The following is a 144,179-nucleotide window of genomic DNA, read 5'->3' on the forward strand; positions in this document are numbered from 1 at the left end:
TGTTATTTACCTTGGTTGTGTAATTGTATTTATAATAGTATTTACTTACAGACACATGTTTATAAGGCTCACTGCTAGCTCATTTATATTCAAATTTCCTTATTTGTCATTTATGACAATTTTTTTTCCTATTTTTAAAATTCTGTCTTGGTATTTAAGGTATAGCGCTGTTTATGTTTATAGGGAAGTATTTAGGTAATTTTTAAAAGATGCAACAATTTGTTTTTTAATAGAGTTGGCAGATAAAATGCAGGATATCCAGTTAAATTTCAGATAACAATTTTTAATATAAATGTTTGTATGTATTTATAATTCATACAAAGAAAACTAGTAAGTGGATATAGTTTTCATATATCATATTTCACATATCATTTCATAAATGTGGCAATCAGCATTCTTGGCCAACAAATCTTTTTTATAAAACTCTTGGCTACTGAAGCATTTTGTGAAGTTGCACAGTATTTGGACAGTCTTAATTTCTGCCTAACTCAGAAGCCTTATTTTTTAGGGACACCAAGGTAGCTCAGTCAGTTAAGCATCTGCCTTTGGCAGAGATCATGATCCCAGGGCCTTGGGATCAAGTGCTACATCAGGCTTCTTGCTCAGCAGGGAGACTGCTCCTCCCTCTGCCTATTGATCCTCTTGCTTGTGCTCTTTTTCTCTCTGATAACTAACTAACCAACTAACTAACTAACCAACTAACTAAATAAATAAATATCTTTTAAAAAAAGAAACCTTATTTTTTAGACATACATTCTTGTATGAGAATGAATATTTTTTTAAAGTCAATATGTAATCTTAATAATTATCAGTTTATAATTTTGGCATTTAGTTAATCAATTCTATTGCAGAATATTTTTTCAGTGCAGAGGGCAGTGCAACTTACATTTTGAACATTTTTGATCCCTGTTTCTATTCAGTTTGCTTGGGACTTTATTTACAGTTTTTTGTCATCTTTCTGACAAATTTTTTAATTGTTTTCATGTTGTTTTGCTCTAAATTAAAGAAAACTTTTCAAATTTATCTTGGATGTTATTCATTTGGATTCCAGGACAATAGCTTTAAGATCATTCTTTCCTATATTGTTTCTAATTCTATTTTAGATTTTATTATTCTGTTACTTATTCATACATTATTCCCTTTTCTCAGCCAAATAAATAATAAAATCTTATTTTATTATGCTATTTTTACACCTTCTTTAAAGAAATTAATGTACCTTTTTTAAACCTTATTTAAAATACAAAGAAGATACAGTATAAAACATATTTCTTCTTCCTAGCATAAATCTCTCAATCTCAAAACCATGCCCTTCTTTTGCCTCTTTTTCTAATTTACAAAATGAGTTCATGATGGTCATTATTGTGGTTGGATCATATTACTCATATTTGTATGAGGATGCTTACATTATGGCTTGGTATTTTTTCTTCAGTAATGTTGCTGTCCCCTGAATGCTGTTAAAATTCTCTTTCTTACTTAACCTGCTCTACTGGTTGATATAAGTCCACTTAATAATGCTATGATCAGCCATGATCAGGACCAAGCATATTATCAGAATGGTTATCTGCACTTTATCAATAAAACCAACCATCAAGTCCAGTTTTAAAGTATGGTTTTGTGGTGTTATTAGAGGTATTTCCCTATCCATTTTGCAAATAGGCTTTTTATATTTGATGATTTTAGAGTTACATTTGGTTTAGTCATAGCTGCATTAAGGACTTTAAATCATATTACTTAGACAGTCTTCCTCTCCCTGTCTCTCATTTTTTAGACCCCTTGGATCTGCTTCCCTTTGTGTGGTGGCCACATTTTCTCTTATTTAATTGGAAAGTATTTCACATGTCACAATCGAGGGGTACAAATAACCTCAGTGAATTAGAAGGCTTCTTTCTCCAAAAAATTAAAAACTGACCAAGAGAAGGAAACTTAATAGTTGTTTGGGTTTAATCTTGGTGTCTTGGACACGAAATTAATGTCAGAAGAATGGAATTCTGTGTTTGTTGAAGACAATGTCACTTATACATGTCTCCGGCTTATTTCATTTCTCCCCGCCCCTCCGCTTTATACCCCTTCCAATCACATGGATTAAAAGGAAAGATATTAGGGAATAAATACTTGTGTCCACTATATTTTATACTTTGTCTTGTTAGTCAGTCACACACACACACACACACACACACACACACACATATATAAATATATGCAATTCTAATAATTCATACATCTAGAATAATAAAACAATGAGACATAAAACAAAAACAAAAATACAATACCATCACCCTGATTCCCAATGGCAACAGCTAAAGTTACTGCAAGTTTCCAAAATAGAATTTCAAATCCAAGATCTTGAGGTACTATTTAGAGTCAATTAGTCTGGTCTGGATGTAACTTGGGATTTAGCCATTGTTGTTTCATTAATATACTCAACCAGCACTGCTCTTTCAAAATGCGAAATATTCAGGGCTTGAGGAAAAACAGGCTTAATAGCAATAAAAATGCATATTTACAAATAGGGGAAGGAGAAAAATTTAATCATTAGCACTGTTTACCAAGGCACTCACGCCTTCCTGGCACAAAGAAGGGGTACACTTCACTATAATTTTAAGTTAAGCATGATGATGTTAATTGCTTTGCCCATGAATTGCAATTTGAAATCAGGTATGCAACTTCAAGACAAAAGTATTTTCTAGCCAATGGGACATTGTTAGTTATGGCGATTGTGACAGAATATGTCTGGAGGAAAAAGCTGAACCAGCCATTAGAGGAGTTGTTCAGATCTCCTCTGAATCTGCTTTCCACTGTGAGTAAAAAATGAACTTTGTTAAGTGAAACACTGAACATCCTAGGATGTTTGTTTCTGCACATAACCTGGCCTGAAAAATATAGGAAACAACACAGAGTTGTCAGTGGTTTATGTCTCTTGTACAGGCTTATCTAAAGTGAGTAAAGGCAACAACTTGCTCCACTGGTCACACAGTAAATTCTTTGTCACTCAGCATGGACGAATGTGGTTCTGCCTGATAGAGGCTTTAGCACTGGAGGCTGCCTCAATGGTTGCATATTTATAACGTGTTTTATGCCAGGGTTGGGATTTCTCTGGCAATAAATTTCATTAGAATAATAGGCAAAGTGTGTTTTTAATTTCTGGCCGTAAAATAAACTAGCAAACAAAACCAGACATTTTTGTTGTTGTTGTTGTTGTTCATGTTGAGTTATGGACTTTAAATCTGAAAATGTCTGTTTTTGTCTCTCTTAGAAGCCTTCAAACTTTGCCTAAAGCTTGGCTGCTTCTATGGCCTTTGTTTAGTAACAATAGACTGAGATGGAAATGCAGAGCTAATCGGGACCCTCCTCCAAACTACACCTTAATAGAATATGCATTAGCATAGACTGAACTGGGAGATAGAGAGGCATATTATTAACTTCTAAGACAGGGAATGAAACAAGAAATACTTGAGTGGAGTGAAGAATTCAAGTTTTCTTCTACTTCAGAAAATCTTTCCAAGTGCTCATATCTCTTCTTGTTCTTCCTGCCTCTCTGAATTTGAGCATTGATTACAGCTTGGAAAAGTTAACTTAGTTGCTGGCATGTAATCCGAGCTTCTGTGAGTACGTACACAAGCATCAAAGACTTAATAGAGAAAAAGGAGAACTATAGTGTCTCTTTCAACGAAGACCCTGCACCTTGAACCAGTTGTTGCCATATATAATTGCAGGCTCATTTTTCCCGGTTATCTAAATTTTGGAGGAGATGTGGGTGATTTGGATTTTCTATGAATTCTCCAAATTTTAAATATTTCCAGTTGATTCAATTAAAACAAAACAAACAACTTTGCATGCCAAATCAGGCATATCTGTGAGGCAAATATGATCCACTGGCTGCTAAACTGAAACTTCAGAACTACCAGTAAATTCATTTAACTATTATGAATGAACCACAGAATGAATGAGTGAGTTTCTCCATCATTTTATTTTTATAAAAAAGTAAGGATGATGGGGACTTAAATTATAGTGGCCAAAAGCATGGCTGGATTATCAAAATGTCTAGGGTTACCTGAGGGTAGCAGAATATGTCAATCCAAGATATGCAACCCACAATATGCTGCATTGATGTAGGGTTGATTTTGAATTTTTGAGGTGGACACTTGAAAAATAGCAGATGCAGTGAGAGGCTTTCTCTGAACTACCCTTATCTGCCTAAACATAGATCCTCCAACAGGAACTAAAATCCTCTCCCCAAGAGTTTCACCTATCAGGGAGGACTGACTCTTAGAAGAGACAAGACTAGCAGTGACACCACATCCAGACAGACTTTGTCACAAACTCTTGTACTTCCCATCCATAATGCTAAGGGCACATTCATCTTTCCTAAAAATAAATAATTTACTCTCCTCTAATAGGCCTACATCTTTTTGTTTGTTTTGTTTTGTTTTGTTTTAGATTTTATTTATTTAAGAAAGAGAGAGATTAAGGATGAGTGGGAAGAGGGACAGAGGGAGGGACAAGGGACTCCACCCCAGGACCCTGGGATCATCATCTGACCTGAAGGCAGATGTTTAATGACTGACCCACCCAGGCATCCTCTCCTTCTTTTCTTATTAAGATGATATTAAAATCTGAATTCTAAACCACCTCAGGGTTACTTACTTTTCCCTGTGTTCATATATACATGAGGTAAACACTGTGATAAACTTCTCTTTGTTTTCTCTGGTTTAACTGTCTTTTACTAGAGGAATCTCAAGTAAGGATTTAGAAGAGTAGAGGGAAAATTGTTTTTCCTCACTTATATACCACATACTATATATCTGACCTTGGACAAATTATATGTAATTTCTCTAGCGTCATTTCTCATCTGTTAAGTGGAAAAATGATTGTATTTCATAAAATTGTTAAGAGCATTAAATGATGCCATCTGTGTAAAAGTAAATAGTCCAGGAATGCCTGGATGGTGTCTACCTTCAGCTCAGGTCATGATCCCAGTGTCCTAGGATCAAGGCCCACATTGGGCTCCTTGCTTTGCAGGGAGTCTATTTCTCCCTCTCCCTGCTGCTCCCACTGCTTGTGCTCTCTCTCTGACAAAAAAATAAACAAATAAAATATTTTAAAAAATGTAGATAGTTTAATGCTAGGTAAAGAGTTCATTGAGTTTTAGAAATTGGGTAGATGGTAAAAATTGAAGATTTCCTGAAAGAAGAAAATTACTGAATTTGAAAATTTAATTGTAGAAAGTAAAAGATAACTCTAAGATGACATTTACTTTTTTTTTTTTTAAGTAATCTCTGCAGCAACATGGGGTGCAGAAGCTTGACCTCACAACCCTAAGACCAAAAGTTGCATGTTGGCTCAGTTGAACTGAGCCATCTAGGTCTTCCTAAGATGATGACATTCACTCTTTCTTCCTTTCTTTCTTCTTTCTTTCTTTCTTTCTTTCTTTCTTTCTTTCTTTCTTTCTTAGGAATAGAGACAGAGAGAGAGTAGAAAGAGAAGGAAAGACAGAGACAGAAAGTGCCCATGTGAACAGGGTAGGGGCAGAGAGAGAGGGAGAGAGAATCTTAAGCAGGCCCCATGCTCAGCATGATGATGTTCACTTTTTAATTGTGTCTCAACATTCTCCAGCTGTTCAGTTCAAATTTCACACAAATATTTATATCAACAATACTTAGCTTTAGATATGGCCTGAAAATAGAAACTGATCTTCGAAATATCTGGGACTTGATACTTCCACTGCTTGCCAAAAATTTCCCTCATTGTCACTGTTTACTTGTTAAAAGATCTGTGAAATTTACATTTTTGTTCTCATTCATTGAATTTTTTATCCTTTTTGTAGGTGATTTAAAGAATCTGATAATTGCTAAATATTAGTAATATGTTCAGGTACAACAAAAGTAAATGAAACATAAGAAAACAAACTGCTTGTAGGAAAAACAATCGGTTTACCATTCTATATGTTCATATCCATTATATACGTATTCTTTGGGCTTTTTCTTAATAGTATTAATTTCTTGTGCATACTGAACACCACCTTTGTGGAATCCTAACACTGTTAATGAGCAATTTCAACTTTAAAGGGGGCACAAATGAACCCTTCAAATTCTGACTGCTTTATAAAAAAGAATTGCTCATGCAAATTGTTTTTGAAGATAATTTATTTGTTTCCAAATTACAGAACACTATGAGAAATATCTGAAAGTTCAACTCTAAAAGTGACTGCACATGAAGAAAAATGTACCAAGTTACAGAAAAAAATATAATCATTTTTTTTTTTTTTAGATTTTATTTATTTATTTGACAGAGAGATCACAAGTAGCCAGAGAGGCAGGCAGAGAGAGAGGAGGAAGCAGGCTCCCCGCCGAGCAGAGAGCCTGATTCGGGGCTCGATCCCAGGACTCTGGGATCATGACCTGAGCCGAAGGCAGCAGCTTAACCCACTGAGCCACCCAGGCGCCCCTATAATCATTATTTTAAGTTTATCTTTTTAATATATAGAATCCTAAAAAATCATCTCCTTCCCTGGAACACAAGTTTCTATAGCTATCGCTACCTAAAATTAGAAACTACATTGGAATATGAGTTTGTAAAAATATATAAAAGTATATGTAAGCAAGTAAATTTTTTTCTCATATGAGCATAATTTGCATACATTCTTACTCTGTGGTGAATTAAGATCTTAGTAATTATATTTTAAATAGCCATTTGTGATGTTACTATACATTTATTTTAAGATAAATGATACTGTATTTCCTATATTAATGAATGAGATAAATTAGAGTTTAAGATTCTTTTTTTTTCCCCTAGATCTCATTAATTATGGGACAGTGATTCAGGGGACAGTGTTAATAGAACTTTCCTTTATTTTTCTATTTATAGTACCTAATTGTGGGCTTAATTTAACGTGATGCATCATTGCATTTGGCAATTGACTACTAAGGGGAGCATTTAAGCATTTGTGCTTCCCAAAGTCATTATAATTGGTGTCTAATGTTCCACATAAATACTGTTCTACACAAAACCACCTAAGTTTATGCATGCAAGAAGAAGTAGGACATTGTTATTTTGATATTGGTTCTCATTTTCCCACTAATGGGTATATCCTGAAAGGAAAAAAACAAAACAAAACAAAATATAAATAGAGGAGAGATTTTACAAAAGACCAAATATCCTCAAAGCAATGATAGTCTCTAAACTCTTCCTACTTATGATCATTTATCTACATTTAAAGTACCTGACATTATTCAATAGTGCTGTATTGTGACAAATTTCTCCCCCAATGGGCTTAATTTCGATTATCCTTATGTGTCTGGAAATCTCCTCAAATTGTTACCTGTTATTGACTGGTGTGTATCCCAAACTTGCAGAATATTCTCTTCCCCAGGACTCACTAACAGATCTGTCTATAGATTTTTACACTTCATTCAAGCCAGAACACACTGAGATTTGTCTCTTTAATGTTCACTCCCTCCACTGACCTACTCAATCACATTAGGTGTGACATGATGGAGGACTGAATAAGCACCACGATAGTGAGTCAGAACAAGAATACAGTAACAAAATTGATGATAAGTTCTGTCCTATTCTATTATATAAATAATAAATGATAAATTCTGTCCTATTCTATTATATAAATAGGCAAGGTTCTGATGTCCAGAAAAAAAAGGTGTTACCCAGATATCAGTTGGAAGATCAAAACAGGAAAATGTTAAACAAAGAAAATGTGGATTATATCCAGGGAAGAAATTGATGTTTAAGAATGAAGAAAAATCACAGAACCACCAGTAGAAATGGGAAAAAAAAAAAAAGTGAATACGGAAATGAACAAAGTATTTCTTCTGGCCATTGGATGTTTAAAAAGCTATGTATTATCTGTTGTCACTGTTTATGCTACAGGGCTCTCTATCCAGGTCAAAACTTGTCTTCAAAATTGTTCTACTTTTTCCCTTTCCACACAATTAGATAACAAAGTACACATGTAATCTTCGTGGCAGATTTTTATGCAATTTTTTATTAACTACTTACGCACTTAAAAACGTGTTGTCACTAAGCAGTAAAATGTTACATTAAATGTACTTAATATTTTCACAAGTAGAAAAAATGTTAAAGAGACTATATCATTTTTTTAAAGATTTTATTTTTATTTATTTGACAGATGGAGATCACAAGTAGGCAGAGAAGCAGGCAGAGAGAGAGAGGAGGAAACAGGTTTCCAGCTGAGCAGAGAACCTGATTCGGGGCTCAATCCCAGGACCCTGGGATCATGACCTGAGCCGAAGGCAGAGGCTTTAACCCACTGAGCCACCCAGGTGCCCCAAGACTATACTATTTTTAATGTACCCCATCACCTGGTTCTATCCTATCTCTGCATTTGCTAGAACTCTAATCAGACATTTTCCAATTTATGCCTTCTGACCTTTGCCCTAACAAATGAGAATTCTTAGCTTTCCCCTCTTTTTGTTTTCAAAATCTGTTTTCAGATTATTTTACCCTTGGACAATAAGTAGATTTCTGAAACAATGATACTAACTTTGTGTGTGTGTGTGTGTGTGTGTGTGTGTGGGTGTGGGGGGATATTTTATATTTTATATCTGTCCCTTCCTCCCTTCCCTCTTTCCTTTCTTCCTTTTTTATGTAGAGACTTTTGATATTTTTGTTATACTCTGGTTTAGAACCATAACACTATTGCGTTGTTCATTGTTCCAGCTTTGGCCTTTGAGAGCTCATTTAGTTCACTCCTGTACATCTTTGCATGCTTACATAAATGTATTTTTTAGCAAGTCCTTATTTGATGGTGTTAACAAACTTATTTTTTAACAAAGACTTTTTTTTTTTAAAGACTTATTTATTTATTTATTTGAGAGAGAGAGAGAGCATGAGAGAGAGAGTGCCCTGAACCAGACTCCCAACTGAGCACAGATCCTGATGCGGGGCTCAGTCACAGGACACTGAAATCATGAACTGAACCAAAATCAAGAGCCAGACACTCAACCAACTCAGCCACCCAGGTGCCCCTAGACTTACTTTATATATTTCTTGTCCCATTCACAGAATCAGCCATTTATTCAAGTCACTCTAGATCCTTTTACTGAAGAATCATATTAGAAAATAAGACATGGATTGCAGGTATGGTTGTTGCCAGTGGGATATTGTTGCTTCTAGGCCTTCTTAGTTGACAGACCAGTGAATACATGTGTGTATACTAACTCATGTATTTACACATATAGTCACTTCTCCACTTACTAGTATGCATCTGTATAAAGTCAGACATAGTTTATTTAGGTATCTTCAAATCTAATCCATTACCATACGATCATTCTATCTTCCTCCTCCATTGATTATCTTTTATTCCAACAGCTGAGAACCATGGCTCCCAACACTTGTCATGCATATGTTTAACTGTTCATTTCCACTATACACATATAGCAGTATCAGAACTGCTATATGGATATAATCCTGAATTATATCCCTGCAAGGATCAGCTTTATCAACTAGAATGCAGTGCTTGTATAATTCATGTTGCTTTAACCTTAGTCTGCAGTTATTTCCAGCATTACTCAGAGAAGCACTTCACCCCCTTCAGTGAGGTTGTTTCATACATTTTCATACAGGTAGATTGTCTTGTCCCAATCTGCATTCAATCCTGAGATCTCCTCCCTTATTGTGATCATTAAAAGTGATCATTAAAAAATTACAATCATAAGATTCACTCTTTATGATGTAAAGTCCTATGGTTGTGGCAATTGCATGGAGTCATGTAGTTTCCAGTAATTTAAGTAACAGCTTTACCATCCCCAAAATTCTTGTGGTTTACCTATTTCAAACTTTACCTTCCCCCCTCCATTTTCTCTCTTCTCCCTTGGAAACCATCAGTGTCTCAATAATTTGGTCTTTTCCAAAATGTCATATAATTTGAGCCATACAGTATGTCGTCTTTTCAAACTGGCTTCTTTTACTTATAGTATGTTTAAGATTTGTCCCTACCTTTTTATGACTTGATATCTTTTTTTTTAAAAAAAACCATTGAATAATGTTGCATTATATGGAATTATCACAGTTTATCTGTTCACCTATGGAAAGATGTCTTGTTTTTTACCTTATCCATTAGTGACCTTGACCAATTAAACATCGTTACCTTAAATTTCTGGCCTGGTGTTTCTAAATTCTCTCATATTTGAATCTGGTTCTGATGCTACTTTATCTTCTGAGTGTGTTTTTACTTGCCTGGTAGAATGTCTTGTAATTTATTGTTGAAGGTCAGGCATGATATTTGGGGTAATAGAAACAGAGCTAAAAGATGTTCAGTATGAGGTTTCATGTTCATCTGAATAGAATTTGCATGCGTTTAATTTTTGATATAATAGTGCATGCCAGAAGATCCAAATTCATTATCATTCTTGCTTTTGGCTCTTCTGTTCTCTTAAGTTTCCCTAAGAACCCCTCCTGAAGTAGAGGATGTGGCTTGCAGCTCTTTCAGCTGAAATCCATCGTTACTTTTAGGGATAGGAGTCCCTGGGCTGATAACTTCACAAGTGTTTCTTAGCTCTTTTCCTCCTCAGGTATTCAGATATGAAAGAAAGAGAGAGCTAGAGTTTGGCAAATGCCCTTCCTTTGATGAAGAAGAAGATTCTGGTAAATTATTTTCCTGTGGAGAGTTGCCTGCGTTATGGGGGATACTGTGGATATATTATGATATATTATTAAATTTTTCCCTCCCTTGCCAGAGTCAAGTTTTTGTTTCTTTGTTTTTTCCTTGACTCTTCACTGGAAGAATATTGAGAAGTAAAATACTGGAAATAAACCCCACAAAAATGTGTGTTCCCCTAAATCTATACCCTCCCAGGAGTTTCTCCACCTCACACTAGTATAAATTGGCCTTCAAGAATTTCCTGAAATTACTGATTACATGTTCTCACTCACTTACAGCTTCAGTGGCTATTCCTCCTGGGGAGCAGATCTCAGCTATTATTCCCTATATATGCCAGTTTCTTGATATGGGGTGGGGGATGGTTGCCCTCCAACCTCAAGTCTCTGGTAAGTCCAAGGAAATGCACTGATTCTTTTGAGGTATTACTCTTTTCTTGCTTAAGGGTAGTAGTGAGAAATCCAAGCATTTTGTATATTAGAGCTAAAACTGGAAGTTTAAAACCTATGGTGTTTTAAAGACACAATATGATATTCAGAGACACTTTCTATCTACACTCTCATTCTAATGTGGTGAACTTCAAACAGAATGATCTCAATTATGCTCATTTATACTGAACATGAAATACTCTTCAGAGATTTAAAACAACAAAGGTCTACTTCTTGCTCATGTTTTAGGTTAGTCAGTTTTGTCTCTAATGCTAAATTATATCATTCAAACATCCAGGTTAAATTGAAGAACAACCCCTCTCTGTGGCATGGCTTGTTTATATGTATATATACATATGTATACACATTTGTATTCATATATACACATATGTATACTCATACACAGAGAACATCATTATAGTTCAATTAACGAACATACAGGACATCATTAGTTTCAGATATATAGTTCAATATTTTATCAATTGTGTATAACATTCAGCATTCATCACATCATGTGTCCTCCTTAATACCCATCACCCAATTACCCATCCCCCCACCCCACCTACCCTCCAGCAACCCTCAGTTTGTTTCCTATAGTTAAGAGTCTTTCATGGGAGAGGGACTCTTCCATTCCATTTTCCCTCCCTTCCACTATGATCCCCTGCAACATGGCTTGTTTTGATGCAAGAAAGAAATGAGAATGGAAGGATACATTATTTTTAAAATATTGTTTGGGAGACACTGGGTGTCTCAGTCAGTTAGGCGTCTACCTTTGGCTCAGGTCATGATCCCAGGGTTCTGGGATAGAATCCTGTGTAGGGGTCCCTGCTGAGTTGGGAGCCTTTGCCTTCTGCCTGTTGCCCCCACTGCTTGTTCTTTCTCTCTTTCTTTCTCTGACAAATAAATAAGTAAAATCTTTACAAAATAAATAAAATAAAATATTCTGTTTGGAATTGACCCATGTCATTTTCATATTTCCTTAGTCTAAATAGGTTATAAGGGGAAAGTTGTCAATTGTGACTAAAATGCCCCCACCCCCCACTGAGAGGCTACAAAGAATGGGTTTCTGAATATTCTGGACAAAAACAGAATCTAACACAAATAGTGTTATAGATGTTCACATGCCACAGTGGGAACTGAACATTATTCCTTAAAGCTACATCATATTTGAATGCTTTCAACTACATTAACATTCTTGTAGTTAATAGTTAACTGAGTTTATGTTACATCCTTAATTTTTTGGATTTTTTGGATTAATTACATTTAATTACAATTACAATTAATTACAATTAATTTTGGATTAATTTTTTGGATTAATTACATCCTTAATCTTTTGGATCTAATAGCTTCATCCTTTGCTTCTTCCATTTCTTTCCCCTCCCTCTCTCCTTCCTCTCTCCCTCCCTTCCTACCTTCTTTCTTTCTTTCTTTCTTTCCTTCCTTCCTTCCTTCCTTCCTTCTTTCCTTTCTTTCTTTCCCTTTCTTTCCCTCTTTCCCTCCTTCCTTCCTTTTCTTCTTTCTTTTTTTCCTGTGATATGAGAAAATCTGCTCAACCACTGCCATTCAGTTACAAGATAATTTTGTTTACAATAGCCAAGAAACTACCTTATTTGTTTTATATTTACATACTGAACTTGAATATTGAATAAAATGAAATTTTGCTGTTTGTTTCATTAGTATGTCATATCTTATAGCTAATCAATGTACACAGATATAAAGATATTGAACATTCAGACATTAGTTATATTAATTTGGGCTGCATTTCTTATTTTCTATTCCCTTACCACTCATTTCCTCTAATTGCATATTGGGTTATTTGGGGCAATAGAGATGAAAGCAACCTTACAGAGTACATTTTATAACTTCAAAGTGGAGCTATGGAAGTTGAGTTCTGTGTATGAAATAAATATACCATTCATCAAAATGAAAAGCAAGAATGTAGCCAACAATTCTTTGGCCAGCCTGCTTGCCATGACAATCCAAAATGGGGCAAACCACATAGATGCATTACAAGCACAGAAGCTGTTATACAAATGCTTTTATACTTTGTATACAAGTTATATTAAGAAAAGTGCCCTCAGTCTTAATCAGCACTGCAGGAAACATTTTATTGCCTTTTACATGCTCTCTTTACAAAGTAGTGCTTGCTTAATTAACTCCGCCCTTACGTAACCAAAGATTAGTTTACAAAACAATATTAAAAGAAATTCTAAAGGGAGCATTTGTTGAAATAAGTTGGCTAGCCATTACTGCAAGAACAGCTTTGTGCCTACTAATGATTGGATTTATAACTGATGTCTACTACTTTTAATGTTACACTATATTTTCCTAAATGTTTCTCAGCACAGTAGCTGGATGCAAATAAAAAAAAAAAGTTCTCCTACTTTCCATTTTCTTTGTAATTTACAAATGCAATAAAAGACTAGTTCATTAATGCAAAGGACAAATATGGGCAATACTTACAGCTATATACACTCATACACAAACAGAAACATGCAAATTATAAAGGCAATAAATATAAAATATGGGAGAGTGTATAAAGTACAAATTTCCCTTTTTAATAGAAAATCTGTGTACTGCATTTTAGTGCTCTAACTTGTCAAGGCCTCGCAACCAAATTCATGGAGAAAATACAATAATATGAGAATAACAAGTAATAGTAATTCTGGTTAATATGTGCATCTTAATGCAAACCTATTCGAGGAAATGTATTAAATGAGGCAGTATTTCACTAGGATCGTGCAACCATAATCTGAATTATCTTTGATTACATAGCAATGGATCAAATAAATGTATCATATCATGCATATTTTGTCTTGGCAAAATATTTTTTACTCATCAGTGATGATAAATGTGAGCTATTGAAGATTTATAATATGTAAGGAAAGGAGAATTTTGCTGACAAGAAAGGATTATAACAATCATCTTCATAGTCCAGACTGCTACAGAACTGAAAGAAATGCTTAACAAGATACAAGGTCAATATAAAAAGGGCAGGAATGAGACTTCATAATTGTGGGGATGAGGTATTAACTTAATTGATACAAATCATGTCTTGGCAGTGTAGACAGATATTGATACGCTATCAGCATTATCTGGACATGTTTTACGTAAGATATACAGAAATTTGTTCAAGACTTCATTTTTATTTTCCTATTTTTTCTCATCTGTTTCATCCTGAAAATTTTGACTGGTCGTGTTTAGAGCAATCAGTAATTTAATGTGTGATGATTTATATAGTCCTTTATTATAGTAGCCAGTGATTTTATTTTTCTTTAATAGATAATATAGATACTAGAACGTGAAGTGCAGACATTTTCTGTATCACATTTAAAACACAAGTGGTTTCATCTAAAGACCTGTGGTTCTCAAGATTAGCATTAGCATTTTTTAGTAGTTGCTGAAAAAATCAGACAATCTCTTAAAAGAAAACTTAAAAATACTTGATTTGTGATAAACTTCAATAACATATGAAGCAACTCAATTATGTATGAAAAAGGAAATGTGATTAACATATTTGATATTGAATATATAGTAATATAGTTTAAAAATCTCATAGCTTACTATATCTTTCTGATGAATGTCTCAACAGGCTTTTTTTTTTTAATTAATTTATTTATTTGACAGATAGAAATCACAAGTAGGCAGAGAGGCAGGCAGAGAGAGGAGGAAGCAGACTCCCCACGGAGCAGAGAGCCCAATGCGGGGCTCGATCAAGGACCCTGAGATCATGACCTGAGCTGAAGGCAGAGGCTTTAACCCGCTGAGCCACCCAGGCGCCCCTCAACAGGCTTTTTAAATGAATTCACTCTTATATAGAAACGCTTAGTATTAAAAAAGAAAAAAGTACCTTCTCCACAAAATTATGGTTTTAATTTCCAAGAAAAAGAAAAATATCTTTCAAATTAATTATCTTCCAATTATTGTTTTGAACATAGTTTTTTATACATACTAAAATATGGCATGATAAAATTTGTACCATTAGTTTGAAAATCAATTGAATAAAATTATTTACTGGTTTCTTGGTTAAAAACCAATATAATATTCATAAATCAGAAGCATTTAGTAAACATTAGCCGAAGAAAATATAAAATTATTGTTGAGATATATATATATATATATATATATATATAGATAGATATTCTCACATGGGTCATTCCTGTGTAAACATAATGCTAGATAAAAATTTTAAAAGACACATTGCAAAACTATATGCACATTATAATACCAGAAGGTAAAATGTTTAAATGAATAGCATCAAAGGTAGTTAGGAATACTAGAAAAATTACAATTGTTTGTCAAATTAATAAAAGTAGAAATTATTTCTGTTTTATTATTTCCTCTAGTGATATTAATGTGGAGTTTTTGCTATAAATTATATTTGTATACTTTTCTAAGTACTCTTGATTAATGTTTTAAATCCAAGAGTTTGTATTTATGTGATATTACTGTTATTAGTAGTACCAATATGCATTTTTTAAAGGCCAGAGTCAGAATTCCATAGACATGAGCCTGAGTCCCATTTCCAATAGTAACTGATTTTATAGCTTGTTGCATTTGTGTTAAAACGGGAGCAACAGTAGAGCCTAGCGCTTGAGGTTGTCGTGATGGTGACATGAGATAATACATATGAAGAGTTTGGGACAAGGCCCAGTTGATGTTAACATAATATTAGCTTTAAAAAACTAGAAAACTAATGTATTATGTGTCATTAAAGGATATTATTTATTTATTTATTATTTATTTTTATTATTCATATTTAATGTATCATTTGTTTCAGGGGTACAGGTCTGTGATTCATCAATCTTACACAATTTGATATAATTAATTTAATACCTTATTTTTAAAAAACAGTGCTCTGTTTTTTATTGACTATATTAACTATTGACTATAGCAATATTGACAATTATCTATAATTATTATTAATATTGACTATAGCATGATTAATCCAAATATAATATAAGAATATTGTTTTATATTGTATGACTTTAATATTTCTTGTTTCCTTTCAAAATATTTAAAAGTTTAGCATGATTGTTCCCCTGCTCCCCACCACTTCACCTTAAAAAAACAAATTAGACACAGGAGTAAGCATTGGACAAAATAGCCCCTGATTTTAATGATAACTTAAAAATAATCCATTGGATGCCATCGATTGCTTGAACTCCTACCAAAACATATGTTTTATTATTAATATTCTTTCATCATTTTTTTCCTTTTTTCTCCCTCCCTCCTTTTCATTCTCTCTTCCTTTCTTTCTGCCCAATTCAGGAGAGTATATGATGTGAGGGGTAAGGTAATATCTACACAATTTAACACAATTTTCTAAAGTGGTGAATAACTTCATAATTATCATTTAGCTCAGATATTTTTGAAAGAAATCTATAAAAAGTAATCTATACTTTGTCATGAAAAGTGAGTCTTGGGTAATTTATGCCCGTACATATGGTAACTGGACGTTTTTTTATTATACGGAATAGCAGTATAGTGCTTTAGAGAGGGGGGAAATGAAGATAGACACAGAGAAAATAGATGTCCCTATCTATGGATGAGACAAAGAAATATTAAAAGAGCAATAAAAAACCATGCATGGCATTTCAGTAGTAGCAGCTGTGAGAGCATAAGTGGCACTAAATTATACATGCATCACTCAAAGAATAATTATGTTGTTCATCAATAATAAGTAATTATCTGAAAAAATTATCATGTCACATGGAAGCACATTTGTAAAAAAATAAATAAAAGCACATATGTCACTATAAAGATGTTTAAATACCATTTACTGCTATATATTTATCAGATCAGATGCAGTTTTTAAACTCCATGCTGTAAGAGTAGGCAGTTTATTTTTTGATAATTTGTCACAAGGAAAATTAATTTGCTTTTACAATTTTGGGAAACTAAAAATAGATGCCCATTATTTTTCTTGTTGAAACTGTTCAAAAGTCCAGGTGAAAAACAGGCTCCAAATCACATAAAACAAAACATTCTGTTTTAAACCAACAGACACATTCCCCTAATTATTCGACTTGTCAGCCATGGACTGATAGTTAAAAGACCAGCATAGATGGAGCCAATCATAAACACCATCCCTTATTCTTCCATGTCTGTGATTAAACTCCACATACAATCCTATAGTGTATAGTTTGCATTCAATATAAAATTCTTAGATCACATGGTGGACTTTCTATTATTATTTTTCACGTCTCCTGCTAGGTTATTTTCTCCTCCAATACTTTTCAGAGGGTTTGGTTGGTGATGGAAATAAATATTCTCCCACAGAGACTGAGTCTTAAAACCAAGCAATTCTTTGAGGATAACACCTGAGTCAAATGCTTCTCACCCAGCCAATGCCAAGGAATCATTGCTAATTTAGAAATGATACATAGAAAATATTAACAGGTAATACTGGTACCTATTTAAATTGTGTATATAAGGAGGTAAATAGTTTATCACATTGTCCTTGCTTATATGCATCAGATATTAATATTCTACCAAATTCATTTATAAAATCCAATATCGGTTTATAAAAACATGAAATAAAATAATTTTTGAATTCCTTAAGATTAAATCCTATTAGTGTGAAGTCTGAATTCAGTCACAGCAATAGAAAGATGTAGCCCCTAAAATAATTCCCAGACTTGAGCTTGTTTGAAGACCCACAGTTCCTCGTTTAAAGAAGAAAATAGGTTCCTTGGGGAAAAAACTTTCTATGCTGTAAAAATGCATATTCCAAAACTTCCTCCTCACCTTCTCCAAAGGAACAAGCAGTCATTTACTAGGATGACTCTAGATTAGAAAAGGAGACATAACCAGACATTTGGGCAATTATTGCAGTTGAACTAATACTTCGTTCTTTACTGATCTAGCCATCCATTATTTTTCTAGTTCATTGCCCTATTTTGATTATCTGCATTTTACACACCCAAAGATTATTCATTTATTTTTTTATTTATTTGTTCTATTATTTTTTTTAAAGATTTTATTTATTTATTTGACAGAGAGAAATCACAAGTAAGCAGAGAGGCAGGCCGAGAGAGAGGAGGAAGCAGGCTCCCTGCTGAGCAGAAAGCCCGATGCGGGGCTCGAACCCAGGACCTGGGATCATGACCTGAGCCGAAGGCAGCGGCTTAACCCACTGAGCCACCCAGGCGCCCCTGTTCTATTATTTTTGATTCTGTCCAATTAAAATGTAACTTTCAAAGGATCAAACACTTTTCTTTTTGGTGTTATATTGTCAGTAGTTAGAACACTGCCTTGATAGATAGTAAGCATCGCACTTGTTGACTCACTAAGTAAAAGAAAAAAAAGTATTTTCATATGTCACTTAACAGTTTGTTCATCATTATCAAGACATAAAGTAGTCCAAGCTGAGAGAAGACAGGTAATTGAATTTTCCATTAAATTATTTTAAATAGCAATTAAGGGACACCTGGGTGGCTCAGTTGTTAAGTGTCTGCTTTCGGTTCAGGTCATGATCTCAGGGTCCTGGGATCAAGGCCTGCATTGGGCTAGCTGCCTAGAGGAAGCCTGCTTCTCCCTTTCCCACTCCCCCTATTTGTGTTCCCTCTCTCACTGTCTCTTTGTCAAATAAATAAATAAAATCTTTAAAAAAAAATAAATAAATAGCAATTAAATATATATATACTATATATATATACATATATATAGCACATAAGTGAAATTATATTGAAAAGTATATATTTCACTTGGACTTTAACACAGTTTCAAAAAGAAAAATAATGGGCATCTATTTTTAGTTTTCCAAAATTGTAAAAGTAAATTAATTTTCCTTGTGACAAATTAACAAAAAATAAACTGACTACTCTTCTTATAGTGTAGAGTTTAAAAACTGAAACACAAATAAACTGTCATGTTAAAAACCCAGAATATGATTGATTGAATACAAAATATTGACCAGAGAACAGATTTTTAAATATTAAAACAAATGAAGTAGTTGAAAAATATGAAAATCCTTATACTGTACACCACTGAAGTAGAAGTTAATGGTGACATAACAAGTGCATTTTTGATGTGTTTCAATGAAACAGAAAAATATTGTGATATAAGGAGAAATTCTTCTTTATTGAAGGTGGTTTTGAATTTGCAGATTTAAAGGGGAGATTATATTGCAAGAACAATATTTATAACATATTTAAATTTTATAAATTACTAAGGTATCAAATTGAGGGAGAGATATTTTCCACAATGGAATCCAGATTGTGACAAAACAGTCTAACTATTCTACAAATGTTTGTAGGGTATAACCTCATTTAAGGGGATATGGAAAAAGATGCTAACTTAAGTAACTTTGGAAAGTGATATTTTTCCTGGAAACTTCAAACCTTAACATGAAAAGAAGTGTCTGTATATATGGATTAAACAAATAACCAATGAGTGGCAGATGATGGGAGCTGGGGTTTTCATTGTTGGAGATGGACTACAGATAAGAATGGTGTACTATATGCTGGCTAACTGAACATAATAATAAAAAAAGATAGAAAGAGGGGCACCTTGGTGGCTCAGTGGGTTAAGCCTCTGCCTTCAGCTCAGGTCATGATCTCAGGGTCCTGGAATCGAGCCCCTCATCGGGTTCTCTGCTCAGCAGGGAGCCTGCTCCTGCCACCTCAGCCTGTCTCTATGCCTACTTGTGATCTCTCTCTGTGCGTCAAATAAATAAATAAAATCTTAAAAAAAAAAAAAAAGAAAGAAAGAAATCCCCTCAAAAAACAAATAAGCAATAAATAAATAAATATAAACAAGTCAAAACAAAACAAAATAAAACAAAAAAACAAGAACAAACAAATAAACAAGCAAAAAAGAATGATGTAAAGCTATAATTTAGCCATGACACTGGATCAGATTCTGAGATATCAGAGTGAAATGTTTAGCATCATATAAACAGAGATGAATAAATGCAAAATTAATTATAAATATCTATGTATGCATGAATATATATACAATTACTTCTTAATTTTGACTAGTCATATATAGAGTTTCATAATATGTATGTTTGTATGTATGTAGAAAGAGTTATGCATAGAGTGTCATGTGTGTGTGTGTGTGTGTGTGTAGAGAGAGAGAACCCTGTATAGAGTCATAAATGTGTACTTGTGGAGAGAGTCCTATATATAAAGTGGGTATATGTGTATATTCATGTAGAAAGAATTATATATATAGAACAGAGAGAGAAAAAGAAATTGGTTCATTACAATGACTGACATTCAGACTAGTATTTGACCAAATATCTATGCACCTTGTGGCTCAGTCAAGTTGATACATAAAATTAAACATCAGAAATAGAGTATGAGGGGCGCCTGGGTGGCTCAGTGGGTTAAGCCGCTGCCTTCGGCTCAGGTCATGATCTCAGGGTCCTGGGATCGAGTCCCGCATCGGGCTCTCTGCTCGGCAGGGAGCCTGCTTCCCTCTCTCTCTCTCTGCCTGCCTCTCTGTCTACTTGTGATCTCTCTCTGTCAAATCAATAAATAAAATCTTTAAAAAAAATAAAAAATAAAAAAAAATTAAAAAAAAAAGAAATAGAGTATGAAAAGGATGGAGAAAAAGGAACTTTGCAGAGAGAAATCAGGTCTAACCATGAGAAAAAATATTAGACAAACCAAAATTGAGGGACATTATATAAAAATGCCCAACTACCACTCTTCAAAACTCAAGGTTATCAACAACAACAAAAGTCTGATAAACTGTCACAAAACAAAAGGAAATAAGAATAAATGAAAATTAAATGTAATGTGACATTCTGAGTGGAATTATGGAAGAGAAGAAGGACATTAGATAAAAAGTAATGATATATGAGCAGAGTATGGAGTTTACCTAATAGTAATACACTGGTATCATTTCCTTAGTTGTGACAAGTATACAGTGATATTAACAGCCAATAAAACTGGGAGAAGGTTTATGGGACCCCTCTGTACTACCTTTACTTCCTCTAAAAGAATCTAAACCTATTTAAAATAAAATGTTTATTACAATATGCATAATGATAATTATTAAGATATATTGTAATACATCATTGCATTGCAATGAAAGAGAAATAATCCTATGGATAGTAAGGTAGAATTAAGCTGACTTCAAACTTTCTCAAAAATACTCACTACCTAAGAACAGAGTCAAATATGTTCAGGATTTGAGAAAGATAAATTTTAAACCAAAAAAATAATATACCAAAGTTATTCATTAAGTGCAAAGAACCAAATATAATGTACACAATATGCGCACAAATGAAACACATTTTAAACTTAGATAAATTCATTAAATAATGCCTTATCCATGAACTTTCTTAGAACAAAACTACTGTTTTCTTATGCAAACAATTAGACAAATCATGGTTCAAACTAATTCTTGAATAAAGAGTTCATAATAAATGGTATTCTTTGTTTTGTTTTTGTTTTTCAAAAATATTTTATTTATTTATCTTCAAATCAGAGACAGAGTGAGTTCAAGCAGGGCGAGTGGCAGGCAGAGGGACAATCAGGTTCCCCACTGAGCAAGGAGCCCCATGTGGGACTGATCCCAGGACCTTAAGATCATGACCTGAGCAGAAGGTAGCCACTTAACAGGCTGAGCCACCCAGGTGTCCCTAAATGGTATACTTTGCTGAATCTATTTCAGGTACTTACGTGTGTTATAAACAGCTATAGAAATCAAATGTCAAGAGAATTTAATTTTGGGGCACCTGGGTGGTTCAGTCAGTTGGGCCTCTGCCTTCAGCTCAGGTCATGATCTCAGGGTCCTGGGATCGGGCACACATCGGGCTCTCTGCTCGGCCGGGAGCCTGCTTCCCTCTCTATTTATGCTTGCTGCTCTGCTTACTTATGATCTCTCTCTCTGTCAAATAGATAAATAAAATCTTAAAATAAAAGAATTTAATTTTAAAAACACGCTGGATATTTAAATTTTTAACATTAACAATAAACTGAGAAGAAAGAAGAGAAAATATGGCTTGTGATTTCAGCTCAGGTCATGATCTCAGGGTCATGGAATGGAGCCCTGTGTTGGGCTCCATGCTCAGTGGGGAGTCTGCTTGAGGATTCTCTCTCTCCCCTTCCCTCTGCCCCTCCCCCAACTTGCACACACTCCCTCACTCCCTCTGATAAATAAATAAATCTTAAAAAGTCTAGGTATAAATAAAACTCATCATAACCTATTTCTAAAGTCCACCAGGATTATGCTTTAATCAACTACAAATTAGTATTAGGCAATGCAGGGTTTTTGTTATTATTGCTGCTATTGTTAGTTCAGGTACAAACTTATTCTCCCATCTCAAAGATATTTGGGCACATTAAATTACAGAGAAAGACAGAGACTACCCGTTGCCCTCACTTGGACAGACACCTTGAAATGTGGACATCTGGCTGATCATTCTTGCAATCTGCCACTTTACTTCCCTCTTCATAAACTGATCTTTTGATCTCTGTTATCCCTTCAGACATGTCCTTATGAGTATATCCATCAAATGACAAATTCCTGGCTTCACTAATATCTTTTGACAGACAGGCATTTCTGACCCTGGAAGCCTACCTAGAATCTTGATTCTAAAACTCCTCAATGTTATTTCCTCCTGTTTGTGGAAGAACTTATTGTTTCAAACAATGATGTTTGTTTCATATATGTATCAAAACCTCAAACACCTGTGAATTACCAGGCTAAAGAGTATATGTAAACACTCACACAATCAAACCCATCCCCCCTTACACACATGCATATACTCACACACACACACACACACACACACACACACACACACATACGTTCATAGTTGTAACAGGAGCAATAGATATCAAAATTTATCTGTTGTGGGTGGATATACATTTTGTTCCCTATAAGTTTTAGAGTAATATTTGAAGTGTGTACAGTTTATAGGCAAGAAAAAATGTACCAGATGGGGTGAAATAGGGAAGATTTTATTTGAGGCTATAACAGTAAGGTCAACTCTGTTACATAGGGAAGAGAGGTTGAATTTAACCCTATTGAAAGAGAAGGAAAGACTGAGGATTTTTAAATACTGGACTGAGCTAGGAAAAGGCATTTGAGAAGAGCTTGGTTTAAGAGTTAGGGTCTCTGTTTGCTAATTGTTGCTTGTCCAAGTTAGACTTCTACTTTCCCTAGAAACTGGGGAATAGAGGCACTATCTTTCTTGATGATTATATTTTAAAGGAATGGTGTCTGGGTCCTTGAGACAAGACATTTCTGGCTTGTAAACTAACTAAAGACCAGGAGAAAATTTATATCTATAAAGAGCACGAAAATTTGCAATTATGAGTTCTCTAATGTAAAAATTCCCTAAGAAAAGGGAGATCAGGGACCTTCAGTCAAGAGGAAACCTGCCAAAGTTTGTCGGAACTGAGGGAAATGTTAAGGCAGTCTTGGTCAGTAACAAAGCTCTTGCATAATTATATTTTCATTTCCATATCTTGCCTCACCTGCTACCATACACACTACACACTGCACCAGCCATACTACTTTCTTTGTAGGAATCAGATATGCCATACTTAATTTCATGCTTCGTTTCCTTCTACCACTTTTCTTTCTTCTGTAACTGTGTATCGGATCTTAAATACATGGTTAGGGTTCCTGGAATCTTTCCTTGCTTCAATAATTTGATGTTTTTGCCTTTTATCTGTTCCCCTATTGCATCCATATAAGCATGGTGTAATGTTGTAAATGTTGAATTCTAGAGTTATATTGGTTGCTGTCAATGTTGGGCCAAATACTAATTTGATGCACAAATCAGACAGATATTTAATCTCTTAGAATTTTGGTACCTTATATGTAAAATGTAAATAACCATAGTACCTAACTCACATACTTTTCTTCTTTCTTTTCTTTACATAATATTTTGGTAAAGATGGAATTAATATGTACAAAGTAAAGACCAGAGTATTGTTTTTATTATGCCAGTCACACTTTCTATTTTATTATTTATTTATTTATTTATTTATTTATTTGGGAGAGAGAATGAGAGCCTAAATGGGGGGAGGGGTAGAGGAAGAAGTAGACTCCCCAACAAGCAGGGAACCCAGTGTGGGACTTGAACGCGGGGCCTTGGGATCATGACCTGAGCCAAAGGCAAATCCTTAACTGACTGAGCCACCCAGATGCCCACATCTTCTATTATTAATTTCTGTTATTTCTCCTCTGAAGCTGTAAATGACATTAGAATAGAAAGTAATTTTGTGTTCTTTGGTGTATCTTATGTCTAGAACAGTGTTTTTTGTTTAGTATTTATTATTAAATACTGGTTGAAAGCAAGTTCAGTTACTGGTATATCCCCACATGTAAATTGTTGTCAAGAGACATGTTGTTTTAAAAGGTTATCAAGAAATGTATAGTTTCAATGTATAGTTATATATATGTGAGAAAAACTTATTTTATTAAAATAAATGTAAATGAATAAATATTTCTCATTTGTTTATCTGTTCCATGTTTACTTAAACTCCTTACTTTTGCTTTAAAATATGAGTTTAGGAAGTAATATTTTTAATCCTCTGAGAGGAAATTACAGCAAAATATATAGTATGTAAAAAGATAAAAATGTGGATGATTTAAAAGAGCAAAAATTTCCAAGCTGCATGCACTATTTATTTTTTTAACCACTAGTCTAAAGTTTCAGTAGAAAAGAGGAAAATTGGCAATGTTTACTCTCTGCATCTGTTGGAGAAACCTTAAATGTCAATCAATCAGATTACTACTGACATGGACTTTTCTCTGACATAGATTTTTCCCTGAGGTCATGAGTTGTTCCTACGATATGATAGGCAGTATTACCAAAATGTAGGCTGGACATAGTCACACAGAGAATCTGGAACAGAAATGGGCAAACATTACTTTGATCCTTTGTAAATCCCTTTGAAAGCTTGGTAAATGCAGAGAATGCAGAGTTTATATTCTAGGACTGCCCGTAGCCTCAAAACCACCGTAAGTCTCTCAGGATGCTGGTTGCTTAACTGATAATACAAACACAAAATAAACAAATGGCTAAATGAACATTTGAGAAGACTCTTTGGACAGTGTCCAGGTAAATACTGAGTGGACATAAGCAGAACCATATTTCAGAGCAAATAAGTAGGACGGACTTTTGCTAATTGAAGTTAGAATTAAAAACTACTCAGATGTAGTATAGTTATAAGAAGCAGTAAAAAAGGTCACTTTCAGGTAATAGATATTTATTTGATAGTCATATGGAGCTGTACTTGGGGTCAATATATAGATACAGATTATATAACAGCAGAAAAGTATTTAAGCAACAATGTTAAAATTGTTAGTTTATCCATGAAAAATAGAAATGTATAGAAACACATAACATGGAAAACTTGTAGAGATTATGTATTGGTCATAAATATACCAGACACAATTTAGCTCTATGTCATTTTCAAGTCTTTTTAGTACTTGTTTTTTTGAAGGAAATAGCAGATAACAGTAGTAAAAGATTAAAGCAGTCAAATATGAGTTTCTTACTCATCTTGATCCCCAGGATTCTGTACCTCAGGGGCAACCATTGTTATTAGTTAACTACATTTCTTTTTATAGATAATTTATATACCTTAAAGCATATATGTAAGGAGCAGAGTACCAATAATAGAGACATAGTTAAACCAAGATGAAATATACTTAGAAAATGAAAAACAACAACAAAAAAGGTATAATTTCTTTCTTACTGTTAAAATGCTAATGAAAAGCAAGTGATCACACATTGGTTATTATTGGGTTAAATAACTCTTATGGCAAAAATCCATAAATAAAACATATCTGCAGAAAGCCATGTTAAGGAGTTTAGTTTATAAATTAATCTCTTGTGAGGAGGTATGTGGTCATCTTCAAAACTGTCTCACACATTGAAACAAACATTGAAAGTTTTGTTATATATTCTTTTTTAATTAATTAATTTATCTGGTGTAATATTCTTTTAAAACAGCAGTTTTGTTCTGTACATAGTATATTAAGGTTCTTGAATGTGTGTAAATATTGTAGCTTAAGTTTTATGTGTCACTTTCTCTTGAAAGAGAATTTTAACCTCAAAAAGATAATTAATTACCATACAATCTCAAAATTTGATCTTGAATAAGATATACAGCTTCTGATGTATATATTATTATTTCACTTAAGGGTCCCAGTTATAAATAAGCAGAAAAATATGTCCTGATATCAGATAGTATGGAAGTATAAATCCAGCCAATATTCAACTTGCCCAAGAAATGAGAGTTTCACATTCAAGTCCTGTAAAGATAATTGCCACTTCAAAAGAAAAACCTTCAATGGCAAAAAAATTTTAAAAAAGGATCTAGAATCTCTAAGTCATAATATCCAGTATATAATTTTAAATTACCCAACATAGAAAGAACGAAAAAAAAAAAATGAAACATATCCCCAGGGGAAAAAAATTTATTGAAACAGACCCTAAGGCAACCCAAATGTCAAAAATGTCAGTCAGAAATTTTAAAGCAACTATTATAACTCTTTTGAATGAGTTTTTTAAAATATAAAAGTGCTCACTCTGAATAAAATATTTTAAAAGACATTGCTTCAGAAAACTAGAAATTATTAAATATATAAACTATAGAATTAAAAATATAGTATCTTTTTTTTAAAGATTTTATTTATTTATTTGACAGAGATCACAAGTGGACAGAGAGGCAGGCAGAGAGAGAGGAAGAAGCAGGGTCCCCGCTGAGCAGAGTGCCGATGCGGGGCTCGATCCCAAGACCCTGGGATCATGACCTGAGCTGAAGGCAGAGGCTTCAATCCACTGAGCCACCCAGGCGCCCCCAAAATATAGTATCTTTACTATAAAATTTATTTAATGAACATAAAGCAGAATGAATATTGCAGAGGAAAGAGTAAGCGATTTCATGATATATCAATACACATTAATCATGTGAAGAAGAGAAAGAATAAAGGTTTTTTTTAAAAAACAGAATATCAGAGACTTTTTATATAATAGCAAATGATTAAACGTGCTTATTAGTGTTATGAAACAAGAGGAAATAGGTATTAGGACAGAAGAAAATGTCGAAGAAATAATTACTGGAATTTTCTCAAATTTGATGAAAGCCAGAAATTCACAATTCTAGTTTAGTTGAAATGTCAATATCTCCACTTCATCCTCAAAGTGTCCTACAATGGAAAGTAAATTACAGTTACCTAGCTGTACAGCAGAAGTTTGCATGGAATCAAGCTCATACTTTTTATTCCTTAAATTGCCCCCAAACTGAGATATACATATAATCTAGAACACATTAAAAATTAGGGGGGAAATGGATAAAGCAATCAATAAAAGAAATATTAATTGCAGATATAAAATTCATAAATGTAATATTCTCAAATGTTACTAAATGACTATATTTTGAAAAATACCCTGTCTAAACATTAAAACAATGATTTTGAGACAACTAAAGGTGTTTATGTATGTCTAATAAAGGAACTAGGAATTGTAGAACAGGGAAGAGTTTTTTTATCTTTCTATTTTCTTCCTTGCTTATTTGTTTTACTTTTGAACTGAAGAGCTTAGAACCTGTTTGTTGATTGAGATCCAGTAGGAAAATTAAGAGAAAGACAATTTGCAAAAACAAAGAATGGGAAAGAAAAAACACAAAGAAAAGGAAATAAACTGAGGAAAAACTACAAATATTCATAATGTACATTGATTTCAACATAAATTATTTAAATAGATATGAGTATTTTTATATAAGAATGTTAAATTTTTTCTTTGTACTTTTTTTTAACTTTGATAGAACTATACTATTCCAATACTGAGAACTATTCTATTCCAATCCAAACACATCCTATGGATCTCCACTTTGGAAGGTAGATTTTTTTTTTTAAATATTTGCAGTTAACCATAGTAAATGCATTTGTCATTGATTCTGATTCATCTATTGAAGCAAATCCCCTTACCAGATATGGGGGCAGTTACTCAGTTTGATCTCAGGTTCACTCACAATGTAACTCAAATCTAAGTAGAGAGGATGTTTCAGCATCTACAAAATGTTGAGTTCCTATGATTCCAGAATATTTTACCCACCCATGTTGCCATTTGATTAGAAACAATGGGTATTAATTTTCAAATACGAAGTAACTCAGAAATAGAGCACTGATAAACAGTTGTGAGAAAAAGAAAACTCACCATTTGAGAAACAAAAAATAAGTATTTTTATTTACTAATAAGTCCCATCCTCTCTACAGACTGTATTATGATGTCTCTGTGTTATATAAACAAGGTTGTGGAAAATAAATTTACTGAAATTTTTCTCACATTTAACCTTGATGTAGACTCCTATGTCTGAAAAATAATATGAATGGAAAAGAATTCTACCAAAATAAATGCATTATAATTGTTTTTTATTATGTTCTGTTAGCCAGCATATAGTATGTCATAAGTTTTTGATATAGTGTTCAATGATTCATTAGTTGCGTATAACACCCAGAGCTTATCCCAGCACATGCCCTCCTTAATACCTATCATCCCATTACCCCATCCCCTCACCTCCCTCCCTTCTGTAATCCCAGTTTGGTTCCTGTTCATCTCATTGTGGTTTTGATTTGTATTCCCCTGATGACTAGTGATGTTGAACATTTTTTCATGTGTCTGTTAGCCATTTGTATGTCTTCTCTGGAGAAATGTCTGTTCATGTCTTCTGCCCATTTCTTGACTGGATTATTTGTTTTTTGGGTGCTGAGTTTGATAAGTTCTTCATAGATCTTGGACACCATTATCTGATATGTCATTTGCATATATCTTCTCCTATTCCATGGATTGCCTCTTAGTTTTGTTGACTATTTCCTTCACTGTGCAAAATCTTTTTACCTTGATGAAGTCCCAAAGGTTCATTTTTGCTTTTGTTTCCCTTGCCTTTAGAGACATGTCTTGAAAGAAGTTGTTGTGGTCAATGTCAAAGAGGTTACTGTCTATATTCTCCTCTAGAATTTTGACGGATTTCTATCTCATATTGAGGTCTTTCATCCATGATAATATGTCCTTGAGACACTATAAGTAATCTCAAAAAGAGATTAATGAGACACTGTAAGTAATCTCAAAAAAAACAACTTATAAAAGGATTTAGTTAGCCTAGCTTAGTGTTCCAATGTTGCAGTTTTTCTTGGAGTTATAATTGTTATTTCATCAGTTTCCTCTTTTACTAACTATCCTAGGTTTGATCTGTAGTTCAGCTGGTGGGTGTAACTTGTCTCTAGACCTTTGAACTCCAGATGTCTGAGCCCCCAAATTTATATATTCTCTTAACTTGAAAGCACTCTAACCTTTTTAGAGAGATAGAGCAATAGAATTCGTAGCTGGTGATTTTCCAAAGTTTTGCTTTTCCTCTTTAATTTGGCCCTTTCTGTTTTTCAATTTTGCTTTGTGAATACTTTAATATAAACATGTTTTTCTATCTTGTCTCTATACTTGTACTTCCATATTATGTAGGACACTTCACATTATTAAAAAGTCCTTACTCATTATTTTTATTTCTGCCTTTGGATGTCCCAGATGAATCTTAGTAATTTTTACAGCCTTAACTAATTCTTTAAACAGAAAGATAATGACAGCTCACTAAACAGTTTAGAGCCAGTAAATCTCATAGAGCATAAACAATTTAGGTTCACAAAATGTGTGAATTTTAGTAGTTGCTTTGTAAGACTATATTAACCTTTGGATAGGAATTCAGAGTAATTAAAATAACCTAAAAATAGTACATTTGTATTGTGACTCACTGTTAACATACCTTAGTGTTAAACAGGTAATAGTAAAGACATATTATCTTGAAAGTTATATACATCTAGGCTATTTAACTAGGAAGCTTATTATTCTTATCTTAATAATAATTATAGGTAACAAATGACAACACTCACATCTAAAAGTATTTCAAATATATAGGCAGTCAACAAAATAATACAATTATTTGCTATTATACTTCCCATATAGTTAATCTTAAGATATGATGTAAGGTGATAATGTATGTCTAATATTTATAGAGTGTTGAGATATTAGATTTGATATTCATATTTATTAGCTCCATTTCACAAATGAGAAATCAGTAGCTCAGAAATATTAGTGCTTGTCCACTCTTAAAAGTCAGTAATTCCAGTATTTAAATCCAGGTCTTTGGGGTAGAAATTTAGAATGAATGCCATTACATTACTTTGTTTATATAATATATGTTTATTTTGATATAATTTTAATATTCATTTTTTCATATTTGTACTCTACTGTATCTTTAGACATGATTAGTAAAGTGTGTTTAATAGGTTGTTTCAAAATAAAACAATTACTTAGGGACCTCTGAGTGGTTCGTTGGTTGGGCATCCCACTCTTGATTTTGGCTCAGGTCATGAGATTGAGCATTGTGTCAGGCTCTGTGCTCAGTGCAGAGTCTGCTTGAGATTCTTTCCCTCTCCTTCTGCCCCTCAACCCCCATGTTTGCTCCCTCTCTCTCTCTCTCAATCTCTAAAATAAATAAATGAATCTTTAAACAAAACTATTACTTAATTCTAAGTTTCAGGCTTCAAAAAGCTTGTCATAAATTTAATTACCACACTGAAGGGGGAGTTTCAGGCAGATTTGGAGTATCTGAGGAAATAGGATGATATAGGAAAGGTACTCAGAGGTACAACAAAATAAAAAAAAAAAAGTTGTGAAGTGAAAACTGCCTTTCTAGTAGGAAACATACAAGGGTGCTTGTGTTTATCTGATTACAGAATGAAAAATGTCCATATGTACATATATGAGATAATTGGATTAAGAAAAGTTATTCAAGTATCTAATGAGAAGAAAAAGAAGCAAATTCCCTTACCACGTATGGAGGGGGTTACTCATATTGACCTCATGCTCACTCACAATGTAATTCAAATCTAAGGAAAAAGGATGTATCAGTGTCTACAAAATGTTGAGGGAGTTCCTATGATACCAGAATGTTTTACCCAGCCATGATGTCATTTGATTAGAAATATAGCAGATATTAATTTTCAAATATGAAGTAACTCAGAAGTAGAGCACTTATAAACAGTTGTGAGCAAAAGAAAACTCTTTGTGAAATTCAATTAAGAAAAAAATTAGAATTAAGATACAACAAATTGGAAAAAATTATGTGTCCATTAACATTCACTAGATTGAAATTTGAAACTACTACTAAAAAGTTAATGTAATGTTTTTTAAATGCAGAATACATTTTTCTTTTTTCTTTCTTTTTTTTTTAAGATTTTTATTTATTTAATTGACAGAGATCACAAGTAGACAGAGAAGAAGGCAGAGAGAGAGGAAGGGAAGCAGTCTCCCTGCTGAGCAGAGAGCCTGATGCGGGGCTCCATCCCAGGACCCTGGGATCATGATCTGAGCCGAAGGCAGAGGCTTTAACCCACTGAGCCACCCAGGTACCCCCAGAATACATTTCTCATTATTTGTGATAATTTAAAAAAATATACTTCTCAGGAAGTTTTCCTTGACAGAAGATATTGACAAGATTTACAGTGCTAATTTTATCTTCCTTATTTTTTTTTAAGATTTTATTTATTTATTTGACAGACAGAAATCACAAGTAGGCAGAGAGGCAGGCAGAGAGAGGAGGAAGCAGACTCAATGCTGAGCAGAGAGCCTGATGCAGGGCTCGATCCCAGGACCCTGGGATCAAGACCTGAGTCGAAGGCAGAGGTTTTAACTCACTGAGCCACCCAGGCGCCCCTATCTTCCTTATTAATAGAGAGTTAATATACACTATTTCCTGTCTACACCATTATGTATATATATTCAAATTCACAAACACATACATGTATAATAAATGAACTGTGCCAGTTTCTTAGTATTTCATATAATCTATTTTTTATTTAGTTTGTTAAGATACAGTGTAGTATTAGCTTCAGGTGTACAATTTAGTGATTCAACACTTCCATACAACACCTGGTGCTCATCACAACTGCACTATTTAATCCCCATTCCATATAATGTATGTTTTAACCACACAGACTGTCTTAGGAAATAACATCTCTCTAGGAAATAATTTTGTAATTTTCTGCATCACTTAAATTCTATGTTTCAGTATTTCAAAGCAAAAACAAATATAGAGTAATGTATTGTTTCATGAAAAGAAAAAGGTACAACAAAATGTTTACAACTTATTTTTGAAAATATATATAATATAGAAGATTCTATATATGTTTTGTGATTTGAACCAGTTGTGCTAAGGACATTTTTTTTTAAGTATTAAATCAGATCATCATAAAAATGACACAAATAATATTATAAAAAGTATTTATAAGTGAATATTCACCAGAAATTTGATTTAATGATGAGTTCTCTATTTTAATGAGTCAATTGATTATGAACCACAAAAAATTTCTTGTATAAAATATGCTCCTAAAGTACACTAAGGAATTTCACTCTCAGTATATTCAACTCAGAGGAAGAAATTAAATTAATTTATGAAGCCTTCTGAGAAAAAAAATAATGCTATTTATCCTGATATTTTACCATTATTTTACTTACATGTTCCTTGATAGTGGTGTTTAATTAATTCTATTAATAATGTTTATGATAATTAAATTGTTTTCACAGTAAAAACTATGTTCACATCAGTATTTTACCAGTTTATGTAATATTTGATTAGAAAATTATAATAACATTACAGCTGTCACAAACAAGGAAAACAAGGAAAAAACACAGTGTATCCTTGGGAAACATTTGATTTAACTTATATAATTATAAGTGCACAATGATATTGAAAGTATTTTCAAGTTCTTAGTATGCCAAAAGATTAATATTATATCCATTCACTATAGAGTAAGAAAGGAAAACAACAGATGAGAGAGCAAGAGAAAGAAAGTATGGAATGCTCTAGCACAAAAGACCTAAAACAGAAATTAATGTTCACTCAAGCACAAAAATGTTATTTGAATCCACTTACTTATGAAAACAAAAGTATGCTTATCTAGAAATCTGGGTCTGAATGTATTTCCTTATTATATCTAAAGAATCAAAATTAAGCAAAAATTGTATAGTTGATCATGAGTTCAAACATGCAGATTTTACTGTGGTCTTAAATGACTTGAATGAGATCCCTTTTTTAAAAGATTCAGGTGTACATTAGGTGCTGAACTTTTTCATCTAAGTTGCTAAATCAGGATAATGTTTTCTTGCTGATTGATGGATCATGCATGTCAATGGCTTTAAGAATAATTATAATTCTACAGTTTTTGTGCCAGACTGGGATACATGCTATGTCTCATTTACTATTTTGTCGAAATTACTTTTGCTCACTTATGAGGTTAAAACAAATCAGATGGTTCTGACAAGTTCATATGTGTTTCAGATTTTTAAATAAAATTATTAATTTATGCGGGTATTTCTTTTTAAATGATGGAAATTCTACTAGGTAAATAATAATAATAATATTGATAAGAATGATACAAAGTAATCAAGACTTCATTGCATCATTTTTTTGACATATGAGGGAAAATATCTGCCTAAGGATGGGGATGCTATTCAAATATTTTATGCCATAGGTAACACTCAGAAAATGTGATTCTGGTGTCTTCATGGTCTCTGGCCTTGAACAACCTGCATGGTTTTTAGGAACATGACCATACTCATGTTAATAGCTCTTTTATTCTATAGCAAGTAAGTCATATCTCAGTTATAATAAGCATGGCCCGTGGTCTAAAATGATTGAAGAGGGCCAACCTGAAGTATAAAAGGGAAAAGTGCCTTGTATGCTATTGTGAAGAGATCCTTTGTCTCCATTTTCTTTGTTAGTCTCCTCTCTTTTCAATGCTTACATTTCCTTATTTCTTGTTGTCCAATTATTATTCTCCTTCAGGATAAGCACTATATAGTCACTTTCTGTTATCTTAATTATGCCCCATTTATATTTTACTTTTGTATCTTATACTTTATAAACTGTTTTATTTTTATTTACCTATTTTTTATTAAAGTATACTTGACACAAAATATTACATTCATTTTAGGTGCACAACATAGTCATTTGACAACCCTGTATACATGCTCGCTAGTGTAGCTACTATCCGTCACCATACAAGGCTATTAGAATATCATTGACTATATTCCCTATGTTGTTCCTTTTATCCCCAAGTCCTATTCATTTTATAATGGGAGCCTGTATCTCCCACTCCCTTTTACTCATTTTGTCCATCCCTCATCACCCTCCCCTTTGGCAGTCATCAGTTTGTTCTTTGCACTTGTGGACCCATTTCTACTTTTTGTTTATTCTTTGTTTGTTTTAGGTTCCACATATAAGTGAAATCATATGATGTTTCTTTCTCTGACTTATTTCACTTAGCACAATATCCTCTCGGTTCATCCATGTTGTTGCAAATGGCAAGATCTTATACTTTTTAGAGGTTGAGGAATATTCGTGTGTGTGTGTGTGTGTGTGTGTGTGTGTGTGTGTGTGTGTGTGTGACATCTTATTTATCAATGGGTGGACATTTGAGTTGCCTTTTGTCCTCATTGAGGCACTCTTCACATATAACAAGGTCCATTCTTTGTGGCAGCTATTTCCCTACCAATATTCTAGAACAACGATGCCCTCCAGGCTGTAAAACTTAATCTTCACAGTGTTCTGTTTCCTTCTGTTTTATCTCTACATTATGTTGAGATGGATGGTTAGATTGTAGTCATTTGTACATAAGAATAAAACAAGCTAACATTTACAAAATTATAAACACCAAGGGACATTTTTATGTGGTATTTTATACATTTTAACAGTGTAATTAAAATCTTTTCCCCCCAATTCTAAAATCCTATGTTAACAAATAGTTTTTATATACGTTTATTAGGAATGTTTCAAATTAAGACAGTATTTCCTTATAAAGTGTTATTTTAGAAAGCTTTTCATAGACAGAATTAAAATGTCTTTGTTTTGCATTCTCTCTCTTTGATTTTGAAAATTTATATTTTGAAAATTTCCATGTGGAATTAAATTCACCCTTATTTCACCCTTATTTTATTGTAGAGGCATTATCAAATGGTTGCATGAGAAAAAAATCCACACATACATAGATTTTTAACACATGCACACAATTTTTTTTAAGATTTTATTTATTTATTTGACAGAGATCACAAGTAGGCAAAGAGGCAGGCAGAGAGAGAGAGGAGGAAGCAGGCTCCCCACTGAGCAGAGAGCCTAATGCAAGGCTGGATCCCAGGACCCTGAGATCATGACCTGAGCTGAAGGCAGAGGCTTTAACCCACTGAGCCACCCAGGTGCCCCTCACATGCACACATCTTTTATACATATTCACAACACATAATACACACACACACACACACACACACACACATGCATAATATATAAAAATAAATATTATAAGTAAAATATAAATTTTATATAAACTTATTTATATAAATAACAAGGTAAACTTATTTATATAAATAAAAAAGTAAAAATTTATTTACCTTTGATATTCACTATCTTATTTGCCAAGTATTTCAATATATTTTTTTCTTGAATAATTTACTCTGATATGGCTAGATGGGAGGAAAAATATATAAGATGAAGCTGCTCCAAGCAATTTTGAACACCTATGGAACATAACTGCTTTCCACAGCTGTTCAATAAAAAACTGAAGTTGGGCACGAATTTGTTTTAATGATCAAGTTACATGAGATTTGTATAGCTCCTGTTTATTTCTGCAGAAAGAATAAATTCCAAGTATTTGACCTGGTTTAGATCATCATGAACATAAGGGAAGCAAGACTTAGCAGGGACCAATATGACATAGATTAGAGTCAAATAATGGACTTCACACTCAAAATAATTACTGTTAATACCACATATCTGTTCTTGTCAATCAAGTGTTAAATATCTTTTCTTAACTTTTCATTGACATATACTTTTAACAGAATAAAATGCATAAGTTGTAGACATCAATTATAAGTTTGTTGAGTTTCGATAATTGTATATACCTATGTAACCACAATCCCAATCAAGATATACAACATTTGTACTATCTGAAAAAGACCCACTTGCCTCCTTTCATTTAATTTTCCCCAGAAAGAAATCACTTTAAAAATTAATAAACTTTATTGTTTAAAGCAGTTTTAGGCCACAGCAAAATTGAAGGGGAAAATATAAAGATTTACCATATACCCTTGCCCCACACATGCATAGCTTTTCCCACTGTCAACATCCCACACTAGAGTGACTGGTATATTTGTTACAATTAATAAAGCTATATCAACACATCTTTATCACCCAAAGTTCATAGTTCACATTAGGGTTCACTCTTGACTTTGTATTTTCTGTGGTTTTGACAGTTGTACAGTGACATGTATATATTATTATAGTATTATAGAAAATAACTTAATTGCCCTAAAAATCCACTGTGCTGTGCATATTTATCCTTCTCTATACCCTAACTTCTGGCAACCACTGATCTTTTTATTGTCTTCATAGTTTTCCTTTTTCAGAATCTCATATAGTTGGAATCATACAGTATGTAGCCTTTTCATGTTGGCTTCTTTTACTTGCTAGTATACATCTAAGTCCTCTCTGTATTCTCATGGGTTGATAGCCAATTTCTTTCTAGCACTAAATTACATTCCATTGTCTGAATGTGTTAGAGTTTAATTATCCATTCACCTACTGAAGGTCATCTTAGCTCCTTCCATGTTTTGATGATTATGAGTAAGCTGCTATAAACATCTGTCCAGTTTTCTGTGTGGACAAAAGTTTTTCCACTTCTTTGGGCAAATATCAAGGAGTACAATTGCTGAGTCCTGTGGTAAAAGTATATTTAATTTTACAAGAACCTGCTAAACTGTCTTCCAAAGTGGCTGTACAAAGGCATTCCTGCTAGCAGTGGATTAGAGTTCCTGTCCCACATTCTTGCTAGGGTTTGGTGTTAGTGTTTTTAGGTTGGGTGATTTTAACAGATGTGGTATCTGTTCTTTCACCAATATCACAGTCTTGATTACTGTAGCTTTGTAATAAGTCTTGAAGTCATGGAGTACCATTCCTCTGACTTTGGTCTTCGTCAATATTTAGTAAGTTATTCTCAGTCTTTGTCCTTCCTTATAAACTTACTAATCAGATAGCAGATATCCAGAAAATAATTTTGAGGGATTTTTTTTTTTTTAAGATTTTATTTATTTGACAGACAGAGATCACAAGTAGGCAGAGAGGCAGACAGATAGAGAGAGAGGGGGAAGCAGGCTCCCTGCAGAGCACAGAGCCCGATGTGGGGCTCGATCCCAGGACACTGGGACCATGACCTGAGCCGAAGACAGAGGCTTTAACCCACTGAGCCACCCAGGTGCCTCTTGAGGGATTTTAATTGGGATTGCATTTAATTTGTAAACTAATTGGCAAAAAACCGGCACCTTAAAAACATTTATTCTTTCTATGCAAGAACATGGAATATCTTTCCATTTGTTTAGTTATTCTTTTATTTCTTTCATCACAGTTTTATAATTTTCCTCATATAGGTATTGTATAATTTGTTAGATTTATACTTAAGTATTTCATTTTGGGAGGTGCTGATATAAATGGTATTTCATTTTTAATTTCAAATTTTACTTATTCATTGCTGGTATATAAGAAAGTGGTTGACTGGATCTTATACACGGCAGCCTAGTTCCTAATTAAAATTGGCCTTTTTTTTTTTTTTTTTTTTTTTTTTTTTTCAGATTTTCCACATTGACGATCTGTCATCTGTGGACAAAGACAGTTTTATTGCTTTCTCCCCAATCAATACAGATGTATGTCCTTTTCTTTACTTATTGCATTAGCTAGGACTTTCAGTGCAATGTCAAAAAGAACTGGTAGGAGAGAACATCTTTGTCTTGTTCCTAATTTTATTAGGAAAACATCCAATTTCTCATCATTAAGGATGATGTTGGTTGTAGAATTTTTGTAGATGTTCTTTATCAAGTTGTGGTAGTTTCCCTCTAGTCCTAGTTTGCTGAGTCTTATTATTATTATGAATGGTTGTTGAATTTCATCACATGCTTTTTTCTGCATCTATTTATACCATCAAGTGACTTGTCATCTTCAGTCTATTGATGTAATGGAAAATATATATATATTTATTTTTGAATTCAGCTTGTACCTGCATTAATCTCAGTTGATCATGGTAAATAATTATTTTTATATATTTTTACATATTTTTATTTTTTATATTTTTATATATTTTATATATATTAAATATATATTTCTATATTTATATATTTTTATATTGTTGGATTTGATTTACATATATTTTGTTGAGGATATTTGCATCTATGTTCATGAGATAGATATGTACAGATAATGATCTGTAGTTTCTTGTAATTTTTTTTCTGGTCTTAGTATTGGAGTGACACTGACATAGAATGAGTTACAAAGTCGTCCCCCTGCTTCTATCTTCTGGAAAAGATTGTAGAGGATTTGTATATATTTTTTTAAATGTTTGGTAAATTTACCAGTGAACTCATATTGGCCTGGAGCTTTATGTTTTGGAAGGTTATTGTTTACTGAGTTAACTTCTTTTGTAGATATAAGCCTATATATATTATCTATTTCTTCTTGTGTGACTTTTGGAAGATTGTGTCATTAAAGGAATTGGTCGATTTCATCTAGGTTATCAAATTTGTGGGCAAAGAGTTGCAAATAATATGCCTTTATTTTCCTTTTAGTATCCAAGGTATCAATAGTGATGTCCCCCTCTTCTGATATTAGTAATCTGTGCCTTCCTCCTTTTTTCCCTAATTAACCTGGCTACAGACTTATCTATTTTTTTGATGTAACCGTTTTAGATTTCTATTATAATAGATCCATTTTGCCTACTCTATTGTAGACCATCAGATAAATGGAATTATATTTCAAGTTCTCTTTAGTTTCTGACTGTAACTCACTGGAATGCTTCTGAAATATATCCATGTTGCCGCATTGTAAGTGTAATATCTTCCATCTTCTTTATTATTGAGTAATAGTTCATTGTTATGTAGGTATTATATATATTTTTTAATTCCATTCGTGTACATTTAGGATATCTTTAGGCTTTGATGATTTTGAATAGTTCTGATAGAAATATTCTCTTGTGGGTGGGTGTTTGTTTCATTCTCTTGTATAAATACCCAGGTATGGAATCCGTAGGTCATAATATAGACATATATGTTTACAGTTAAATTTTAAATAAACTGACATTTTTTTCTAAAGTGGCTTAATTTTACATTCTGACCAGCAGAATATCAATGATCTAAGTTGCTCTACATCCATGTTTATATTCAATAATGTTGGTTGCTATTTTAATTAACCATTCTGGTGTATATGATGAATAGCTATTATTTCACTTTAGTTTGTTGTTCACTTAAATTTCTCAGAACCCCCTTCTTCACACATGTTCAGCAAAAGACCAGAGAAAAAGATTCAAGGAATTTTCTCTGTAAATATACAAGCTTTCCTGTATTTGCACATATCCATCTTTTTTCCCAGCTTTATTGATGCATGATTGACAAATTAAAATCTGTATATATTAAATCTGTATAATGGGTTTTGATATTTTGATATCTATACCATATATATATACACACATTTAAAAATTATTATCACATTTAAGCTAATTAACATATCTATCATGTCAATAGTTACTTTTTTGTGTGGTGAGAACACTTATGATCTACTCTCAGCACATTGCTAATATTTTTACATCATTACTAACTATGGTCACTATTCTGTACTTTAGGTCTCTAGAACTTATGCATCTCACAACTGAAATTTTGTGCCATTTGGCTATCTCTCCATTACCCTCCAGTCCCTTACAACCACTATGAACCTGACATTTATAGATTCCTGAAATGAGAGGTCGTAAAGTATTTGTGTTTCTTTTTTCTGGTTTATTTCATTCATCATAATGTTCTCAGATTCATCCATGTTGTTGCAAAGTGCGGGATTTCTTTTTTTTTTTAATATGAAATGTATCTAAATATATGTTTATATTTATAAATACATATTTTATTTGTATGTTATAAAATATTTACATTTATTATATTATATATTTGATATACCACATTTTCCACAAAATATAGAAAATACCAGAAAATGTGAGATATATATAATTTCTTAATCTTTCATTCACTGACAGGCTATTGTGAATGAGGTTGCCATAAACATAAGTGCTGGCATCTCTTCAAATTTTTATTTTATTTCCTTTGGCTGTATACTCAGAAGTAGGATTGCTACATTGTACTTCAATTTTAATTTTTTAAAAGAATCTCTATATTGTTTTCCCTAATGACTGTATTAATTTACATTACCAACAGTATATAAGTTTCCCTTTTCTCCACACCCTCACCAATACTTATCTTTTTAGTTTTTGATAATAGCCATCCTAACAGGTATGAGATATCTCATTGTAATTCTGATTTTTATTTCCTTGAAGATTAGTGATGTTGAGCTTCTTTTCATATACCTATTAAGAATTTATATGTCTTCTTTGGAAAAATATCTATTTTGGTTCTTTGCTATTGGGTTGTATGAGTTCTTTATATATTTTGTAATTGTAAATATATAAGAAGCAACATTAGAGTGCCTAAACATATAAAGCAAACATTAACAAATCTGAAGGGAGACATAGACATCAGTACGTATTAGTAGGGGACTTCAGTGTCTCAATTTCAACAATGGATATTTCATCCAGACAGAAAATAAACAGAAAAAGAAGACTCGAATAATACTATAGAGCAAATGATTTAAGAGGCATATACAGAATATTCTATTCAAGAGGAGTATGATACACATTCTTTTTGAGCTTACATGGAACATCCTCCCGGATAAATCATGTCAACCCACAACATGAGTCATAAAAAATTTAAGAAAATTGAAATTATATCAAGTATCTTTTCCAACCATAATGGTATGAAACTCTTGAAAAACTGGTGGGTAGAAGATGACATCAAAAGAAAAATCAATGGTTGGGGCACCTGGGTGGCTCAGTGGATTAAGCCGCTGCCTTCGGCTCAGGTCATGATCTCAGGGTCCTGGGATCGAGTCCCGCATCGGGCTCTCTGCTCAGCAGGGTGCCTGCTTCCCTCTCTCTCTCTCTCTCTCTCTCTCTGCCTGCCTCTCCATCTACTTGTGATCTCTCTCTGTCAAATAAATAAATAAAATCTTTAAAAAAAAAAAAAAGAAAAAAAGAAAAATCAATGGTGCATAAACAATGAATCTTGGAACACTGAAAAAAATTTAAATTAAAGAAAAAGAGAGAGAAATAATTAAAAAAAAAAATCTTGAGACAAGTGAAAATGGAAACACAACATGCCAAAACTTACAGGTTGCTTCAAAAGCAGTGCTGAGAAGGAAATTAGCAATAAAAGCATACATCAAGAAAATAGAGAGGTCTCAAACAACCTAGCATTACATTTTAAGGAACTGGAAAAAGGACAAACTAAGTTTAATTAGCAGAAAGAAAGAGTAATGAAAATTATAAGACAAACAAATGAAATAGAGACAGAAAAACCATAGAAAGGATCAATGAAACTAAGTTGTTTGTTGTAAAGATAAACACAATTGACATTTAGCTAGAAAAAAAAAAAAAGAAAATACTCAAATAAATATAATCAGAAACGAAAAAAGACATTACAACTGATACCACGGAAGTACAAAGAATAAGAGACTACTGTGAAAGATTACATGCATGCATCCCCTTGTACTCTTCCCCTATCATAATGGTAAACTGAAACTCTTTCTTGTTAATGACTATGACTGTTTTTATTCCCTTCTTCTGTATACTCTGTAGACTCTCCTCAGTCTCCTTAATGGAAATTTTGTACTGCTGATTTCACGTTATCTCCTTTTTCTTTAAGTTATATTATAGTCTCTTCCTCAGTATTAAGGAAGCTTAAATCTCTTTAATTAAAATTAGCATTATACCTACACTTTATTTATCACACACTCTTCAAGGCCAAACATTTTCTTCACCATACATGGCTTCATAATTCAACAAATCATCATCCCATTCACACTACTCTTGTTCTTACTTCTTCACACTGTTCTTTTGCTAGACATCTGTGGCTTCTGTGTGGCTAAATACAAGTGTTACCTCAGGACATGGAACTTTGTCTTCTCAACAATATTTGCAGTCTTAACCACTTCCCATTACTGAAGGCTTCCTTTTTATGGTTACTTTTTATAACAAACTTCCCACTCTTTTTTTTTTTTCCTACCTCCTTGGATATTTATTCATAACTTACTGTGTAGGTAGCTTCACAGGACTCTCAAATGAGTCTTCTCTTTGCTTGTTACTCTTTTGTTTCATCAAGTGTTAGCACAATTTGAGCAATTGCTTGATCTTAAAACCCAGGAGAGATCATTGATTTCAGAATATAAGACAACCCACCCCTAAACTATCATCAACCCTGCCATAATGGATTAACTTTTTAATTTTTTTCAATTTTTTAATCACAGTGGATTGATTTTTTTAAATATATTTTCATGACTCACTATCCATTAATCTATTTATAATTCACGATCTGACCTTGAGTGTGTCTCCTTTATGTATTGAAGCCATCTATTGCTTTTTATCCTGTTAACGCCTCATCTCTTCCTCTATCATATCTTAACTGGAGTATATCTATCTAGACCTTACTTTGTGTAATCCATTCTATATCTTCTGTCAGCTTTAAAAATCACTTATATTTTAAAAGTGCTTTAGTGACTTTTCATTGTCCTTGCTAAACATCATTCTTGCAATCTGGTTTATGTCTTCCTCTCCAGCTTTCTTTTTCACCTTTTTCTGTATTGCTCAACTTCACTTCATCAGGACAACTCTTCTTACTTTTTAGAATGTGCTGCATTTTCTCTAAAATATGAGACTTCACATGATTTCCCCTGCAAGAAAGTTTCTTTCACTCATCCTCCTATTTTTAAATTCATCAGGTGACTCCTACTCATCCTTTTGATCTCAGTTTAACAGTTAGTTCTTAGATTAAATTTTTGTTCTTCCACACTAGCTTATCCCCTAAATGCTAAATTTTTTCCACTGGACTGTACAATCCACAAGGGCATAAACTGCATCCATTTTCTTCTGTGACAAATTTGTAGAATCTACACAATCGTGTGGCAAAGAATGGACAGTCACAAATTAGATATTGAATAGATCAATATATCGCAATTTATTTCTTGGTTATACTGCAGAGACAGAGGATTGATTAATTTTAACTTGTACTTATGTGCAAGGCATAACTTGTACAAGTTAAATAGTCATCCTTTCTCAGGTTAAAAATCTAATTTAGCAATTTGCTAATTTAAAATCAGCAGTTTGGTGCCTGGGTGGCTCAGTGGGTTAAGCCGCTGCCTTCGGCTCAGGTCATGCTCTCGGAGTCCTGGAATCGAGCCCCGCATCGGGCTCTCTGCTCTCTCGGGGAGCCTGCTTCCTCCTCTCTCTCTGCCTGCCTCTCTGCCTGGTTGTGATCTCTCTGTCAAATAAAAAAAAAAATTTAAAAAAAAAATAAAATCAGCAGTGTATCTTGTTTCAAAGTTTTAGAGGTCTGATCACAAAGGATAAAAAATATATATTTAATAGATGTTGAAATGTCTCTCAGTTAAGGAATGCATAATACAAAACGTATTTTATTGACTTTTAAATCTCTTCTATTTTTATAATTTCCCAAATGCAGTGAATATAGCTGTTTCCCCACAATGTGTGTTTATAAAAACAATCTGATTTACAGAAATATTATTTTTTTAGAAATGTATGTCAACAGTCATGTTAATTAATCATTGATGGAATGAAATTAAGTCTCACTAAATGGAAAAGCTTATCCACTGAAACGTTCAATTAGAAAGTGAGTAGGACATAATTTATCACAAAACTAGACATTTTTCTTTCTCCTTTAAAAGTTGAATATTATTCTGTGTAATAAATATGAAGGAAAATAAATCGTATTAATTAATGCAGGCAAGTTAGAGCCACTTATATGTTGAATAATAAAAACACAGTGGAAATTAATACCATTAGTTGCAGAGGTATTGTGATTTAGTGACATATTTTAAATTTCTGACTAAAAAAATGTCTTTCAGTATTCCCAATAAGAGGAAATCAGTATATTCTCAACAGTGGCATCTAGAAGGGCCATAAGAAGAGGCTTTTTCCAGAAGTGAATTCCCTGAGGAATTTAAATAATTATTGGGGAGATTTTATATATATATAATTCCCCCCACACCATTTGTGAAATTAGTGGTTTGGAGTAGATAGAATATAATGTATCTCCTGGGTGAAAGGTTTTTTGACTTTGATTTATACCTAAAACTTCTGCACCCAGAGCAACGGTTACTTCATGTGGAGGGATTTCTGCCCATGTGCTGTGATCTCAAATTTTATTCATGACCCCCCTTCTCATGACTCTGCCAGTGCTGAAAATTCATTGCTATCAACAGAGGAAATTCTTTAAAGTGACCCATTTCTTCTTATAGATCTTTGAGTAACACATACATTCAATAGAGTAGTTATACTAATCTAACTTGAAGTAGCGACACCATGGAACTGAGAAATAATATTTAAATTTTTATGGGGAGGCAGGAAGGGATTAAAGTCTGCGTATAGATAAAGGGATAAAGTATGTGTGGCATTAAGAGAAAGCTAAAAAGGCTATATATTCCTTGGTTGACAGGAGGTTCTCACACATTACTGAGGAGATATGAAATGAAAATTTTACTTATTAAAAAATTCCTAAATCTTTTTTAACTTCTTTAACTTTCAGCTTCTTTATTTTATTTATAAAATAAAACTAATAGTTTCCCTATGCATTCAAAAAATATACTTATGTCAATGCCTTCCAGCCAAAGATCACCAGGAACAAACCTGTAGGTGAACAAGTGAGTTTATTACTAATTGCAGAGAGGGAGAACACAAACTATAAGGAATGGTAGGAGGTTTCATAAAGCATTAGAAAGAAACTATAATTGGATTTGGTCTTTTATTGGGTAATTTTGGAAACAAGGTATGGAAATGGGGGTCCACTTTGGATTGGGTGCTGTTATAATGCAGCAGCATTTATGTGTCTGAAAGTCTCATTAATTTTATCTACAGGAAGGACATATTAGAGCAAGAATCACACCATTGTTGATTAAAAAATAGCAGTCACTCACAATTGCTGGGAAATGAGATGTTTGCTATCTCATGGGTTGTACAATGACATTGTTTTTTTCTCCCTTTATCATAATCTCACTGTGATCTTGATGTTTCTGCCTGCAAGATCATGTATGTCTAAGAAAAGAACAGTGTGACTAGTTATGAGTATCAAGCCATCTTCTAACAACACTGAAGCTAACTGTCACTGTCAGATCACTTTCTGGATGTAAGCGGCTGCTTTTTATTTCCACACACACACACATACACACACACACACAAAAGATATGAAAAAATAATGAAATACTTGACAGAGGAAAATTCAGGATAGCCAACATCCCACATAGAAGTTCTCAAAAGAGAAATTTAAAAAAAATAAAAAAGTAAATGAAATGGACAGGGAAGTCTTGTAATACTGAGGAAAATATTCCCCAACATTAAGCATAGCATTATTTAATATAACACCAAGTACAAAGAAAAGTTTATAAATGCTTCCAGAGAGAAGGCAAAAAAAAAAAAAAAATCTTTTTACAATGGGACAAGGTTCATATTACTATTATACTGCTCAGGAAAAGTGCCAGGTTCCAGCACAATAGATCAATGTATTAAATATCTGAAGGAAAACAGCTCTTTATCTTGAGTTGTAGAGGCAAGCAAACTTGGATCATACCGCAACCAGTAGATTTACCCCCACCAAACTCTTTCTGAGGCAATTATTGAAAATATACTCCAACAAGAGGAGACTGAAATTGAGAAAAAGGAACTTGAGAAACACAAAATGCTGCAGTAAGCCATGAGCACAGTGAAAGAATCTGCAGGCTAAGAGCTGTGAAGCAGGTCAATGAAACACCTTCTATAATGGCATAAACCAATGGGCTCAAAGAAGCGTGTCTTAAACCAGTGTTCTCAAACTTAAAAGTACCAAGGAATTAACCAAACATCTTAAAATGTCGATTTCAATTAGGTAGATCTGCAATATGGACCAAAGATTCTGTATTGCTTGCAAACTTTCAGTTGATGCCAATGCCATTATTCCCTGGGCCATGTTATGAGAAGGAAGGTGTGCCACTGAGCAATACATTAAATCACTTAAAATATAAATTTGTGTTCATTCCTAAAACTTCTTACATGTTTCTCTTCATTGTCCTTAGAATTAAATCTTTGTTCCTTTCCATGGAGCTAAAATTTCTTCATTAAAATGTTTCTATGAGCTTACATTTCACACCTTAACACATATCACTCTAAACATCATTGATTATGTTCAAATCATACTGGTGCCATTTCATGCATGTTTTAACTTCAGAGTGGCTACTTTGCTGTTGCCTTTAGCTCAGTGCTATTTTCCTACCTACTTAAAACACATAGATAATTTAAATATCACTTATTTTTTTAAAAAAATATTTGTTTGTTTTTAAATTTATTATTATTTTTTTATTTTTAAGTAATCTCTACCCCAACAAGGGGTTTGAACCCAAATTCCAAGATCAAGAGTCAAATGCTCTTCTGACTGCATTCACCAGGGACTCCTTTAAAAAGGTGATACAGAATATAGCTTTTTAATTCTAAACACCAAATATATAATAATGATTTTACTGTATTAGAAAAGTAAGAAAACTAAAAAGAAATATACATAATTTTATACATATTAAAGGGATATAGCACGACTGTTTTAAATATGCCTAGATACTAGCAATTGATAGAAATATTGAAGTATTTGCACACATTATGAGTTAAACTAAAATTTCATTTCTGATTCTATAATATCTTTTCAAAGATTTTTTCCCCCAATGTTTGCTCAGTGAGTTATAAATTTCCTAAATTGTCCCAGAGATTCTTACCTCAGCCTTGAGATCATTGACTTTCTAAAGCTATCGGTGTGAATATTCAAAGAAATTGCCTGTGCATTAAGTTTAAATTAGCTATCATTATTATTCACAAAATAATGAGACTGCAAGCAAATCATGTCATTAGGAAGAGCTTTCACATCAGTATCATATTTTCTCTTCTGTTTACTGCTAAATGTGCAATTTACCTAAAGAGAGAATGTAAGGGAACAATGAGACAAGAATTGAGTGAACATTTTTGCTGTGAATGCTCTGACACAGGAAAACTAGTATGAAATTAAAGATATATATTATAAGGGCATGTGGCTGACTTGGAAGAGTGTCCAACTCGATCTCAGAGTCATGAGTTCAAGCCTTGCATTAAGTGTAGAGTTTATGTTAAAAATAAACTAATAACAATAACAACTATACACACACACACACACACACACACACACATATAATGAAGGTACTATATGTGCAAAACAAATAAATATAAAATGTCAAAGATGCACACATTTGTCCACAGGAAGAGATGAAAAGCAAGTAAAGTGTCATCATTTTCATTTGAGGTATCAATATTGAATCATAACCCAAATATTTATTGAAGAGTAACAAATAAGTTTTTTTTTTAAGTAGAACTTAAGGGATTTGTAGGGTAATTAGTTGAATGAAATATTAAAATTATCTTGTTACCTAGTTTCTTACACATTCTTTCAATTCTCTGATAAATGTTTCCTGGTATCTTGGGTTTTAGTCATTGCTAGCCATGTTTCTGAATATCAAGTATGTACTTCTGCAGATGTCAGTTTACTATTTTTAATTATGTCCCTACATCTAACATTCCTTCTATGAAGTATTGAAAAAGGCATAAAACTTAAAAATTAGAGACATTTAGGTTTGAATCATAGCTTTAACATCTAAAAGCTACATCAATTTAGACAAATTAATTAATCATGCTGTGTTTCAGAAACTTTTATTTAAAATTATATAGTCCCTGCATTAAATGAGGGAGGGGGGATATGTTAATGACCTTAGGTGTACCTGACACAAAATAGTTACTAATTGCAAATTATTTTACTTTCCCTCTTTCTCCTCTTGAATTTCAAACAACATTATGGCACTCTGCTTTGCCCTCAGCTATTCGCATATTTCAAACTGGCTTGATGGTAAAATAGAATGTGTTTGTTCTTTAAAAAAAAAAGAAGAAAGAAAGAAAGACACAACTCATGTACTATGCATTTATTTTCCTCATCTCTGCTTCAGTTTCCATCTCTCTGTTTTTTTTTCTTTCCTACCAATATAACAGTTGAGCAATCAGAAAGGAATATATCTAGGAAATTTGTGTGTGGAGGGGTTAAATCAAATAAGAATTATCAGGATGCCAGCAGGGTTGAAAATGTTAAATCAGTAAGGAAATGATAACTACCATGGATTGTATAGACAGTGCACAGAAGAAGGTTCCTACTTAACAGCCTTTACTGATCTTTTTCAATATCTACTTGGACAAGAGAAAACTCTTAACCCCAAAGAAGATAGTCCATTGATTGGCAAGAACCATGACACTAACTTTCTCTGTGTTTTGTGTCGTGAGACAAATATGGTCAGTTGCTTAGATAGGAGAATATTAGATAGACCTATCTAATGGTTTTTTAGATTATCTAATGGTTATTTAGATTACTGCACCAAGTCATAGGAAAGAAGGCAACAAATTGTCCAGATAAGCATCTGAGAGACTCCAGGTTCATGTTTTATCTGACTACTCTCAGCATAATTTTACTTCTTTATAGTCTATGAAATTTTATGAAATGAATTTTTACTATGTTAAATTAGTCACATTTCTGTTGACTGAAATGAACTTTCTCTAAGACAGACTTACCCTAGGTAAAAACTTTTGTTCAGAAGCCAATAGAGTAGAACTTATGATTTATACTTTATTATATATGTATGTATCCCTTAGGTAAGTACCTCAAAAAGCTCTCATCCATCTGTGTCTCACCCAGCAGGATGCGATAGAACTCAGGTCGAAATAGAGCATAGTGAACCCCATGGGTACTTTGATATGAGAGTTTCTGATTACTGCACTTCCTTTTACTGTACACTATTAGATTTCACATAATAAATATTCGATGTGATAGAAATCTATAAACTGCATGTTATCTAAAGTTATGTTGAGAGCATTAGTAATTCATTAAAAACATACTGATCCTTTGATCTATTCATTCTTTCTCTCATAATTTTTTTTCTAAAATGACAATGTGGTAAGAGTGATTACTTTAACTGCATCATGACAACGTTCAAGATTTCACTAATTAATAATTCTTTGACAAAGTAGATCAATACAAAGACACTATAATTAGTGACATTTTGATGTGAAATCTTGTTTTAGATATATGCATTATCATTATATTTGTTAATGTGCTCCAAACTAAAAAGAAACCCATGAGTATTATAAATATTAAGTTATTAGATAAAATGTTACAATGTGGATCTCCCAAAAGATAAAAATTATTTATAACAGACAGACATGTATTATGTTAATAAATTTTATTTCAGGAATCATACATATTACACATATATTTAATTATTGCATAATAATAAACTTATTAAATTATTTTACTCATAATTTTAACAAATGGTACAATGATTTTCATTGTTTTGAAGGAAATAAATAATAATGAAAACCCATTATAATTCAAGAGTGATAAAAAATTTATTATGTCTCCAAGATGACTATGATTCTAAATTCAATTTTTAAACTTGTCTAAAAAATTAATGAAGAGGATAAATTTTGTCAATTAAAATGTAATAAAGTCCTAGAAAAAACAGAATTTAAAAAAGGAATATAAATAGTCTATTTACAGGTTAATAGATCCATATCACGGAAATATATATATTTTTAATTATGCTTGGGATTTGGATCTTATATACCATAATTAATGGTTATTTAGATTACTGCACCAAGTCATAGGAAAGAAGGCAACAAATCCAGTTTGTTTCTCTAAGGTTGTTTGGGACTAAGTTATGCTTAAGGGTTTTTTTTTTCTTCAGTGTTCCAAAATTCACTGTTTATGCACCACACCCAGTGCTCCATGCAATACATGCCCTCCTTAATACCCACCACCAGGCTCACCCAACTCCCCACCCCTCCCCTCCAAACCTCTCAGTTTGTTTCTCAGAGTCCAGTCTCTTGGAAGACATTGGGAGATGGACAGGAGAATGCTTGAGGTTTAACAGGATTTTAACACTGCCTTCCTACACTATGTTTAATTTTCTGGGTTTCAACCTGTGCTTATTCAAAGCCTGGAAATCCTTGCACTGCTCCCGGATCAACAGTGTTTGTACAAAGATGGTTAAATATGTTGCTCAGAATTGCTTGTGTTGACTACATCATGGGTTTCAGTACAAGTATCTGGCTCATCATTCTTCCAGAAATTCTTATTCTTTGCTGAACTAACTGTAGTAGGGTTTTCATGACCACCCATCAAACAAAACTAATTTAGATGATTTGGCAATGGCTTTCACATTGACAAATCTATGGTCATCACTCAATTCTCATTCTTTTGAACTATCATCAGCATTTGAAAACAATAATTCATCTGTCTTCCTTGGAATACTTTGACAAATTGGCTCCAAGACATCCCAATTCTACTGGTTCCCTCCTGCCCCACTGGAAACTCCTTACTAGCCTGAATGCTAACTTCCTGCTTATTATTTCCAATCTTTACATGCTATTAATGCCTAAGGCTTAATCTTGAGAATTTTTTTTATATCCTCTTTTGCTGATTTCTTTGAGTCCAAGGGCTAATATTAATCAAACCAGTTTGGATCTAACTTCTGTTTGGCATCTTCACATAGGTAACCAACTGGTATCTCAAACTTAGCGTGTTAAAAACACTTGGCAACTCAACAAATGGCAACTATGTCCCTCTAGTTGCTCATGCTGAAAACTTGACTCTCCATATGTCACATTCAATTCAGAAACAAATCTTTTGTTTTAATTAAAAAAAATATAACCAGTATCTGACCATTTCTCAACCCCTCTACAGCTACCACTTTCATGCAGGCCAGAGGGTGCTCTCCTGGACCATATCCATTACCTCCTAAACATGTTCTCTGCTCCTGTCTATTCTGTGTATAGTGGGCCTCCACATTTTCCCTTGGAGGAGACCATACTGCTTCTCTGTTCCAAACTTCCCATTATTTTCACATAGCTATAGGATATTTCATCCCTATTCACTCCCTAAAGTACTATCCTTCTATGCCTCCATAGCTTAATCTACTCTGACTACACTGGTCTACGGTGTGTTTCTCAATATAATGAGTCATGCTCACACCTCAGGGACATAGCACTGGCCATTCTCCCTACCTATATTCCTTTCTTAGGATCTCCTTTACTTCCTTAAGGTTTTTGTAGAAAAATCACATTTTCACACTCTGGTGTGTAAATATAAAATAAAATTGTCCTGTTCAGTAACTCAGTAATCTTTTTTCACAACTTCATTTTTTTTCTCTTGTATCTGCTCTTTGAAATTTGCATATTTTAATTATTATGTGCTTAATATTCTGACTTCTTCAGCTAGAATGAAAGCTTCATGATTACAGTTTTTTTTATTTTCTGTTTAGCTCATTTCTGTGTCCATGTTTTATAGAAAAGTGCCTAATACCTAGTAAGTGCTAACTAAATATTTGTTGAAAAATTAATTAAGTAAAATTCTCATAAGAATTCTTGATGCCTGAAAACATATTGATTGTTAGAGAGAAAATAAATATAATCTTTCAGTAGATAATTAGATAGTAAGAGTTTTAACTGAGTAAAGAAAAAATTAACAAAAGAACAAAAGCCAGTATAAGGCTCGATAAAAGCTAATACCATCTTTTAAAGAAAATGTAAGGCAGGGTACAAAATCAAAGAATAGAATCAAGCTGGACATTTGTTAATCTTGAATTATAACTATCAATCTTCCCACACTATCAATCATGCTTTGTTATTATTGGCTCATGGTGTTTAAAAGGAAAATTTATCTTAATAAGTTATTGGAAGAACATATAATATAATACCAATCACACTTCATTTCTCAGGGTAAATGAAAAATGCTGCTGCCATTATATAACACTTGAGATCAAATAAAATCGGGAATTAAATTTCACATTCAAACTCTAATTCAGTAGGACAACTTTCATAACATCAGATGTGCTAAGTGACTATTCATGCATTTATCTATTGAGCATGTTTTTTTATTATTCAGAGCATATCCAAACACTGCCACTTGAATTAAAATAAATAAATAAAAAGGAAAATAAGCCCTTCATATCTTTGTACTTACTTTGCATTTAAAATATGTAACTTGACAAATGTCCCAGATTTGAACAATTTATTCATGCTTCCAAATGCTGGTAGACCATAGATGTGAATCCTACACTATTTTTCACTTGAAGCACCATCCAACCTACCACCAATTTACCACCTTTCTATTTCTTCCAAATATCTGTCAAAGTACTTGCCCTCCAAGCAAATCTTTTTTACTTTACCATGTGCATAGGTAATAATACCCAGTAATTGGTTATAATTTGGCACATTTCCCCATGTCTTACTCCTCAAAGACCAAGCATATAATTTTTTATTAGTTAGAGGGGGTAAGAAAGAGAAATATGTCATCTCTTCTTATTTCCATCCAACAAGTCAAGTGATAGGCTTGACTTTCTGTGTTTGTTTAAATAAGTTGTTATTATTTCTCCCATTTCTTTACTATCCATTTTTCTCCAACTTCCTGTGATTATAGTTTGTCATTTTTAAAACACATTTTCTTTTCCATATCAATCTCTGAATATTAAATACAAAAACCAAAGTAAGTATGAAATAAAAGTATCAATATTTACAAACATGTCACAGAGGAAATTTCTTAACGTTGTGCAATTATTTTTAATGTTGTGAATTAAAGAACCAAATACCAGTGTCATGAAAACAGGCACCATTTCAATTAAGATGGGTGTCTTACGACAGCAATTAATAATTTGAAGCTTAGATAATAGCAGATAAGCTAATGTTACTTATCATTAACTCTCCTTTCTTTTGGCCCCTTGGTTGAATCATTGAGGAATACCTGAATACTCTGTAATTTCAATCTACTTTCATAGGCAAAAATCTTATTCTTTACCAATAATTTTAGAAAATCTCATGTCACTCTTGAATGAGACTTATAAGACCTTCATAACATTTTTTAAGTTTACATAATCTTATTATTTTCCAAAGAAGACTGACTTCCTTCCTTCCTTCCTTCCTTCCTTCCTTCCTTCCTTCCTTCTTGTCTGTGCCAATATTATTGACTGTATTCCCTATGCTGTACTTTTCATCCCCATAACTTACGTATTTTATATCTGAAAGTTTGTACCTCTTAATCCCCTTCACCTGCCCCTAGTCCAATTTCTTTTTTTTTAAGATTTTTTTTAAATTTATATTTAAGAAATCTCTACATCGAATGTGTGCCTCAAACTAACCTGGAGATCAAGAGTTGCATACTCCACTGAATGAGCCATCTAGGTGCCCCCCTTGGCCAATTTCTAATGAAACATGTTTCCAGTGTTTAATCTCTCCAATGTTCAGATATTTGTAAAACTTTTTGAGTAGAAGTTAGGACTCATTTATTTCTGTATTTAAAATGTTTCTCATATTATATTGGTTATAGTTTTATTATATTTTACCAGCTATTTGATTATTGTATAGTCAAATAATTTCACTAGCATATTTAAAAAACTCAAATATTTTCTTAATAGTTTTGGTATAATATTCAAGTTTCTCATAAAGAAGATAGTAGAATTTAAGCACCCTTCTTTTTCTCTTCTACACTTTCATGAAGCAAAATTGAAGGACCCACAGTTTCCCAAATGTAGGAAACAGTTTCAGGTAAGTTTCACTTGACTTATGTCCTTCTTCTGAGCTTGGTGTACCTCAGCAGCAAGTATAACCTAATCCTCTTTACCTTTTAAACCTGCCCCTATTTGTCATCATCTGTATCCACGATCCAGTTTTGTGTCTGGCATGTGCTAGGCAATTAAAAACTATTTTCTAAGAAAAAAATGATGAATTCATTAATAAAAAGAAAAATGGCAGAAGGGCAAGCCATTTGTTCATAGGTAAAAATAATCATTTTGTTTTCTTGAAACCCTCTTTAGAATTAGGTTAGACAGTGTTTTTTGTTTTGTTTTGAAGCTAAACACAATTATAAGGTATACAATACATATTTAAGAAACAGCTAATAATTACCATATGTCTTTCTAGATGATTTCATGTGCATTTAAAAATTTAATTTACAAAGAATTATTTTGTGTTACTTTACTGTTCATTTTATAGATGATGAAACAGAGACTCAGAAGATTTAAGCAACTGGTTCAATGTCACACAGATAAGTAACAAGGCAACAATTGAGCACAATTTTGGCTTCAAAACTGTTAACCTTCTGGCATATTTGATGGTGCTCATTAGGTGCCCCAAAACAAACTTTGGAACAAAAAACGGAGCCCAAAAGAGCGAGCTAAGCCTTTGAAATTTTAATTAATTTATAGCAAATTATTTTTGAAAATAGATTTACTTAAAACACTGATAGCAATATTTAAAATTAGGCAAGTAAAACTGTTTATTGTAATCATGTTTTAGGTGCTCTAGTTTACCAAAAAATAAATATTTTAAAGAAGAGATTCTATCTGAAGCCTTTAGATAACCCTGAGCATTAAGCATTGTACACTTGTGTACAGTATATTCTAGCTGGATTTTTATATTATAGTTTAAGGCTTTTCAAGTCAAATATATCCATTTTGACCTCTATTTAAGCCTCTTTTGAAACCAACATTTTATTGGTTTTAACTATATTGATTTTTCAATTGAAGATAACATTCCATTCACATGAAAGTTCATTTGTTACAGCTTTCCATTTACAAGCCCCTGTGTCTTGATTTAATGCTATTTTCCTGCAGAAACTAAAGTTTATAGGTCAATCTTGAAGAATGAGTATAACCACAAATATAGCAGATGCCTCATGAAATTATCTTCTACTGCTTCTCTGTGACCTCTGTCAAGGAAATAACACTCAAATCTGCGTCAGCATGAACAGCTGTGGATGCCGCTGTTAGATAGCTGTGACCTATCCTCCCAAGGTAGTGCCCAACCAGGAGGGAATGGTGATTTTTGCAGAGTCAATGTTATTAAAGCCAACATAAATCAGAAAATAGTGCTTCAAATCTAAAAATTAGATGCCACAGTTCATAAAAAGAAGCAAACTTCTCTTATAATAAATCAAAGTTTCATGTAGACATTTATGAAAATGATAATAACAACTGTGTAAATATTTTTATACTCCTCAAAACTTCATTTAAAATAAGAGTATAAATGGACATATGAGGCCATATAAGGCACAACTTTCTCTTTCAGAGAAATACGTTAGAAATCATACCTTTTTTTTTAACTGGATCAGAAATCATACTTTTCTTTTCAGTTAAAAGAGCTTATTTTAAGCAGAACTATACAGTGTGGTGATGGGAGGAGTAACACTGTAGCTATTTTTATTAAGTTTCACTATTATCTGCTACTTATCTTGCTAGACCAATTCAGAACTAGTGAGGAAACTGCAAAATGAGAGATTTGATTCATATGACCAAATGTATTCCCTAAAATATAATTTTCCATGTTATAATTCTACTATGTGGTCATTTACCTATTCTCCATAGAAATCCTTATTTATGAATATATGTTTAATTTTTATAAAATGTACTATGTATTCTGTATATAATAATACATATCATATAGACACTTGTATAAAGAAAACAAATACACACATTTATATTTGCATCATACATACACTGAATACACTTTGGTTTTCTAAGATTCTCTTATTACTTCTGAATAGCTTTAAGCTGGCACTACATGACATTAATAATAAAAGGTAGCCCAAGGAAGCTCTTAAAATGGTCATATATGTTTAATTAGAATATTTGTGTTTCAGTTAAAGCATGTTAAACTTCATCGTTTTTCATGACCTTAAGAAAGTAAATCAAAACAACCAAATATTTTTGCACATTGAAATAAATGTGTGAAAGAAACATTTTAGCTGCTAGATAGGACACAGACATTGAAGAAGTTTTGGCCACAACATTTGAATTAATGATTCCAGAGAAATTCAGTCTTAAACCATTCCCAAGTTCTAATCTGGGATTTTATTCCCTAGGTGTAGTTCTGAGTCCAGGGAATCAGAAAGCTCCATGAGGAAGAGCAGACCAAGCCACCACTTGATTTTTAAAATTTAGTGAGTGGCAGCCAATAGTGAACAAATAAGTGTATTTGTTATTTATTGTTATTGTTATTTATTACAAAGAATAACATAGTGTGAAAAAGAAATCAGGCAAGACAAGGGTAGTGAAAGAAATCTGATGTTTTAGAGTAGATAGAAAATTTTTCACAATAAGAAGACCAAAAATGTAGGATCTAAAACTATTGGTGTTTTGAAAAACAAGGTCTAGGAAGGGAACTGCAAATGCCTTAAATGTGTTTGCCCTGTGTGTTTGAGGAAAAGCAAAGAGGTCAATGTAGCTGCTCCGAGTGAGCAAAGAAGGTTAGAGTAAGAAATGAAGGAGGAGGGAGGAGCTAAGGACCTGGTGTCTTTTTCCGTCCATTTTAAGGAACTTGCCTTTTATTCAAGGCGAGATGAGAAACCATTGGAGAGACTGGAAAGAGGGGTGACATGGAATTATTAAGTTTTATAAGAATCACTTCTACTCCTCTGGGGAAAATAAATAAAAAGTGAGAAAAAGTAGCATTAGAGAAAGCAGTCTGTAGGCTCCTATAATTAGCCAGAGGAAGAAGATGGTTGAGTAGTAGAGGTGGAGGTGGGGAGAAGTCAGACCTGGGTATATTTTGAAGGTGGAACTGACACAAATTGCAATAAATTGGGATTGAGTTGGGAAAGAATAAGACCTTAACAATATCTACTTCCTCCATATTCCATTTATCCCCTAGTACCTCTTTCCACTCAAACACATACCACCTCAACTCTGTGACTCATTCCAAGCAAAAGTATACTAGCAAAGAATCATGCTGGGGCACCTGGGTGGCTCAGTGGGTTAAGCCACTGCCTTCGGCTCAGGTTATGATCTCAGAGTCATGGGATCAAGCCTCACATAGGGCTCTCTGCCCAGTGGGGAGTCTGTGTCCCCCCTCTCTCTGCCTCCTTGTGATCTCTCTCTCTGTGTCAAATAAATACATAAATAGATTTTTCAAAGAATCATGCTAAATAAGTACAAATAGAAAATAAGATAAAAATATAATCACTATTCTACTTGTTTTTCCACAATTAATTCAGAACACCCATATAATCTCTTTGGTAGATACCTAATTAAGAATTCTGAAAAGGACACCATTTGTCTTGGCATTATCCCATCTCTCTTTCCAAATGTCATTACCTTTGTGTTTTTTTCCTTTCCTGGAGGAGTGTACCCCTCCTTTTTCTATACCTGACTACCCAGTCTCTTCAGAGTAGGTAGAGGGCACTGTGTTTAATTCTCTCTGCTGGTCTAGGTAATTACATTTATTAAACAGTGTATCTCAGGCTACACATAACCCACATGAGAGTCATAGGACTTAGGTCGTCTTTTATTTTATAGATAAGAAAACTAAACAAGAGTGATTAAATCATTTGCTTAACTTCATAAACCTAGCACTAAGAGACCAGGATTCACAACCTGGCAACCTGGACCCAGAGCTTATTCTCTTAGATTCCGGGCAATGAAGCCTCACATGTAACCCATCCCCTGCCTCCAGCTGGTAAAATTTACTGTCTGTAAATTCCTTCAGGTCCTAGTTTTCTCAGGAACACAAACCTGGTGATGCTTTTTATTTAGAAAAGTCCCGGGAACTAATCCGTTCTCCAATTAAAAAGAAAATAAAAATGAATGTAAAATAAAAGGAAACTTCTGTGCAGCACCAATGTACCTCAATCCAACTGAAATGGATAAACTGTCAAAATACCAATCTACATAACAATTCCAAAGGCTACTCCATCACACTTACTAATCTATTTTGTCTTATTTACAAATAGACTATGATATATGTTTTTTCGCATTCTAAATTCAGAAACTTCATAGAGTTTCTTTGATTTACATATACTTTTGGTAGGGTAAGTCTACTAAAACAAAACAACAACAACAACAACAAACAACTTGAAAGCAATGTGGGTTTTTTTGCTATTACTTAAAAAGTCTAGTTTCTCTCACCATTTTTTCCTCCATCACTTTAATTAAATGGACATAAATTACAAGAAATTTTTCTTCTAAACCTAGAAGTTATTATTCTATGTATTTGTTTTCATTCAGTGTTACTGTTGAGAATTCAGATGTTAACTGTAGTCCTATACATTTGTAAGAAAACTATTTTTCTGTAAGATTTTAAAATTGTTTGTCATTTCCTGTTCTTAAATCCCACTTTATCAATCACAAGTGTAATTTTTTTCTTAATCTTATTGTCTTGTACTTGATAAGAATTTTAAATCTGAAGTCTCACATTTCCCCTAATTCTATTAAATTCTGATATTGTAACTTTAAATACTTTCCCAAATTATCTTCCTCTTCTGACTCTTCTTAGATGGATTCTGATGTTTCTCCTTCTACCTTCCATAGCCAGGATTTTTTTTTTTTTTTAATGTGCTGTCTCTTTGTGTCTAACTTGTTCCTGAGATCTTCAAGCTGCCAGTTAAGTTCTTCACTTCATTTTCCAATTATCATACCCAACATTTCAACTTGATTCTTTCCCATAACTCCTTATTCTGCTTTATGTTTTCAATGTCTACTCTTATCTCTTTGAGAGTTTTAATACCTTGATTATACATTTCTATTTGGTTTGACTCATTAATAACAGGTTAGATACTGTAGATTTTTTTCATTTTTAGTATTTTTATATATCAGTAAACCTGCTCAGATCTTCAGTTTTCTTTGTGAGCTCATGTCCCTTGGTATATAACTACTTGCCTGATAATGTGAAAGGAAAAGCTGATGCAGAATTTCAGGATTATGCAGGAACTGATGACTTTAGTGGGGAAGAGAACCACTGATTAATAACATAGGCTGACCATCTCTAAAGTCAACAATTCTGACCTACCAATAACCTCCTCTAACTCTTTTTTAAAGGCTGCTCTTCCCTAAGGGCTATCTCCTCTGGTTGTAATCACCTAGTCATCTGGATGTATACCTACACAATGTGGCAAGGGACTACCAGAGACCCACCTGTCCTGCATTAGCTGTGTTTCTGTCCAGTCAATATCCAGCACAAACTTCATGTTACTTACTGTGTGCTTCAGACTAATGTAATATTCTTTTGGCATCTTGCTTTGATGATAGAATGGGGAACAAACACCAAGAGCAATATTGGAACAGGGCACAACTAACACATTTGCTCTGTCCTATGTATGGCAATCATTCTATTTTTAATCAAGATATTACTAATTAATTCTCTGTTTTCAACCTTTGATTATCCCAGTGTTTTTCTCACAGTTATTTCATGTTATAATCATTTCAATCATTCAGTTATGGTGAGAGAGTAAAAATTGAAATATATTTCTTATACTATAATAATGAGCATGAGTTATGAATTTCAAAAATACATTTCATATATATTTTAAAATTTTCAAATATTAATAATTTAAAAATATAATATGTTAATAGTTTTGACATACCTTTACCTCAGATATCCCACACAGTTTTTTTCATTTGTAGGTTTGGAATTTACTTTTTCATCATAATTTCTTAGAAAATAAATTTAAATTACAATCATAGATTAAAAAGCTTGTCCTAAGACTGAAAAATATGAGAATGAAGTAGATCCATTATAAAAGAATATCAAACAGAGGTGCCTGGGTGGCTCAGTCAGATGAACATCTGCCTTTGGCTCAGGTCATAACCCTGGGGTCTTAGAATCAAGCCCCAAGTTGGAGACCCTGCTCAGCGGGGAGCCTGCTACTCCCTCTGCCACCCCCCACTTGTGTTCTCTCTCTCTCTCAAATAAATAAATAAATAAATCTTTAAAAAATATCAAACAGAGGGAAATGCTCTAATAATTGACCCTGAACTTTGGGGATCAAGAAATTTGATACTGTTGATGTATGGAGAATTAATTAGTCTCCTCTTAACCAGTACTTCTTCCATTGACTTTCCAGGGTTCTGCTCTCAAGAATCAGTGTACCTCAAAAATTAAATAACTATTCAGAATATTGCTTAGCAGAGATTCCAGGAAAGCAGATCAATATCTTATGAGACATTGCAGTTTCCCAAGAGAAAATACCTCCACTTTCCAAGTAAATCATTGATTACGAATCTGAGATTTTGCTTCTTTCTTGGACAAAACTACATTCTGGACATTCACCCACAGCTGATTCTTGTGATAATGTTTCTTTTCTGTGCTTACCCTGCTGACCATGTTTTCTTAGTCAACTTTACATATGCTTTCATGCAGGGAAAATTTCAGCCTATTGTTATTATGTGCTGACTCTCTTAGTTGGTTTCAAAGGTCACAGGGAAAATTACTATTTCTGGCTCCATTTGGCAGTACTAGGAAGAGATTCTAGTGTTTTGAATTGCATTCCACCATATGAAATAAAGGAAAGAATGTTGTCTTGCTACTCAAGAAATCTTGAGTATTCTGGCTTTTACTACATACCTAGGTAAAATCCATAGCTTCCTACCTTCCAACTTTTTCTTTCTCAAATATATCAATATTTAATATAATGTTAACATATAACATCTTGTTAGACTTTGCTATAATATCAAAGTATAATTTATTGGGCAGCAAAAAGTGTCTATAATTTGCATGCATATAATGAAGAGATAAAAATTTCTATTCTGACAGAAATAAATAATCCTCCATGATAAAAGTGTACAACACAGTAGTTCATCATATATTAACACAGCATATATCAAATTTAAAATATGGAAATTAACAAATCATATATACAAACTATATCAAACTATAAACAGGAACATATGTTCATTAGTGTATTGCTCATAATATTCAGGCATTCTGTGTAGCATGTGGAATGATTTTATTTGGGAAATTATCAGAAATAGTATTATCTTAGTAGACTTATCATTTTACTATATTACTAAAATTTCAAACTAGTGAGATTTTCTATGTTTAAATCTGCTGCTGTTTCAGAGGAGCATGATTTCTTTTCTTTCTTTGCTCGAGGGAAATGGTGATTATACTTTAAAGATGTCATCTTATTCTTATTAAATTAATCCTTTGTGATTATTCATTAGAAAAAAAAAGCTTGTCAACATCTATCACAACAATCAAGTCACATAAAGTAGTATACACAATCACTAGTGTTTGTTCTCTGTAATTTCCTCTATTTAGAAAATCATAAGGGATATTAAAACAGCATTTGGTAAGAAAACCCACAGGTATTGTATATATAACACATAGATATTTAAATTCATCTACAGAATTTTATAATAATACTGTAATATTTTTCCAAACGTTTAGGTTTATATTTCCATATTTACTCATATTGTATATTCATTGTTAATTTTAATATAGTTTTAGACCTTCCAAGTATGTGGGTGAAATGCTTTAGTTCCTGGCTGCACAGACTGTTGAGCAGAAACAGCAGCAACACCCAAGAACTTGTTAGAAATGCAGAATCTCGCGCCCCACCCAGACCTACTGAATTTGATTCTGCCTCTTAACAAGATCATCAGGAAATTCAATACATTTGAATGTTAGAGATAGGAGTTTTCACTTGTGAATCTTGCATAGTAGGTGTAAAATTACTACATAAAAATAAGGCAAGTTTAGATTGGCAAAGTCGGCCTGTTACCTACTTCTTACATAATTATTATACACTTCTTTTTTATTTTATTTTTGATTTATTTTTAATTTCTTTATTATGATGTGTTAGTCACCATACAGTTCATCATTGGTTTTGATATAGCATTCCATGGTTTATTGTTTGTGAATAACACCCAGGGCTCCATGAAATACAAGCCCTCCTTAATACCAGTAGTTATAGTTTTTAGGTGAATGATATTTATGTGATTGTCAGCCATACAGATTATTTCTTCTTTCATGTCTGGTTGATTTTCCTTAGATACATGAATTCAGTAATCAAATGCTATATATAATAAGTGCTTTAAAAATTCATTATATTAATACAGTTTTCCATCAGAAACACTTAGCCAGTTCTTATGATTCTTAGCCATATCTATGTCAGAGCTTCCCATTCAATGTACTGAAGTTAACTGAGATGTGCTACACGTATGCAGATTAAGTGATAATCTTTTAGCCTTAGAGTAGATGAATTAATGGCCAGTGAGCCTCATAATATCTTTGTTTGTCCCAGGATGCTCTGTAACAATGCCACTGTAATTGTATGTATCAATGGAAAGCAATAAAGCACTATTTTATGCCACTTGTGAACTACATTGTTTTGTTTATTGTGTATATTGTATATATTAAATTAACATAGAGAGTGTAAATGTGATTCTTTTTTTTTTTTTTGTAAATTTGATATGGCAGGAAATAAAATGAAACATACTTAAACTCATTTCTCTCAGTATAGTAATCTTATAATTTCAGAGAAAGACTGTGGTCTAAGAGTCACTCTTGTGGGTCATCTGAATTGTTTGCATTTTATGATCTTAACCCCAAATTACCATGGAGTTGACTTTTTAAAAGTATTTCTGAAGCATGATTAACCCCTTGTAATGTTAAAAAGAGCAGTATCAAGAATATAAGAAAAGACATTTAAAGAGAATGGTTAGTCTGCAAAGAAACATTTTGAGATGTAATGATGACATAATTTGTAAGATAATTGAACACTCATCTCTGACTAGTAGTCCTTGCCTTATTCTTAGATCAGCTCTAATGTCAATATCTTTATACGTTGTGTGAGTAAAGAGGAGAAGGAAGACTCACACGTTACGCATTATGGATAATTATGTGTAATTTAAAAAAGGAATATACTTCATAATAAATGAGAGTCAAGTAAGATCATTTGACAAGCATATATGAATTGAACATGGGTTTTTGTCCATTTTCCCCAGGTAGTTCTGAATAAATACATTGTCTCTTTCCTGGCTAACTAGGACATCAAGTACTGTAGGCAGTGCTTAAGCCCTTTAAAGTACTTTTTGGGGACTAATGGAAAAATTTGAGACAAACACAGAAAGTTTGACTAATTATTGCACAAACATATTTACTAGGGGAAACTGGGTGGCTCAGTTGGTTGAGTGGCTGTCTCCTGCTCTGGTCATAATCCCACAGTCCTGGGATTGAGCCCTGCGTCAGGCTCACTGATTAGTGGGGAGTCTGCTTCTCCCTCTTTCTCTGTCCCTTCTGCTTGTGCTCTCTTGCTCATTCTCTCTGTCTCTCAAATAAATAAAATCTTAAAAATTAAACATGTTTATTAAAATGCAATGTTATGCAAACTATTTAACTGCATCATAACTAATATATTTAGAGATGAGGTGGATTTATCATGGATGGGTGAATTTTTTTATGTCCTATAGAGGGATAACTTCAAGGTAATAGTACAGTGATATCTTGAAATGTCTTCATATAGCTCTTGTTCCATTTTTCAGTTACAAAGGCTGTCTCAGTAAAGTTATGAGTTTCCTCATCACTTCTCCTTCACTGCAGGTAAAGTATCCTTATCTCATATTTGGCCTTTTTTCCCCCCAACATCTCAGGGCTCATCTGCCAGTCTGGTTCTAGTCAATATTCAGATATTCCTGAATTGATATAATGCTTCTCTCAGGAGACAAATTAAATTAGGAAATTCTAACAAGAAAAAAAACATTTCTAATTGTGTGACTCAAGTTATTTGTGAGACCAGTAAGAGAAGTTGGACCCCATAATGAAGTCTAATCTTAAGTGTTACCACCTATACTACTTATGTTTTTACAAAAACTACACTCAATATACCACATTACCTCAATACCTTCCTTATATTGTGCTCTTCCAGGTAATTAGTTTAGACATACACTCTTGGTTTTGTTATTAATCTTCACTACCATATATGGGCAGTTTGTTTGTTTTTAAGTCTCATCCCATTCCTCCTGAATAACTCAATAGTTCAGGGGCAAAATGAAGGGCCATGGCTAGAAAAGAGCTACTTGACAAGTGTGTTTTCTGAGACAAACCGCAGCAAAACTACTAAGTGAAATCTTAGAATAATAAGGTCTCTTCTTTCCAATTTTTCACTTTTACCCTCTCTTCTCTCCTGGTGTCCTCCATCCCTTATGCCTAGAAAGACAAGTGAGGAACTCTGGGAATTCAATGTAATCCAAAGTTGCAAACAAGTCATCTCTCCTCAAGTGTTTCACACTCTTGTATTAATTATCCATCCACCTGCCACCATAAAATCCCCAATTCCCCTGGCATCATTAGAAAAACAATCTGATTAAACACATAAAGACATGGATAGCAGTTCCATTAACACTCTCCATTGTGTGTGATTATTCATAAGATATCTTTCTATAATGTGAATCTATGAATATTTGGGTAAATATTCTAGATTGATAAATGTCTTCTTTCCTCATAGTTGGTACTCAATGATGTTTGTTGAGTTTTTAGTTCAATCAATTTTGAAAGGAAACAAAACCTAACTGAATAACCTCTAAGAGACCTCAGGTTTTCATAGAATGAGAAAATTTCCTCTATGCATATCAGATCTAAGTTCTACATCCCTGAAGAATCAATAATCAGGAGAGAACTGATAAACATTTTTTAGGTTTCTAGTCAGGAATTTAAATACCTGATGTAACATGAACAACATGCCTAAGGAATGGATACCATTCCCATTTTTAGGTAAATTAGACACTTAGGATTCTTCCCAATTCATGGACCATAAGGGAAGCAGCTGGAAATGGCAAGAGCAGATGGGGGTAGGTACTGAGTGCCAAGTGAATGTCTTTTCTTCATCAGGGAAAGGTTTAGTTTTGAAGCATGTGAATGTCATCCAACAGTTTTGTGCAAAACTTTGGCATAGACCAAATTAAGCAGAGCTTCAAAGAGTGGTATGATCAATAATATATATATTTTCCAATTTCTGTTTTAACTGCTTTGACTTTCATGGTTGCTGAGACAATTGGTAATAAATGTTATTTTTTCCCATTCTCCTTCCATTCCACTTACATCTTCATTTTTGAAGAGAAGAGCCAACAGAGTTATGTCTTTTTTGTATGCATCAGTTTACCCTACTATCTTTATAGTATATAATGTCAGTGGAAAAGTGAGAGATGATTATGAGATGATGTTGCATGCACAAGAAGAACACTATTTGAAGGTGGAAGAAAAGGACTTTTAGAGAAATTGAGCTTGGTTTTGTTTTGTGATAGACTTCCATCATCTTAGGTTCCTGAAATAGATACCAGCATTCTTATGGTGGTAAATAAATGTTTTGCTGGATAAACTAAGTAAATAGTAGTACCACTTAGTGGAATGATAAATATAAGAGAAGAATTTCTATTCTTGGAGTTAAAAAAAAAAAGTTCTGTTTTAGATATTCAATTTGAGTTATTTCCTAAATCAGTTGGTAATGTGAGATTGGAAGCCAAGAATGAGGCTCATACTATAGTTATAAATATGCCTAATCAGCATATTGATGAGAGTAGAATTATGGCATTAAATTTCCTCTTAATAAATAACGTGCTGGGCTATAACCAGGTATCAAGTGCTACTCTAAGCAATTCTATTAACTTCAAAAAGCAAGGCTAGGGGCACCTGGGTGGCTCAGAGGGTTAAAGCCTCTGCCTTCAGCTCAGGTCATGATCCCAGAGTCCTGGGATTGAGCCCCGCATCGGGCTCTCTGCTCCGCAGGGAGTCTGCTTCCTCCTCTCTCTCTGCCTGCCTCTCTGCCTACTTGTGATCTCTGTCTGTCAAATAAATAAATAAAATCTTAAAAAAAAAAAAAGCAAGGCTAAAACATAGATGTTATTACTGTTTTCATTTGATCTGGACAGATTAACTATTTTGCCCAGGACCACTTGCTAGTATGTGATCAAGCCTGAATTCCAGTCAGGGCAGTTAGGCTCCAAATCACACAGACTGAGTCACAATATACCCATTTTCATGTGATAGAATTATAATAAATCATAAAATCATAAAAAGTCCTCAGAACAAGTTATAAGGCACTTAAACATTTTCAAATAAGATAAGAGATATAAGAAATAGAAATAAAATTTATTTTAGAAATAAAACTAAATAACATTTTGCCTTTTGATTTTAATAACAAACAAATTAACATCATGACATGTTTTAATTGACATAATAGGTAAGTAACAAAACACATTTTAACTTTAATTTTGAAAGTTATCACAAGGTTGTAGTCTTTTTTATGTTAATAGGAATAATCCTTATGTCTTCCTTGACTATTTTAACATCTGCATACTTCAGCTATTTACATTTGCCTCATCAATCTTGCAGTGCTGTTTGTAGGAAAATCCGATCCATGATAATCTAGGCATGAAAACATCTGATACTCAGAGAGCCTGATATTCCTGATGTGACTTGTACTAGCTAAGCATGGGATCCTCAACCCAGATGCTCCATATCAGCACTACTACGACACAAAATAAATCATGCCATAATTTTAATTTTAAGTTACACAAATATATTTTAACTTTTCACTTAAAGTATTATGGTTGATTTGACAGTAATAGGAAAGTGTTTTGAAAGTTTAATGCATCTGCTTGCTTTTAAGCATGCCAAAATTAAATTGATGTAAGAAAAAATATAACTATAACTTAGTACTATTATTTTATCCTTATGCTATAAATAGATGCTCATTTCACATGATTATAGAAGAGAATAAATTTAAAGTAGTAAAGTGGGGTTTTAATGTAACCACCAATGATTTTCCAAAATCATATATATTTGAGTAGAAAGACACATCTGGAGGACACTCACACACACCTGCACACGCACACACACAAGCATTGCAATCTGCAAAGTCCCCATGAAAGTCAATTAGAGCACAATATTCATGTCTGTTACATTTTCAGGTATGGGATAGAATAACTCAACTTCTACCAATTTATATGTATGCTCTAAAGGGGATAAAACTCTTGGAGAAATATAACAGTAATAGTAAATCATGGAATTGTTTAACCCTAAAAAAAAATTCTGAAGTATATTAGAAGTATCCAAATGAGATAAATAAAGATATTTATTTAGAATCAGAAAATAGGGCGCCTGGGTGGCTCAGCGGGTTAAGCCGCTGCCTTCGGCTCAGGTCATGATCTCGGGGTCCTGGGATCGAGTCCCACATCGGGTTCTCTGCTCAGCGGAGATCCTGCTTCCCTCTCTCTCTCTCTCTGCCTGCCTCTCCATCTATTTGTGATCTCTCTCTGTCAAATAAATAAATAAAATCTTTAAAAAAAAAAAGAATCAGAAAATATCTTCATTGTGCTGTACTTTCTGAAGGAAATCAGCCAGAGAGCTATTTGTATGCATGTTTTGGAGCTCCACTCTTCACAGATTGTGATTCTGTGAGAATCCTTCTTGTTGAAGGATTCAGAAAGTTTGCACTTTTAAGTGATGCTAAATTAATTCTGGTTTAAGTCTAGGTATGTAAACCGTTGTTATGTATTATTTGTCAATTTATTTTTATTTATTTATTTATTTATTTTAAAAAAAGATTTTATTTATCTATTTGACAGCGAGAGACACAGCGAGAGAGGGAACACAAGCAGGGGGAGTAGGAGAGGGAGAAGGAGGCTTCCCACTAAGCATGGAGCAAGATGTGGAGCTGGATCCCAGGACCCTGGGATCAAGAACTGAGCCAAAAGCAGATTCTTAACAACTGAGCCACCCAGGTGTCCCATTATTTGCCAGTTTAAACATTTATATTAAAAATTGGGTAGTTACATGAATAGATCTTTAATTTGAATTAGTTTGACTTTATAAGATAATCCAAGGAACTACATGTTCCTTTTAGGTAATATTCCTATCACTTCTTTTCAAATGTTGGATAGTATTGTTCATTAGATTGATCATTATCTAACATCATGACTTTAATAACTAATAAATTTCATTGTGGACATATTGAGAAATATACAGTTGAGTGTTTTATGACTGGGGACAGATGTAATTATAATTTATTTTTATGCACATCTATATATTCTTTCCATTCAAAGCTAAAATATGTATCATGAATAAAATTAGGAGAAAATGTTCTATCCCAAATGAATAACAGGTTTACACACAGAGCTTTTCCTGAAAAAGTTTAGGATCTATATTCCAAAATTAAGAGAAACAACACAAATTGATATATAAATATTATGAAGTACAGTTCATTATATACCATCTCATCTAATTCCATGATTATATCATTATTTCACATGACAGAAATTATCTAAAAAGCATATTATATTTTTAGGATGCTGTATTTGGGACAAATAGAATGTTTCTAGCCTGAGAATATATATGGAGGATGACAAAATATGTGCATATTAAAAATTAAAAGCACAGCAAGTAAATACCCTTAGGCCTAAATGAACTGTTTACAGTAGCCAAGAATTTCCTTGGTTTAATTCCTGCTTCTCTCCTTTGTGTCCACATCTGGCACTGATTCTTTCTAAAAGCACTGCCAAGCAAGCTAATGAAATGCTTCTGTGAATAGGTATTATTTGGTTTTCATAGATAAACAAATGGTTATATATCTCATATTGCAATTAAACTCTACCAAATTATGCACATACTCTTTGAATATGCAGCAACTGTTATTATTAATATTTAGGCACATCTGTGTTCTCCAATCATATCATCCGCAATTGAAGAAATGCTAGAGCTCATAAAACAGAAGTATGTGTCTCCAATTCAGAAATTAACCATCATTCAAAATTGTGCCAATAAGCATATTGAGTTTTGCTTTAAAAACTTATTTTAGATGCTTTCTTATTAAGGAATTCCTTAGTAGAAACACTTGGAGGAAATGTTCAAGTAAATGAAACTTCCACAAAAATATTTATAATATTCTTCAAGGAAATAAACCAATTTTGTTGAATGCATGTACTGAAGTTTTTAACCAAAGACAAACACACCCATGGAAATCCTTATACTTTACCAAAAGTACATCTTGAGATTTAGAGGAAATTTTATATTTCTGTGAAAATTACCCCAATTTTTAAACACTTCAATTAGATTGCTGTTGGTGAATCTCTGGCTTGTGAATTTATGGTAATAATTTCATTGCTTATCAAGTTTAGACTTTGAAAACATCCTTCTGGTTTTGGTAGTTAAGCAATAGATATATTTAAATTCTGAATAGATACTAAGTAAGTATTCCATTTTGACTTTAGATTAATCTTTTCTATTGTGTTTTAGTTTTCACAGAAGTAAAAAAAATAGTAATTCTGGCCTAGCATATAAGTCAAATTATGCCATCTATACTATGTATATTATGACTGTATTTATATCTATAGCCATATCCACTTCTGTATTCAAGCCAAAACCCAACCCATACTTATACCATTATATGTCTATTCAACTTCACACCACAATTTAAACAATGCAGAATTCATCTGCTCATAAATTCTATAAAACTTAAAATTAAGCTTAGTAATAGTAAATCTAAAAATTTTGAAAAGAATTAACTTTATTGTACTTTTTTATTTGTTTAGCTATTTTGAATATGTGAAATATTATTGTTTACTTACTGTGTATGAGAAACTGTGTTAGGTTTACTGCTTCCTTGGTATTTATAATCTACTAGAATATTCAGACATAGAAACAGATCACTTCAAAAATACTGTGGTTAGGTTAAGTGTTATGATATACATTTTGTAGGAAAGTAGCGGAGAATTACCAAATTTGGGAGAAATGGATTAGAAAATTCTCAGAAAAGGGAGCCTGAGTGGCTCAGTTGGTTGAGCGACTGCCTTCAGCTCAGGTCATGATCCTGGAGTCCTGGGATCGGGTCCCACATGGGGCTCCCTGCTTGGTGAGGAGTCTGCTTCTCCCTCTGACCCTCTCCCATCTCATGCTCTCTCTCTCATTCTATCTCCGAAAAATAAATAAATTCTTAAAAAAAAAAAGAAAGAAAATTCTCAGAAAATATAGCTTAAATCGAATATTTATGGATACTTTGGCATCAACTAGATGGTAAGGCTTTACAGAGAGGAAGAATTTTAGTTAGAAGAAGAGCACATAAGGCAAGATTATGTTGCTGGTGGTGAAAGCTAATCTCATACCATGGGTGATCATGAATGCTGTGAAGAAATGAGGTGTCTCTCAAGGTTTTGAAGAAGAAAAATGACATAGAAAAATCTGGGATTTAGATTGCTAACTTGTTCAGAAAAATGAACGTAGGTTTTGGAATGATTCAAGAATGTGAACAGGGAATTCAACATGGAGGCTATGCATTATGTTAAATGACATGTTCCAGTATCTTAAAATAAACACAAGCAAGGAAGATTGTGCTAAAGAGATAAAAAGGAGACAAAACCAGCCTAAATATTGAATTGTCATAGAAAGTGAAGAAGGGGAAACTGAAAAGAAAGGCTTCTAGATTTCTGGTTTGATTGATTAACTAGATGATGATGCAATTTCTAATTTCAAAGGAAGGGGTTAGCAATTCTCTGTAGGATAACTATATCTGTAAAATAAGGGTGGATAACATTGTATTCTATTTTGGACTTGTTAGTTGTCCTTTTTTTGGTGGTATGTTAAAATAGAATTACTCTAGGGATAAGGGAGAAATTTTTGAAACAGTATGGTACAGTACTGAAAGCAATTAAACTAACATAAGAACCCTTATTTTCTAAAGAAAGCACAGTGTTGTTTATGCAAGGAACATTTACTAAACATATATTATGCCTCTTTTAGGTGCTAAAGTACAGTATTACCTGTATGACCTTGGATATGTCCTACATCTGAGAGATGGAAGTAAATTAATACCCTCTTTTTTCTAAATCTATCTGTGCCTCAGTTTCCTTATGTAAACATTGAAGAAAATGTTAATAAGATCAATTAAAGTAATATATAAAAATACTATATAACGCATAATGCACAGGGGCACCTGGGTGGCTCAGTGGGTTAAAACCTCTGCCTTCGCCTCAGGTCATGATCCCAGGGTCCTGGGATGGAGCCCCGAATCGGGCTCTCTGCTCAGCAGGGGGCCTCCCCCCACCACCTCCCCGCCTGCCTTTCTGCCTACTTGTGATCTCTGTTTGTCTAATAAATAAATAAAATCTTTAAAAAAACATATAATGCATAAAAACAGTATATAAAATACTAAGGAAATATATAGCTATTGTAATCAAAAGGATAGGAAGGAAAGTTGTTTAAGAAGCAGACATTCCATTTTTGTCTTTAAGGGGCAGTTTTCCCTTTTCCTGGAGGTAGGAAAAAAAAAATTATCAATCCCATACTGAAATCTTTTCTAAACCTAAACCAAAGGATAATGGGCAGGTATCCCTAGGAAGTCACACGGCTTACACATAGTAAGCAGAAGCAAAATCTATTTACACTTAATGTAAGTAGTGTCAGCCTAGTTTGTGGAAGAGAGAAAAAATGATCTGCAGCTAAACCTTCAATAATTATGAACAAACTCCTGCCTAAAAGTATATCTCTCCTTTTTTGTTAGACTTCTCATGCCCACTAAAGTGGGCATGATGAAGATAAAAAATGACAATTTCCCTGGAATTGTAATATATTTATCTGGGTTCCCACTTGATTTCCTTCACAAGGTGAGGGGAAAATATTTGTTCTTTTAGGGTTAACTAATTTTCCAAGGTTGACATAGCATGCACTTAAAGTTTATTTCCTAATAGTTTCTGTTCTGGTGAGTGTTGCTGATTGATCGATGGATTTTCTAATGCTTTTAATGTATTTCAATTAAACTGCTTGAAAAAGAATTATAAAGGACTTCAGTTTTACTATTTCTACAGAAAAAATATAGCATCAGCAGGAGACATTAATATTTAATAGTTAATACTTTTGATTCAATAAATTATAAAAATATTTTGTTGATTTGAAAAACTATATAAGAGATGTGTAGTCTCAGTGACTTAAAATTTAGAAATAAAAGTTTTATCTTTTCATGATTTGCATATAAACATTATGCCTTATTCCATTATGCTATTTCACTCCATTTATAGTGAAGAATACATTTTAACCACAAAAAAACACATTTACTCAACTAAATGTACTTAATTGATTTTCAATTCTAACAAGCTAACAAAACTTTCATAAGTGATGAAAGAGATGAAAATTTAAAAATTGAATAAAAATGTATTTAAAAGCCAAAGGAGGGCTCCTGGGTGGCTCAGTGGGTTAAGCCGCTGCCTTCGGCTCAGGTCATGATCTCAGGGTCCTGGGATCGAGTCCCGCATCGGGCTCTCTGCTCGGCAGGGAGCCTGCTTCCCTCTCTCTCTCTGCCTGCCTCTCCCTCTACTTGTGATCTCTCTCTGTCAAATAAATAAATAAAATCTTTAAAAAAAAAAAAAAGCCAAAGGAGAACATCAGAGATTTAAGATCTATCTACAATGTGCTTAACAAAGCCAGTTTTTAGGAGTAGTTAGCCACAATCTGGCCAATATGTCCTCAAAAATTAAAAAAAGCTTGGAATAGATAATTGGTTTCTCTGGATCAAGGATATCATTACTCTTCTTTATTATTGAAATATCTTCTCAAAGTACAGTCTGAGAGAAAATGGAAATCATCATTTTCACAGAAAGACTGTAAACCACATTTTGAACATTATAAAAAAATATTCTTAATAGAGTAACCAAAGAGTTCAATTAGTCTTTTAAAATGATATTTTTCTAATGAAATAATTCCAGAGCAGGGCAGATCTATAAAGCGAAGGCTGATTTTATTTGTAAGAAAAGGAAGATCAAAGTCATGTATCTTACACTTGAAGGTCAATAGATTCGTTTCCATCAGATTAGGATAGATGAGTTCGAGAACCTCATGAAAACTCTTACTTCAATTTCTACTCAGTTTGTCCTTCTGTTAACTGATGATATCAGTTACAAGAGGGCAAGATGAGAAGAACAGACTGTAGGTAATCCGTACATAAAGAACATAAGGTGTCTGCTAAAAATAAGCACTAGCTTTGTACTAAGGTCTAATAGGAAACAAGGTGCATGTCAGGGAACTGGTATGGGACACAGCATATCCAGGGCTGAAGGAGGTAATACAAATCAAGGACAGGCAGTAGTAACCTAAGCCATGAATGGATATGAAGAGCCAGCAAACAGTTGCTACAGGTCGCAGTTGGGATCAGGGATAGTTGAAATCAGAAAGTCAAGGTCAGGTCCATCTGATAAGCCCATCTATTGAGATACATTGTTCTGGCTCAAGGGACTGGATATAAATTCAGTTGAAGCAGTCTTTTCCTAAATAGATAGTTCCTTAATAAAAGGTGATGTTCTGTTTCTGGGGGAAAGATTGGAATTAGCTTCAGACATACTTAGAAGATTCAATTTTCTGGTTGACAAAGGGTTTCTATTGTTTTTTATAATTCTTATTATTTGTGGCTAGGAGAGGAGTGGTGAAGCTAGTGCTTATGGCATTAAAAAGCCAGAGCCTCTTATCTGGAAGTGTCTGGCAGTTCAGACCCCAAGCACACAATTCTGAATACTGTTTCCAGGAAAGTATCTATCTCCTTGGTTAAGGTAGTGGCATTTCTAGGAAATGTCTCTAGCAAATAAATCTCATAATTTCTTTGCATTGCCTTTGGTTGGATTAATCCATCATTCTGAAATAGGAAATTTATTAAGAGAGATAATATTGTAAGTATCCAGGTTGGCTATAGAGGGCTTTAATGGATAGAATGAGAAAATGCATATTTTTCTACCAAATTTGATACTTTAGGTCCTAGTGATTTCTAAAAACTAGTTTCCAAGGTGATCTGGAAAGACATTGTTTAAGTACAAAATCTGAACTGCAATTTGAAGTAAAAGAATTTAAAAAGTCCAGTAGTAGAGCCAAAGAAGTATCTGATTGGTCAGTATATAGAAATAAAGCCATTTCAACTAGTACTGAATTGAATTCTAGCCCATAGTAAATACATACAATGTGCACAGTTCACATGTAGAAGTACATTACAGGGTCATTGAATACAAATTAACTCAGAGGTAACAAAGATTTTCAAGGTGGAAAGAAAAGAAAATAAACCATGGCCTGGAATTTTAAAGTGAGAATAGAATTCAGACCATTATTTCTGTAATGGACACGATTGCATATTGACATACATCTGATAACATGGCCAGTGGTGCAGAGGAATATGCAGCATAAGCACAGAAGTTATTAGAAACACATTTCCACCTTCAGCAATGTTGTGTTTCGTTCACGCATTGGGATAATAATGGCTGTGCAATATCTATGTCAGTACGTATTTCCACCAACTGGGTAGATCAGTAATTTAAGTATTTTCCAGCTCATGTTATTTTCCATCCTACATGTGCTAAGATACGTTATAAACTAGCAGAGGCAAGGGTATACCACCATACTTCCTATCTTTCAGCTCTTCAAAAACATGATTTGTGTCATAATCATCATTATATTTCCAGTGCCTAACCTTGCCTAGCACAAATTAAGAACTTCAGATATATTTTTCAACTTGAATTGAAGAATTGTTCAATTTAAAAAAAAAATATTAAGAACACAGTATTTCTACCTCTAGGGGTAGAGTAATGAACAGTCTCTTTGCCCTCACAAAATTAATAATTAATTTCATTAATTAAATAACTAACATAGGTTTATAAATAGAATGTGAGTGCATATGTAAGTTTTCATAGAGATTTTCTTAATTAAGAAATGCTAAAGTGGTTATAAAGAATTGTTCACCAAGTTTGGAAACTCATAATTTTTAGGAATAATAATATCTCCACTTAAATATATTTCTCTTCATTGCTAATTATATATGGTCACATAATCATGTATGTACGGCCTTTGCTCTTTTCCAAATTGAGGCCTGGCTATGCATTTTGTTTCCAAGATCAGGTAAACACTTATCAAACCTACTAGCATGTTTAGAATGTCTATGAATATTCTTTCTACCCCTTCCTTGACCTAACAGTGATTTTTTTTTTTTTTAAGTATGGGTATAGTGGAATACAATCTGCATTGTTTCCTATACGTTGAATGCAAAGTCTATCTTTGAATTCTTGATATCTACAATAGTGTCTTTTATAGGTTAGGTTTCAATGATTTAAAGGCCTTGAAATTTGCTCATAAGAAAATGAAGACCAGTAGCTAAATAATTTGATGCAAAAAAGCCTTTTCCCCCCCATGTATAAAAAGTCTGTAGAGCCACAACCAAATCAGTAGGCCTCAGACTGATACATATATTTAATATGTTTGTAATTGAAGGGAAACTGAAACATCAACTTTGATATCCGAGTATAGTGCATCATTTCTCATTCTAGACTCCAAAATTAGTGAAAGAATATTATTACCAATGAGTAGAAAATACATACTTCTTAAGTTCTGAAAAAAATGCATTATTTGTCATATTTAAAGAGCTGTTCACACAACTCTTTATTTTGAAAACTGATAATTAAAAAGAAAAGTGAACATTTTTGTGCTTTCCATTTTAAATTGTTTATTCCTGGGAAAGTCTGAAAAGGGGTCTAAGACTCTAGCTGCTGAGCTACCAAGAAGTTGCACCATAATAGATACCACCTAAAAATCTAAATATACTTCACCCTTCTTGTCTCTGATTTATTCTAATAATATTCTAAATATCCCAATATTTTAAAAAATAAAATTTGGTGTAATTTTCTATTGCCTATAGCCAAAATAACTTAACGAACACAAACCTTATATGTAGATTTTGGTGTTCGCATTAAGTATATACAAAAAAAAAAAAAAAAGGAATTGCAACTATTGCAATGCTGTATATCAGTCTGTATTTCAATCTGTTTGCCAGAATTTTAGACACTGAAAAGTCCAATAATCATTTGATGGAAATCCATAGCATGAATATTATTTATTATGATAATTTAACTGAAAATTTTATTACGTAATTTTTTTTTGCAATTTTTCCAAAGACTGTAATTTTTTTAACTACCCTCTCCCTTAAACATTAGGGGTATTGTTCTGAATCTCAGATGATGGATCACATGTTGACACATTTTACTGTGATGAGTTAGGCATAGGGAATTTTTCTGAAATTTTATCAGTTGACTTGCATATTACAAAGACGTCAAATATGTGGTACAAGAATTAACAATACATTACAAAGTTATTTTTTACAGCTTTGTTAAAAACTGTTCTGAAATTATTGCTTAGGTTTTCATAGGTGTTCTTGAGAAGAAATTAGGACAGACTGAAAAGCAGTAGACACTATTCGGATCTTCATAGAGTGTAAATTAGATTAGTACTTGATTATTAAATACATTTCAAATAAATTTTTAATTATATAGTTTTACAAATTATGTAGTTTTTAAAAAATCATATAAAGATTGTATGCACCTAACTAAAGAAAAAGCAACTTCTAGTTTATAAATTTTATTTTACAAATTTAATTTGGCTTGAGAGTATGTCTTCACATTGAATTAATGAAGTCAATATACAACATTAAATATATATTTGTGTGTTTATATGTTTATAATATTTACTGTATATCATATGCATCAAGTATATCATATATATACTTGTGTATATATACATCTATCTATTATCTATACACATACATATTAAGGATGAGATTTAAAACATTCCATGTTCTAAGAAATAGTAGAATGAAAAAATTCAAGTATTAATAGGTTAATTTTTTTGTTCAGCTATTACTCTATTAAATTAGTTATAAAATAATTTATCTAATCAAATAGCCTATATTTATATTATTCATCATACTTATATTTAATAACCTATTTTCATGAGTTCATGATATTCATATTTTTAATAATCTATATACATATACTCAGGAAATATACTTGACAAAGATAAACTCAAAACTGCCAGTAATTCCTTTAAGGATATGGTCCAAGATAACAGTTCTTGTCAAAGAAACATTAAATACACCTTTTTTCATTACCAAACTTAGTTTTCATTATACCTTATACCAGTCTTATAAATAACAAGAATTAAACCCATTAATTCATCTCAGCAAAGTTTTTGGTTTTCTACAGTGTTTATTTGGAAGAATATATGTGGTATGGATCTCAATTTCAACTGACTTGTAACCAGTATTACCAATTTATATAGCAAAACATAATTTGCAAATCCAGAGTTAAGTACTTTCATTAGATGATAAATGGAAGGGATACACACACACACACACACACACACACACACACACACACTCACACATACATATATATACATACATACAAACATATATGACATTAAAAATAACAAAAACATTAAAAACCATTTTTGGTAAATTAAAATGAATAATCTTAATGATTTTATTTTGAATTAGGTTAACTTTATGTATACTTTTGGCCAAAAGCAAATTATCATATTATCACAGCAAAAATTGCACTTGACAAAGTTAAACAGCCAAGAGTGACTTTATTTGTAGCTATTACAACAGAGAGAGACCAGAACTTAGCCTAAACTCAACTCCATTAAAAAAGGGGGCTGGAACATTCTTTAGTGCCATAGTGAGTTACTGCAAAGTACTGGAGGAAAGTTAGGGTTAGGGAGGTTGATCAGTGGGATGTGTCTAGCACATTGAGTTAGTACTGAGTTTGCAAATGTTTTCTTTGTAATTGTGCCACCTGTGCTTGCTAATTGGTACTCACTGCAGAGACTGGGTGTGAAGGTACTATCTTCCTTGATGGGTACATTTTAAAAGGATGGCTTCCAGATTCTTAAGAAAGGCATTCTTGGCTTATAAAATTGGCAAAAGGCTTTTAAAAATACTTATATCATAAGGAGTAGAGAAAGAATTTAAAATTGTATTTTTTATAGTAAATGCTCTAAGAAAAAAATGGTCAGGGGTCTAGAGTCAGGAAAATTCCAGTCTAAGTTTAGTCAAGCTGAGGGGAATTTTAAGGCCTTCTTGCTTAGTATCTTAGGAAATTCAAGGATAGAGTTTGAATTCTATAAGCCTTTTATTTTACATCATAGACTCAGATCCAAAAGCTTAATGTGCAAACAGTTATTATCCAGGCATAGAGTCTTACTTAATGCAAAGTTTTATTAGGCTTAACCATAAAGTACAGCATAATGAACATATTTTCTGATTCAATGAGTATGTTTATTGAGTATCTAGAATAAGATTAGCAATGCTAGTTCTCCCTTGCTCCAAATGGGTGCCCAATATAGCTAAAACATGAGGAGCATATGCATGATTTAGATTGTGTTGAAAAGAAAAATCTTATAAAATAAGAAAAAAATCTATTAATTTTGAACTTGTGTATTACAATGTGTGATATCATGATTGTGTATAGAAGATCTGAATATTGCATACATAACTAGGATTAAGTGCCTTTCTACTGGCATGTAGGATTTTTGGAAATCTGGTATTATGTGTCACAATGTATATATGGTATAGAGTAGCAAAAATATGTCATATTAGTGGATGTCAAGAATGGATCAATATATTCTGGATATATCTGGAATCAATAATTCCAGATACTCTTCCACCAAATCCTATGAAATTAGGCTTGTCCTTATTATTTAACAAATGAGGGAATTAAAGCTCTGAGTTCTACTTCCAAAGTCATGAAGCTTATAAAAATTAAGGTGAAAAATAGCCACCTGTGTAGCTCAGTCAGTTAGGTGTTTGCCTTCGGCCCAGGTCATGATCCTAGAATCCTGGGATGGAGCCCTAGGTAGGCAGCCTGCTTCTTCCTCTACCGCTTGAATTCTCTCATGCCCTTGCTCTCTCTCTCTCTCTCCCTCAAATAAATAAATAAAATCTTAAAAAAAAAAAAGTTAAGGTGAAAAACAAAACCCATTTTATTCCTGTATCAGTGCTTTTCTCACCACAAGAGACTGTCCACAATGATTAGTTCCTTCATGAACAATAAAGATTCATTCACTATAGCACTTCAGATCAAAAAATCAACTCTGTGAAGTGAAATGAAGATATTGTTGACAAGAAAATGTCCAGTGTTGTGGGTGCCTGGGTGGCTCTGTTGGCATCAGCCCTCAGCTCAGGGCATGATCCTGGGGTCATGGGATTGAGGCCCTATTCAATGGAGAGTCTGCTTCTCTCTCTGTTTCTACCTATCCCCAACCCTCTACCCCCTTCATGTTTTCTGTCTCTAACTCACTTACTTTCTCAGGCAAACAGATAAAATGTTAAGAAAGAAAGAAAGAAAGAAAGAAAGAAAGAAAGAAAGAAAGAAAGAAAGAAAGAAAGAAAGAAAGAAAGAAGGAAAGAGACAAAGAAAGAAACAAAGAAAGTAAGGAAGAAAAAGAAAGAAAAAGAAAATTTCAAGTTTTAGATAGTTTTTTTGTTTGTTTGTTTTCCTAACTATTCATCAGTTAGCTTGAGAAACACTGACTTAAAGAGAACTGTTCGGGAAACTAAGGTCTGGCACACAATTCTGTGCTCAGATTCCTAACTTACAAGTCCTTTGTTTCAGAGGCACTGCACAGTTATCATCGGAATAACTTTCCATTTGTTTCCATCATGTCTTTCAAAAAGCCCTGGTACTGTACCAAACACATAGAGAAGAAATGGAATAAGCTTATTTGTCTAACTCAAACCCTGATATGGAGAAATCCATCTCAACAGTCCCTAGTAGTTGTGTACCTCATAGTTTCACAAAATGAGTATGAACAGTGTTCTAGCTTCTAATGCACCAATCATAGCATGCTTTGCTATAAATACTGATTTATGAACACTATTAGCTATTAGACTCTCTTAAATATGGAGCAGTGGGACAGAACTCAGGCTTTAATTTTGCAAAAGATGATTCTGGGGTATACTAGTCACATAAAATTCTCTACCATTTAATCATTCAGCAGATAGTTTGCTTTTAATCAAATTAGTTATTATTCCCATCAATGCTATCAATAAAATTGCCATTTATAATATTATAGGCTATAGCTTCTAAAATAAATTTCAGAAGCTACTAGATATGCCTGTAACATTTGTCTTTAAAAAAGTTTGTTATATGCAGTTTCATAAAATATAATTAGAGACCCATTACAAAAGAATTATCAATGACTATTTTAGTAGGGTTAGGAGCTGATATGTGACTTCATGGAATAAGTGCAGTCATGAAGTCATTTGTCTACATATATAGTACATTGGTTATGGAAACATATGTAGACCACATTATGGTCATTATACAGGAACGACTCTGAGAGTCCCTCAAAACATTGAAGTAAAACTGGTTCAGGCTCAGAGATGAACTCAGAATCTAGACCAAAGAATAAATCTGCTGTCACTTTAAAGTGGCCAGTTGATTTCCAAGCCCATTGTCCAAAAAAAGAAGGTAGAGAGTCAGGTAATAATTAATTACCATAGAGTTAAAAAAATACACAGATGATTTGCTTTAGAAAGACAGAAATTGTCAGAAACTTTGGAAATGAAGAAATGTGAACATGACAAAAATTTCTTAATCAAACTTAGTATCAAGTTGTACATGCCTGTTTAGCAATGATTACTTGAACATAAAAGATCTTTGTCTCAGTTTTAATTGACAGGATTGTTATACCTACTCAAATGTTCTTTGGTGATAAAAGCCGTGAATTATTTAATCTCTAAAACCAATAGCAACTACTGAGAAGTAGAGCTTTTCTATCTGCATCCATAATTTTCTAATCTAAATATTTATTTATAACCTTATAGGAGTAGTACCCTAATCTCTCATTATTATAAATAAGTAAAACCTAATCAATAATGGTGATATTGCAGAAAATTAAAATGAGATCTGTCCTGATCTGTGCCCTCCCTTTTCTTCACATTTGACAAGCTCTGATCAATATGTTCTGGGACTAGCTATTCCAAGACAAAAGGCTGCCATTTATAATCTCTGGAAGTAAACTATTTGTTAAAATGACAACTTTTAAAGCTTTCAAAAACCAAAACCTTATAATGTCTAAAAGAAGCTGCTTCTGAACTTCAAATTCATGTAAATTTGAAATAGTCAATTTGAAACAAAAGCATCAAATAACTTTTGATACTTACAAAACATTTGCCTAAAATTCGTAATTAAAATTATTTTCATCTTTTAGATTTATCTCTGCCAGCATATACTTTCTATATTTAATTGGATTTTTATTTTACTAAAAATAATACAAGTTACAAAATTTGAGTTTTATTAGTTGGCTCTCTTTGTAGAAAAATAACTTGATTCCCGCAAACAGAATGAAGAACTGTATTTCAAAAAATGTAGTGAGACAAAGAGAAAAAGCAGTAGATAATGTTATTTTTATATAGATTATTGGATTGGAATTCAGTTCTTATTCTTTGAATTAATAAAACAGTTATGAAATTTCTTAGCTCAAAATGTTTTTTCTATAGTTTTTTTTTTTTAAGATTTTATTTATTTATTTATTTGACAGACAGAGATCACAAGCAGGCAGAGAGGCAGGCAGAGAGAGAGGAGGAAGCAGGCTCCCTGCTGAGCAGAGAGCCCGATGCGGGGCTCGATCCCAGGACCCCGAGATCATGACCTGAGCCGAAGGCAGAGGCTTTAACCCACTGAGCCACCCAGGTGCCCCTTTTCTATAGTTTTATATAAAGACTTTGAATTCTAATATTTTTCACAAATATCTCCTGGTGGATCAGAATGGATTTCCTCCAAGTTTACTTACAATAGAAATTCAAAGGAAATATCCCTTTCTTATAATTACTATTTATAAACACTCTACATACTTCAAGCAGTTAAGTCACTTTCATTATAATCAAATTCAGCAAAGATATTACACAATAGATATTGGGGTGAATGATTGAGAGTCACAATAAAACACATCTAAAAGGTAAAACACGCAAAGAACTCATAGTCTAGTATCGGGGATAAAGTTTGAGTATATTATTTCTTTTCCATTTGCTATAATAAATTAAAGAAAGAAGATACATAGTACAATGTTGTATAGCAGAAAAAGTGATTGACTTGCTCAGGAAGAGGACAGAGATACCATTGCAAAAAAAAACAAGGCTATCCACTGGATTTTGAAAAGGGCTTTCTAATGTGAGACAAAGAACATTATCAGAAGAGGCAATAGCATTCTTAGAAACACAGAGGCATGAACTAACATGGGTATTAAGGGGATGCATATCTAAAAGTGGCAGAATTTCAGGTGGCCTTATAGAAAGTAGGGGATGATTGACAGATTGTAATAGGGGAAAGTATACTAGCAACCACAAGAGAATCACTGAAGATTTTAAGCTTGAATTAGACATGGTAGAATTCATATTTTAATAAGAGCATGTTTATAAAGTTGTAGGGAACAGATTATTGGAGGGAAGACAAAGTTGGTGGGATAGAGATGGTAAGTGTTCACCAAACCTGGTTCATCTTTCTTTCTCAGGTACATGGGAGAAAACTTAACCTACCCTGGGTCTAGCTCTGACGACTAGGATCTGAATGAGGTTAAGATCACTTGTGATTTCTTCATGCTCTTCTCTGGTGAAAAACACTCTAAAGCCATAGGTCTCTTGTGTGGAAGGAATAAGTGCAAAAGCCCTAAGATGGATTTTAAAGATACAGATATAAGATACTATGTCAAGGCCAATTACTGTTGCACTGTAGGGAAGAAAGGGGAGAGATGTAGGAAATAAGGTCAAAATATAAACCAAGGGCCTTATCATACACGTCATAAAAACCTTGGCAAGAACTTTGCATGATAGGTGAAGTAAGAATGACAGATCTTGCTAGAGATGACAAGAACTTGAATGTGTCAAAGCATCTAAATATTTGTCAGGTGTCTCCTTTATTTTGTTACTTCTCCCCAGAACGTTTATTTTCCAAATTTGAAAGGTTTTGCTACCTCCGTGTCACCATTGAATCAATCCTCAAAATTGTACATATCTTCAGTATGTAGAATTCTATAATTATTTCTCTGAAGTTATCCAAAGCTTTATAGTTGCAAAATGCCATAAACTTCTCTTTGTTTGTCCTCAGCTTCTCCATATTATGTGAAAATGAAGATCTGTTTCTATTTGGTATTTCTTTTTTCTAGGCCATTGTGATGATTACCACTTACAATTTTTCCATGTCTGTGGTCATAATTTGATACTTACTGTCTGCTTATTTTATCTTCAGTATGTTTTTTTATTTTTCCTTTTTATTTTTTCTCATATTTTCTGGAACTCTTGTAATATGAACATATAGATGGCCAACATCAAATAGGTAAAAATTTCAGGTTTATAAACCTATTTCTTTCTTGAGCTCCAAGAAATATTTCCAAATGAGTGGTAAGTAGTCCCCCTTCATCAAAATATAATATATTTGAAATTAAACCCTTTTTATATCCATTCTCCAATGTGCTCCCAAACCCCCAAACTTTTTACTTCTCTGTGCCGTGTTTTAAAATAATCTATTATTAACTCTTGTTGAAAGTTCTTTAAAGCTTATCAATGGGATATTTTGTTGCATAAAAAGATAAACAACCTTTATGCTTAGTTAACAGTTGATTTCAAGTTTTTATATACTCATAAAACATAATTACAGCTATCTTACCTCAAAAATGTTTTGGTAATATACTATTTTCCTCTTGATGCTGCAACTAAGTACTACAAACTGAGTGGCTTAAATAACACAAGTTTATTATCTTATTTTTCTGGAGGTCAGAAGTCTGAAATGTGTCTTAGTGAGCTTAGTGCTTGCAAGGCTACCTTGCTTTTTGGTCACCTTAGTGAAGAAATGTTTTCCTTGCCTTTTCCAGCTTCTAGATCTCAACTGTATTCCTTACCTCCAGGTCCCATCCTTCTACCTTCTAAGCCATCAACTTTAAGCCAAGGGTTTCTACACTGCCATTTCTCTTTCTCTGTCCCCTTCTTTCATTTATACATCAGGACCCTGGGGCCACCTGAATAATGCAAGATTATCTTTTTATCTCAAAGTCATTTTATTAGAAATTATAATTCCACCTACAACCTTAATTCCCCTTTGTCATGCAACATAATATAGTCACAAAGTCCAGGTATTAGAATGGGGTCAGCTGGGGATCATTAATTTGCTTATCACAAATAAATATATTCTTTTAAATATCAGTACACATTTGGAAATGAAATTCTTCCTAAACTTCACTAAGATTATATAGCACAGAGAATAACTCTAGTTTTCACAAGGAAAAAGTTATATACACTATTCTACATTTAATTTAAAACTAGGAGAAACTAAGCAGTATTCTTTCTGATGATGATGATGATGATGATTATGACATCATTAGTTTCCAATGTAGTGTTCAAAGATTCATTAGTTGCATGTAGGTTTGGGTTCTTTATCTGGAATTCAAATCAATAGAACTTTAAACTTGCTCAGCATTTTTAAATATTATTTGTACTTCAAAATTATTATCACCTTTTTTTTTTTTTAAACTATTTTAACTGTTTGGGTTTGTTTTCCCCACTTTATGTATCCTGTTCAGGAATAGAATCTAGAAATTACTTTTCCAATTACATGGCTAGATACCAATATTTCACAGATCAATATCTAAACATGAGTGATGGAACTACTTCTAGAAACTATGAAATACCTTTTGTAAAAAACAGTTTTCTGAAAAATAATTTTAAAATATTCAATGGAAATATAACTCAGGAAGTGAAGAAGAAAATAAAACTGAAAGTATATTTCTTTTCTTTTTTTTTTTTTTTTAAAGCTTGGTCCACATTTTCTTTTTTTTTTTTAAGATTTTCTTTATTTATTTGACAGACAGAGGTCACAAGTAGGCAGAGAGGCAGGCAGAGAGAGAGGAGGAAGCAGGCTGCTTGCTAAGCAGAGAGCCCGATGTGGGGCTCGATCCCAGGATCCTGAGATCATGACCTGAGCTGAAGGCAGAGGCTTTAACCCACTGAGCCACCCAGGCGCCCCTGAAAGTATATTTCTTATAATGATTTGGCAACAAACAGATTTCTGTCAATATAGTAATTCTACTTAAAAATAATAACATCCTGTAAAACACTAAGAAATACATTTAAAACACTGAAAAATGAAATTTATTGATAATGCATGAGTGCATGCTTAAATGATTTTTATGGTTTTTATTTCTCAGGTGTACTGAGAAACATTTTATATACAATAAAATTTGTCCGTTTTTGGTGTACAAGCCTATAGATTTTTGATACAAATAAATACACAGGTGTATCACCAAAATCAAGACATTTAGTATTCTCATTTCTCCAAAATGGTCCCTGCTCTCCTTTGTAACTGTACCACAAACTCCTGAAAATCACTGATCTGTTGATTTAATATGTTAATTGAATATTTTATCTTTTTCAGAATATCATATAAGTGGAGTCATATAGAATACAGCATTCTTAAGGGCATCTGGGTGATGCAGTCAGCTAAGCATCTGCCTTAGGCTCGGGTCATGATCCCAGAGTCCTGGGGTCAAGCTCGATGAAGGACTCCCTGCTCAACAGGGAGACTGATTCTCCCTCTCTCTCTGCCTGCTGTTCTCCCTTCCTATGCTCTCTGTCTGTCAAATAAACAAATAAAAAAGTAGTAAAAAGGGAATGTAGAATTCTTAGTCTGACTTCTTTAAGTTAGCGTATTGGCTTGGAAAATCTTCCATTCTGTTGCATTTATCAATAGTTAATTACTTTGTTTTTTATTTTTTTTTTTTAAGATTATTTGTTTAACTATTTAGAGAGAGAGAGAGCATGAGCAGAGGGAGCAACAGAGCTGAAAAGAGAGAACCTTGAGCAGACTCTGCGCTGAACACAGACCCTGACCTGGGGCTCAATCTCATGATCCTGAGATCATGACCTGAGCCAAAATTAAGAGTTGGACACACGGGCGCCTGCGTGGCTCAGTGGGTTAAGCCACTGCCTTCGGCTCAGGTCATGATCTCAGGGTCCTGGGATCGAGTCCCACATCGGGCTCTCTGCTCAGCAAGAAGCCTGCTTCCTCCTCTCTCTCTCTCTGCCTGCCTCTCCGTCTACTTGTGATCTCTCTCTGTCAAATAAATAAATAAATAAATAAAGAGTTGGACACTTAACTGACTGAACCACCCAGGCGCCCCCCCCTTTTTTAAGATTTTTTAAAGTTTATTTATTTATTGTAGTTCATTAGTTTTTTATTGGTGAGTAATATTCCATTGTATGAATGCACCACAATTTGCTTCAACAGTTGAAGGACTTTTTTTTTTAATTTTTATTTTTTATAAACATATAATATATTTTTATCCCAAGGGGTACAGGTCTATGAATTGCCAGGTTTACACACTTCACAGCACTCACCATAGCACATACCCTCCCCAATGTCCATAACCCCACCCCCCCCTCTCCCAACCCCCCTCCCCCCATCAACCCTCAGTTTGTTTTGTGAGATTAAGAGTCACTTATGGTTTGTCTCCCTCCCAATCCCATCTTGTTTCATTTACTCTTCTCCTACCTCCTTAACCCCCCATGTTGCATCTCCTCTCCCTCATATCAGGGAGATCATGTGATAGTTGTCTTTCTCCGATTGACTTATTTCACTAAGCATGATACCCTCTAGTTCCATCCACATCATCACAAATGGCAAGATTTCATTTCTTTTGATGGCTGCATAGTATTCCATTGTGTATATATACCACATCTTCTTTATCCATTCATCTGTTGATGGACATCTAGGTTCTTTCCATAGTTTGGCTATTATAGACATTGCTGCTATAAACATTCGGGTGCACGTGCCCCTTCGGATCAGTACGTTTGTATGTTTAGGGTAAATCCCCAGCAGTGCAATTGCTGGGTCATAGGGTAGTTCTATTTTCAACATTTTGAGGAACCTCCATGCTGTTTTCCAGAGTGGTTGCACCAGCTTGCATTCCCACCAACAGTGTAGGAGGGTTCCCCTTTCTCCGCATCCTCGCCAGCATCTGTCATTTCCTGACTTGTTAATTTTAGCCATTCTGACTGGTGTGAGGTGATATCTCATGGTGGTTTTGATTTGTATTTCCCTGATGCCGAGTGATGTGGAGCACTTTTTCATGTGTCTGTTGGCCATCTGGATGTCTTCTTTGCAGAAATGTCTGTTCATGTCCTCTGCCCATTTCTTGATTGGATTATTTGTTCTTTGGGTGTTGAGTTTGCTAAGTTCTTTATAGATTTTGGACACTAGCCCTTTATCTGATATGTCATTTGCAAATATCTTCTCCCATTCTGTCAGTTGTCTTTTGGTTTTGTTCACTGTTTCCTTTGCTGTGCAAAAGCTTTTGATCTTGATGAAATCCCAATAGTTCATTTTTGCCCTTGCTTCCCTTGCTTTTGGCGATGTTCCTAGGAAGATGTTGCTGCGGCTGAGGTCGAAGAGGTTGTTGCCTGTGTTCTCCTCAAGGATTTTGATGGATTCCCTTCTCACATTGAGATTCTTCATCCATTTTGAGTCTATTTTCGTGTGTGGTGTAAGGAAATGATCCAATTTCATTTTTCTGCATGTGGCTGTCCAATTTTCCCAACACCATTTATTGAAGAGGCTGTCTTTTTTCCATTGGACATTCTTTCCTGCTTTGTCGAAGATGAGTTGACCATAGAGTTGAGGGTCTATTTCTGGGCTCTCTATTGTGTTCCATTGATCTATGTGTCTGTTTTTATGCCAGTACCATGCTGTCTTGATGATGACAGCTTTGTAATAGAGCTTGAAGTCCGGAATTGTGATGCCACCAACTTTGGCTTTCTTTTTCAATATTCCTTTGGGTATTTGAGATCTTTTCTGGTTCCATATAAATTTTTGGATTATTTTTTTCCATTTCTTTGAAAAAAATGGATGATACTTTGATAGGAATTGTATTAAATGTGTAGATTGCTTTAGGTAGCATCGACATTTTCACAATATTTATTCTTCCAATCCAGGAGCATGGAACATTTTTCCATTTCTTTGTGTCTTCCACAATTTCTTTCATGAGTACTTTATAGTTTTCTGTGTATAGATTCTTAGTCTCTTTGGTTAGGTTTATTCCTAGGTATCTTATAGTTTTGGGTGCAATTGTAAATGGGATTGACTCCTTAATTTCTCTTTCTTCTGTCTTGTTGTTGGTGTAGAGAAATGCAACTGATTTCTGTGCATTGATTTTATATCCTGACACTTTACTGAATTCCTGTACAAGTTCTAGCAGTTTTGGAGTGGAGTCTTTTGGGTTTTCCACATATAATAGCATATCATCTGTGAAGAGTGATAGTTTGACTTCTTCTTTGCCGATTTGGATGCCTTTAATTTCCTTTTGTTGTCTGATTGCTGAGGCTAGGACTTCTAGTACTATGGTGAATAGCAGTGGTGATAACAGACATCGCTGCCGTGTTCCTGACCTTAGTGGGAAGGTTTCAGTTTTTCTCCATTGAGAATGATATTTGCGGTGGGTTTGTCATAGATGGCTTTGATAATATTGAGGTATGTGCCCTCTATCCCTACACTTTGAAGAATTTTGATCAGGAAGGGATGCTGTACTTTGTCAAATGCTTTTTCAGCATCTATGGAGAGTATCATATGGTTCTTGTTCTTTCTTTTATTAATGTGTTGTATCACATTGATTGATTTGTGGATGTTGAACCAAACTTGCAGCCCTGGAATAAATCCCACTTGGTCGTGGTGAATAATCCTTTTAATGTACTGTTGAATCCTATTGGCTAGTATTTTGGCGAGAATTTTTGCATCTGTGTTCATCAAGGATGTTGGTCTGTAGCTCTCTTTTTTGATGGGATCCTTGTCTGGTTTTGGGATCAAGGTGATGCTGGCCTCATAAAATGAGTTTGGAAGTTTTCCTTCCATTTCTATTTTTTGGAACAGTTTCAGGAGAATAGGAATTAGTTCTTCTTTAAATGTTTGGTAGAATTACCCCGGGAAGCCATCTGGCCCTGGGCTTTTGTTTGTTTGGAAATTTTTGATGACTGTTTCAATATCCTTACTGGTTATGGGTCTGTTCAGGCTTTCTATTTCTTCCTGGTTCAGTTGTGGTAGTTTATATGTCTCTAGGAATGCATCCATTTCTTCCAGATTGTCAAATTTGTTGGCATAGAATTGCTCATAGTATGTTCTTATAATTGTCTGTATTTCTTTGGTGTTCGTTGTGATCTCTCCTCTTTCATTCATGATTTTATTTATTTGGGTCCTTTCTCTTTTCTTTTTGATAAGTCTGGCCAGGGGTTTATCAATCTTATTAATTCTTTCAAAGAACCATCTCCTAGTTTCATTGATTTGTTCTATTGTTTTTTGGGTTTCTATTTCATTGATTTCTGCTCTGATCTTTATGATTTCTCTTCTCCTGCTGGGTTTAGGGTTTCTTTCTTGTTCTTTCTCCAGCTCCTTTAGGTGTAGGGTAAGGTTGTGTACCTGAGACCTTTCTTGTTTCTTGAGAAAGGCTTGCACCGCTATATATTTTCCTCTCAGGACTGCCTTTGTTGTGTCCCACAGATTTTGAACCGTTGCATTTTCATTATCATTTGTTTCCATGAATTTTTTCAATTCTTCTTTAATTTCCTGGTTGACCCATTCATTCTTTAGAAAGATGCTGTTTAGTCTCCATGTATTTGGGTTCTTTCCAAATTTCCTCTTGTAATTGAGTTCTAGCTTCAGAGCATTGTGGTCTGAAAATATGCAGGGAATGATCCCAATCTTTTGGTACCAGTTGAGACCTGATTTAGGACCGAGGATGTGATCTATTCTGGAGAATGTTCCATGTGCACTAGAGAAGAATGTGTATTCTGTTGCTTTGGGATGAAATGTTCTGAATATATCTGTGATGTCCATCTGGTCCAGCGTGTCATTTAAGGCCTTAATTTCCTTGTTGATCTTTTGCTTAGATGGTCTGTCCATTTCAGTGAGGGGAGTGTTAAAGTCCCCTACTATTATTGTATTATTGTTGATGTGTTTCTTTGATTTTGTTATTAATTGGTTTATATAGTTGGTTGCTCCCACGTTAGGGGCATAGATATTTAAAATTGTTAGATCTTTTTGTTGGACAGATCCTTCGAGTATGATATAGTGTCCTTCTTCATCTCTTATTATAGTCTTTGGCTTAAAATCTAATTGTTCTGATATAAGGATTGCCACTCCTGCTTTCTTCTGATGTCCATTAGCATGGTAAATTCTTTTCCACCCCCTCACTTTAAATCTGGAGGTGTCTTCGGGTTTAAAATGAGTTTCTTGTTGGCAACATATAGATGGGTTTTGTTTTTTTATCCATTCTGATACCCTGTGTCTTTTGATTGGGTCATTTAGCCCATTAACATTCAGGGTAACTATTGAGAGATACGAATTTAGTGACTTTGTATTGCCTATAAGGTGACTGTTCCTGTATATTGTCTCTGTTCCTTTTTGATCTACTACTTTTAGGGTCTCTCTTTGCTTGGAGGACCCCTTTCAATATTTCCTGTAGAGCTGGTTTGGTGTTTGCAAATTCTTTCAGTTTCTGTTTGTCCTGGAAGCTTTTGATCTCTCCTTCTATTTTCAATGATAGCCTAGCTGGATATAGTATTCTTGGCTGCATGTTTTTCTCCTTTAGTGCTCTGAATATATCATGGCAGCTCTTTCTGGCCTGCCAGGTCTCTGTGGATAAAATCTGCTGCCAATCTAATATTTTTACCATTGTATGTTACAGACTTCTTTTCCCGGGATGCTTTCAGGATTTTCTCTTTGTCACTAAGACTTGTAAATTTTACTATTAGGTGATGGGGTGTGGATCTATTCTTATTGATTTTGAGGGGGGTTCTCTGAACCTCCTGGATTTTGATGCTTGTTCCCCTTGTCATATTGTGGAAATTCTCTCCAATATATCTTCTGCTCTCCTCTGTCTTTCTTCTTCTTCTGGAATCCCAATTATTCTAATGTTGTTTCGTCTTATGGTGACACTTATCTCTTGAATTCTCCCCTCGTGGTCCAGTAGCTGTTTGTCCCTCTTTTGCTCAGCTTCTTTATTCTTTGTCATTTGGTCTTCTATATCACTAATTCTTTCTTCTGCCTCATTTATCCTAGCAGTGAGAGCCTCCATTTTTTATTGCACCTCATTAATAGCTTTTTTGATTTCAACTTGGTTAGATTTTAGTTCTTTTATTTCTCCAGAAAGGGCTTTTATATCTCCCGAGAGAGTTTCTCTAATATCTTCCATGCCTTTTTTGAGCCCGGCTAGAACCTTGAGAATCGTCATTCTGAACTCTAGATCTGACATATTACCAATGTCTGTATTGATTAGGTCCCTAGCCTTTGGTACTGCCTCTTGTTTTTTTTTTTTTTTTTTTTTTTTTTTTTTTGTGGTGAATTTTTCCTCCTTGTCATTTTGTCCAGATAATAGTATATGAAGGAGCAAGTAAAATACTAAAAGGGTGGCAACAACCCCAAGAAAATATGCTTTAGCCAAATCAGAAGAGATCCCAAATTGTGAGGGGGGAGAACGGGGATAAAAAGAGGTTCAAAAAGAAAGAAAATAAAAGAAACAATTAAAAAAAGAAAACCAATAAAGAAAAAGTATAAAAAGGAATATATATATATATTAGATAAACTAGTTAAAAAACGTTAGAAAAGAAAAGGGTAAAAGTTAAAAAAACTTAGCAGAAGAAGAAAAAAAAATTGAAAAGAAAAATAAAATTAAATTAACTGCGAGGCTAAAGAATCATGGGTAGAAAGCCATGAGTTCCCTGCTTTGCTTTCTCCTCCTCTTGAATTCCTCTGCTCTCCTTGGTTTTGAAACTGCACTCCTTGGTAGGTGAACTTGGTCCTGGCTGGGTTTCTTATTGATCTTCTGGGGGGGGGCCTGTTGTAGTGATTCTCAAGTGTCTTTGCCCCAGGTGGAGTTGCACTGCCCTTACCCAGGGCCGGGCTGAGTAATCTGCTCGGGTTTGCTTTCGGGAGCTTTTGTTCCTGAGCGCTTTCCGTAGAGTTCCGGAGGACAGGAGTGAAGATGGCGGCCTCCCAGTCTCCGGCCTGGAGGAGCCGAGAGCCCGGGGCCCCACTCCTCAGTGCACCCTCAGAGAACAGCGCCCAATTACTCCCGTCACCCTGGCCTCCAGCCGCGTTCCGAGCTGACCGAGCCTGCGACCAGTTCAAGGTAACCCCGAGCTTAGAGCTCACTCCTCGGTTCTGTCTCTGTAGCTGGCTTCCCCGTTCTAATACCTGTAAGCTCTGCGACACTCAGACACACCCGATCCTTCTGTGACCCTGTGGGACCTGAGGCCACGCTGACCCTGCGTGGGCTTCACCCCGGTTAAGCCTCTGGAGTGATGTCCCTCAGCGGAACAGACTTTTAAAAGTCCTGATTTTGTGCTCCGTTGCTCTGCCGCTTGCCGGGAGCTAACCCCTCCCCCCGCGGTTTATCTTCCCATCGCTTTGGATTCACTTCTCCGCCAGTCCAACCTTTCAGAAAGTGGTTTATTTTCTGTTTCTAGAATTGCTGTTCTTCTTCTCTTCAATCTCCTGTTGGATTTGTAGGTGTTTGCAATCTTTAGATAAGCTATCTAGCTGATCTCCCGCTACCTGAAGTAGTCTCAGCCTGCTACTTCTCCGCCATCTTGACTCCTCCCCCCACAGTTGAAGGACATTTGAGTTGTATTCATGTTCAGGTCATTGCCATAATGTTGTACAGAGATTTTATTTTTTTATGAACATATATCTTCATTTAGTTCGGATAACTACCTTAGATGAGATTCGCTAAGACAGAAGGCAAGTGCATTTTAATTTCAATAAGAAACTTTTAATGTGTTTTCCAAAGTGGCAATAGCATTTTGTAGTCCCAGATCAGTATATGAGGTACAGTTTCTCCTCATCTTTGTTGCTATGCTACTGTTCGTGCAGTGTGTCTTGTGTGTTGGCTAGGGACTAGAACCAGAGGGGGATTTTCTCAATTTCAGAGCTCCACTTGGTATTTTGCCATGTTGAAAGGCCTTGCTCCACCCTTCAGCAATAAAGTGATGTTGCTTGCACTACATGTTTAATTCCTAGTGAAGGCAAAAATGTTTCTTGATTATTCTACCCAGAGCTCAGTGTTAGGGATGCCCTTTGTTTCAGATCCTCTGCATTCGTTTTCTTAGACCCCTACCTTTCCTCCCTGTGGCAGTCAAACTCTGCTTTGTGTCTGTACTTCCTTTTGGACAGTCATTTCCTGCCTTTTCTCTGGCTTTAGAAATTTATGCTTCATAAATATATAGGATCTTGATCCTAAAATCTTCCATCTTCCAGGGCAGAGATTTTTTTTCTTCTACGTTTATGTCAATGGCATTCTTTCTCATTGCCAGAAGTAGCAAGTTTTAAATCTTCACCTGCAGCAGCTGAAATTTTTTATTTCAAAGAAAGATATGTCCAAGGAACTGCTTTATGCCTGACTCCTACAGCCAATAATCCTATTTTTTCTGACTGTATCACCAAAGAGCGTTCTCTTTTGTCTCCAATCCTATACCCAATCTTTCTCATGCACTCCAGGTAGAGGGCCATTGAAAAAGAGCTTGCAAATGAGTGCAAATTCCCTTTGTGTCTAGTGTCCCAATTCTTTTAGACTGACATACTTTTTGGCAGTCTGCACAAATTTTAGTTTTTCCTTATGTTGGATGGCAGCCAGATGGTCTTCCTCCCAACCTATACTTCAAGGAAGACAGTTTGTGTGTTTTATTCTTAGAGGTGCCATTCCTCTTTAAAATTCAGTTTCCTTAGTTTTCTAATGTTACCTCTATTGGTCAGCTCAAGATAAATTACACACAAATTTCTTAGTGGGAAATTTATTTTGAATTATCTTTACCCCAAAGTAGAGCAAAACCTTTGTTAAAGGTATCAAACACCTGTGAACTGAGGAACTATATTTTTTTGGGGGGTGGAGAGCTATATTTATTCAGGTAGACATCTTTGTAAGAAATGATACCCAATCCTCTTCTCACTTTTTAATATTGAAATTTTAAACATATAAGAATGTTGAGCAGTATCAAGAAACAATCAAGTGTTTCCAATAATTATTAACACATAATCAATGTTGTATATCTATATCCCTCACCATGTTGCCCATACAGACACTGGGTACTATCATCTGTAGATTCCATGAAAGTGCAGTTTATATTTGTTCTAATATTTCTTACTTGATATTTTGACCTTCTTGTGCTGTTATACACTCCCCAGGACTGGGTCTTCCTCCAGGATAAAGTGGTTAAAGGAAAGAATGACAAATAAGGAAATAAGGATTCCCTTCATTCATTCTCTTTGGACAACATACTTCTCACTTTCCCCATTTCCCATTCAGGGAAAAGGAACCTACACTGCTGATGATGATGATACAGGAATGCAGTTTAGGACTGGGGCATTATTTAAGGGACAGAACCTGGAGAGAAGGGAAAAAAAGACAAAGAAAAGGGTTATCTGCCTTTTCCCCTTATAACCTTTCTCTCCCCCAACCAGATTCTCTGACATTTTCATTTCCACTAAGTATTATTATTTCAATATCTTTATTATCATTCTACTCTTTAAATGATGAAAGTATATAATTTCATCATACAAATAAGAATCAGAATAAATTATCTTGGGGACAGAAGGGCAAAATTTACATAGATTAATTGTAAACATTTTTTTTAATTTAGAAACAAATATACCTCTCTAAAAGTGTATTTATAGGTAGATGATCTTGCAAATGAAGATATGTGATAACAGATAATGTGTATAATATTCTAAGAAACATAAATAATGGTACCTTGAATATTACCCATGAATAATAATTGAGGATAACATAATCCAATCTTTTCATTTCATGGTTGGAAAATATTGAAGTTTAGAAAAGGTATAATTGTCTTCTCCAAGAGTATTAGTAAAAAGAAGACTTGATGTTTAGTACATGTTGCTTCCATTTCAATTTTGTTATTTTTTCTTTTCTTTTTTAAAGATTTTCTTTATTTACTTGACGGACAGAGATCACAAGTAGGCAGAGAGGCAGGCAGAGAGAAAGGAGGAAGCGGGATCCCCACGGAGCGAGAGCCCAATGTGGGGCTTGATCCCAGGACCCTGGGATCATGACCCAAGCCAAAGGCAGAGGCTTTAACCCACTGAGCCACCCAAGTGCACATCATTTCGATTTTGAAGTAAAAACTTAAATATTGCCTCTCCTGCATCCACTGTCCCTTGAAACATTTTTTGAAGTTAACCTGTGTGAGATCAGTGGTGTGAGAATGAGGAAGGGACCAAGCAAGGCATCAGTTTTCTTGTGAAGAAGGAACAAGTGAAGGAGGAGCCAAATGAGGCAGCAACTGGATCTAAGTCAGGGCAAAATAGGAAGGTGACAGAAAATCAGCAGTTGGCATGGAGTTAGGATCAGTTAAAAAGGTGACAAGTAAGGTAGCAGTCAGTGCTAGGTCAGGGTCAAAGAGCCACTGGTGTGACTACAGAAGAGAGGACAGAGATACACTGGTGCTGGCTTGCAAATTAGAGGAAGGAAGCCACAAACTAAAGGATGTAGATAATCTCTAGTGTTTGGAAAATGTGACACAAAAACAAAACAAAACAAAAGGATTGACAACAACAGACTCACAGTTTTCTTCTAGAGTCTTGAAAAAGGAACATGCCCTGTTGATGTGATGCCTTGATTTTAGCCAATGAGACTTGTTAGACTTTTAACTTCTACAACAGTGAGATAATAAATTTGTGTTGTTTTAAGCCACTAAGTTTGAGATAATTTGTTAAAGAAACAATAGAAAATTAATAGAAACACCAAGTTCCTGACTAGCGGAAAAGTCACAAGTATGGAAAGGGAAGAATCTAGAATAAATTCTGTGTGTCAGATTGAAATTGGAAGTAATGAAGTGAAATCTCATGCATTTCAAGATATGGATATAAATAGAGCTATGGATTGACAGAGATATGAATGTATGTTGTGTGTGTGTGTATATGCACACACAGATATTTGTGTGTGTGTGTGTGTGTGTGTGTGTGTATACATGTGTATGCCATCTATATGGGTGTTTGCACTTCTTATCTGAGATCATTGATGTAGCCTGGCAGTAGCAATATTGCATTAGCAAGGAGTATACATGGTACTCATATTTTGGCTTCTAAAAATGCCACTTTTTACTTAAAGGAGCCAGGATTTCTAAGAAAAATGTCTGGTTTCAGGAATGAGTAAGGAAATTATTAGATAAACCTGGAAAATCTTGTGCCAGAAAGTAAGAGAATGTCAAAAAAGGCATGAGATCTAAAAAAACAAACAAAACAAACAAACAAAAAAACAACCCAGCTTAAAGAGGCTTCCAGTAGCCAAACCCAGGACAATTTGGGGATTAAAATAAAGAGTAACAGATTATAATATAACAAATAACAAATGAGTTCATAATGATATAAAGAAGAAAATGGAAAGAAGAGCAAACTCTAACTTAGAGCAGTAGGACAACTAATAAAAGTAGAGAAGATGAAATTAGAAAATAATCTTTTGGAAAATATCACAGTATTAATAGTCTAGATAAGATTTTTATCAATGGATGCTAAAAATGTAATAGTTTAATGAGGGAAAATTGTATTTTCACAGTATCAAACTACCTCCCTACAATTTTTTAGTAATTACAGCCGGAAATATGGAAACTGCAATAGAGAAAGTAGCACCTCTACCAGCTGATCATAGTTAACATTTTCCAGCAATAACATAAATCAACATCATGTGTCATTATTATGCTAAATATATGTAACCTAAATAATCATGAAACATTAGGTAATCCAAATTGAGGAATAGTCTACAAAATAATAGGCTTATAATTTTAAAGAAAAAAATTAAGATTTTAAGTTTTTTTGTTTTGTTTTAAGTGATCTCTACACCCCATGTGGGATTCAAACTCATGATCCTGAGGTCAAGAGTTGCAAGCTCTTCTGACTGAGCCAGCAGGGGCCCCGTTTTTTAAAAGTTTCTTTCTTTCTTCCCCTCTCTTTCTTTGTTTCTTTCTCCTTCCTTCCTTCCTTCCTCTCTCCTTCTTTCTTCTTTTCTTTTTTTTTTTTCTTCTCTCATAATCTGTACACCCAATGTGGGGTTTGACCTCACAAATCTCAAGATGAAGAATCAGTGCTCTGCTGACTGATCCAGCCAGGTGCCCCTAAAAAGTTAGGATTCTAAAAGACAAGACTGGATTTTAGGATTTTAAAAGACTGAGGAATAGTTTTAGATTGATTGATTCAAGACATATGGCAAACAAATGATACTCCTGACCATGGATTGGATTCATTTGATCTAAAGATGGTAGTATTTACAGGTAGTATTAAATTTTCCTATTTTACAGGGTTATGCTACAGAGCAAATACCCTTCTTTTAAGAAATAAACATTTAGTTATTTAGCTATAATGGGACATAATACCTGCATACACACAAATATATGAGAGCAAAGAATGAGGCGTTATTGATATAATATTAACAACTGGAGAATTTAGATAAAGAATAAAATATTTTTGAGCTTCTTTTTATTATATTTGTTACTTTTTAGTCATTGCGAAAATTTTTCAAAATAAAAAGTGAAGGAAAATGACTATCAAATAGCTACCATGAATAACTTTACTCACAGAATTTTACTGTTGCTAGAATGACTTCTAATATCAAGGATGTCCTTTTTCTAGTATATTTTTGTTTTCTTCAAATGTATACCGTATTAGTAAACATAATTTTATTTTCCTATGTTCAGGGTATGATTTTATATACCCATAAAAAACACCTCATGATATTTATCTAATAACATCTTTGAAGATTATGAGCATTTAAGGTTTTTAAAATTTATATCATATCTATATCTATTTCTGTTAAGTTACCACCTCTTTTCCTAGACCAACTCTTATGGTTTTATATGGATCAAATATATTAAGATAAACATTAGAAGTTGCCATAAAAAATTGATTCATATACATAATAATTATCACCCTAGAAAATACTAGGATAAGATATAGTAATAACACCAAATTGGGTATCACTCAGTAATGGTCACACTTAAAGACTAGAGCACATATTTTTTCTTTGATTTCATTACCTCTTTTTATTACTAGATTCAATTGACAACCATTTGCATTGTATAAGTAAATTGATGGTGATGGAAATTTTCAAAAAATTTCCTCTTCTAATGATGCAGGAGATCCTATTCATACCTATGAAACTAAGCAACAAATTATTTTTTTTCCTAAAGATTTTCATGTCTGCTCCTGAATGCTAAAGGTTGACATTGGTGATAGGTGATAGATGATAGCTTTTTAGTCACTAATGATAGTCATTATCTATCATTAGATGATAGGAGATAAGAGAAATACTTGGCTATTCAATATTACACTTAAAATTTGAGAATATTATGTTGCAGATAACATAAACTTAATAACATAATAACTTTGAAAGATACATTATTTTATCTTCTTTACAATTTCTTTCCATAAGACCTTTTAATTATGGCAAATGTTGATATAGTATATGATCTATGGGTAGTGTTAATCATAAATTTTATTCACAAAGTTAATTTTGAAAACATAAAGAATTAATTTTTTTAAGTGATCAGCATTTATTCAATTATATTTTTAAATAAGTTTACATGTTTTCTTTTAGTATTTTTCAGTCAATTGATTTTTTAAATGCTTTATTAAAGCTCTTGTCAAAAAATACACAATTCTTAAGGGTATAGCTGACTGGATTATTCCAAAATGAGCACACACAGCCTTGTAATGACACCAAAGTCAAGAAATAGAACGTGACCAGCATCCAGAAATTCTCTTTGTTCACTACCAAGTAGCCTCCTGTCTCCTCACAGTTACCATTCTTTTGACTTATATCACACATTCATTTTGTCTGTTCTTGAACCTTAATAATTGAAATCATACAGTATGTATTTTTTTGTGTCTGACTTCTCTCACTCAACATCATTTTGTAAAATTAAGTTTATATATTTCATAAGGTGCATTTGGACAGATTTTAAATAGGAATTTAAAAATAGAAGGAATTTTGAAAAACTAACCTGATACTCAAATAATACCTAATGAAATAAACCAAAAATATTATTTTTACTTTTGAGTAGAAGTTCACTTAGATAATGAGAAAAATCAAAGGCTTTAGGACATTTATAGTTATAATGTTGAATATGTGTTTTTCGCCTCTTGATAGTAAGGAAATTCTAGCCACCTTCACAGCAAACTCTGTGCAATTAATTAAATGCAAAAATTCTCTGTGACTGAGTATTTTTAGAAATCCAAAGTTTTATGAAGAAAATATAAGATAGGTTTATATTTCCTGGAATGAATTAAATACTTTCATCTTTTTTCATAAAAAGACAAGGGACAGGCATTGGACTCTGATGCACATTTTTCATTAAAGAAATATACCATGGCTGGTTGGCTGGTGTCCAAACCATTAGTCTTTAATTTGTTTCCTATTCACTAGAGGTGTGTTTGAAGGAAAACGAGAATGCCACAGAGAAAACAGAGTAGAAATGCCTAGGAAAAATTTAGGAACACATTATTCCATTACATGTGAGGAAAAACATCAAAGAATTAAATCACAACCTTTAATTTACCTTTTGGAATTGTTTCTATAAATAATATATAATTGTCTAATATTTAAAAGAAAATCCTGAAAAATGACACCTAAAAAGCTTAGAATTTAGTGTACACTGTGAAATCATACTCTTTATCTACCTCATGTACACACACAAACACACACACACAGACACACACACACACATTAATTTGAAGAAAATGAATAAGACACAAGAGATCACTAAAGTTAACAGTAGAATTTATATCTTAACAGAAAAAAGTAAAAGAGCAGATGAACTGCCAAAATGACTACAAAAGTATAAAACCTATAGAGGAAGTTTCTTTGTAGAATTTTTTCTTGTTTTATTTTTATTGTCACAGTTTGGAGTTCTTGCAAATGTTTCCAAAGATATTTGTGAATCAGAACAATTACCAACTCCTAGAATTTATATATACATTTATATTTATATGTATGTATTATCTGAAGACAAGAAAATATGGAAAGAATGATATTTCTTTTCTGTATCTAGTGTAGATTTTGCATACACACACACACACACACACAGAGCTACTGGTTTGGAAAAAAAATAACTATACGATATTTCCTATATGATATTTCCAGTTTTGTATAAACACAATTATAAAATAAAATTGGTAATTGAGTCTTGGTGTGATAATGAGTTTGCCAAAGTGTTGTACCATTCCTTAATTAATCCCATTAAGTGCATCTTTCCTGCTTTAACTATTCCAAAAATTTGTGATGTAGAAACTCTTAAAAATTGCCCACTCTTATCTTCCACTCTTCTCTGCTCTTCTGTATCAAAAGGAAAATATCTTTCTTTTTCTGAGACACAACTTATAGCTTCAATTCCCTCCTGTTCTTCTACCTCTTAAATTATCCTTCAAGTATATGTTCTTCACTTATGTTTTATGTCTTCCAATTTTATTCAATAATTTTCTTTTCTAAAACCATTGGTACCTTCTTTATTTCTATATTGTATCTGTTGAGGTTGTTGATGAAACCAGTGTTGTACCAATTGACACCCCTACAATTTCAAGTTCTACAGCTTTGAAATGGGGTTCCTAATGCCATATATCCATCCTCCTACTTGCTTTGCGTATCTTTAGTTATTTCTTTTATTACCTCCAAATAATTAAGCCACACCTTTTTTTATTTACTCTAAGTAGATGGCATTATTACATAATGTAGAGGAAAATCACGAGACATCAGTCTTAATTTTCTCACCTAAATACACATCCCTCCTATGAAATCCTTTACATAACAATTATCCTTATTCCTTTTCCTAAGTAAAATGAGTGTCCCCCCCTTACTTGTCAATCTCTAAACATATACCTTTCTATTCTCTTTTTAAAACTATGCAAAGCAACACAGTAACTAAAACGATTACAAATGCATATATAGCACACTCACCCATGATCCTTTACATTGCTTTTCTTCCCTTTCAGCCAAATTTCTTGAAGAGACAATTATTTTCCTGACCTCTATATCCTCCCTCCCCATTCAGTATACAATTCCCTTAACTATTATATAGCTTATTACTTCAAATTCACTGACCCCATGTAAAAGAATTATACATCCTCATCTTTTAAGTTATTGCTGTGTTCATTTGTGATCAATAAAATCCTCAAACTCATTGACTGTTACCAGATTTAGAAATATGACTTGCTTTGATTAATGGAAATGAGCAAAATGATCAATTGTTTGTCCCAGTAGAAATTTTAAGCACCACTGCACCTCTGCCTGGCTACATCCTTTGCTTTTCTCTCCTTTGCAAGAACTGTAGGTCAAGATATAAGCTAACCTTTCATCAGAAAGACACATGAAGCTGAGCCAGAGCTGACACTAGCCAACATGTAACAAAAACAAAGAATAGAGTTTTGTTCTTGTAAGCAAGCTGAGTTTGTATTGTTGTTGTCATTTTGCCAGAGCATAGTAAAATTTTAATAATATACAAAATATACCAGAAGGCACAATTTTGGAATTTAAAAAAATGATGAGATGTGTTATGCAATGGAGAAACATTTGATAGCACTATCAAAAGTAGAAATGTGGAAGAAAGTTATACATCAAATGAACTTGTGAATTTAGTGTACTTGCCTGAGATGGGCTGAATTTAATAAGGTACTACAAGTAAGAGATGAGCTGAAAAATGATTGCCATTGGCAAGCACAAATGAAGAGAAAAAAGGAGAATTATGGGACTTTCAAGATTGAAGGATAAAATTATTACTAAAAGCCAACAATTAAAGACAAAATATAGTGTCGATTGTTGCTTAAAAACAGCTTCATGGAATTGCCCAAGTCTAAAGTCTGATCATGAAGTCCTTTGTTAAATCTCTGATTTGATTTGATTGACTCTCAGCTAGTATTTTAACCATAACAAGAGTCTTAGAGAAATGAGACTGAAGATATTGCTCCTCCAAAGAAAACTGATGAGCTCCAGGGACTTGCAAATGAGTACAAAAAATAAAAAAGCATGTCTACAAGAAAATTCTATAGACTATTAGTAAAAAGAGGGTAATTTAGCTTTTATGTGTTGAGTTGTTTCTCTCAAAAAGGATACACTGAAGTCCTTTTTTCTGGTGCCTCAGAATGTGATCTTATTTAGAAATGAGTTCATTGGAATGTAATCATTTAAAATGTGGTCATACTGGAGTTACATGTGGCTTTAATCCACTATAACTGGTATTCTTACAAGAAGATAGAAATTTAGACACAAACATAGACACCAGACAAGATAGCCATGTGAATATAGGGACATAGATTGGAGTTAGGCTACCACAAACTAAAAAACTTATGGGTTTACTGGAACTGACAGGGCATGAAGAGATTCTCCCCTACAACTTCAGGGAGAGTATGTACCTGCCAACACCCTGACTTTGGACTTGTAACTTCCACAACAGTTTGAAAATAAACTTTTTGTTGTTTTTGAAGACCTAGTTTATCATTCTACTATGCCTGTATTAGCCTAATTTCAAAACCATATAAAGATAATACAAAACAAAACAAAACAAAACAAAAAAACAAAAACAACTACACACCAATATACCAAACCTAATAAAATACCTAGGAATGGATTTAACTAAGGTAATGAGACCTCTACTCTGAAAATTATAAGACATTGATAAAAGAAACTGAAGAGGACTTGGGGCGCCTGGGTGGCTCAGTGGGTTAAGCCGCTGCCTTCGGCTCAGGTCATGATCTCAGGGTCCTGGGATCGAGCCCCGCATCTGGCTCTCTGCTCAGCAGGGAGCCTGCTTCCTCCTCTCTTTCTGCCTGCCTCTCTGCCTGCTTGTGATCTCTCTCTGTCAAATAAATAAATAAAATCTTAAAAAAAAATAAAAAAAAAAGAAACTGAAGAGGACACATACAAATGGAAAGATATTTCATTTTCATGAATTAGAAGAACAAATATTAAAATACCCTGGAAGAACAAATATTAAAATGTCCATATTACCCAAAGCAATCTACAGATATAATACAATTTCTTTCAAAATACCAATAGCATTTTTCACAGAACTAGAACAAATAATCCTAAAATTTGTGGGGAACACATAAAACACTGGATAACCAAACCGATCTTGAAAAAGAAAACAAAACTGGAGTCATCACAATTTCAGGTTTCGAATTACACAATAAAGCTCTAATAATTAGAACAGAATGGTATTGGCAAAAATAGATACCTAGATCAGTGGAAACAGGATAGAAAGCCTAGAAACAAATCCATGATTATCTGGTCAATTAATCTTTGACAGAAGAGCAAAGAATACACAAAGGGAAAATTGGACCGTTACATACAAAAGAATGAAACTGGACCACTTTCTTACACCATACACAGAAATAAATGCAAAACATATTAAAGACCTAAATGTGAGACCTGAAACCATAAAAATACTTGAAGAGAGCACAGACAGTAATTACTCTGACATTGGCCATAGCAACATTTTTCTAGATAACGTCTCCTGAGGCAAGGAAACAAAAACAAAAATGAACTCTTGGGAGTACGTCAAAATAAAAAGCTTCTGCACAACAAAGGAAACAATCAACAAAACTAAAAGACAACCAAATGAATTGGAGAATATATTCGCAAGTGGCATATCTGATAAAGGGTTAGAATTCAAAATATATAAAGACCTTATAAAATTCAACACCCACAACCCAAATAATCCAATTAAAAACTGGGCAGAACACACCAACAGACATTTCTCCAAAGAAGATGTCAGATGGCCAATCGACACATGAAAAGATGCTCAACATCAATTTATCATCAGGGAAATACAAATCAAAACTACAATGCCTTATCACCTCCTACCTGTCAGAGTGTCTAAAATCAAAAAACACAAGAAACAGTAAGTGTTGGCAAGGACATAAAGAAAAAAGAACCCTCATGCACTGTAAGTGGGAATGCAAATTTTTGCAGCCACTGTGGAAAATTGTTGAGGTTCTTCAAAAAGTTAAAAATAGAACTACCCTACAGTCCAGTAATTGAACCACTGGGTACTTACCAGAGGGGGTGGAAAAAAAAAACACTAATTTGAAAACATATATACATTCCTATGTTTATTGTAGCATTATCAACAATAGTAAAACTATGGAAGCAATGCACATGTCCATCTATGTATGAAAGGATAAAGAAGAGGTCTATATATAAGAATATTATTCAGTCATACAAAGAATGAAATTTGTCATTTGCAACACCATAGATGGAGCTAGAGAATATAATGCTAAGCTAAATAAGTCTGTCAGAGAAAGACAAATACCATATGATCATATGTGGAATTTAAGAAACAAAACAAATGAACAAAGGGAAAAAAAGATTCCTGAAGAAATTAAAAATAGACCTACCCCATGATCTTGCAATTGCACTACTGGGTATTTACCTCAAAGATACAGATGTAGTGAAAAGAAGGGCCATCTGTACCCCAGTGTTCATAGCAGCAATGGCCACAGTCACCAAACTGTGGAAAGAACCAAGATACCCTTCAACAGACGAGTGGATAAAGAAGATATGGTCATATATGCAATAGAATATTATGCCTCCATCAGAAAGGATGAATACCCAACTTTTCTATCAACATGGATGAGACCGGAAGAGATTATGCTGAGTGAAATAAGTCAAGCAGAGAGAATCAAGTATCATATGGTTTCACTTACTTGTAGAGCATAAGGAATAACACAGAGGACATGGGGAGATGGAGAGGAGAAGGGAGTTGGGGGAAATCAGGGAGTGAGACAAACCATGAGAGACTCTGGTGGACTCTGAGAAACAAACTGAGGGTTTTGGAGGGGAAGGGGGAGTGGGGGTTAGGTAAGCCTGGCAGTGGGTATTAAGGAGGAGACATATTGCTTGGAGCCCTGGGTGTGGTGCATAAACAATGAATTTTGGAACATTGAAAAGAAACAAAATAAAATAAAATGGAAAAAAAGAGAACTGCAACTATGATTGGTTTCCCTATGCATACGTTTCTGTCAGATATATAAATAACATCAAGGTTTTATTAACTATGAAAGTAGGTGACTTACTATGGTATGAACAAATGGTGAAGTCTGCCACAAAATCCTTTAATAAATCCTTTGTGAATATGATAGCTATCAGCCTTTTTTTATAAAGTATATATAATTACATGTATTTTATATATGTGCATATGTATATATGTTTTATACATTTTACATATTTTTTATTTTATATATTTAAAACATACGTGTGTGTGTGTGTCACCTGTGACTTTTTTTTTTTTTTAAGATTTTATTTATTTGTCAGAGGGAGAGAGAACACAAGCAGGGGGAGTGGCTGGAAGAGGGAGAAGAAGGGTCCCTGCTGAGCAAGGAGTTCAATGCAGGACTCCATCCCAGGACCTGAACATGCCTGAGCCAAAGGCACTTAACCAACTCAGCTACCCAAGCATCCCACACCAGACTTTTTGAGGACTTGAGCCAAAGATAGACACTTATCCAACCAAACCACTCAGGTGTCTCACCCTTGACTTTTTGTAATTAAAGCTAGAAAGCTCCAATCGAAGTAGAAATGGGTTGCAGTCATGTCAGTGCTATTGATTGCCTCCATTATTAGTATGGTTAGCACAGCCTGGAGTTGCTGAACAAAGTCTGGGACAGCAAGTTCTTGAGATAGTCATCTCTTGATACATGGCTCCACTGTTAACCAAAGTGAACCACACAGATTATAAATCTCTACATGTTAAGGCTTTAAAGAGCCCATCAGTGTATCCTTACTGAATGGATTAATAATTTTTAAAATTTTATTTTACCCACCTGAAGTTTCATCATATACTCCATGAAATCCTACTTGATGTCTCTTTTCACTGTCTCCAGGTATTTAGGGATTAGTTTCTTGTGCATTTAGATTCTAATATTAAGTATTTTTAAGGTCATCAGTGTCTATATTCTTGCAGTAATCTTTAGATAATTACTTACCTTTTCTCAATTCAAATTAACATTCCAGTGTATGAAATACTGCTGGATAAGAGAAGTTTTTAGAGTAAAGAATGCCTGAATGTGTATCTAAAACAGCACAATAACATTATAAGAGGATCATTCTTCTGTATATTAAAGAAAGCTAAAAATCTTACAGTTATAAAGGATATTTGAGCTTACAATCCTAAAGACAATTCAGGGTCACAGTTATATTAGGCAAAAGGTGAAAATACAATGCAAATAATAATAACAGGTGAGAAAACCACAAAATTAAAATATTTGAAAATAGTGAATTAGATTTATATACCTTTTATTGTTTCCCTGAATTTATTTTAAATAAGGAGAACATGAGTATTCTTTTTAATTAAATTTGTCTTGGGTAAAAATAAACCTGAAGACAAAATAGAATTTTCTCCCAAATAACAACACTCTTTGAAAGGCAATATGGTATAAGAAAAATATATAGGACTTGATGTCAAGTCATACTTTGGTTCAATCTACTTTTCTTCATTTAATGATGGTCTCATTTTGAGCAAATAATTGAAACCATATGACTTCTAGGGGTTTTTTTTTGTTTTTTGTTTTTTGTTTTTTGTTTTTATTTTATGAGAATAAGAATAGTTATAGTTTGGATTGGTAGGGAAAGATTCACTATAATTTGCTTCCTAAAAGAAGATAAATCATATGCAAGATGAGGAGTGACATAGACCTTGCTCTTTCCTAAAAGGGAAGTAAGTATGTAAACTCATCCGAATATCCTAAAGAAGCTAAAAAGCATGTATGTCAGCCCCTAGGGCTATATACTTGAGACAAGTATGAAGTATGAAATAAATCAATGGTATGCTTGGCATCAGAGTCAACCAGAGAATAGTCCAGTAGGTAGGTCATCTAAAAATCTGCAATCTCTAATATCGATATTTTTTAAAAAATGATCCCAACTTTTATTGGAGTACCTACGAAATTATATAAATCAGCTCAAGCTGCCAAAACAAAATACCATACCATAGACTGGGCAGCTTAACAACAGAGATTTGTTTTCAACTACAACCCATTCTACATAGTATGTACTAAAACCTACTGAATAGAATAAGGATCAATGAATACACATTTGATATAAACAAGCAAAAGAGAAGGAATGCTCTATCTTGCACTATAAAGTCAAGGTATAAATTTGGGAGATGAGGTGACATTATAAACTGACTGGAGCAACCATAATAATTGATTTAAGCAAAAACTAACAATTGATGATAAAACAATTGGGTAATATTTTGATAAGTAATGGATTACTTACATGGTCTCAACATATCAACTTATATTAATTACAATGGGACAAAATTGACATAATGTGCCTTATGATCTAATTCACTGAGAAAAAAAAAGCATAATTTCTGTGCCATTCCTGTTGTTAAATGCATAACATAAATTTAATCATGGAGAAACATCAAACAAACCCACATTGCTAAGCATTCTACATAATAATTTCTCTGTATTCTTCAAAATTATAAATGCCATAAAAGTAAAAGCAAAACTGAGAAATTGTTCCTTATTAAAGGAGATTATTGAGAATCAGCATGATCTAGGATTTTCTTTTACTGTAACATTACTAAGAAAATGGAAATCCGAATAAATGCTATGGACAATAGTTTCTGTATAACTTTTCTGTGATTATGTAAGAAAAGATTTTTGTTTAGGAAATACATGTTGCAGATTTAGAGATGAAGTGAAGTAATGTTTTCCAATCTAAAATATGCAAAAAGTGAGTAAAAGATACAACAAAACTAGTAAAATGTTGACATTTGGGGAAGTTGAGTGAAGTTAAAGTTAGAATTCTTTGTATTATTCTGGTAACCTTTCTGTTCTGGATATTTTGTCAAAGTAAACATTTAAAAGAACAATAACAGTTTTCACTCTTTTTCAGTAATCTGTCTCTTTATCTTTTTATTTCTACACAAGGCATGTGACATTTACAAAAGCTTTAAAGCTGTCTTTGAAATTCTGCATCTAGACAATGATAGGTCACCTGCAGTAACTGACCTTGTAGACTACTCACCTGCAAGAAAATGTCTGGCTAGAGAGAAGAAAACTTGGATTATGTGCCTTTCCCGTACAAATATCTTTCACTGATTGCTATCATTCCAGAAATACTTGGCAAGGGAGAAGGTATGTGAAACTCAAATCTCCTCAATGGTTTTACTTTCAGAAGCTTGATAAAAGAGTTAGTTGATACCAACTGCCTAAATTAGGTTTAAGGATTATCCATGGATAATTCCTTCCCAATTTCTCTGTTATTATCTACAAAACCACCATTTATCTGTCACCCAAAAATGGGCTTATTTTTTCGCTCATCCTTTTGTGTGAAAAACCTTTAATTAGTTTCTAAATCCCTTATTTTTTCCCTTAAAATTCTCTTTATTTTATATGCATTCTTGACTGTGTAGCTTTCATTTTCTCTTTTAAGCCACTTTACTGAGGTATGATTGACATGTAAAAAGTTGTATGTGTTTGACGTATACAACTTGATAAATTGGGGGTTGAGTGCATAAACTTCTTATCAAGAACATTCTAATCTCTTCCTTTAGGCTATTGGTTGAATCCAGTTTCAATACTTCATTACTATAATCAGCCCACATATGGATTGATAAATTATTTATATCTACTATGATGGTTTCTACTTTTTTGTTTGTTTAACTTCAGGTTATTATCTTGATTTTAAATAAATTTTAAACAAGTTCTCATTTAAACATGTTCTTCATATACGCAACATTATATACATATTGAGCAAGTACTTACCAAATATTCATTAATTTATTTGAAAAATAAGGAATAACATTTGCATACCATTTAATATTTCTATACTTTGTATATGCCAAACTCTGGTCTTTTGAATCTTGTCTTATAGAAGGAGTAGACCTTTATAAGTACATTAAAATATGCATAAACAAGATAATTTCAGACTCCGAAACATGCTATGAAGGAAATTAAAGTATGATTGATATGTGTGACCAGAAGGAAAGATTGACTTAGATTGGGTGGTCTTTAAAGCTTTCACTGAGAAAATGACATTGAACAGTGAGCATGTCTAGTCACCTACGTTTGGGCAGAGTCAAAGTATATGTACATAAGCAAATGTGAGAAGAGTTTTGGTGTATTGGAAGAGAAAGGAAATATGACTGTAACTTAGTGAATGAGGGATAGCAGTAAGTTAAGAAAAATAGGCAGTAGGAATATGGATGTTTTTTCAAAAGGCAATGAGTAGAGAAGTAGAAGTTTTCATCTTGGGACTGTCATAGGCCAATTTTTATTTTTTAATCACTCCAACTGGATGAAAATAGACTTCTTGTTGGAGAAAGAATTTGGAATAAGGAAACTCTTGAGACAATTTTAATGATTCAGATAAATAACAGTGGCCTGGTATGGGATTATAGTGAAGATTCAGAAGAGTTAATGACATTGGGATATTAAGAGAACTAAGTAATGGATTTGATTTGACCATTGTGGAAAAGAACAAGAAATGAGTCATAAGTTTTGAACTTTAGCAAGCAGACTACAAACAAAACCAAAACCAACACTGAACCAAAACAAAACAAACAAAAAGCGTAAGGGACCTATTCTGGATATTTGAGAATGAGTGTACTGGGGAAATCAAGGCTACTGCCACAGTTATGTTAAATTCTATCTGTGGACATCCCAAACTGTGTTAACAAGTAAGCAGTTTGAAATCCGAGTTTGATGCACATTAGAAATATCAAGTCCGGAGACATAAATTCTGAAGTCATTAACAAATAAATTGATATTTTAAATAACCTCTTATTTCCTTACATAAATGAGTATCAAAAACATATTAAGATATTATAAATACTGAATAATCCTAATGTAGTTTTGCACTTACATTGCTTATTTCTTTCAGAAAGTAAAATTTACTGAAAGTCTTTATTTCAAAATTAAACTGATTTATATATTCTAATGGCAATTCGTTTTCAGATTAATTTTAATTCTGGAACTTATTTTCTCAATAATCATGTTTAAAAAAAAACCACAAAACCCTATTTTGAGATTACTTACTTTTGCATGGAGAAAAAATGAGGTACATCTTCATGTCTTTAAAATAAATAATTCTCCTAAAGTAATGTTTTCATTTATTCAGACTTTTTTTTTTAAAGATTTTATTTATCTGACAGAGAGAGATCACAAGTGGGCAGACAGGCAAGCAGAGAAAGAGAGAGGAGGAAGCAGGCTCCCTGCAGAGCAGAGAGCCCGATGTGGGACTCGATCCCAGGACCCCGAGATCACGACCTGAGCCTAAGGCAGAGGCTTAACCACTGAGCCACCCAGGCGCCCCCATTTATTCAGATTTTTAAAAATTGCTGGCACAAAGAGAAAAAAACAGATAAGGAAGCACTATTTATCTACTAACTTTTTGCTCAGGTCTTTTATAATGTCGACACAAGTCAAAGTCAGAATTCAGAAACTGTTCTAGAAGTATTTTGTCTCAAGTCCCATTGGCTGAATTGTGGCTGGTAATGGTCTGTAAAAGGAAAGCCAATTTGCCCCTTGATGGAGATTACTGTACCAAATGTAGCAAAGAGCTTTAGAAAATGTGACACGCTTTCTATTCAACAGTGAAAAAGTCGATTAGTTTCCTAGTTTTTCTTTTTGTGCAATGGAAATAGGTCTTGCTTGTTAATTCTCTTTAATCTCCCACATCAGTTTCTTGGCATTGTTGTTTATTTCTAAACCTGCATAATTGTATCTAAAACAAAATGTATAATGCCACATGTTTTAAAATTCTACCTCATTGGTAAATAGCTAATTATTCTTAAAACTTGATTTGTGAGGTAAAAAACTTTCCAAACAATGTATTGTAATTATAATGGATGTTTTTGAGAAGAAGATGCGTTATTTCTCCAGCATTTCTAAATTTTGTAGTATCAATTAATATGACTTTGTTTCCCCTAGACCAAGATTTCTTTAATATTTCCTGCTCATGCTATAATCATCCACATAGTTAATATCTATGAAGATATACCTTTAATTTTAAAGCACTGTAGCACAGAAAAATATAAAATGCACTTGTTGTATATGATCATTATGTATATTTATAAACCTAAATTAACAGATAAATTATGAAATTAAGTTGATGAATTTTCCATCTTTCTGCTCATTTTAGTATATCTATTTCATAGTTATATCTGATACAGTTTCCTAATTAGATTATTAAAGCAAATAAGAGTCATCCTCATGTTACAGATGTCTTATAAACAAATAATTTATTGAGTTGAAATAAAGGTTGAAATTATAATTCTGATGAATTATATAGATTATAAATAAATATAATACATAAATATGAAATATAAAGCTAACAATCACTTTATGTGTTTATACTGGGAGAAATGAACTCATAACTATAAACTTACAACCATGCCTTTAAAAATGTCACTTAAAATATTTAAACACATGACATCTTCTAAGGTGTCATATTTTGTTTACAAAAAGCTATCATTGAAATAAAATACTTAAATTAGAAATGTTCACAAATATTTGTATTAATATTGACATGTGTAGAAAACTTCTTATAGCAGGAGAGAGCAAAATAATTTTATGTAATTTACTATGAAGCATACATATAAATTAATATATTTTAGAATATCCTGAAATTGAGATCATGGGAAAAATGGCAATGTAGAGAATCCAGCTTTCCCATCCCTCCACAAAGATCAATGATTGGACAGCTATACCTGAATTAAAAAAAAGCTCTAGGAGACCTCTAAAGTCTACTTAGAAGTTTTAGCAGCACCATGGAAAAAAATGGGAATAATTGCACAGGAAGAGAAGGAAGAGAACCTCATTTTGCCTGCATCAACCCAAGAAGAAACTTCCTAGCTAGAAAGAATTATTTTTGCCAAGAAAGGAAGAACAGGATGAATAACCACCTTCAGCCTAAGGGCATATCTGGAAGTTTCCACTTGGGTTTAACTCCACTAGGTTCCAGCAAAATCAAGAGATATTGAGACAGCTAAGAACAAGGATGAAATTTATAGAATCCTTGAATTTTTAATAAATCTCGAAAATATTAAGTTCAAACTGCTTGGTACCATAGGACTTCTAATCTTGAAATTAGTCATTAATGTTCTCATTTAGCACTTATAAACATTTTTAAAAAGATGTTATTTCACAGGGTATTTATTTCATTCATTGGGCAAATATATATTGATTGCCTCCTCCAGATAGACTATGGTTTAGGCACTGGGGAAATAAGAATAAATCACATATGATTCCCATGCAATAGACTGACCACATGTGAACAACCCTCCACTTCATAACAAACTATACATTGGGGACAATGGGCACCAAGTACCCAAGTACAAGAGGGAGTAACACTCACATGGGGAATGTCCCAGACATAACACTTGAGCCATGAAAGAAGAGGAGTTTGCTAGTAAAAGAAAGGCAGAAAGGAAACAACATAAACAGATACACACAAGGATATAAAAACATGCAGGGGAATGGAAACATTTGCTCATTGCTGGTATATGAAATATAAGAAACAATGGAATACAATAATATTGAGGATGTAGTCAAAGATGATACCATGAAAGGTTCATGCTAGTTTTTTAATTTCTAGTCATGAGATAGTCATTTTTAGAAATCACTCCTATGATACTGGTTCTTGAGTAGACAGACTAATAAAATAGAATACAAATCCAGAAAGAGAAAAAATAACTACTGAGATTTAAATTTTTGCATTTGGATCACTGAGATGAAGATCAATTTAAAGCAACTATGTTGTGAGAACTGTTGTTATCGAAAAATGAGCTTAAGAAACTCTTCATATGTTTAAGGAACATTTATGTTTTTTATGAAAAACATTGAAAAAAATTGGATCTATGTCACACCATATGCCAAAATAAGCACCAAAAGAATTGAATATTTAAATGTAAATAATAAAATTAGAATAAAACAAAGCTGAATATGGGTAAATTCATTTAAAATATTGGAGTAGAAGAAATTTTTCACTCAAAATGCAAAAGCTATAGTAAAATATCTTGATAGAATTGAACTATATTAAAAATCAACAAATGAAAAATATCTGATAAGCAACACAAAGGACATACTTTTTAGAGGGGAGTATAAGCAATATCAGAGATAAATAGTTATTATAAAATGGCATTAGCTAGATAAAGGATTAATCACTGTTATAGGATAAAACGCTATGTCCTAATAATAATAATAATAATAATAATAATAATAATTTTCTCAAGTCCTGGGGGTTAAGTCTTAATGAATTTTCTCCTAAATATTCATAGCTAAGACTTAACCCCCAGTACTTGAGAAAATGATGATGATGATGATAATAATGATGATGATGATGATGATTTGGATATAGGGTTTTAAGGAGGTAATTAAGTTGAAATGAAGCCATTTATGTAGATCTGACTGATTTCCATATAAGAAGAGATTAGGACATATAGAGAGATACCATGGATACCCACACACAGGAAAAAGTCCATGTGGGGACATAGGGAGAAGGCAATGATCTATAAACCGAGGAAAGAGGCTCCAGGAGAAACTAAATTTACCAAAACTGACCTTGGACTTCTAGCCTCCAGAACAGCTGGAAAACAAATTTCTGTTGTTTAAGTTACCCAGTCTATCGTAATTTATTATGGTAGCCTTAACAAACTAATATAACCTCCCTTATATGAAAAGTGGGAAAGATGAAGAAAAAAAAAAATGCCCCAAACACATTTGAAGAATGGACAAAAGTTGTGAAAATACAGTTCATAGAAAAACATAAATGTTCCTTAAACATGTGAAAAGTTTTTTAAGCTCATTCATAACAAAAGTCAAGAGCATAAAACTGCAACAGAGACACTGTATATCACTGTTCAGAATGACAAAAACTCTAAAGACATGGGGCACACCTGGGTTTTTTAGCAGGTCATCTCTCCCTACACAACGATGAAGACTCCATATTATGTTTATAAGCCAACTGTAAGACTGCTGCATAGTTTTGGTAGTATAATTTATTCAAACTTCCTTAATTTTTTAAAAAAACATACAGAACAATTTACATTTGAAAAATGGCACCAAGAATATAATGTAATACTTTATACTTGGACAGATAATTTTTCAGCAGCAAAAAATTTTTCCCCCCTAACGTTAAGTACCCACTATTTTATTCACTCACTTCCATGGCCACTTGTTTCCTGGTCTTGCACTTGAAGACCTAAGATTTGTCTCATTATTTGACTGCAAGTCTAACAAGCTTTTCAGGACTGTCCTCAAAAGCATGAAGGTAGTTTTGACCTTTCCAAGACCCTGCAGATAAATCCTCATCAGGACACTTTGCTCACTCAATTCCCTAGGACAGGCCCTTTAAAAAGCATGCCCTTGTACTTGGAGGAAGGCAGTAAAATTTTCTCAGATTTGTCCCAAAGGAACTGCCATCTCTCCTTCCCCATGTTGTTTATTTCTTTCTCTTTCTTTACTTTTCTTCTCAAGAGAAGCATCTAGGGAAGGAGAAAAAAAGAAAAAAATAAGTGTCAGGATGCCCGTGGAAGTTCAAAGCTTAGATTCACCTTACTGAAAAATGTAGTGGTCTGACCACAGCTCTCCAGTATCACATTGTTATAGATCTGATGATTTTATATATATAATATTTCCTCTTCAATTTGCTTGGTATTTTTGTCATATGGATAAGTGGATAAAGTTTTTCTGCTCCCTAAGCAACAATATATTCATAAAAGTTTGCATACATATATAAAACTGCTTCTACGAAGAGACCATATCTTGTGACTTCTAGAAAATTATCTACTGTCTTTATGTAAAAGACAATATATGTCCCTTGTGGTGAACATAGCATAACTATAAACTTCTCAGATTGTTATGTTGTACACCTCAAGCTAAATATTGTGTGTCATCTATATTAAAATAAAAAAAAATCAACTGTGTCCTCAAAAGGAGCATTTATTGTTACCATAACAATAGCTATATCATTCATCTTCATAATACATTATGTATTTCGAGTATGACAAAATGTGAAATTTACCATGAAGAGACTTCTTTTCATGTATAAAGGTGTGCATTTTTTAAAAGATTTTATTTATTTATTTGACACAGAGAGAGACATACACACACACACACACACACATACACACACAGTGAGAGAGAGAACACAAGCACAGGGAGTGGGAGAGGGAGAAGCAGGCTTCCTGCTGAGCAGAGAGCCAGATGCAGAGCTCTATCCCAGGACCCTGAGATCATTACCTGAGCCAAAGGCACACGCTTAACAAATGTGCCACGCAGGTACCCCTAAATGTGTGCTTAACTTAAACACAATAAATGGGTCCATTGAAACTGAGTGAGGGACTAGAGTAACATGTGAATTTGGAATCACAAAGTTGTCTTTATCATCACATTTGTTGTATGAACAAATATTGATATTCTAGTGGTGTTTAATTTTGCATTCAAAAGAACTATCAATATGCCATAGTTTCTTTAAAACCTTCTTAGATCACCTATCTAAACTTCAGAGTTTTGTTTTCTTTTGAAAATGGTAAACTTGTATTCTTTTGTCCAGAGTTAAATTTTGTTATATTTATCTTGCTGTTCTTTATTGAATATTCTGTTTTTCTGACTTCAATTTATCTTAGGTGTGACAATTCTAAAGATACTAGAAAAAAAAACTATTTTGAGTAGAAAAATCATGATGCTTACTGTAGAGAGAATTTTTTTTCCTTTTCCTTTAATAGTTTTGTCTTTGCTTTAATTTTATTTGAAGGAGATCAAAAACACAGACTTAAAGCATGCCTGGGTAGGTCTGTTGGTTAAGCAACTGACTCTTGATTTCAGCTCAGGTCATGATTATGATTGTGAGATCAAACCCTGCACCAGGCTCTGCACTCAGTGGGGAATCTGCTTGGGTCTCTCCATCTTCCTCTGCCCCTCCCCCTACACATATGCTCTCTCTCTCTCTCTCAAATAAATCTTATACACACACACACACACACACACACACACACACGCACACATATACTTACAGACATTTAAAAGATACTTTGGAGTTTATACTGCTCTCCAAGAATACTGAGTTTTATGAAACTTTTTGTTTTTGGAGATTCTAAGTTTATGAATTCATATTATTGTTTATGGCCTGCATAAATGTTAAATGTTAAAAAATCCTTTCAATTTTGTCTACTGCATTGAGGATGTATAATGGAAATCTAGGGAGTCTCTGAACATCATGAAACATTGGGAATATTTTCAAATTCAAATAGATATATTTGAATATATATTTCTTTGAATATTATAAGGATATATAGGTATCAAATTACAGATATATGTGGATATAGGTACATATACACGGATATATATAAGGATGACCATAACCATGATAATAATCATAGCAAGCAAGTGGTCCCAACACACACACACACACACACACATTTATATATGATAATTATATATGTGTGTAATATATACATTATATATATAATATTGACACATTTATATGTGTGTGTGATATATATTAGATATATATAATATATACTATGTAATAACATATAATATAACACATAATAACAGAATATTATAATGAAATATACATATAAATGTGTGTATGTTATAAAAGAATATAGGAATATATTATAAATGTGTATATAATGCATGTATTATACATTGTAATGTATTTTTATATATTGTATGCCCACATGTATAGAAAGTATTTTTTCTAATTCCTAATATTTGAAACAGTATTTTAGTTTAAATCTTTTACTTTTCAGGTTCCTGATGTTTGCTAATATTTGTATCATAAAACCAATATACAATAGGTATATGTTGTTCCTGTAAAAATACAGATTCCTGGTATTCATTGTTAAGAGAAAAGTGTAATTTAATTTATAGAATATTGACACCTATTTGTGAATTAGATAGAGAATATTTATTTTTGAAATTTGAAAAAATATTTTTCAGAGAAGATATGACATTTATTTTTTCTTTCAATTTTTAAATTAAAATTTAGTTAGTTAACATATAATGTAGTATGTCTCAGGAATAGAATTCAGAATTTAGTGATTCATCACTTAAATATAACACCCAGTGCTCATCACAAGTTCCTTTCCTTAATTCCCATGACCCATTTAGCCCATTCTCCATCCACCTCCATTTCAGCAATCCTCAGTTTGTTCTCTATAGTTAAGCATCTCTTTCATGATTTGCCTCCCTCCCTCTTTTTTTTCTCCTATATTCCTCTGTCCTGTTTCTTAAACTCAACATATGAGTGAGAACACATAATATTTGTCATACTCTTTCTAATTTCACTTAGCATAATGTACTCTAGCTCCATCCATTTCCTTGAGAATGGCAAAATTTCATTCTTTTTGGTGGCTGAGTAATACTCCATTGTATATATATCCCACTTCTCAAAAAAAAAAAAGATTATTAATTATTTATTTTAGAGAGATAAAGAGAGAGAAAAAGACTCTCTATCTTCCTCCACTCATGAGTGGTGGAAGGGGCAGAGGAAGAGGGAGGGAGAGAATCCTCAAGGAGGCTCCCTGTTGAGTAGAGAGACCAACTCAGGGCTCAATCCCAGGACCCTAAGATCATGTCCTGAGCCAAAACCAAGAGTTGGCTGCTTAACTAATTGAGCCACCCAGACACCCCTATACCACCTCTTCTTCATCCATTCATCAGTTGAAGGATATCTGAGCTCATTCCATAATTTGGCTATTGTTGATAATGCTCTCACAAACATTGGGGAGCATATGCCCCCCTTTGAATCAGTGTTTTTATATCCTTTGGGTAAACACAGTGCAATTGCAGGGTCATAGGGTAGTTCTAATTTTAACTTTTGGAGTTATCTCCATGCTGTTTTCCAGAGTGGCTGCACCAGTCGGCATTTCCACCAACAGTGCAAGAGCATTCCGCTTTCTCTGCATCCTCGCCAACAATTGTTTCCTGTGTTATTAATTTTAGCCATTCTGACAGGTGTGAGGTGGTATCTCATTATAGTTTTGACTTGTATTTCCCTGATTATGAGTGATGTTGGGCATTTTTCATGTGTCTGTTGGCCATCTGCTTTGGTAAAATGTCTATTCATGTATTCTTCCCATTTTTTAACTCTATGTGTTTTTTTGTTGTTGAGTTTGATAAGTTCTTTATAGATTTTGGATACTAACTTTTTTTATCAGATATGTCATTTGCAAATATCTTCTCCCATTCCATAGGCTGCCTTTCAGTTTTGTTGATTGTTTCCTTCACTGTGCAGAAGCTTTAATGAAGCTTCTTGATGGAAGTCCCAATAGATTAACTTTGCCTTTGTTTCCCCTGCCTTGGAGAGATGCTAATAAAAAGTTGCTGATGTCAATGTCAAAAAGGTTGCTGCCTGTGTTCTCCTCTAGGATTTTGATGGTTTCTGGTCTCACATTTATGTCTTTCAACCATTTTGAATCTATTTTTGTGTATAGTATAAGAAAGTGATCCAGTTTCATTCATCTACATGCTGCTGTCTGACGTTCCCAACACCATTATAAAAGACTGTCTTTTTTCTATTGGTATTCTTTCCTGCTTTGTCAAAGATAAGTTGACCATATAGTTGTGGTTCCATTTTGGGGTTTTCTATTCTGTTCCACTGATCTATGTGTCTGTTTTTGCACCAGTACCATACTGTCTTAAAGACTACAGCTTTGTAATAAGTCCAGAATTGTGATACCTCCAGTTTTGCTTTTAATTTTCAGTATTGTTTTGGCTATTCAAAGTCTTTTGTGGTTCCATAGAAATTTTAGGTTTGTTCTAGCTCTGTGAAAAATGCTGGTGGTATTTTGATAAGGATTACATTAAACATGTAGATGGTTTTGAGTAGTACAGATATTTTAACATTTGTTCTTCTAATCCATGAGCATGGGATGTTTTTCCATATTTTTGTGTCATCTTCAATTTCTTTCATAAGTGTTTTATAATTTTCTGAGTACAGATATTTTACCTCTTTGGTTGGATTTATTCTTAGATATCTTATGGTTTTGGGTGTCATTGGAAATGGGATCAGTTCCTTGCTTTCTCCTTCTGTTCCTTCATTGTTGGTATATAGAAATGCCAGATTTCTGTACATTGATTTTGTATCCTGTGACTTTACTGAATTTGTGAATCATTTCTAGCAAAATTTGGTGCCATCGTTTTTACTTAGAGTTTCGTTTCATTGGCAGATAGTGAAAGTCTGACTTCTTACTACCAAATTGGTTGGCTTTTATTTCTTTTTGTTGTCTGATTGCTTAGACTAGGACTTCTAGTACTATGTTAAATAACAATGGTGTGAGGGGCACCTGGGTGCCTCAGTTGGTTAAGCATCCAATTCTTGATTTTGGTTAAGATCATGATTAGCCAAGGGATCCTGGGATCAAGCCTGGAGTTGGGCTCTGTGCTCAGGAGGGAGTCTGTTTGAGATTCTCTCTCTCTCTTCTCCATCTGCCACTGCCCCCACCCTTTCTCATGTTCTCTCTAATATAAATAAATAAATCTTTAAAAAACAAACAAACAAAAAAGCAATGGTGAGAGTGGACATCCCTGTCTTGTCCCTGACTGTAGCAGAAAAAAATCTCAGTTTTTCCCCATTCAAGATTATATTAGATGTGGGTCTTTCATATATGGCCTTTCTGATGTTGAGATATGTTCCCTCTATTCCTACTTTGTTGAGGGTTTTTGTCAAGAATGGATGGATGCTGTACTTTCTCAATTTTTTTTTCTGAGTCTATTGAGAGGATCACATGGGTCTCATCCTTTCTTTTATTAATGTGGGGCACTATGTTGATTGATTTGCAAATATTGAACCACACTTGCAGCCCAAGAAGAAATGCCACTTGATTGTGGTAAATATGAACTGTTGGATTTGATTTGTTAGCATTTTGCTGAGAATTTTTGCATCCATATCCGTGAAGGATATTGGCCTATTATTCCCTTTTTTGGTGGGGTCATGCTCTGGTTTTGGAATCAAGATAACACTGGCCTCATGAAATGAGTTTGGAAGTTTTCCTTGCATATCTTTTTTTTTTTTTTTTTTTTGGAATGGTTTGAGAAGAATAGGAATTAACTCTTCTTTAAATGTTTGCTAGAATTCCCTTGGGAAACTGTGGCCCTGGATTTTTTATATGTTGGAAGATTTTTTTTTTAATGTATTTATTTATTTATTTAAGACAGAGAGAGTGAACACAAAAGAGATAGAAGGAATAGGGGAAGGGGCAGAGGCAGAGGGAGAAGCAGGCTCCCCCCAAAGCAGGGAGCCTGATGCAGGGCTTGATCTCAGTACTCCAGAATCATGACCTGAACTGAAGGCAGACACTTAAATGACTGAGCCGCCCAGCCACCCCTGTTTGCTGGAAGCTTTTTGATTACTGTTTCAAATTCTTTTCTGGTTATCAGTCCTTTCAAATTTTCTATTTCTTCCTATTTCAGTCTGGGAAATTTATATTTCTTAGCATTTATCCATTTCTTCCAGATTGCCCAGTTTGTTGGCATATAATTTCTTATAAAATTCTCTTATAATTATTTGTATTTCTATGGTGTTGGTTTTGATATCTCTTCTCTCATTTGTGATTTTATTTATTTGGGCCCTTTCTCTTTTCTTTTTAGTAGGTGTGGCCAGGGGTTTATCAATTTTATTAATTCTTTCAAAGAACCAGCTCCTGGTTTCATCAAACAGTTCTACTGGTTTTTATTTGCTTATTTGTTTATTTCTATAGTATTTATTTCTGCTCCAATCTTTATTATTTCCCTTCCTCTGCTGGCTTTGGGCTTCATTTGTTGTTCTTTTTCTAGCTCCTTTAGGTTCAAACTTGAGGTAGGCCTATCAAGTTATGTATTTCCCTCTTATAACTACTTTTGGTGCATCCCAAAGGTTTTAGACTGTTGTGTTTTCATTATCATTTGTTTCCATATATTTTTGTCATTAATTTCCTGGTTAAATCATTCATTCTTTAGTAGGCTGTTCTTTAACCATCCATGTATTTGTGATCTTTAGAAATTTTTTCTTATGGTTGACTTCAAGTTTCATAGCATTCTGGAAAGTATTTGGAAAATATGCATGATCTGAATCTTTTTGTACTAATTGAGGTTTGATTTGTGACCCAGTTTGTGATTTATTTTGGGAAATGTTCATGTGCACTCCAAAAAGCATGTGTATTCTGTTGCTTTAGGATAAAATGTTCTGACTATATTTCCTCTTCTTTTCAACTTCAACTTCATAATTTTTCATATTTTATCTCCTGCTTCTTTGATCCATGTGGTCATTACATCCAGTTTCTCATCTTGGTTATGACATTTTTATTACAGCCTGACTAATTTTTAGGTTTTTTATCTTTGTGGTAAGGGATGCCCTAGCATCTTCTATGTTTGTCTCAAGCCCAGGTAGTATTCTTTTTTTTTTTTTTAAGATTTTTATTTATTTATTTGACAGAGAGAGATCTCAAGTAGACGGAGAGGCAGGCAGAGAGAGAGAGAGAGGGAAGCAGGCTCCCTGCTAAGCAGAGAGCCCCATGCGGGACTCGATCCCAGGACCCTGAGATCATGACCTGAGCCGAAGGCAGCGGCTTTAACCCACTGAGCCACCCAGGCACCCCCATGTAGTATTCTTATGATCAGGCATATTACTTATGTCTGTTTCAATTAGATCCCTGGCTGTGACCTCTTACCGTTCTTTCTTTGGGATGAATTCCTTTGTCTTGACATATTGTTTAGGTCTTTATCCTCTTCTGTGTGTTTAGAAAAACTGTTATGTTTCCTGCTCCCGAGAGCAAGGGCTTTATGAAGAATAGGTCATATACTGTCCAAGGTCTGACACTTCAGTAAGGGTTTCTGGTGTGTTGTGTGTACCCTCTGCTGTTGTGTTTTGGCTCATCTTTCTCTCAGGTCAGTCCCCTGCAGAGTTTCTCCTTGCCTACAGTGAAGATTGCTTGGACCTTATCCAGAGTGTGGTGTTTCAAATAGGTATGCTCTGGTCTGCTTGTTAAAAGAGGCCAGCTCTTATTTCCACTAGAGCTGAAATTTTGCAGCACTCTATGGTCAGTAGACTTGGTGTGTGAAGGAGAATTTGTGCTGGTCTTCTGGGGCAGGGGCTTGCTGCTGTGGTTCTCAGCCACACTAGCCCTCATAAGAAACACTTCAGAGCACTGGGGGCTAGTGCTTGGTATAAGTGGCTCAGGCTTCCACTGTTGGCACTGTGTTGCACACTGAAGTCCATCTGTGCTGATTGGCAGAGGAGTAATGGCACCAGCCTTCACCCTTGTCCCTAGGGAAGGAATTTCACACTGCTGCCATCCATGAAGTCCCCAAGAAGAGCAAACAATCTCCCCTCGTGTGTCCCAGGTGTCCCTTAGATCGCTGTCTTCCCCCTGTCTGGGTCCTTCTATTTGCTCACCCAGCAGTACAATGCACTTGTGTTTTATTTCAGGCACCCTAGCTGAGTTTCAAATCTCCAAACTTTAGAACTCTGGCATAGTGTGGACCCATGGTGGTCATCTAGGGAAGGGTCTCACTGTGCTGTGGTTGATGCTGATTCATCCCAAAAGTGCAGTCACACACACTGGAGCTTGGAGTTAAGAGTAAAGCACAGCAAAAAACCTGAGTCCAGGTTAGCTGCTCTCAGCAGGTGTCTCTGACCCAAGCTTAAGGAGTGGGGAAGTGCAATGGTGCCCTCTGTCTTATTTGTCCCTTGAGAGGTAATGTTACCTCTTTCAGATACACTCCAAGAAGGGGGAAGGGTCTGTCTATCCTCAGGAGTTACAGACTTGTGGCTCACCAGCCACAACACAGATTTCTAAAACTCTAGTATTTGAGCTCTGCTGTTTGTAAAACTCATGATAATCACCCTTCTTGTTTTCTCAGTCAATGGCTTTGGAGAACTATTTTCCTTATGAGTTCCCCTGTATGCTCTCCAGCACCATATTTCTCTCTTCTCTCTGTGATCAGGTCTCTGTTCCCTCCATAGTATCTAAGATCCTTTTCTCTCCCAAAATCACATCTTTGCATCTCTACCTTCCACCATGTGACCTCTTCTATCTCTAGTTGTGCAGTTTGTTCTGTTAGCCCTTAGATTGATTTCTTCACCATTCAGAATGATTTGATATTTATCTAGCTGTGTTTGAGGGACGAGACAAGCATAGGGTCTTCATACTACTATTCCACCTTAACTGACGCTGAAATTTGGAAAAAAAAAAATGTGTATCATCTTCTTTTCATCTTAGAGAATAAAAGTAATGGACCAGTATAAAAAACTGAAGAATTTCTCTTAGGCTTCTTTCTATTTTTTACTTTATTTCAAGATTAGACTACTCAAATTGCTGGCATAGTCTTATCATGCTCCTTGTTGAAGGCCTAAACAGAAGCTGCTAAAAACATACAGCTTAACACCTTATTTCATCAACCATTTATTGAGATATAATTTAGATATAATTTCCCCAGCTTCATTAAGATATGTATTGACAAATGAAATTGTGTAATATTAAGATGTAGAACATGTTGATTTCATATAATTATATATTGCTACATGATTACTACCACAGCATTAATTAATACCTCCATAATATCATATAATTACAATTTCTTTTTTGTGTGATGAGAACATTTAAAAGTAACTTCCTTAGCAATTTCAGGTATATAATACAATATTGTTATCTATAATCACAATGCTGTATTTTAGATCCCCAGAACTTAATTATTTTCTTTTTTCTTAAGATTTTATTTGTTTATTTGAGAGAGAGAGAAAGAAAGAGAGAGATCATGAGCAGGGGTGAAGGGTAGAGGCAGAAGCAGACTCTCTGTTGAGCAGGGAGCCTGATGAGGGACTTGATCCTAGGACTCTGAGATCATGACCTAAGCTGAAGGCAGAAGCTTAACTGACTGAGCCACCCTGGTGCCTGAGTTTATTTGTTTTCTAACTAGACGTCTAAACTCTGACCAATGTCTGCTACTATAAGATCCAACCACCTCACTTATGGCTATATATTCAAAGGGAAGGAAATCAGAATGTCCACGAGTATCTCATTCCCATACTTCCATGTTTATTGCACCATGGTTCACAGAGACCAAGATAGGGAAAGAACCTAAGTTTTTATCAGCCATTTTTCATTTCTAGTTTTTGATCAGACAATATAGTTTGAAGCTCCTGGGCCACAGTACTTGGTGCTGAATATTTCATATACATTAAACATAAAAATAAGTGACCTTATTGTGGCGTCTCTGATTGGATAGGGGTCACGAAATATGGGACAACCTGATCAGGTGGAGCCTAGTGGGGCAGAGAGTGAAAGAATTCACTTAAGGCAGAGCAAAGAAGATCGATGGTTATTGACTGCATTGCAAAGGAGTGACAGGCAGGATAACAAAACAGATAATGTCTGCAACAAAGCAGGGGGTGCTGTAGTTAAAGGGGGAAGGTGAAGAGGTATGGAATGTATAGAATTTTCCTTTTTTGGTACTTGTGCCCAGGCCTAAGTAACCCATTGGTCAGCTAGGGCTTATAGATATTTTGATGTGGGTTTCCTCATGAGCCTGCTTGTATTCAGCTGGAGGGGTGTGGGGGATCACTGGGGGCCCTTCTACCTTATTCAAATTTCCATTGTTCAGGTTGGTTGCCTAAAAGTAGCCTCTACAACTATAAAATAGGAGAACGATTTTAATAGAAAGAGAGAAAATGGAAGAACAACCAGACTCGTTCACACAGATACACACATACACACACAGTCAGTGCTTATTCACAGTGTTTGCTTGTTTGTTTGTTGTTTTATCTCTGGACAGTCTTTTTATATTTTCCTCCTCTTTAATGATACATTGATAATCAAAGATGAGATACTGCCTTTCCTACTCTTTAAGGAGTTGCAGATAACATAAAACCAAAGGGAAACTAAGACAGGCATATGCTTTCATGTCCCAAGGACACAATGAAGGCCAGCAATCTTAGCTAACATAAGGAAAATTAGGGGAAGGTGAAGTCTAAAATGTTGCTAAGGTCAGAATATGTTGGGCCAAAATTATGGTAAGGATTTGGGATATAATCTTGACCATAGTGGATAACTATTGGAAAGTTTACAGCAGGAGTGTAATAAAATTAGATTTACATTTTTGTTTCTAAATATCAATCTGCCTCAAGTGTAATGAATGTATGGTAGGGGATAAGATTGAACACAGGAAAATGGTTATGAGGTTGTTTTATTTATCCAGGTGAGAGAAAATAGTGATTTTGGTCTGGTTTGTTGAACCAAAGATGGCACAACTTACCCACACTTGGGTATATTTCACTTATATTAGACATGTAATTGTATTAACTACATGATCATTTTTGTCCTGGGAATAGTATTTGACAAAAGAACAGAGAAGAAAGAGAAAGAAAAATCAGCTATTTTCATATTTTCCTAGGTATAGGTCCAGGCTTACACTAAAATTAAAATATGCAAAGCATATACCGTCCCTCATCACATCATTATATATTATCTTTTTACATAACCTCTTCCCCAGAGTCCTAGGCTTACTGTGTCCTCATGCTATTCTCTTTTCTTCTCTGTGATATCAAAAGAAAGGAAGAAAATCTCCAGGGTTCCAGTTTGCTTTCTCTATATAATTTCTGAAAACATCCATTACCTCTGGGTGGGAAAATAAATGATTATGTAAATAAAGAAGTAAAGAAATAGGTTGAAAATAATTTTATGTAATTTATGAAGTTTTGCTAGATCAGTACTCCTACCCAGAATGTTCTTTATATTATTCATTGCTAGAAATGAATCCCAAACTCACAGAGGATGGCAAGGTATAACCAGCTACTACCCTGTAGGTGTGGAAAGTAGACAATGAGACTTAATGGATCAAAGAAGACAGTTTATTGCTTACAGCATACTAAGCATGAGGATTAGCAGAATTACACTGCTCCCATGTCCCCGTCTCAGGTGTTGGATTAGTAGTCACAAATAAACACCAGACATATAGTGGGTTTTGTGTCACAGCTGAGGAAATTAGAGCTTAAGTAACAAACAATTTTATTGGAAGCAGAAAGCAAGGCTGCTGTATGCCTAAAGACAAACAGGTAGGTCCCAGAGAAGATGGTTTTCCAGCATTCCAAACTGTGTGCGTGTGGGTTTTTACTTATTCAAAAGTAGTGTCAAGAAGCAAAGTAAAAACATTTGTGAAATATGAGGTAGGGATTATTTTGACCAACCAGCTGAGTTACCCCCTAGTCAGGATTCAATACTTAAGTTTTACCTGATTTCAAAATTCTTAACTTCCTCAATCTAAATTCACAGAGTTCTAAAACTTCAAGTTTTTGTTTTGTTTTGTTATATTTTTGGTGTCTTAATTGCTCCCATAGAGGCAACACTCAGAGTTTTAGTTGGAAGAGAGACTGCTAGGCCAGAGTATTGTGGGTGGCATGGGAAGAGGAGATGATTGCAACAGTTGGTAATTCATATTTTTGTAAATCAAGGCCTTCCTGCATTCATGAACTGGAACAATATTTTTTTTTCTTTCTTTCTTTCTTTTTTTTTTTAATAAATAGAGGTAGCTCCTACTATGTACAAAGGGATGAGGCTCAGAGTATATTTTCAGTTACTGAGGTTTTTAGGTTTTGTTTTTGTTTTTTTCTGTAAATGTGATCTTGTAAAAGCTAGGAAGCTGAATGAAAAAGATAAAACATATAACAACAATGTATATGCCTACTACTCATTCTATAGTCAGGCTCAAAGACTTTGTCCTTTTCTTAATTAAAATACCATTTTTCTCTACAAATTGAACATCCAGTATTTGTTTAAGAAGGCAAGCATTATTTCATTCAGTAGTGATTATAACACCCGTATAGTACCACCAAGCTTACCCATAAGAGATTTTGTTTATAATAAAATGCTCTAAAACCTGGTCCAAGAACCCTGGAAAAATGAGATATGGTCATGCAGACTAATTATGCCAAAACATTTAAAGAAATGCTCAAAACTAAAACTACTACAAAAGTATCTCTGTAGCAGCTGTATTGGTAAACTATTTTGTGGCATACGCAATAAAATGAGAATTCAGTATCTAAATTGCAACCATGCTTCCACAAAAGCAAAATACTATTCTCACTAGAAATCAAATTATGAAACTTGATTTCCCCAAAGTCATTTATTAAAAAGTTTCTGGGAAAGAGAGACAGAGACTTGGAGAGAGACTGAGACATAGAGACAGAGAAGAGCTATTAACCAGAAAAAGATGTTTCCTGGTTTTATGGAGTTTAAAAGTTTTGATTCAATAAAAGTAAACTTTAGAACACTAAGGGTGGTATTTCCAGGTGAACAATTAATTCTGTTCATAAATTTAACAAGAAAAAATGATGAATAAAGTAAGAATTGATTCCTAACAGAAAAACCATAAAATATGCCAACTCCCATTCTGATGTTGACCATGTTGCATATTTGCTACCCATACAACACAAGCAGAGGAATTTACAAATATAAAGAGAGAATACTTAGATTCATGATGCTTACTTAGAAAGATTGTCTTTAGAGTGAACCAGTCATTCTAAGTGAAGCTGCATTCAAAGATGGTACAACTAATCATTTCTTAGTGTGGAGAAAATTGTAACATTGATGATACTCTGCCAGATGTGAAATATATTAGATACTGCCAAGTAGTAAATTATTTTGTGAAAGTGAATAAAACAATTTGAAAGACAGGAAAACATTTTCTCTTTGCTCATTGTCTTAATAAAGAAAGCATATTTATAAAACACTGAATTCCTTAATGGAATAGAATAAATAAGTAAGAAGTATCTATGTACCTATGTACCCATGTGACTGGGCCTGAAAATAAGTATATGTTTTTTGTGAGAAAGCAATATAACAGCCACAGAAAAAGTTCCAACAAATTCTAGATTCCCAAAGGTAGTATTATAGGACTCTCTTTGTTTTCTGATGGACACAGAGTCCTATGTAGTTACAGTTGAAGCTTTGGCAATTCAAAATAATGATGATGATGATAATAATAATAAATCCGAGTTAGACATAAATACTAATATATTTTTTCCTAAGAGGAAGAATGCCTGTATTGTTAAATTTATCAGAAGAGAAACTTTGAGGGAACAAGGAATTAGAAGGCTCTATTTTTTTTTAAGATTTTATTTATTTATTTGACAGAGAGAGAGAGAGAATACAAGCAGGCAGAGCAGCAGGCAGAGGGAGAAGCAGGATCCCCACTGAACAGGGAGCCTGATGTGGGGTTTGATCCCAGAACCCCAGGATCATGACCTGAGCCAAAGGCAGACACCTAACTGACTGAGCCACCCAGTGGTCCCTAGACGATTGTATATTAATGGACTTTGATTAGTAGGCAGAGATAGTATTTGTACATTATATGGAGAAAATAGGAGGTAGCACTTGAAAGTAAGTAGATAAATGAAATCCTAGACTTGCAAACTAAAATCACATAAGTCTTCCTTAATTTTTTAAAAAAAGATTTATTTACTTATTTTAGAGAGAGAGAAAGAGGGGGATGTGGCAGAGGGAGAAGGAGATAGAGTCTTAAGCAGACAATCCAGGGCTTGATCTCATGACCCTGAGATCACAACCTGTGCTGAAACCAAGAGTCAGAAGTTTAACCAGCTGCACTACCTAGGTGCCCCAAATCTTCCCTAATTTTAAAAAATAGTGAGAGAGAAGTGTTAAATCTACCTAACTCATGGGTTAATTATAATGGAAGAAAGGGATACTGAAGTCTTCATGGCTTTTAAACAAATTGAAATCATAGAAGCTAGATGGGCCACAGATGAGTTTCAATTGCATATATGGGAACTGTAGCTCCAAGGGAAAGATGAAAAACTAGTAAAGATGAAAATTCTGTTCCTCCAATATGATTTTAGACAGAATGAGTCTACAAGGTCAACCGTGCAGGCCTAGGTGTCCCAAGATGACAGACATTTCAGATGACTCTGAGTAATGGCTATTATATATACCTATTTCATCAGTCAGCTAGTTAAACATTCCACATCATTTTATTTATTTCTTTATCAGGTCAGGCAGCCAGCCATCTCTGTGTATTGCTTTACTTTTAATGAAGCTTTTTCACCTACCTGCTTCATTTAATTCCTTTGTCAAACTTATAAAAGGGATAAAGCAGCTTTATCCTAATTTTACATGTGAGGAAATAAATACTTTGAAAAGCTGAAAGACTTACTTTACTTCACAAAGAAATTAAATTGCAGATACAAGAATTTATGTCAGTATTAAAATCCTTTATAATCTAATAGGCAAGTATAATATAAGGAAGCAGTCAGCTTATGGACAATAACATCGATGATCAATCAAGACACTTTCAAAATTATAGGGAGGGGAAAGACTAGTCATCATAAAAAATGCTTACTATGGTATCAGTTAAAATTTAGAAGAGATTAAAAACTTTGTTTTTATTATGCTGTCCCTTTCAAATACCAAGTTATGAATGATCACAGCACCTCTTGTTTCTTTTCCTATTTTGCTATTGCTAAGGTTTTGGCTAATTCACTGCTCATTTCACCCTCTATTTACATAGTAACTACAGCTGAAATAGAAGAAGGAAAGCAAAATCTTAATTTCTTTCTTTCTTTCTTTCTTTCTTTTTCTCTTCGCTTTCTTTCTTTCATTCTTTCGTTCTTTCTTTCTTACCTTGAGTGAAATCAATGATATAATGGAAATTATAGAAATTATAAAAACTATAGAAATAGAAAAATATTACAAGAAATACCTCTACATAAAAATTTGAGATATATTAACATTGTCAATGCTTTTAGTCCCCAAAAGTGAAAATAGAATAGAGATATGGGAGAAATTTAAACACTTATCCAGTCATATGGTCTATATGCTTTCTCCTTTTTCCTCTTAACTTGCCTCCCTCCTTCCCTTCCTCCTTCTTTTTCTCCTCCTAAATAAACCAACTATGATAAGATGTCCTGTAAACAATAATGTACTTATAGATACATCTTCTTTATGAATAGTTTGCTTGTTAATGAATAGTAACTAAATTTTATCTAGAATATTGGCTATATAACCTCACCATGTTTTTTAAAAATTATAACCAAAAAGCCTTTCTTTCCCACACTATATACACACTTGGCTTTGCCACAAAATACTGACTTTTTAAAATGATTTACTGTTAGAAATATATCTTTCTTTTTTTCAATATTTTATTTATTTATTTGACACAGAGAGAATGATCACAAGTAGGCATAGAGGCAGGCAGAGAGAGAGAGGGAAGCAGGCTCCCTACTGAGCAGAGAGCCCATTGCGGGGCTTGATCCCAGGACCCTGGGATCATGACCCGAGCTGAAGGCAGAGGCTTAACCCACTGAGCCACCCAGGTGCCCCAGAAATATATCTTTCTTAATGTATCTTTCATTGAATGACTCATTCCCCCAATTTTTTAATGTATTTTTTATTGACATAGAAATTTTGAAATATCATGGTCTGACTAGTTGGAAATGTCTGTACTTACAGCCAACACTATGAAACCTCTCTCATGTTGTATAATGCTTTTTAACAGTTGATATTCTAATCATGAAAGACATTTTCTACTTATCTTCACCAAAAATGTATTTACTGAAAAATAAATATTACTTTCCCTGCCATATTATTTTCCAAGCATTAACTGAAACTTTTTACAGGCACAAAGAATGAGGATCCTCTGACTTTCAAGTAAATATTCTCAGAAGTAGCTTCCCAATAACGGTGTAATTTAATGTGGCATTAGCCCTTATAGTTATTAAATATGGCTCTCAGGAAGAACATTCTGAACATTACCATAATTTTTATTGAAATGTTCTTTAATTTTTATATAACTTTAATATTGCAGAAAAAAAATGTTTAGATGGTCTTCATATTTTGAATGGTTTAAAAATTGCTATGTATCAAACAATTCCCATAGTACCATCTGTATCTTTTATCTTGAGGCACAATAAAGTGTAAATAAGGCTCATCACTGATAACAATTGATCCAACACTGGGTGTTACAAATCCAAGTTCATTCTGCACTGCACACAACAGGCCAGTAGGTCAAGAGGAAAGATGCAGAAGGAAACCAACTTTATTCAGAAAACCAGCAAACTGAGATGGCAGACATTATCTAAAGAATCATCTCCTTGGGCATGAAGTTGGAGCTTCTCTTATGTTAGCAAAAGGGGAAATAGGAGATTAGAGTCAAAAGATGGCTGACATCTGTAGACATCCAATGAAGGTCGTGTAACTTCTTTCTCCTTTGTCAGTTGATCTTTTCATGTCATTCCCGCAAATCTTAAACATAGCATAGTCATTCCTGCAAATCTTAAACATAGCATAGTCATTTCTGTATGTAGTTCCTTATCTCCTTAGGTGAGGTAGGTTTTAGGTAAAAAGCAGTTATAATACATCTAAGCTGAAACATTCCTACATGAATGGCTAAGCAGAAGTTTCTAGGCTATAGGTCACAGCAACAGGGAAACAGAAGTAATATAGAGATAGACATGTTAAGTTTCTCCCTGTTATATATATTTTATATAATTTCATGGTCATTTTTAGCTGATTGTTTTCTTCATTTTTTTTTTCAGATGACTTACCACTATTTTTTCTCTATTACTGAGTGTAAAATCTCTATTTGGAATAGTCTCAGTTCTACCATTTTCTTGATCACTTCTATTGTATTCTTAGTATTATGCTAAAATGGTGTTTCATTTTCAGAAATATTTAAAAAATCCTTTGTTTACCTCTGAAAGATGAGTTTAATTTATGCAAAATGATATAATCCATTAATCTTCTTACTAATATGTGGAAATTGAATAAGTGTAAATATTAACATCACTAAATACCACACTTTCTGCTTAAACTCAGGCTACCTCTAGAAAGGCATATGAGACATGGCAGTCTAGTAAATAAGCTGATTGAGAGTACCTACATCAAATTTTGTATCAAATGTTAAGAAATTTGAAAATCATCATTTTATAGAAATTATCTCAAAAGATATCACATTTGCACCCCATACCTCACTAGATCATCATAAAAACTGTTTGGCCTCTTCCAGCATCATATTGGCGTGACATTACAATTTGAAGGAAATTCACCATGAAGAGCTCCTAACAGCTCAGCTCAGATGTGGCATTTCTTTTGATGAATGCCTCAGGGGCACCCTCTTTGTAGAACATGATTATATCACAAACTTAGAGCAAAAATTCAAGATATTCTCTTAATTTTAGCTCTCTGATCCTAGAGAACAAGAATAAATTCCCTATTAAACATCTACTTTGAGGGGTACCTGGGTGGCTCAGTCAGTTTATCATCTGACTCTTGATTTCCCCTCAGTTCATGATCACAGGGTGGTGAGATCAGTGCCACACTGGGCTCCTCACTCAGTGAAGAGTCTGCTTGAGATTCTTTCCTTCACTTTGCCCTTCCCCCAACTCATGCTCTCTCTCTCTCTCTTAAAAACAATAAATAACCCTTTTAAAAATTCCACATTGAAATGCAATACTCTTTTTTTAATTAATATACAATGTATTCTTTTTTTCAGGGGTACAGGTCTGTGAATCATCAGTCTTACACAATTCACAGCACTCACCATAGCACATACCCGCCCCAATGTCCATCATCCAGCTACCTTATCCCTCCCCCCTCCTCCCCCCCCAGCAATTCTCAGTTTGTTTCATGAGATTAAGAGTCTCTTAATGTTTGTCTCCCTCCCTGGCCCTATCTTGTTTCAATTTTCCCTTCCTTACCCCCCCTCCCGACCACCCTGCCTCTCAAATTCCTCATGTCAGAGAGATCATATGATAGTTATCTTTCTCTGATTGACTTATTTTGCTTAGCATAATACACTCTAGTTCCATCCATGTGGTTGCAAATGGCAAGATTTCAATTTTTTTTTTTTTTTCATGGCTGCATGGTATCCCATCCATTCATCTGTTGATGGATATCTAGGCTCTTTCCATAGTTTGGCTGTTGTGGATGTTGTTGCTATAAACATTTGGGTGCATGTGCCCATTCAGGTCACTACATTTGTATCTTTAGGGTATATACCCAGTAGTGTGATTGCTGGGTCAAAGGGTTGCTCTATTTTCAACTTTTGAGGAACCTCCATACTGTTTTCCAGAGTGGCTGCTCCAGCTTGCACTCCCACCAAATATGAAGGAGGGTTCCCCTTTCTCCACAACCTCCCCAGCACCTGTTTCCCAACTGGTTAATTTTAGCCATTCTGACTGGTCAGAGGTTGTATCTCACTGTGCTTTTGATTTGTATTTCCCTGATGCCCAGTGATGTTGAGCACTTTTTCATGTGTCTGTTGGCCATTTGGATGTCTTTTTTTTTTTTTTTTAGATTTTTTTTTTTTTATTTATTTGTCATAGAGAGAGAAGCGAGAGTGAGCACAGGCAGACAGAGTGGCAGGCAGAGGCAGAGGGAGAAGCAGGCTCGCTGCCAAGCAAGGAGCCCGATGTGGGACTCGATCCCAGGACGCTGGGATCATGACCTGAGCCGAAGGCAGCTGCTTAACCAACTGAGCCACCCAGGCGTCCCCATTTGGATGTCTTCTTTGCAGAAATGTCTGTTCATGTCTTCTTCCCATTTCTTGATTAGATTATTTGTTCTTAGGGTGTTGAGTTTGAGAAGTTCTTTATAGATTTTGGATACTAGCCCTTTATCTAACATGTCACTGCATATATCTTCTCCCATTCTGTTGGTTGTCTTTTTTTTTTTTTTTTTGACTGTTTCCTTTGCTATGAAAAAGCTTTTTATCTTGATGAAGTCCCAATAGTTCATTTTTGCCCATGATTCTCTTGCCTTTGGCAATGTTTCTAGAAAGGAGGTTGAAGAGGTTGCTGCCTGTGTTCTTCTCCAGGATTTTGATGGATTCCTTTCTCACACTGAGGTCTTTCATCCATTTAGAGTCTATCTTTGTGTGTGGTGTAAGGAAATGGCCCACTTTCATTCCTCTGCATGTGACTGTCCAATTTTCCCAGCACCATTTGTTGAAGAGACTTTTTTCCCATTGGACATTCTTTCCTGCTTTGTCAAAGATTAGTTGACCATAGAGTTGAGGGTCCATTTCTGGGCTCTCTATTCTGTTCCATTGATCTATGTGTCTGTTTTTGTGCCAGTATCATACTGTCTTGATGATTACAGCTTTGTGATAAAACTTGAAGTATGGAATTGTGATGCTACCAACTTTGGTTTTCTTTTTCAACATTCCTCAGGCTATTCAGGGTCTTTCTTGGTTCCATATAAATTTTAGGATTATTTATTCCATTTTTTTGAAAAAAGTTGGTGGCAAAATGCTATACTTTTTAATGCAAGTACATAATCATTCCCCTCTTAAAAAATAGTTCATCTCATATTTCTTCTGGATCACACAAACTCTTTTTAAAATATTATATGACCAATCTACTAGAAATAGAAACTTAGGTATTCACTATCTAGTCATAGAAACTTAAGTGAAATTTGATACTATTATTTAGCAGAAATATATATCTATTAATAGAACTACTATAATAATGAAAACTGTTTTTTAAGTAATTCAAATAAAACCATCAATGTCAGTAACCTAAGCCATTATCACACCAGCCTACCCCATGTATGTAAAAGTTATCTTATGAGGGATTCATAAAGTCATAAAATTCTTAGCATGATCTAAAAGAAACTAGGCATGAAATCGTGTTGTATAAGAATCAGTTTTTCTGCCCTATTTGTGTGTCTCCTGTGAAAAGCATTTATAACAATGTGAATCCTAAGCTATTAAAAATGTGTATTATATTTGTAGAAAGATGAAAAAAGATTTTATCAACAAAGGCAAATTGTACTTTTTAATCTGGAATCATATATCATATTTTATTTTATTTATTTTTTTTTAAGATTTTATTTATTTATTTGACAGAGAGAGATCATAAGTAGGCAGAGAGGCAGGCAGAGAGAGAGAGGAGGAAGCAGGCTCCTTGCCAAGCAGAGAGCCCGATGTGGGGCTCGATCCCAAGACCCTGAGATCACGACCTGAGCCGAAAGCAGAGGCTTAACCCACTGAGCCACCCAGGTGCCCCCATATATCATATTTTAGACATGTGTTTAAGTGGTCATTTCTTTGTCTACATTTTTATTTTTAAGATAGGTAACATTTACAATCACTTTGCTGAAAATAACACAAAAATGGGATCCTGGAGTAAGATTTAATATTAAACTTCCATATTATGTGAATGGAGAGTTGTGTGTGATCAAGACAGATCATGAGTGGGACCGGGTCTTGTTCTGTAGCTGTCGACAAGAAAGTCTGCAAATCTTGGAAGAACAGAGAGACAAATAAAGTTATCTTTCTTAAAAATACTTTCTATCCATCAAAGTACAAGCCTCTGACCACACTCTATGCTAATAATAATAGCCCTTTCCTTTTGCCCCTAAATTCTTCCAATCAATTCTTCTTTGTTCATCCTTTAAAATAACACTTTGCACTTAACATTAATTTAGCAGATGGTCCTGTGAATGCCATCCCACTGAAATGATCATTGTCCCAAAACCTCAGCAAGTGATAGAACTCAAAATGGAATCAGCAGATAAATGACGAATGGCTAGAAAAGCACGTCTTTATGGTATCATCTAGGCTGATTGCCGTAGGGTTGAACTTTAAATTTCTAAAATATTCGTGGGAAGTTTAGAACCATAAAATTTCAAACCCATGATTTTTTTTAATATCATTATGGATCAAGTTAATAGCAGACTCATCATTTTAAAAATTCATCATTAATCCATACATTATAGTAATTGGTACTTAATCTTTATGAAATTGAACATTTTACCTTTGACTCTCTTGATTTATTAAATTTCCTTGAAAATGGTAAAACACAGAATGTTTTAGAAGGAAAACATACATTTAAAGTAACTATAGTTCTAGGTCAAAGAACTTAACAAAACTATGGAAATACTGCTTATAACATATTGGAGGAGGGATAAAATTTTCTTTTTATCAACTTTCTAATAGGTTCCATGTAAACTATCATCTGAAACAAATTTTATCCTCAGTGCCATGTCAAATTAATACAAAAATGAAAGGTAGTTTGTTCCCATAATTTCAAGTCCAATTTATTTCTAAATCTGCAATCACATATTCTGAACATGTTTGTGTATGTTGTGGTAAGAGTCAGATGAAAAGCAAAACTGAATCAGAGAAATAAATACTATGCCTAGGAGTGTATTCCTGGTACACAGCCTGCAGAGACTGACATTCAGTTTGTCCAGACCCCCAATTCCTTCAGAATAGTATATACCCACACTCTTTACTCAGTCTTGACCCCTATGGCAGAGAAAACTCACATTTATTAGAAGGGCACTGCTGAGATTAAGTTTCTTTCTCTCCTATGTAAGAACAACTATCAGAATGAAGCAAAGGAAGTCACATTCTCTTCATCCCCACCCACTCCCTGACCCTGATCTATAACTTCAGTTGTCTCATCTTTATTTGTTGTTGTTGTTGTTGTTTTAAACCCTTCTTTTAGTGTATTTCTCTGTGGACTTTTTTTTTTCTTTTTTAATTCTATTGTACAAAATTCCATCTATTCTGGTAGATAATTAAGCCTAAGTGATTATCATAATTCTTTCTTTCAAATTCCTTTAACCGCAGAGGATTCCAAAATGGTGAGTTCTTATCATATTGTTCTTGTTTGCTTTTGTTTCTAAAACATATTCTCCTGAGATACAGGGGTGGTATGGAACAGCTTTTACTTAGAAGGTTTATTTCTGTTTTTCCCCTGAAATGTTTGAAATATCCACCCTATATCAAATTAATGAGATATTGGTACAGTTTTTTAGGATTTTGCTTACTAAAATGTTGCCACACCTTCCATCAGGGTAAATAAGAGTGTGTTGTAGGTATTAGGGGGGGTTGTAGAGACATGTTGGTAGCTCTTCCCAATGACCATACACTCTCATTGCCAAAAGCTACTTCTAAAGCTGAAGCCATGATGTTGCACCTCTTTCCTTCCTTAAATGCTACTGTTAATTCTTTATGCTAGAAATTCTGGTTTCTAATTTCAATTTATCACTATATCCTAGGAATGTCTGACATGATCTGCTAATTTAAAGACGTATTAAAAGAACATGTCTAAAGGAAGTTGGAAAAGAACACTCAGATTGCTTAAAATTCCTTTATCATTGCACAATATACAATGTATAATGAGCTAGCCCTGTATTAAGTGAATTGTTCAACATAATTATTTTTTTTTCTTGAAGAATGATTCAAACATTCAGCTAGCCATACCACTTGACATAATCCCTGATTTTTCTTTTCCTCCTTTTAGATCTTTGTTAAAAAAAAAAAAAAAATGTGTCACCTACTACCTCTGGTTTCAGTTAGCTTTATTCATCTGAAATAATGTTTAGTTTATATATTTAGATTATTTCAAACACTTACATTTAAAGTTAGCTTTCCCTATGAAAGTTCTAGGAATGATGTGTTTTTATTATTTTCAGCATTTAAAAAAAATCCATCAGATTGCTTTGATTGAGGTACAAATTTATAAAACTGAAATTTAGTGTCTATTTCTCTCAAATATTATGTGACTGGTGCCCACTACTACACTAGGTGTTGCAGATCCAAGGTTGCGACAAGCAGACAAGGATTTCTGCCCTCAATGTAATTTAATTTTACCAGTCAATGTGCTCAATCCCACTGCAAAGTGAATAAATGTGTAGCTATTTTTAGTAAGTGCTACTTTTTAAAAAAAGAGATAAACAGTGCTATGAATATGATTGCAAGAGAGAACCTGACTGCTAGTGAAGAGAAGAAAGATCCTTGATTTAAAGGGTAAAAAGAGGTTAACTAGAGAAGATATAAAATTGGAGGAATAGGGCAGAAAGAGTGGTGTGTACAAAGCGGGCCAGTCAAGAAAGGGGAGCACAGCACAACATAAGATGGGAAGATTGATCCCATAGACAGAGGAAAAGTACTTTAATTTTGTCACACAATTCATGGAAAGCCATTGGATTTTCTTTTGTTTCATTTTAAAGATTTTATTTAAGTAACCTCTATGCCCAACGTGGGGCTCAAACCCACAACCTTGAGATCAAGAGCCACATGCTGCACTGACTGAGCTAGCCAGGCATCCCAGGCATTGGATACTTTTAAGGAGCTAGATGCCATGGTCATTTTGCCTTTTGGAAAAATAAATGAGAAAAAAATGTGTGGGTGTGGATGGACTAGTTAGAAAGATATTAAAAGAATACAAAGAGAAATTATGATAAATTGGACTTGATTGTGGTAATTCGAAGTACGTTAAAAAAAAAGCTTTATGTTTTTAACTTTTTTCTGTCAAGCGCCTGATCATAAATGTTTCATACTAGACTGCCTCCGTTATCTCTGCTGCTATAGCATGGAAGCAGTCATAGAAAAAATGTTAACAGATGATTATGGCTGTTCTGATAAAATTGTTTTACAAAACCAGGCAGTGAGTCATATTTGGCCGACAGACTAGTTTGTCAACCACTATTCTTTTTTTTTTTTTTCCCCTAGGATTTTATTTATTTATTTGAGAGAGAGACTGCATGCAAGGGTGCACAAGTGGGAGGAGGGGCAGAGGGAGAGGGAGAAGCAGGCTCCCTGCTATTTGCAGAGCCATACATGGGGCTTGAACCCAGAACGCCTGTCAACCCCTGTTCTAATGAATAAACAGATGCTTGAGAGGCTCTTTTTTCACTATGGAAAGTTATGTTCAAGGTTAAAGACAGCTTAACCCATTAATATCACATTCCTTTGGTAAAAAGGACATTAATTTTTTTGTCAAATCTAATTTCTAATATAAAATAATTATGTGGAAAATGGTTATTTCTTCATAGAGCTGGGACTATATGTGAAAACTTTCTTTATATGTCTCAATGCATAAATATTTGATATAAACAATGTTAAGCCAAATGCATGAATTACAAATTTGAGGTTATAAAATTATTTAAACACATGCATGGTGCACAGCTGGCATGTCATCATTTCTGCACATTCTCTAATTTTTATTACTAGGCTTTATTATGTCTATATTTTGGGAAATGTAGGAGAAGAAACTAGTATGGACACAAAACTCAATGAGCCATTAAATAGGTGACAATAGTCTTGATAGTCTCTCTGCATATTAATTAGCATAAATATATACATATTGAAATTACCACTTATCTTAGCCCAAAAAGAATATTTCCATAAATCCAAGTTATGACCAAGAAGGGAAATTATATTTTTGTTTATTAACAACTGCATTAAGTATTTGAATAGCTCAGTTCAATTTTAGGATCTGCTTTAAATTTATCTCTTGATTATTTATCCTTTAAATTTTTTAAGGTGTTTTTTTCTTTTTCTTTTTCTCTCTCTTTTTTTTTTAATTCCAGTTAGTTAACCTACAGTGTAATATTAACTTCAGGTGTACAATATGGTGATTCAACACTTCCGTACAACACACAGTGCTCATTCACAACAAGTGCCCTCCTTAACTCCCATCGTATATTTCATCCAATCCTCCTGCCCACCTCCCTTCCATTAACCATCAGCTTGTTCTCTGTAGTTGAATCTGTTTCTTGTTTTGCTTTCCTTTTTTTCTTCTTTTTCCCCCCTTTGCTTGTTTGCTTTGTTTCTTAAATTCCACATATGAATGAAATCCTATGGTATTTTTCTTTCTCTTATTGACTCATTTTGTTTAACCTTTTCCTCTCTAGTTTCATCCATATCATTGCAAATGACAAGGTTTCATTCTTTTTTATGGCTGGTATTCCATTGTATTTATATACTACCTCTTCTTTATTCCTTCATCAGTCAGTGGACACTTAGACTGCTTCCATAATTTGGCTATTGTAGAAAATGTTCCCATAAACATCAGAGTGCATATATCCCTTTGTATTAGTATTTCGTATTTGGGGAAATCCTGAGTAGTACAATTGCTGGATCATAGACTAGTTCTATTTTTAACTTTTTGAGACACCTCCATACCACAGTGGCTGCACCAGTTTGCATTCCCACCAATCCCACCAACAGTGCAAGAGGGTTCCTTTTTCTTCACATCCTTGTCAATAGCTGTTTTTTCTTGTGTCATTGATTTTAGCCTTTCTGACAAGTGTGAGCTGATATCTCATTGTAGTTTTGATTTTTATTTCCCTGATGAGTTATGTTGAGCAGTTTTTCATGTGTCTGTTTGCCATCTATGTATCTTCTTTGGAAAAATGTCTATCCATGTCTCCTGCCCATATTTTTAATTGAATTATTTGGTTTTTTTTCAATATCGAGTTTTATAAATTTTTTTATATATTTTGGATACTAACCCTTTATTAGATATGCCATTTGCAAATATCTTCTCCCATTCCATGGGATGCCTTTTAGTTTTGTTGATTGTTTCCTTTGCTGTGCAGAAGATTTTTATTTTTATGAAGTTCCAATAGTTTATTTAGTTTTGCTTTTGTTTACCTTGCCACAGGAGTCCTATCTAGAAAGAAGTTGCTATGGCCGATGTCAAGGAGGTTACTGCTGTCTGTATTCTCCTCTAAGAATTTGATATTTTCAGGTCTCACATTTAGATCTTAAATCCATTTTTAATTTATTTTTGTGTTTGGTGTGAGAAAGTGATCCAGTTTCACAGAATGCTACTGTCTAGTTTTTCCAACACCATTTGTTGAAAAGACTTTTTCTGTTGGATATTCTTTCCTGCTTTGTCAAAGTTAGTTGACCATAGAGTTGAGGGTTCATTTCTGGGTTCTCTGTTCTGTCCCATTGATCTATGTATCTGTTTTTGTGCCAGTACCATACTTCTTTGATCGCTACAAATTTGTAATGTAGCATGAAGTCTGGAATTGTGACTCTTCCAGTTTTGCTTTTCTTTTTCAAAGTCGCTTTGACTATTTGGGGTCTTTTGTGATTCCATACAAATTTTAAGATTGTTTGTTCAAGCTATGTGAAAAATGTTGTTGGTAGTTTGATAGAGATTACATTAAATGTGTAGATTGCTTTGGGTAGTAGGGACATCTTAACAATATTTTTTTTTTCTTTAAATCCATGAACATAAAATATTTTCCATTTCTTTGTGCCATCTTCCATTTCTTTTATCAGTGTTTTATAGTTCTCAGAGTACAGCTCTTTCACCTCTTTAGTTAGGTTTATTCCCAGGTATCTTATTATTTTGATACAATTGTAGATTATTTGTACTTTTAGATGCAAAGGACAACAATAAATCCTTATTGTTGATTTCATTCTCTTTTGTGGGCAGTGATGTATCATGTTTTAAGCAAAACTTTTAAAGAATTAAAAATGTCCCACATTTCCACTTAGTAATATAATAATTTTAAAATAATAGCTAATATTTTTAAGGCATTTTGTTCCAGGCACTCTTCCTTAACACAACAGTATGAGATAGATATTGTTAATATACCTATTTTACTGGTGAATAAACGGAGGTCCAGAGTTTCTATAACTTAACCTCCTAAACTAAGGAGTCCCAGACAATTGGTCATGAGTCTGTGTTCTTAAACTCAATTCACATAATCTTACCAAGAGTAATAATATAAGATGGCATGACCTCATCTGTGTTTTTTAAAGAATTATACATAAGATCACACTTTGGGGCACAAATAATGAATCATGGAACACTACATCAAAAACTAATGATGCATTATATGGTGACTAATGTAATAAAAAACAATTGAGATTTTAATTCTTTTAATAATATTTTAACTTCACAAAAATATCTCCATTTCCTTTCATTTTCCTTATTTTTATTTAATTTTAATTTATTTGACTCTGATAATAAGCCAGATAAATGAAAGCTGCTAAAGAAGTAGCAGAATGTGTTCTGTTCCCTTGGTGCAGTTAGGCAACTGAAAAATTAGATCTATACTCATTAAACCATATTCTTTCATATCTGTCTCTTTTTCTTGCACACACATATGCACACACAGAGACACAAACACACATACACATTTGCATGTACACATTGATGAATAAATACACACACTCTGCAGTGTCCACATAACTGTACTGAACAGATTCTAGATTTTGTTGTTTTATTACCTGAATAAATTTTGGAGACCATTCATTTGTGACATATATTTGTTTCTGTTTGTCACACATACACATACACACACACAGTCATAAATGCTCATGCACATATCAACATACATATGCACACATAGATGAACACACTCTCTGCAGTGTCCATACAACTCTACTGAACTGATTCTAGACTTTGCTCCATTATTAGCTGAATAAATTCTGGAAATTGGCATAGTGTTTCTTGTCTCATTTATATCATCTATGAAATGGGGTGGGAGATTGGTAATCAAGATGGTCTTTAAGAAACTTGATTGCGCAAAAAAAAAAAAGAAAGAAACTTGATTGCTGGGACATCTGGGTGGCTGAGTTGGTTAAGTGTCTGCCTTTGGCTTAGGTCATCATCCAAGGGTTCTGGGATCTAGCCCCATGTCAGGGCCCTGCTCAGCAGGGAGCCTGCTTCTCCCTCTCCCTCTTCTGCTCCCCCTGGTTGTGTTCCCTCTCTGTCTCTCTCTGTCAAATGAATAAACAAAATCTTTAAAAAAAAAAGAACTAGGATAAATACATACATAACATACATATACATACAATCTAATCAGAAAAAAAATGTAAAAAGTTTTAAAAAAGAAACATGTTCACTTTTGTAGTACATAATTTTGTGTTAATTTTCTTAATTGCAGTGTAATGTGGTAGAAGTGTTTGGTGATTATTTTACAGGCTTAGTGTCATAACTATACACATCTTTTATGGCTTACAAGTATATCAAACAGTAAAGGAAAAGGAACTTAACTCATGACAATATTAGAGGTTTCTATGATCTGAAAATTCTGTTCTTAGTTACATGATCTGTCTCTGGCTCTGATTTTTAATGGGTCCTTTGGGAAAGAAGTCACTTCCCATTTTTTCATTTTTAAAGAAATATTCATGGACCTTGTAGGTTGACAATTTGTTTCTATGTCTGTTCTGTTATAGATAGGAACCAGATGAAAATGAATTCTGTAGATATTCATGGACCACCACTAAACAAACTTGGGTATAAAAATCAATATGGGCCCAACCATAGGAAAATAATTGTGTTTTGCTGCCTGACTGACCTTTCTGCTGAATGCACCAGACTTACACAGAACTCTGTCATTCTGGGGTTTATTACAAGTGGATTTAAGTTTTGTGTGTGTTTTCTGACAATTATCCAGCTTGAGTCATAACAAATATACTCCCCTACTTTTTTTTTTTAATTTGTACACTTTGATCAGTAAGGATATACTAGCTGTCTCATTATTAGAAAATAATGCAGTGTAGTTTCCACCAGCAAATCCAATTTGTCAATTGCATTTGTTAGTGTTTCTTATGGAAAATAACTTCTGGTTACTGTGGATTAATGTAGAAACCACACACCATGTCCAAGTAGCTGGGAAATGAAACATGTCAGCACACTATATTCAATGATTTTTAAAAAATAATAAATAAGCCAAATTATTCTGCAGTGTCATGACATGTGGTCATGGTTTCAGGGAGAATGGTGTATTGCTTTATAGCATTCAGAGAGATCTAATGAATTAAGAATTATATATTCAGATTTAAAAGAACATATCTGTTGCTGTGATAGAAGTTGACATTTGGCTAACTTATACAGATAAATTATAATTTAGAAATCTGTTTTTTTAAGTTTAAATTCCTGAATCTATTTTTTTGTGTGTTTCAATTCCTAAATCCAATAAAAGAAAATTAAAACTCTACAAGAGGGAAAAAATTATATCTGAATTTTAGTCATAAACACTAATGTTGAAGAATTTTTATACTGGAAACAACCTAGAAATTTAAGTCATGAAGTGTCACTACAGAGGGTGATTGAAAAGAAAGAGCATATATTATAAATTAAGTCTTAATATAAATATAAAAATGATAACATATAAACTGCAATTACTTTCCTGAATATGTTTCTTTCAGTGATGTTATACCCTTTTCAGATTTTAATGTGTCTTCTTTTTTGCATTTGGAAACAAACAGCATGTGTAGCTTGAAGTTTCAGAGATTTGATAGAGCTTTTAATCTGAATTTTGCGTAAAGACATGATTATGTTTCTTAACTTCATCTTTTAAGTTTATAATCTTTAAAAACATTAACCTCAATTTTTCAAGGAAGGATGAACATAGTTCATAATGATAGACACATATTTACCTGATTATTTGCTGAAATTTAAATTAGGAAGTTGGAACATTAAGTCTGTGAAATCCCATTCTTCAGAAATGAACTTTACTCTTGAGTACCTCAGACTTCTTATTTTTTATTATTTCTTAGAAAACTGAAAGTCAGTAAACC

Source organism: Lutra lutra, chromosome 3 (genome assembly GCF_902655055.1).
Source record: "Lutra lutra chromosome 3, mLutLut1.2, whole genome shotgun sequence".
Taxonomy (NCBI): domain Eukaryota; kingdom Metazoa; phylum Chordata; class Mammalia; order Carnivora; family Mustelidae; genus Lutra; species Lutra lutra.